Source organism: Carassius auratus, chromosome 20, assembly GCF_003368295.1.
Source record: "Carassius auratus strain Wakin chromosome 20, ASM336829v1, whole genome shotgun sequence".
NCBI classification, from domain to species: Eukaryota; Metazoa; Chordata; class Actinopteri; order Cypriniformes; family Cyprinidae; genus Carassius; species Carassius auratus.
Genome location: NC_039262.1, coordinates 2076811 through 2187136, shown reverse-complemented (window position 1 = coordinate 2187136; position 110326 = coordinate 2076811). Strand labels below are relative to the sequence as shown.

General features: G+C 35.1%; 4 protein-coding genes across 4 annotated transcripts in view; all 4 read right to left on the bottom strand.

Annotated features, from left to right (window-relative positions):
- Positions 1-217: 217 nt before the first annotated feature.
- On the bottom strand, positions 218-10628 carry LOC113120509 (uncharacterized). Its single transcript, XM_026290377.1, has 8 exons — positions 10284-10628; positions 8814-9099; positions 8616-8738; positions 6812-7069; positions 5849-5940; positions 4883-5064; positions 2740-2909; positions 218-736 (listed from the first exon to the last, which is right to left on the bottom strand). The coding sequence occupies exons 1-8, from the start codon at positions 10551-10553 to the stop codon at positions 582-584; spliced, it is 1536 nt and encodes a 511-aa protein (XP_026146162.1). The 5' UTR covers positions 10554-10628; the 3' UTR covers positions 218-581.
- A 1076-nt stretch (positions 10629-11704) lies between these two features.
- On the bottom strand, positions 11705-93343 carry LOC113120517 (solute carrier family 35 member F1-like). The gene is made up of 8 exons (XM_026290386.1): positions 93234-93343; positions 56257-56432; positions 44053-44180; positions 37804-37963; positions 37134-37290; positions 34255-34307; positions 27194-27348; positions 11705-12540 (listed from the first exon to the last, which is right to left on the bottom strand). Exons 1-8 carry the CDS (start codon positions 93341-93343, stop codon positions 12316-12318), a joined length of 1164 nt encoding a protein of 387 aa, XP_026146171.1. The 3' UTR covers positions 11705-12315.
- A 6228-nt stretch (positions 93344-99571) lies between these two features.
- On the bottom strand, positions 99572-106624 carry LOC113120523 (dehydrodolichyl diphosphate synthase complex subunit nus1). Its single transcript, XM_026290392.1, has 5 exons — positions 106077-106624; positions 104967-105098; positions 103529-103681; positions 102514-102613; positions 99572-100605 (listed from the first exon to the last, which is right to left on the bottom strand). Exons 1-5 carry the CDS (start codon positions 106423-106425, stop codon positions 100515-100517), a joined length of 825 nt encoding a protein of 274 aa, XP_026146177.1. The 5' UTR covers positions 106426-106624; the 3' UTR covers positions 99572-100514.
- A 571-nt stretch (positions 106625-107195) lies between these two features.
- The window catches only part of LOC113120510 (nephrocan-like), a 3999-nt gene continuing 868 nt past the window's right edge, over positions 107196-110326 (bottom strand). Inside the window, exons 2-3 of the mRNA XM_026290378.1 lie at positions 108685-109586; positions 107196-107796 (exon numbers count right to left, since the gene is read on the bottom strand). Of these exons, the coding sequence (XP_026146163.1) occupies positions 107397-107796; positions 108685-109586 (1302 nt within the window). The 3' untranslated portion in view covers positions 107196-107396. The remainder of the gene's footprint in view (positions 107797-108684; positions 109587-110326) is intronic.

The following is a 110326-nucleotide window of genomic DNA, read 5'->3' as shown; positions in this document are numbered from 1 at the left end:
CTTTAAGGAATCAGTTTGCTGCTGTTCACTTAAACAGCCTTCCAATGTCAAATTAATTTACATTGACATTTACACAATTACATTTTTCAAAACTATATGCAAATATCAAATTCAATTCTCTCCAGAAACCAATTAACTAACAAAAAATAAATAAAATGCACTGGGTTTCATCCATACTTCAGGGTTTATCAAAACTCAAAGAATAACAAGACTGGAGTGGAGCATAGAGGTGCTTTAATAAATCAGCAACCCTGCAGTCTACCATAGTAAGATCAACCCAAGCAAAAAGTCACATGATAGTTACAATAAAAGCATCTCAAAAGGAGACCAGTGATCATTTGGCATGCTAAAACCAATAAAACATTAAAACGATTATCATTGTATGTGCACTGCATTTGCTCAGACATAAATTGAGAATGATTCTGTGCAATAAAACCTGGGGACTGACAACCTCAAAAGTGAAGGTTGCAAAAACAAAAATTCTAAAAAATCAGTTAAAAAAATTAAATCATAAGCACGTTATAAAAAGACAGTTAAAACACTTAAAAGGTTTGTGTGTGTGTGTGTGTGTGTGTCTGAGGTCAGGCCTGAAGCGTGTTGAGATGACTGAGACAGGTCTGAGCACACTGCAGCACCATTCCCTTCAGAGCCTCCAGATAGAGCTCCTGGCCAGAGTTCAGGTACAGCCACATGAGTCGACTCAGCTGCGCCGTCACACAGTCCCCGTGCAAACTCTCTGTTCAAATAAAACACACATCCAGGTTAGGAATGACTAATGGACGGCAATCAGGAAACACACAAACCTTCACTTATTCTTTTACAGGAAGGTGACATATACAAACACACACACACTTTCATGATAAATGTAAACAACTGCTGATTTAAAAAAAAAACATTTTATCTAATTCATATTTTAAACCTCTTAAAAAAAAAAAAAAAAAAAAAAAAAAAAAACCTATAAAATACGACAAAGAATTTCTACAATTTAAATGAATTGTTTTTATTATTCGTTTCATGCCATGGTACTTGAATATTATTTACTTTATGTTTGGATTTCCATGGTATGGAGTGTCAATATTTTGTCTCGGTTTTGTTTTTAAATCATAAAAATGCATAAAGATATTTTGTTGTTAAATGTTATAGATTTACTGTATAAATTATTATTAGTGAAGACCGGGAGAAAGTGGCAGGCGCAAGAAGCCGTCACTAAAGCTGAGGCACGACTAAGGCACAAAACGCTGGTGGGCTCCGTGGCAATGGGACGAGCAGGTCTTGGTTGTTTTCCCAAGCCACGTTATGAGCTGGCTCATGGAAAAGAGAGGCGCAAACTGATTCAGGACGAGATACGAGCAGAGGTGGAGGAAGAACGCTACACCAAAATGGCCAGCATGTCCAAACAAGGAGCATGGACCAGGTGGGAACATGCAGATCCACGCAGAATAACCTGGGCAGAGCTCTGGAAAGCAGAACCATTTCGGATCAAGTTTTTTTGTCCAATCCGTCTATGACATCCTCCCAAGCCCAGCTAACCTGCACACCTGGGGCCTGGCAGACACTCCTGAGTGCAAGCTGTGCAAGAAGAGGGGCACACTGGAGCACATTTTGAGCAGCTGCTCAAGAGCGCTAGGGGAAGGGCGGTACCGCTGGCGCCACGACCAGGTGCTAAAGGCTTTGGCGGACTCCATCTGCACAGCGATCCAGCTCAGCAAGACCCAGGCAGCCCCCAAACAAACAATCACCTTCATTAGAGCTGGGCAGAAGGAACAATTCCACCGGCCTAGCTCTACGGGGGGGCTCCTCTCCACTGCTCGTGATTGGCAGCTTCAGGTTGACCTTGGAAGACAGCTTAAGCTCCCAGGCAACATCGCAGCCACTTCTCTACGCCCAGACATGGTGCTAACATCTGAGTCTACCAAGCAAGTGGTTATCCTGGAACTAACTGTCCCCTGGGAAGACCGTATTGAAGAGGCCCACGAGCGTAAGAGGGCTAAGTATGCAGGGCTCAGCTCGTAGTGCCGGAACAACGGCTGGAAAACTCGCTGCGAGCCAGTCGAGGTCGGGTGCCGAGGCTTCGCTGGCCACTCACTGATGCGAACCCTCAAACTCCTTGGAGTGAAAAAAGCCACCACAAACATATTAGAGGCCACAGAGAGGGCTTCTTGGTGGCTGTGGATCCGTAGAGCAACCTGCCACTTGGACACAAGCCGGGGACTGACCACCCCCGGTTGGGTCGCCCGGGTGAGGGTGTATGAAGATTAAAGACCCGAAACACCCTAAGACCCCGGGTTTTTCACTGATGACGTGTCCAAGTAGCACCAGAAGGTGTATTCAAACTCTTAGTAGTAGTAGTAGTTTTTTTTTTTTTTTTTTTCCTTTCATTGCATTATTCAGTCACAAATTGCCATTTACATCAAACTTGTAAGACACGTTGATTGGACAGATCCTGCTAATGCCAATGTCATGAACTCTGTGTGGTCCTGAATGTTCACAGAGGACTGGATTAACACCAACCGCTTACACAAGTTGAACTTGGTTGAGTAGCATTCTAGAAGACAGCATCAGCTTAAAAAGATGTTAATGAGACCCCTGAGGGTCTCAGAAGTCAACATAAGCATCGTTAAAGCTACAAATGTAAAGTGGAGGATTAATCCTAACATGAGCTACTGGATTCTTCTGTACTATTGCTGTGCAGTGATTTAGATTGATTCAGCGTTGTTCACATCATGTTAGCCAACACACCTTGAGAGATCTTGGTGTCAAACTCCAGCAGTGTGTAGAGCGATTCAGGCAGCAACTGTCTGGCCCAGCTGTTCTCCTCCAGGTAAATCCAATCCCGGATCAGTCTCTTTCGACGCAAGAAACCTTGAACGTGATCCAGGTACACTGAATTACCAGACACCAGATACAGCCTTAAAAAGAAGAAAAAAAAATTATATGCATGAGTTGGAAAACGGCAAGGCAAATTATTTATATATTTTTTTTCCCATCATCTTGGGAAATAACAACCTTTATTAATAAAGCCACAATGATAATTAAAAACCAGAAACAATGTAATGGCTTTTGCGGGGAAAGTAATTTTTCAAGCACTTCTGAACAACGAGCCATTCATCTTTACAGTCTCTGGAGATTTGCTCCTGTGTAATGACTGGTGCAGCTTCAGACAAAACACGCTGGAAGAAAAAAACACTCAAGAAAACTCAATTTGTGTGCCGCAAAAATGCAAACACACACAGAGATATAGCTCCCCAAATGTGGATTATTAGCTCAATTTAAAATCAGCCAAGCAGGAGCAGGACTGATGGTTTGAATGCTAATGATCAATTAGACCGATCAGATAGTAAGGAAGAGATAAACTACAGTACATAAAAACAACTAATGTTATTTGCAAAAAACTCAAAATAAAATATATTTTTTTTTATAATTTATAATAAACAAATCTTGCCACTTATTTGCAAGACGACTGGGTATAGAAATTAAAAATATGTTTTTCAATGTAAGTGGCATAGCATGAAAAAATGCAAACAAAAATACATTACAGTTAGCATTTTCACTTTTCATGCTGTGGCACATACACATACATATATATATATATATATACACCTATATATATATATATATATATATATATATATATTTAAAGCCACATCTTGAAAGCATGAAAAAAATAAGTAGTATCATTTTAAAATGCACTGTAATGTTCAGGTCTAATTGTTTGTTCAAGTGAGCACTTTACCTCTTCAATCACTCACACATCTGCTTATGTAAGACGATCAGCCTCAAGGAACATCCCACTTCACTTTACACACTACTGTTTTCTGATACTCTGGGATCAGGCTGACTTTAGAGCGGAGTTCAGTCCATGCTCTCAGAGATCAGTCACCATACACTTCAAAGATATCATCGACTGCCCGCGGATCTCAGGCTGTAAGTTACTGCAGGTGATTTGTTTGAAGCTGCCAGCGCTGCTCCTGTCTCCACCCAGCGCACTGTCCAGGCTTCAAAGCCCAGTCTGAAAGCCAACCACTGCTAAAGCTCAACCCTTTCACCACTAGTTTTAAATGGAAACAACAGCAATTCGAGTAAAAAAAGCAACATTTTACAGCCTGAAAATAGTGATCGATGACAATGCTAAAGGTCAAGCTCCTATGGGTACCAATAAATAAGAGTGTCACTAACATAACTGTGAAAGAGCCTCCTTTAAGTAAAATGCTGCATCAGTTCAGATTTTTCACCATGTTATAAAAATAAGGTTTGCAAAGCATTTGTTGTGTGTACAATGTGCTGAAGACTAGATTGCCATCAGCTTTGTAAAATAACTTAATTTAAAAAGTTATGTAAATTCAGCTTAGTTTATAGCATTGGGTTTAATTTTATTTAAAAAAAAATATTTCGTTTGTATTTATACAAGTAAATTTAAAATGTAAAGACATCTAGCTTCATTTAAATAAAACTGTTAAAGGTTTAAAGGCAAGAAATTATTTTTATTTATTAGTAATTTTATTTAAATTATTAAACGATAGCTTAGTTCTATGCATTTAAAGAAACTTTTTACTAATCCAAACAATAAAATAAAAAAACATCTTAAATTAAGCCAACATTTTACATTAATGGCATCTTAATGCAAGACTTTATTTTTAGATTAAAAAAAAAAAAAAGAAAAAAAAAAAAAGTTAAGTTTAAGATTTGTTTGTATTTAAATACATAACATCAGCTTAAATGTAAATGAATATTATAAATATTTTAATTTTAAATCAAGCTATGCATTTAAACAAAATTCATTTTATAAAATCTAAAATAAATGTTATTAAATAATGGTTAAAAATTTCTGAAACAAAAAGAGAAAGTCAGACAGAGTTTTCAAACGGACTCGAGCAGGACTGACTTGTAGTAGGGGAGCGACTCAATCATTTTCCAGTTGACATAATTGGCAGCAGTCTCCTCCAGCGTACAGACACGGGTCATCTGGACTTTGGCCACCTGCCAGAAGCGCTCGTGCTCAATGAGCGTCTCCTGCATCTCCCGTCTCAGCAGAAGATACACACCCTCCAGTGTGTCTTCATAAACCTGCCAATGACACGTCACTTCATCAGCAAACAATATTCAACTTGACCTTGCTCCTGAAAACATGGCATGCAAAGGGGAACAAGACAAAACGTGCATATTAATAAAAGTGCAAAAAAGACTGCACACAAAGTGCTGTCCATTTTGCTTTAAAATACCTTCATATCCTAGCTGAAGACTATGCTGATATCAAGCATATAGGTTATGCAAAGCACATACATGAAACCCTGAAACGAAACGGACTACATTAACCTTTGTTGGAAAACATAATATGCACATTTAATGTCTCGCTGGTCCTTTGTGTGTCCTTGAACGGTGACCGGTGTTGTAAAACAGCAGGAGAGTTTGTATGCTCAGGTGTGAGATGTTATTGACGGAGACATGCACCGATACGTCTATAATCCATTTAAGCAGCCATTAGATAGGAGTGTCTGCTCACGCCGTGACCTGTGAAGTCATTTTCCCTGGCTAATGAAATGCAGAAGATGAGCACTGCTAAAATATTTAAGATCACGTCCTCTGAGGAACTTAATTGGCATTTTTCAGATGGGGAAGAGAGACAGCAGTTGGAACAGAACAGGGAACTATCATGTGTGAAGAACTTAGTCCTTGGAAAGACAGCATGTCAAATTTATTCAAACATCACAATGCATACCAGGGAGAGAAGACTTCTTGTCCCCCAAAAAAAAAATAAAAAAAAAAAAAATAAAAAAATAAAAAAAAAAAAGTGTTTTAAAATGCAGACTGAAATATTGTTCAGTTTCCTGCATGTATTCCATAGACGCACCTTTCTTCGCTTCAGTCGGCCCCAGTCGCGGCCAAAGATCCAGGCCACGAGAGACTTGCACATGGAGAAGTAGTTTCCGACAGTCTGAATCCCTGATGGAAAGAAACAAGTAGAGTCAGAACATGAGATGATACTCCAAGGGATGGAGCAGCAACATTTGATCTACAGACGGATTTCCTGCCAAACGACTGGTACAGGCACAGTTCCTCAGGAGAGAGCACTACACGAGACCAACACAAAAAACCTTCAAATACAGCAGGTTTCACCTGCCTCTGCTGGAGTACTGGCTTGATCTGCTAACCCTTGAAGAGGCTGACCAACAATAGATTTTGCAAATGCCAGTAACAAAGGTGCGGGGGGAAAGCAGTGTTACAAATAATAAGCTAATAAGCAATCATTTTTTAAAAGTGTAATAGTAATAATGGTATCGTTTACATAAAAGAAAAACAATATATAATGCCATTTTGTTTACACTTAAAGCTAATAATAATAATAATAATAATAATTAGTAAACACTTAAATGTTTAAATGATAAATAGTAACTAATTTATATAAAAGGTATGCAGTCTGTTAAAACACTAAAGTTATTATCATCATTTTTTTAATTCAAGATACAACAAAAAATAAGTTAACACTAATAATAATAATATAAGCAACTCATTTACATAGATGTGCAATCAGTTTACATAGGACATACTAAATTTACATTAATAATAATACAAAAAATTCGAAACACTTAATAAAACCAAACTAATAAATAATCAATAATACAAAACTTAAATATAATTTATAGAAACATATGCAATCGTTTGACATACTATCATAAATATATTATTTAAAAAGTAAAAACAAATAATACCAATATCCATATTAAGAATTAAAATATTATTATTATTGCTATTCAATATCAACAATACTAAAAATCATCATCCTCCTCATCTTTAAATTAACCAAATAAGTTACCAAGGCTCTCATCTCCCCGGGCCAGTCGTCCTCTCCAGTAGTCTTTGGTGATGGGGTGCAGGGAGGCCAGGTACCTCACATCACACAGGGTTTCACCCCACGTGGCCACCTTTCTCTTGCTGTGCTTCTTCCACTGCAGGAAAATGGACCGCAGCTGCTTGTTGTACGGAGCAGGCTGACGAAACAACCAATACGTGAAGAGCCACTGGAACCTGCACTGGACGTACTGATGGTACATGGACTCCAGCTCTGTGTGTTCTAAAATCACCACAGAAAATGGTCATCAATGCCAACAATACTACAGACTGAAAGCTATGGGCAGAAAACGTAACGCCACAATAAAATGAATTCATAAAACTGTACAATTACACCTTACAGAAGGAACTCCAAAATTTCAGGTGGAAGTTTGAAAGACCTTTAGATCATCACTGACCAGGATGCACTACATCCTGTTCAAAGCTAACAGCTATAGAACATGGGCCTTTCATAAAATAACGCATTAAAAGAAAAAAGAAATACCAGGTTAGGGTGAACTATGAGTCACAGTCCTTCACACATCACTACAAAAACAGTGTGTCATACCCCAACTTTCCCATCAAGGGTCCACCACAGCAGTTTGAAGTGATTCACCAGTGCAAAAAAAATTGGATTACTGCATCTTTCTTCAGAAATCCCATTACTTTCAAAGTGGGGAAATGGAAACGTATACAGCAAAGACATATAAAAGGTCAACTAAACCAACAAGAGCTCCCAGAAACCCTCATGCCATTTTGGTTAAGAAAAAGATACAGTTGAGTTGGAGTGAGTCCGATTTTTCAGTCTAAATGCGATGCAAATGTGCCAGAGAGCAAATTGCAGTTGACTGGATTCACTCCAGCACTCACAGAGGATTAATGTAAGGGGATACATTGCATGATACATTATATTCCTAAATCACAATATTCGCAACTTTGATAATAACCAGTGTTGGGGGAAACGCATTACAAGTAATGTGAGTTATGTAATCATATTACTTTTTTCAAGTAACTAGTAAAAGTAACATTACTTTTTAATTTACATGAAATTAATTTCATTAATTTATTTTTCAAAAAAGTAACCCCAGTTACTTTTGACCATTTATTGACTGACATGTCTCCTGCCCCCATATTGTAAGGGAATCTGAAGTACAGAAGTGTGCTGTGTGAACATGATGTTACTGTAGTTCTAAGTTAAATGTGCATTCATTCATCTCACTCACAAAAAACAGATTTAGTATTCATCGAAATGAATACAGTGAAATGCAAACTCAGAAAATGACACAAACCCGCAAAAATAAAAATGTTAAATAACACAAATGTATCTAATCCCATTCTATTAACTAATGTCTTTGATAATCCAGTTCAACCATACAAAGAAGCAAAAATTACTGTAGATAAACTAACAATTGTGCTTCATTATTTTTTTTTTCCCTTCAACCTGAAGTTTATTCATTACACTTTTTGGTGTGAAAGGGCTTTTACATTTGCTATAAAATGTATAAATAGAACTTCTTATATCAAAAACAGTCAAGCCCTGCTCATATTTAAAAAGTAACGTGAAAGTAATGAAAAACTAATGTAATGCATTATTTTCCATAAAAAGTAACCAAGTAATGCAATTAGTTACTTTTTAGGGAGTAACGCAATATTGAAATGAATTACTTTTATAAGTAACTTTCCCCAACACTAGTTATAACACTTTTTATTTGGCCATTAAGCTTCTTAAAATCCAGGCAAGCAGACAAGTTTCACATCTAGTTTCCTAAAATGAGATGCAGATATCTCACCACTGTTTTGGTGCTGGCTCAGAACATGCTGAAAGACCAGTGAGACACTACCATGATGCTTCAGTGCAAGATGATACAGCTCTCTCCATTCAAACTTGAGCGTGTCACAATCTTCAGTTTTCTCTGGGAAAACAGAACAACACGTTAGGCTAAAATTAAACATGGAACGCCCATGTGACAGCTGAGAGTATAAACCACCTTTGAGTTTGTCCTGGAACAAATCTGCAGTGATTCCCCACAGTTTCTCCACGTCGCTGCAGGGCAGCCTCACTGAAGGCAAGGGAACACTTTCCTCCAACACGAGCCACTGGATCCAGTACTTGTGAGGCGCGAGCGGGATCTCCACAAAGAGTTTCTCCTGAAACGCACGGTTACAGTGGATGTTTCTGAAGAGGGATCTCCACATAAAAACCAGACGGAAGGCGGTTTTGGCCGTTACGGGACACCGGGCATGGGCATATGTCAGACTGACCCCAAACGAATCCTGTGGAGGAGAGATTTTGGAGAGAATAATCAATTCCAGTGGTCACTTGCATGCTTAAAGTTAATTCAAATTAAATAACTTTAAGCCTGCAGGTCAAAATAAATCAATCTCCCAAATGTATTGGGAATAAAGACAGTTATTTAAAATATTAGGTACTTGTATGGAATAGTAGTATTTGCTGGATTGCCATTATGCTGATTGTGGATTTTGGTGCACAGTCAGGATAAATTTTGCTGGAGTATGACAAGAATTAGAATCTCCGATAAAACTGTTTAAATTGCAAACAGAACGAGTACTCAAATCATATTCGAACCTTTTAGCTGAATGACTAATTCACAACCATGCACCAACTGTATTTTTCGCTCAACTTAAGCTGCATTTTAAGACTGAATACAGCAAGAGCAAATGTCATTCATAAAAGTTTTTCCGGTAACCTCTATCATAAGTCAAAGTTACAGTAAATGAATTCAATGACACAAGGAAATTCTTAAACTAGAAGATTATAATGGTTTCTCATTTTCTCTAGATCTTCTTCAGTGTCACGTATTTGCGTGTGACTCGGTACAAGTCGCATTATTCAAATAACTAGAGTTGAGTATCGTTTGAATTTTATCAATTCAGACTTCTGCTCATCAATTCTGATTAAATTCCAAGTTTCGATTCCAATGTTAATAAAAGTAAATATTTAATTACAATTACATATTTATTCTGCGTCTATTTTTGCAAAACATTGAATTGCTGCTGCATGCCATAAACCAAACCCAGCTTGCTATATAAAAACTGGACTCTATTAAGAGCGGTGTGTGTGCAAACAACAGAGCTGCCTGATTTTGGATAAATTAAGACTTTTTCAATTGAAGGTTTTAGTTCCCCCCCAATTCTGAAGAACAATATTACACAACTGAACAAAAAAAAAAAAATATGAATGGAACGATTCAATGACTCACACAAGATTTACTTGTTTTATTACTTGAATAAGGTGTTTTTGAATGAACCTCTTAAATTAATGATTAAAGGCAAATAGCCAAAAAATTTTTTATTTAAATAGACACCAAAAAAAAAAAAAAAAAAAGGGAGCACAAGAATATGTAAAGTTTTCCAACAAGTATCAGATTCGCGACCTAAGTACCCATTTCTGGACTCACTGTGATGAATCAAAACTGTAATTCCCACTCAAATCATACCTGGAAGTGTGTGGTCCACAGAGAGTTGCACGAACAAACTCTGAACAACAAGCTGCACGTGCTGCCGAGCCTCAGCAGCGACACTGCGTCCAAGTTCCTCAGTATAACCAGGAGAACTTCATCACTTAAATGCAATAAGCCCGTTGTGTTGTCGCTGCTTTCCGAAGTAATATCTGCTGTATTCAGATGGGGCTCCTCGTCTGTGGCGGCAGTCAAGCAGGAGAATTGCTCCAGCAACTCGCGCTCCCAGGTCGCGCTAAGGTCTGCCATATCTGTGCCGGTGTCACCGCGCTGCGTGCAGACGCCTCTCAGGTGTTAAAGGTTAGGAAGAAACCACCTGAGAGAGGTCATGGGGAGGTACATCTCTAAGGAGTCGCTCATGAATATTAGTAGCTAATGAATATAAATGAGGTCATGCCGACGTTGCTTGGCAACATACCTGCTTAAACTAATTAACATTCATACGGCAAGGGTTTAATTCGCCAAGTCAGTCGTGTAGGCATTCTTGGAACGTTGCGTAATAAATATTCATAAGATGAACACTTCATTTCCTTACAGCGATGAGAAAACCGCATTTCTTATTTGCAGTGTGTTTGTAATGCTAATCTATTCTACCCTCTGTCTTGAATTTCTTGAATTCACCGTGTTAGAGGTTAATTTTACTGTTGATGTTCACCTGAAGTTCCCCATGGGTCAAATATAGTATTTTTTGTCTTGTAGGGATTACGCTTTTATTAGCATCATTTACTCACCCTCAGCTTTGTCAAAATATGTTTGAGTTTCCTTCCTTTGTTGAACACATCACAAGATATTTTAAGGAATGTGAGAGAACAAACAGTAGCTATTTCATACTATTGAGAAAAAAATAAATAAGTTGGAAGTCAAAGGCTACTGTCAAATGACTGGACACCAACAATTTAAAAAAATGGAGTGTTCATATATTTGGAACAACTTGAGAGTATGATGACAGAATTTTCCTGATGTAATAGTTTGCATGGTCAAACACATTTTCCCAGTCTTAACCATTCGTGTTTTTTGAGTTTAAGACAAATATACTTTATTATAAGCAAGTCAGACACATTAAGAATTTCCAATATTTAAATGCCAACTTAAGAATGCAAAAAAGAAAAAGAGAAAATGTAAAACAAAACAAAACTCAGATATCAGTTCGGGAATACTTTGCATGTATTGTACTGGATTTTATCCAAATAAGATGATAATTAAGACTGAACTGCTTATAAAACAAGCACATGTGCAGTAAAATACTTTACAAGTTTACAATCAATTGCTACACAGACTCTTAAATTTAATACAAATGCATGTACCCTTTTTCCTGGCAGAATTCAAACAAAATTTGACAAATATATATAAAAATGAATATGGTATAACATTTAAAGGGTGTAAAATCGTTCTCTCTCTCATGTTTTTTTTTTTTTTTTTTTTTTTACCCTTTTTGTATTTCTGACTGATGAATGTAAAAGTTTATAATTTTGAGCAGATAATACAATATGCAATCATGACATGTCCAGTACTGATGACTTTTATTAAGTCATGATTTCTCACTGGCTGATTTAACCCACAATAACATCACATGGCAAGGCACTGGCTCAAATCAGCATTGTAAAACTCAGAATGCAGTTTTCGTCAGATAAGTCTCATTTAAAATGTTATATATTCATGAAGCTGTAGTGAAACAAACCATGTCGAACTTTCAAATACAATGAACCCTTTGTGCTCGTATAAGAAATTAAAACAATCACAATTGAGCATTTGGACAAAACAGTCAGCACGAATCCTTCTAAACACTTAATTTGCCGCGGGGAAAGAGGCAATGAGGTGAAATCATCTCTATACATGATGGATCTGATATCTCAGATATACAGAAGTCACTGCTACCTATTAACAGTTCATGATCACAGTGTACTTGTTTGCTACGTGGTTGATTACATCATTCAGTGATCATTATCATTCGTTTTTCTACAGACAGTTGGGCCGGGCAGTGGATGATTGGTTTTGAGAGACCACGCCCCCTTCAGGCTACTCTTACGCGAGGCTCCTCCTCTATTTCCTGACCCAGGCTCGTATAGGTCACTGAAGGCTCCAGGGGCCCCACGGTGGGCGTGTCTGAGATAGCGTTTCCCACATTGCGGAACTGTTTATAAACGCGAGGATCCTGTGCCACGTAGGTGGAGGAGGAGTAGTACAGGACCAGTCCCAGGATGATGATGAAGAAGGACAGCAGGTAAAGGCCTGAAAACTGAAGACAGACAAACAACATAACGAACTTCATGAAAGTCTGAAGAGTGATACAGAACTCAACATAATGATTTATTAATTTCAAATCATGATCTAGTAATTCTAAATAGAACACTTTAAATCATAAAGTGAAAACTTTAAATGATAATTTACTACTTTTAATTAGAACAGTGATTTTAAAAAGTACAACGGTTCAAAACAGAACAATGATTTGTACTATAAATCATTATTTACTTCAAATAGAATACTCATATAAAACTTTAAATCAATATTTACTATAATTTTGAATTGATCACTGATTTAAATAATGATAGGAACACTGGTTTAAGATAATTATTAATTGATTTATTAATCCTAAATAATATCACTGATTTAAAACCTTAAATAACAATTTTCACTGATTTAAAAATGCAAATCATGATTAATTAATTCCAAACGAAACACTGATTTATGTTTTTTAAATAATAATTGACTAATTCTAAATTGAACAGTGACTTTAACCTGTACATTTTAACTAGAACACGGATTTAAAACTTCAAATCATAATTTAATTTTCTTTAAAATAGATCACTAATTTAAAACTGTAAATCATGATTTATTCATTCTAAACATAACACTCATTTAAAACAGTAAATTTGAACTAGAACACTGAAATAAGTATAAATCATAATTTATTAATTCTAAATAGAACACGATTTTAACATTTCAAATTTTACTTTAACTTTAAAAGTACTACTAAAGAACACTGATCAGAAAATGTAAATCATGATTTATTGTTTCTAAATAAATGTTTTAAAACTTAAAATCATTGTTTACTACTCTTAAATACAACAGTGACTTCTAAATCATGATTTATTCTAAATAAAACACTGATTTAAAACTGCAAATCATACTTTATTAATAATAATTCAAATCAATCCAAATCTGCATGCTGTTATTTTTCTATGGAACACAAAAGAAGAGAAGAAAAAAAAACTTGACAGTCACAGTCACAAGTGTCTGTATGGAAAGTAGTTATTTAAACACTCCTTTTATTTTAAACAGACCAAATAACCACATACAGACTGGAACAAAATGGGGGTGAGTAAATAATGACAGAATATTATGCAGATGCTCCATATGGTCTAATGAAAGCCATTGCAGACATCGTTTGCTCCTATAAATATGTCACATTAGGGTAATATTTTGTTAATGAGCATGAGGGAATCAGACAGGCTGGCCCAACAGGAGAAATTCCACCAAGAATGAACTAATGAGCAAAAGCAACAGTTGTGTTAGAAATGTCCAGAGAAATGATTCACTCTCAATGTGAGTCTACTGTTCAAGGCAGGAGGTCTGTGCTTGTAATTACGATGGGATGGCATTAATAATTTAATAATGGTTTAAAATTTATGTTGTAAGACCAAAGGGAAAACATGTGCATTAATGTGATTTAATGTCATAGGAATGCTTAACTTATCTTAATAGGTCATGGAAGAACACTTTAATTTACAAGAATGCTCTAATTTATCCCAAAGTCTTCAGCATGAAGCCAAATTACATGACAGGTTTAGGATGGAAGATGGAAATTCACAATCATCAACTGATATTGAGCCAGACCTTGAAATCAGAATTTTGCCCAACCATGTTTTTTGAATATTTTAGAAAGATGCTGGACTGCTAAGAGTTTTTTTTTTTTTACTGCACTACTGACGATGGCATTTTTGAGCAGAGCATTATATTTTGCTGTGGGTTATGGTCAAGCAGGGACTCAATACCCTTGTCAGCGCTTTGAAAATAGCAACAACAATCACGACTTTGAAAACTGAAATGCCAAAGCTTCACTCTATTTGCCATCACTCAATCTCCAAATCACATCAATAGTTTTTCATCCGTAGGGTCTGAGGTGTGGATGAGCACAACAATCACTTCCAGCAGCAGAGCTGTGCTATGAACAATGGCCTCTTAGCTTGATCATGGTCCATTTCTGAGCCACGTGCTGCCCATCTATAACACCTGTGATAAGTTGATCATTAAAAAAGAAACAAACAAACAAATACAAGCAAATCTGATGCATTAGGATTTTTACGTTTCCTCGATAGCTTTTACATTTTGTTCAATGCATGTTCAGCCCAGTGTTATTTTAGTATCATTGAGATGCTTTCTAGTTTTTATTGCATCAATTCTGCTGTTTTAAAATTTTACATTTTAAAATTGAACTTTAGTAATATAGTTGTGTGTATCTGTCATGTCTATTGATTTGCTTTATATATATATATATATATATATATATATAGTTCATATATATTTGTAGTACTTGTAGTATGTTATTATTAGTGCTGTCAAATGATTAAATCACGATTAATCGCATCCAAAATAAAAGTTTTTGTTTACATAATATATTATGTGTACTGTGTATATAAATTATGTATATATAAATACACACACGTGCATGTATATATTTCAGAAAAAAATGTTATTTTTATATATTAAATATATTTATTTATAATATAAATTATATGAATATACATTTTAGACATGTAAATACATGTTAATATTTTCAAAATATATACTGATGTATGTATGTGTTTTTATACATAAACACAGAACACACACATATTATGCAGACAAAAACTTTTATTTTGGATACGATTAATCGCGATTATCATTTGACAAAACCAATTATTATTAATAATTATTTTTATTTCATTTTAGGGGACACTTACACAACATCATTGTACTAAAATCTAAAAAGTTCAAGTTTCGTTTACAAATGACAACTTTGTCAAACCGATCCCCATTCACACGAATACATTAGAACGTTTAAAAACGCTATATTATTCATGCCATGCCAGTAGTTGGCGATGTCACTTTGTAAAGAAACAATGTGCTTGCACACCTACCTGTAGACTGAACACGTAATACACATTAGCATTTTTTTGGTAGTTTACATGGAGACGGTAATAGTATCATTTTCAAAAACTTTTATTTTGAAATGTGACTTCAAAAGTTTTCAGTTTATGGTGTTGTTGTGTAAACGTCCACTTAGTTTTAATTATTTTCGTAAATGAAGTTAAATTAATTCAAATAATAAATGTTTCTTGGCAAAGTTTTTAAGCATGTTTCATTTTATTTCAGTTAACATTTAGTTCATGTTTTTTATGGTTTTAGTTTTAATTAACTGTGATATTCCTAATTCAGCCAATAAATTCTTCTGGAGGCAACTACAGATTTCTACATAACAGCAAACATAAAAGATGTGCTTTTAATATCAGACAACAAGTAACTAACAACTACAGTACATCTGGACAAATGAGGTAAGCAAATATCTGTGACAGTAACTCTGTACAATATATTAATGCTCATTTTATACTGCAAAGCATGCTGGAAGCTCACAGCCCATTAACAAATCACTAACAATGTTCATTATCAAAGTGTTTGATTAGAAAACATCATTATGCTAGTTTCAGGGGAATTAAACATGTTTTACATTCAAAGTATCAAAATATCTGTGATTCATCAAGCCTCATATGCAATTGATTTTAGTGTTATTAGCTGATCACATCACATCTAAAAGCTCTAGTAACAGAGAGGACCTCCATGAGACCATCGGCGCTTCCCGCCACACTGAGCCGAGGCTACTCTAGTGTAAAAACTACATGCATACACAGCTCATAAATATTTGCTAGCACATCCACTCCAAAGCCCTGAAGTGATAGACATTAGGCTTTTGAAGTCTAGAGAAACTCCACAGAGAATTTTAAATAACCTTTGACACTTTCTCGCAGTTTAAAGCCCTCTGCTGCCTGCCCCCCTCCAGCACCACAGCAGAATAAATATTTCCAATAAATCAATAAGGGCAAGTCACACTATGTCTTGGTGAGGCTTTTATGCATATCCAGAGTTGCTTTTCATAAAATCAAGTCTGTATAAATCTGTCAGCATGTGCATGGGTACACAGGCAAAATTAATATATTAAAGATGAGAGGTCTAGGATGGATAGTGCTTAAAAAAGAACCCAGGAGCACTTACTTTTCATCTGAAGATATCTATTTCATTCCTCAGATGGTATCTAGAACTAATGCGATGTACTGAAGAACCTGTGATGTAACTTCAAAAAATGTTTAATCTCTAAAACAGCATATAAACAACTTGAGAAGTGAACACAGCGAAATTATCTTTTTGATAAAGAACTGATTTATGACAGCCCATTTCCAGCTCAGAGACAAAAGAACAAAAGTAAATGTGAGTTTACATTAGAAAATAAAAAGATTTAAAATCAAGTAACAGTTGTGCGAAGTGATCAGAATTATGAGTCTTATATTTCTAATTGTGAGAAATAATAACAATTGTGTGATAAAATGCTGCAATATCACATCATATATTGCAGGTGTAAAGTTATGTTGTTAGATATAAAATCCTAATTTTGAGAAATAAATGTAATTGTGAGTTTAAAGTTGCAATTATGAGACGAAGTAACAATTGTAGGAAATAATCAAGATTCTAAGAAAATAAGCTGAAATGACAAGTAATAAAGATGCAATTGTGATATTTAATCATAATTACAAGTAACGAAGTTGCAATTTTTAGATAAAAATGCAGTTATTCTCATGGAAATTGTGTTCTTTAATGTTGCAAATTTGATAGATAAAGCTGCCATAACTGACTTATGAAGTTACAAGGATAAAAAAATAAAGTCAAAATTGTGATGGTTACAAATATTTGAAAATATTTGATAGATAAAGCTGCCATAACTGACTTATATTTGAAAAAATATTTGAAAATATTTGTTAATAAATAAAGTTACAGTTTGTATATATTAACCACAATTAAGAGTAATGAAGTTGCAATTGTGAGAAAAATACAGTTTTGAAAAAAAATTGTCAATTATGTGATTTAATGTTGAGGTAAAAAAAAAAAAGTTGCAATTATGAGAAACAAAGTCACATTGAGAGATAAAACATATACAGGAAATACTTTATTTTTTTTACACTGAGGTGGAAAAATCTTTCAAAATGAAAATAGCAGGGAAAAAATGTGGCAAAATCCTGCCAGAGCAGGCACGTGCACAGGTAGGGCTCAACCTGTGCAGAGCACATGCCCTTTTAGCCCTTACACTCCGAAGTGCCCTTTTTTTGGTGGTGTTTTTTTTTTTATCACTGCTATTGGTCACCCTTTACGTCTGTCTTTCTGTTTTACCAAATGAAAGTTCTTAAAACGAGCTTGTGTAAATCTTATTGGATCCTCAAGCGGTCAATAAGCTGATAACTCCGCCCCCTCTATATTCATTGAATCAACTGAAGTTCCACAGCAGCCGCACAATAGACAACAGCTGAGCTGAACAAAGTTTTGCGAAGGGTAAATAAATATCTTGTTGTTTGAAGAAGTACTAATAAACACTGTCTATAAAGGCTCATATTTTATTTATTTGATGTCTGACTGACTCACTGAGACATGTGGGACGTCGCCTGAGAGAGAGAGCTAGCATTTGCCATCTAGTCATAGCCAATACATAGCCAACACTTAAATAGCCTGGGCATATAGTAGCATTTCATCTTTTATAAAATGCTAATTTGGCCAAATGCATTTTACCACAGGAAAAACTGAGCGCTCCGTCTATATAGCTAAAAAAAACTAGTTTGTAACCTAGATGAAAATGTAATGTGATGCCCGCAGCGGCAGGCGCCATCGCCGTTTTAATGACGGACAGAAAAAAAAATCACATTTGCACACATTCGCTGGTCAAAACCGATATATTGATAAGTAATACAACAACATATAATTTCTTTTTACCATCGGAAAATCATAACAGGTGCGCCCCCCCGCTGTTTCGAACTGGAACTTACACAAAGTGACGAGTGATCCTCGTCACCTAGATAACATATTTCTAAGAAATTTCTTCTTTGATTTATGATTGCTAATACACTTAATTTATTAACATTTAGGCTAATCATGTTATGGTATACTCTCTGTATACTCTCTTTATAAAATGTTGTAAAACATGGTTTTACTACAGTAATGTAGTAGTAACTAAAAAAAAAAAAATACAGAAGATCACTGAAATCTTTATATTTTATCATACAGAATGTAATTCGTGATTCATTCCAAGGCTTCATTTATTTGATCCAAAATACAGCAAAATCAGTAATATTGTGTAATATTTTTACAATTTTAAATAACTGTTTTCTATTTGAATATTTTAAAATGTAATTTATTTTTGTGATCAAAGCTGAATTTTCAGCATCATTACTCCAGTATACTCTTCAGTGTCACGTGATCCTTCAGAAATGCTTTTCACAGCAACTGTACTTTTCACACTATTTTTATTTATTTTTTCATTGCTGGCTTATTTTAGGGGAAAGTGTAGTGAATAAGAGACCTTCGAGAGACCAACATCCCTGGTCCACCACAGTATCAAATTTTTGCCAGATACATGGCTCACAGAAGGTTGCTTTAGAATTAGGTTTAAAGAAGCCCTTAAAACCCTGTTTATCTATATTATCTAATATTATTATTATGGTTGTTATTAATCGTGAATAAATCTAAAGCTTTTGAGACTATTATTTTGTGTTATTGAATTTGTCATGAAGATGTGACCATTTCTTCCTTTTATGCAGGCTTACTAAATAATCTTGATATAAAAAGGGGGGGGGGGGTGCCCTTTTTCAGTTTCAGCACATGCCCCTCAAAAGGTCTGTGCACGGCCCTGTGCCAGAGTGTTTTTTTTTTTTTTTTTTTTTTTTTTTTATGAACACACCTGAGAGTTCAGTGCAGACCACAGGTTAGAAATTAGGCAGATGGTTCTGGCAAAAATTTGGAAGATTGAGCTCAGCCTGAGAGATTTTTCAGTACTGCAAGGGTATTAGAGCCGGCAAGAGTAATATCTGCTGGAAAGGAATATATTCTGTTTACATCGCCGGTGTGTCAGGTTGCTCATTTAAATATATCAAGTGTTGCTACATGCCACCATAAGTATGATAAAGTGCCTGCTTTTTCAAGCCAGACACATGGTGCCCCCTTTCCCCCCAAGCATTAGGGGAGAAAAGAGTTTTCAATAAGGCTACAGTAATGTAATTACAACCTGAAAAAAAGATGCCATACTCACAATAAATCATACTGTAATATGCAAGGTGTTCTGAGTGTCATATTTCAAAATGAAAGTTATGAACCAAAGATGGATTGTACTGTCCAAGAGACAAACAGCCATGTGTTAAAGAAGGGTTCGAAAAGAATAAAACTTGTCCTTGTTATTTTTACTTAGACATGGCTTTATAGTTTGTCTACCTTTGTCTACATGTTCATTTTGACCCAGAAAATGCTTGTTATGCTAGTGTTATCACATTACAATAAAATTTACTGACTTGGTTTAAACATGGTATAACAACTTCTCACTTTTGAGTGAGAGGGTGACCACCTGCTAATAAGCCCAAGGGGGGACAAGGGGTATGTTTCTGAGGGACAATGTGGGACACTGCCTTGCGCGGTGGTGCCTCCACCCCATGGGCAGACTCACTGATAGTGGTTTACCCATTTCTAGCACATACCACCTTACATGGTATATTAATAATGTCCTATTCCCCTTAACAAGTGTAATTGCTGATGTACTGTATGCTTATGACAGAATCGACAAATGCACTTCCACTTACGATTTACTTTAGCTATTTAATTTTATTTATTTTTCATTACAATTTATTCACTTTAAGAATAAAGTACTGCTCATATAAAGCATTCGCGTTGAACAAGAGTTAATAATTTGTCCAGGGGGAGGGGGGTTTCTCTCATGTTTTTGTAATGTCTGGGAAGCCAGAATGCGCATGCATCAACAGAAACGGTTTGGATTTTTTTTTTCAGCGAACCGTGCCATCCCTATTACCTCAATAATCAATCAATTACAGGCCTAAAACAATCATGCCCGAGCCGACGGATATTAGTACATCTCATCACACCGGCATCCGCGTCTAAATCAGTTGTATGGTCTGGTTTTCAGTCTAAAACAGTCGAGTCAAGTATAAATGTCTCATCTGTTTCGAGATCTGCGCGCGCAGTCAGCGGATGCTCGCACCTCCCATCTCGCACCAGAGGCTCGCACCTTTTTTTCTCAGATTTTGAAAAATCTTCGCGATCGACTTAAAATGCTTCCAAGATCGACTTGTCGACCGCGATCGACGGGTTGGTGACTCCAGATATAGATGGGCGACCAACTTTTTTTTGAGCAAGCATTGATTATGCGTGACACAGTCTCAATTTGTGGGACGCATGAATTGGGCTTCAAACGCTGTGCGCGCACGCGCTACGCGGGACGGGTGGTCACCCTACATTTGAGGTGCATAAGTTCAAAAACTTACAATAAAAAGACTGAATCCAATATTTGTTTTCAGTGTTTTAAAAACGACTACTGATGGTAAATACATACTATCTTACTGAAAAAAGTAAAAGGTTATTAGCGACACTACTATTTATCTACTCCCTTACACTAAAGCCAATGGTATTTATCCTTCCATTTTAATGTAACATTTCCTAACTTATCTCAAAACTTTTCCAAATTCAGAAAATCTGTGGCTATGTGTGAAAAATTATATTATTTTCTTATTATTTAATATTTTTGTGTTATTAATAATAACACAATTAGTGCTGGATCAATTTCTTTACCTTCCTGAAGTAGCTTTTTTATATTTCTTTTGTTTACATTTTTGTAGAAATTTTTTATATTATCATAGTTGTTTTATCAACTTTTATTTTTGAGTTGCACATAAACAAACTAATAAAAAGCTACACTGAGAAAAATAAGTCCAAAGGCACCAGTTTGAAATAAATAAATAAATACTGTATTTGAAACATTTTGATGTGAGAAAGGGAAAAAGACTGAAACACTGGAATATTTCTAAATAAATTTCCTCAACAATATTTGTTTGAAACATTTTGATTTACATTAGAGAAAGGGAAAAAGAAAGAAACACTGCATATTGTCTGAAGAATCTGCTGAAATGCCAAATCAATCCAAAATAGTGAAATTATCTAAATGATCTAAAACATACCCCTATATATTAACTTATATCTAATTTTGTGTAAAATCAGTCGATTTTATTTTTCCTTCCTTCTTGTTCTTTGATGTAACTTGCACTTGCTTATCTCAAAAAATTTCCAAAACCAGAAAATCAGTGTTTCCTTGACTATGGAAATCAAACTCCAAATGCAACATGAAACTCTGCTAACCAAGATAGTTGTGCAGCACAGACCACCTGCAAAGAAAAGCATGTCTTGACCCACTAATTACACTCGAATGACCTAAAATGACCCATAATAGACTAAAAACAGACTGTGCTCAGCATGCAAGCTTTTGTAACCACATTCAAATTTCATATTCACTCACTTCAATTAATAAAATTAGTTGGCTAACAACTGTCCTCAATAAAGGAGCCATTTTTATGGGAGCATTTAAAATCCCACAATGGCCTTGGTTTGTTGTGGGTAATGGCTGATAACCCTAGCCCTGCCCCTGCGTTAAATGCAATAAATATTTTAGGAAAAATGAATCGCATGTGTTAATGAGCTAATTTTGACAGCACTAGAATGTATAGAATATACCCATAACAAACTTCACTCTGTCTATATTGATTGGAGAATATTATTCAAGTCAGGCAGTTCAAATCCTATTACTCTAACACGCAGTTAAAGACATGAATATTGTCTTATCTGCTGATTGAAGAGTCTCCCTTCTCCCTCTGTGTCTTTTTAATGATTTGTTCAGTAACCAGCACATGCTTCCAGTAAAATTCTCATTAACAGTCTTAACAATTTAATCTGGACCCGACCACTGCCAATATGAAGATAAAGCCAACCATCAAACGATCTACTTTTCCTTATGGAATATGCTCCAAACTAGCCACAAAGTGCAAATCAAGTGCAAATCAAAGTCTAATTGCAGCGAGAACATGCTTCTGTCACACATCTATACAGGCTACCAAGATTTCAGGAAATTGGGCAACCCATCAAGATCAGAACTCAATCATTACAGCTCTTTTTTTTTCTGAATTGGCTCAGCTGAACATCGAAGGATATTGTGGGAATCAGCTTGATTCAAATTTCAAACACACTCTCACCATCTTCTGTCTGACAAGCGGCAAATCACTGTGAAAACATACAGGCAACGTTCAAAATGGTCTCAGCCAAGAGTGTGTATATGCCAATATCTGTCCGCCACAGATAGGTTTCATATACAGTGGGAACCAGAAGTCTGAGACCACTAGCAAAAATGCTTCTATTTTACACATTTAATATGGTCTGGATTAAATGTTAATATATATATATATATATATATATATATATATATATATATATATATATATATATATATATATATATATATATATATATATATATATATATATATATATATTAGGGCCGGGACTTTAACGTGTTAATTGAGATTAATTAATTACACAAAAAATAACGCGTTAACTAAGATTAATTAATTACAGAAAAAAAATTCCCGCATTTTTAATAACGTATTTTTGCACCGCGGAACGTTTCTCACTGGATGAGTTTCGGCGGACCAATTATACTGGAGCACCAACTAGCGTTCGCATATCACTGCAGCACATCGAGCCTCAAGTATCACCTCAACGCAAAACATATAGCAGCTAGCGTGGACTTTACACTTTATGTTGAACTATGTATTATTTTGTTGGTGCAACTGGCAGTTTATGTTGAACCCTTTATTGTTTTGGCCAAGGTTATTGAGAGCTGGACTTAGTATGTTATGGCCTCTGAAGCAACAGAGAGATGTTTTCTAATAGTCAGTGTTTCCAATGTTCTGAATGTAATTGACAGTATTGTGTTTTACTTAAAAAACACTTTACAGAAGGTTCCAGCACCTATAAGCTTCCTGAATTTCTGAAATGTACTATTTCTAAATTGTTTCTAAATATGCTATTGCTACACTTAATGGCAAAAATTGCACTGGTCTGCTAAACTTGGTTGAACAAAAATAAACAATATTTTGATGCTTAAGCTTATGTATTCAGTCATTATTCAATGGTATACTATAAATCCATGTGAAAAAAAAACAAAAAAACTTCTCACTGTTCTCAGGTCAAATATTTATATGCGATTAAAATGCGATTAATTTCGATTAATTAATTACAAAGCCTCTAATTAATTAGATTAATTTTTTTAATCGAGTCCCGGCCCTAATATATATATATATATATATATTAATTGTATTATTATTGATGCATTAAAATTTTTACATTATCAGCAAAACAATTTGAGACAAAATTGTATACTGTACATTTCAGGATTTTTGTTTTATTGTTCTTTATATAACTGCAGCACTTAAGTTGCATTTATAAAATCTGCTAAATTTGAAAAAGTGTTATTTTAGAATCAGTGAAATACCAAATAATTTTTATTAATAGTTTGAATTGTTTTATTTCATATATTATACATTTCAAATTGTATTAATTTTGTTGTGTTTTTGTTATGAATTTTTTTTAGGTTTATTCATTTTATTTCAGTTTTAGCTTTAGTTATTTTAGGGAAATCAAGTTATACTATATGAAAAATTATATAAAAAAAACTTTTAAACTTAAACTTATTTTATTTCAGGTAATGTAAGGTAGGTTATGTTTTTTTTTTTTTTTTAATAAATAAAATATGATTAAAGTTTTTTATTATTATTATTATTATTATTATTTTATTAATATTATTATTCTTTATTTTATGTTTTACGTTTTCACCTTAATTTGAAATGTAAAATTTTTTAATTTGTGTTTTGACATTTTATTTAATTTTTTTTATTAATATGTATGTTCAATTTATGTCAGGTAATGTTTTATAACTCTAATAGCCCTGATGATCCAAAAGAGTGTAAAAGCAAAAGCATATGACTGTCTGTACTCGAATGTCACAAATTAGCTTATTAGTGACCCACAGAATCTGAAATATTTCACCTATCTTTTATGTCCTTTCTTATTCATTTAATGATATTAGATCATCATTGCAGTCTCAGACTTCTTGGCTCTGCTATAAACTCAAAAGGACCTTGAGTTTGCATCGTGAGCAGAAACCAGGTTTGAGAAGACAAAGGGCCAGACACAAAAATAAAGGAGATGAGAATGCAGGTGCAGACTATAGCCAACAGCAATAACAACAGCGTGCAGAGAATCTCAGAGAGCTCTAGCTACATATGACCACATTACAAATGGCTCTGGCATTCAGTTCAAGGCTGGAGAGGGATTCATTTGGAGGCGCTTCATGTCTGCCGGCTTTCTTTCAAGCTGATGTAACCTCTAGCCTTTATGTGTACAGCACAATGACCAGAGAGAACAGTATGCAGAAAATGTTCTTCATATCATACCAGACATGAGCATCACGTAGTAAGATTACTTAATACTATGCCTGTCAATGTAATGCATTCATTTGTTTAATGATTAGGTTAAAAAAACAGCACTTGAAAAACACTAAGCAAAACAAAAAGCACAATACAGCAGCCAAAAACGTCTCACCTGCCACCCTTAAAATATCTTATTCTGTTCAGCTTATATTGATAAAGCTTTGGATTAATGACATATTTAATGAATCAGCATATCAAGTAATTCATTTGATAAAGAAATGGAATGATTGACAGCTCTAATTACAAAATAGTTATGGCTCCCAAATCTGATTGAGCTGTTTAAAGCTGTACTAAAAAGCTTATGTATGAATATTTTAAAAACTAGAAGTGAAAAAAATTAATATAATACTACCAGAATACTTTGAATACTGCTTTTTTTTTTACTTAAATTTTTTCTAATAATAACATTAAATCAAAAGTTAGGTACTTAGTTACCAAGGAAATAAAAAGAGTTAAAAGAAAAGTTAAGAGCAATTGAAGCATGATAAAAAAAATAGTGTGGCCGCTTAATTTAAAATCTAATGTTATAACTCTATTTTCCTTTATCTAGTGTTTGTAAAATACTGAAATGAGCAAAACAAGTCCTTATCTCTTCTTACTCCTCTATAATATAATATAATATCATATGATGTATTTCATAAATACATTATTTTCCTGTATCTAGTATAAACTGCTGAAATTAGCAAAACAACACCTTATACTTTTTGTCCTTCTTTTGATATGCTATATTTCTATATAATAACGCATCTCAACATGTCTATTAAACATGAACTGAAACCCATGATTATTTCTGCGATTCAGAAAGGGACAGCTGTGCTGAGCATCTTCACACAAGGACACTGAAAACAAAGCCAGAGATGCTATATATGTGATTACAGCTTTTGTTACCGCTATGCTCAGACTGAATCTGATTTCGTTGAGCCACTTCTAACTATTCCCAGCAAGCCGAGAAACCACGCAGTAACCCTGAGCTTTCTGCCGATGGCGACAGACATGGGGGCTGGTTTCATACCCATCACTCTAATTGTATTTCATGAATACTGAAGCTCAAAAACAAGTTCCTAATACATTCACCTTGAGAGTCAAAATTCAAGCAGCTTTATTCACCAGCAAAACACCTTCCATACTTCACTTTAACAGCACAGTAACCATTCAAACGAATCAGTGTGATACTCCGTCCATATAATGATTCATTCAAAAGAAGCTAAATGTCTTTTTGTTCTCCAGACAGTGTAATCTGCTCTAGACGAGGAGAGGGAGTTTAAAACACTATGCTCATTGTACAGTATGACTAATGGCTTTGTTCAGTGATGGCTTTAGTTGTAATGGTGGTGTTTAGAGATGAAGTCTCACATTGTGGCTGGATTTTTCCCTGAAGGCAAAGTGCCTCTGAAATCCCCTGATAAATCGTCTTAGTATTTCAGTGAAAAATCCTTGCTCTTTCTTTTAAGGGCGTTGTGTTATTGCATTGTGGATCTGTCTCAATTCAAAGCAGCTTCAATGCAATATGAAAGCGGTTGGTATTGAAGGACGGGGCAGCACAAACTACATTGAACCTAACGGCAAAGTAAGCACTACTGCAAACAGGGTTTGCAACTTTTTCACTCAACAGCCAATTTGGTAACTACATTTAAGTAAGGAAATTCAAAACGTTTACAGTAAAAGCTAGAAATAAGCAGAAATAAGCAGAAATAAACCAGATTATAAGATGGAAATCATGGCTTAGAGTTAAAGTATACTGTTGGGAAAATATTTATTTGATCCCCTGCTAATTTTGTAATCTTTGTAATCTAATTTTTGTAATCCAGTTATAAAGAAATTAAGGGTCTGTCATTTAATGGTAGGTTTATTTTAACGGATAGAGACAGAACATCAACCAAAATATCCTGAAAAAACACATAACACATAAACATCTGTCTTTTCTCATCCTGCCACAGGAAAATGGTCATGCAAAACAAAATAGTTTTTTTTAGTACAAGAGATCTTAACTTACATTATAAATGCATAGACTTTGGGTGGAAAAAAATAAATGATGTGCAGAATTTAGGATTCTCTAATCTCTAAAAAACATGTTTTTGAGGATTGTGGAAGCTGCATGACTCATAATGAAATCACAGAGACCTCTGAGAAGGAGAGGAGAGAAATTCTGCTCAACATTCATGAGAGAGAAAAATGGGACAGGTGAGTAAAATTACAGCAGGTGTAATGACATACAGCTTCTGGTGGTGGTGAGGAGGTGAGAAAGAGAGAGAGCAGTGAGAGAGTGAAAGCGTATCCTAACCTTGTACTGGAACAGGAACAGGCCGCAGAAGAGGCTGTACAGGTCAGCCGTCAGCAGGGAGAGGTTCACCGCTGTGGCGCTGGTTCTTTTGATTACCACTGGCATGAAGCTGTACAAGCCAAACATACACGCGCTGAATCCAATGTACAGCAGCCCTGAGAGGACATAAAGAGTTACAGCCACATCAGTCACTATAGGGGAAATCTGAATACAACTGCATACAGTGCAATAAAGAAGGAATATCCTTAATAAAAAATACAAAATAAATGTTGATCAACAACCTTGAATGTTTTTTGTTTTTAATTTGGATGCATTTTTTTGTTCGATTTATCAAATTGTGAGTTAAAAAAATTTGTTATAATTTTAAATAAAGCTTAATAATAAATGTGAAGTATATATTTAAAAAATTTTTTTGAATATATTATGTAATGTATTCAAATATAATATGATATAATTTAATGTATTGGTCTATAATTATTATTTATATTACATCATAAAATAATAATAATTAGGGCTGGTAATTTAACACGTTAATTAGATTCATTAATTATGGAGAAAAATGACGGGTTAAAATTATTAACATATTTAACGCACTTGCCCCGCCCCAGACCTATGTGGATCATCTGTCATTTCATACAGTCGATTGATGACTAATATGAGGCATGGCAGCAACTTACTGTTTGATGGAGCCTAGAAAATATCCTGAAAATTCAAGATATGGTGCAAAATGCCCCTGTTTGAAATTTTGTCTCATATTTACTTCACATAGTTAAGAAGTATCACATGAGAAGTAGGCTAAGTGCAAGATAACATGAGTGCAAAATTGATAAGTTACTCATCTTATACAACAGTTCATTAAGAAGTTAATAAATATGTTCTTGCGGTTCTTTGATCTCACACACCGGTCAGTCTGATGGTGATGATCCGCTTCAAGTCGAACCAGCCTAATGATTCAATGAATCATTCATAAAGAACCATTTACTTCAGTCCTGAATCAATCAGACATTTGAATGAATCAAATGTATGAATAAATGACTCGAGAACTTAATTATTAAGACATTACTACCACTTACTGGCAGTTTTAGTTTATTATTTAGAGTATCATTTCATTAAAGAAATAATTTATAAACTCAAAAGGACCTATTAATAATAATAATTCACCCAACCAAAAATGACAATTATGTCATCATTTACTCACATGGTCCAAAAGATTAAATGTAATCAATTTTATCAAACAAAATATTTCTTGCTGAACCTTGTTTTTGTAATCTCTGTTTGATTCTTTGCACAACAATGACTTTCAATTATCTTTTCAGAGTAATTTCTCCAAATTTAATGTGCGAATAATCAATCACCACATCCAGTAATTAATTCGATAAAATATTCTGATTCCGATTGGTCAATCATGACATTCTACACATCTACATTGCATCTGAGTTTTGATCTGGTGCAACTTTGTGATAACTACTGTACATTATCTTTTATTTACAATGCTTACCCATTCATAGCTGTGTTCTTATAAATATAATGTATTATAAGAAAAAGCAACATTGCAGCATCATACTGAACAGATAAAGCCTACAGTGATGAGTTTAGCACAATATTCCTCTGTTAGCAGCTTTCAGTTGTTCATGTCATAAGGGACAGAAAGTCAGCAGGTGTGATATTCTGGTCATAATTCATCCAGCACAATCATAATGGAATTGGATGGCATAAAAAATTGAATTATTCACTTGTGTTTTCTCAGGCCATTCATTTCAAAATGTGTTGGTAAAAGACACAACTCTTATTCCAGCAGATGGAGACGCAGCAGAAATGGAAACAGATAATGATAATTTGTTTTGAAATGAAAAAGCAGACAATGCTTACAAAATCTGCTTCCTGTCTGGCATCTCACCAAGTCACCAATTTAGCTTTTGTAGGTGAAGTGCACAATTTTTTTTTGTTTGTTTTTATATATTTCCTATCTTGGTTTGGAGTATAAGGGAAAAACAAAGAGAAAAAAAACTGAGACCACTAGATAGAATAATATCAATATTATTATATGACAACTCAGGATATTAAAATAATAATTATTATTATATTTTATTATTACAGTTTATTATTAGTAGTATTATTCATGAGTGGTCCCATTACAAATATTAATACTGTAATGTTAAAAAAAAGGTAATTTGTATATTTAGTTAGCCCCTTTATATTATTGGCACCATAATTCATTAATATCGTACTTTAAGGTGAATAATAAAATGACATGATATTACTATGATACCATAAAACACAGTATCATAGCACGTTTTAATCTTTTGGTTAGTGACAGTGCTGCTATAAAAGTAAAAACAAATAATCAGCCTGTATCCAATAAGGACAAATCAATGTCAGGATTGTATCACACTATATATTTCAGAGCTCACTGCTGTTCACACGCAGTTGGTTCTCAGGCTATGAGGCTTCGGAGATGAGCAGAAGGCTTCATAACTTATTCAGATGCCTTGCTAACACTGTTTGGAGATGTAGCACATCATAGAATTATAAGTTGTCACCTGCTATTCTGGGGAAGTTCAGATCTGTCTGTAGGCAAGGATTTACAGAAGGAATAAACCCGTTAAAAATTCTTTAATTACTTGGAGGTGATGACAACATTTTTAGAGTATTTTCAGAGTGGATGTGACAAATCTAACTAATGATGCGCCCTGAGCAATGTAACAGTACACATATATACAATAGTGGCAGAAATAGTATTAAATAATATTAAAAGGAAATATTAATATAAAATATATTTGGACACTTTTAAAAACCTAAAAAAAATATGATAATAATAATAATCCAAATGCATGCATTGCATTGCATTTTATAACAACATTTTCAGGATCCTGCCCTGACAGCCCTGTCCATCTTGTCTCTGTTCCATGTTTCTTTGTTTGTTTTGTGTCTAAGCACATGGTTCTGTCTTTGTTTGTGTCTGCCACGTGCTCCCCTTGTCCCACTTCCTTGTTACCCCTGGTCACGCCCCCTTGTTTAGCCCTTGTCTGCTTGATTGTTTTCACCTGATCCTCATGTGTACTGTCCTATATATTGGGGTTTCTTTCCTTGTGTCTCTGCTGGTTCGTTTTTGGTGTTTACCCGTCTCTTGGCCCAGAATTTATCCCTTTGAGCGTGATAATTATTTTGATCTCTTATCTAGTTGTTTATATCCTTTTTGGTCTTTAGCTTTGTGTAGTTTAAAAGAAAGGGAAATATTTTTGTGTATTCTAATCTAGTTTTGTTTTCATTCGATTTAAATTTTCATTTATTCTTGCTTAAGTGATTGCAGTTTTGGATTTAGTTTTGTTCTTACTCTTGGATTATAGCTTTGGTTCTCTTTTGCTTTGTTCTAACTTTGTCTTCAATTGTCTGTGTCGTTTTGAGTCTTGTTTTTGTGTATTGTCCTGTCTTGGCCCCACTCAGATTTCCTGACCACTGAACCCCACTGCCTGGAAGCAGCTCACCTCTATCATGTGTCAAGTCTCTGGTCTTGTGAGTCTCTACCTGGCGTCTAGACTGGTGACATTTGAGTTTCACTTAAAGCTACGGGTTTCCCGTGTCTACCTGGCCCTTCCTCTGGAGCTGACTACTCTGTGCTTGGGCCCGTGGTCATCTTGGACTGTCTCAGTGGTCATCCCTCCTGCCCGTATTGTTGTCTGCCCTGCCCATCTGTTTGAACCGTTTCACCGCAAATTCCCCCAGCTGTTCCAGTCTACGTTTTGTTAATAAAATTACCCTTGTCTGCTCATTCTGCATTTGGGTCCCATTTCTTGCAGATCCCTGACAAACATTACATTTATTGAAGCGTTTTACTTGAAAAAGCTTTTGTTTCCTTAAAATAAAAAGCACTTTTTGACATTTGTTTTCTAATGCAATGACATTCAGATTTTTTTATAAGAATGAAAATTTGCTGAAAATTTACTCACGATGTAGAGGTATTCAAAATATATATGAGTTTGTTTCTTAATCAGAACAAATTTGGAGAAATTTAGCATTACATCACTAGTTCATCACTGGATCCTCTGGAGTGAATGGGTGCCATCAGAATGAGAGTCCAAACAGCTGATAAACACATTATAATTATCCACCAGTAATCCACAAGTCTCAATTGGGAGACCCAGCTATTGGGTTGTTTTGACCCAGCGGCTGGGTTTAATGTTTAACCCAAATATTCTGGGTAGAAAACCAACCAGTGGGTCAAAACAACCCAATAGCTGGGTTTGTCCATATTTTAACCAGCGCTTGGTTGTATTTAACCCAGCTTTTAGAGAGTACATGTTTGCAATTATCAAAAATTCATCAATAATCATTTTAAAAACATTGCATCTGCCCAAAATACAAGTATATAATCCATAATAACACTTCCTCCAGTAAATCAGTCCCAGTCCATCCCCTGTTTTCCTCTCACAACATTAGCCACCCACATAAATAAGTATGTAAACAGTGCTTGATCTGTGCATATTTCTCTCCTGATTCAGATGAAATAACTTTACATTAGAGAAAGCAATATTATGTATTGATGACTCAACATGCATCTTAACTGATGGACTGGAGTCGTGTGGATTACTTGTAGATTATTGTGATATTTTAATCAGCTGTTTGGACTCCCATTCTGACGGCACCCATTCACTGCAGAGGATCCATTGGTGAGCAAGTGATGTAATGCTAAACTTCCTCCAAATCTGTTCCGATGAAGAAACAAACTCATCTACATCTTGTAGAAGCAAATGTTCATTTTTGGGTGAACTATTCATTTAAGCACCCAAATACTTCAGAAGTCACTGTATATTAATAAATATATCATAAGCAATGATGCACAGATAAATATGAATTTTCTCATGCTTTTTCAAGGACGGTGGCAACATAACTAATGCATTGTCATCAACATGCCCTCGTTACTTTTCAAGGGCATCACAGTTTTGGCGGGAGACGTTCTTTCTTCTGGCATAAAGCGCGTTACTTGCAACAGCCCTGACAGTTAATGACGTTGCCCCCTCAAGCGACTCTAGACTTGCTAATGTCCCTGTGACAAGCCAGCATCCTCCTGGGATCCAACCCAAATGCTGCCTTTGGCACAGCCTCTCAACACTTCATCAAGCCGCATCAATCTGGATTAAATTTAAGTGACTTCCTGGGTCATAAAATACACCAAATTTGAGGACGCAAGTTTTGCCAAGTCACATCCAAACAGGATTACAAACCAAATTATATTTATAATTATTTCAAATCAGATGCATTTAACAGTAACTGTGATAAAATTACTGTAACACACTGCCTTGAGTGGCTCATTGCTTTAATAAAACTGCATTTGTTGTTTGCGCATACATTTTCTCAGAAGACGTGAGCAGGCGTGTGTATTTATACACGGGGTAGAGATGTCACAGACTGCATAAGCAATTAATTTTGTTAATTGTCTTTTGTCAACAGTTTACATATGCTTGTTATTGTCAGCAAGGAAGTCAAATTGAAAGTCACATCTTCTGGTTTATTTGGCGCTCCAGCACCTCTCCCCGAGCTCAGCAGCACGTGCACAGCAATATTTAATCAGCCCCATCCATTCACAGCTGTCTGGTGTTGTTTCTAAGGGGGTTTCAAAACCAGACCCCTATAAGTTTGAGTGCGGTGCTATGAAAGCTGTTCTCTGAACTCAGCTGCACACAAGATCTCTTGAAAGTGGGGGTCTGGAGTGTGCTTTATGCGCTTTGTGATTTATATTTGCAATGAAAGCTATCCAGACTAATTTGAGGAAATGAACCACTATCGATGATGCATATTTTGTTATATCTGTCACAAAACATTCCCAAGATAAATGGAAAATGCTTACTGGTTGACAAAGGAAATTGAATTCTTGTTAGAAATATGGGCAGAAAAAACTGACTCAATCGATTAAATAGCATAGACTGTTCTGGTATAACTTATTCCTGTGACGGCAAATCTGAATTATCAGCATCATTACTCCAGTCTTCAGTTTCTTATTGCACCAAATTAGCATATTAGAATGATTACTGAAAGATCACGTCTTTCAGTAATCATTCTAGTATGCTGATTTGGTGCAATAAGAAAATACATTTAATTATCATGATACAATCAACAACAACAAAATATTGTTTTTTTGCAGTGTTGCTTATCTTGAAGATTAATGTGGTTTTAAAGATTTATAAATACTTTTACAGTATTTAGTAAAAGTAAAATAACAGTAAAATAAATAAATACCCATTTAGAAATATTTTTTGCAAAGTGACTAAGAAATGTACTTATAAAACGAATCAATAAAAATGGTTTCTTAAATGTACTTTAGCATAACACTTAAATAAACTTACGTGTTATTTAAGTTTATTTTATGTAGCCAAATATATTTAGTTTATTTTTTATATTATATAATATATTATATATATTTATATTATTTCTATTATTTTATGTTACTTTTGTCACTACTATATATACTTATATATCTCTTTTTTTTTTTTTATAAAGTTTTTATAATGGCTGTCAGTTGAATTCTTAATGTAATGCGACTAATTGGACAAAAATTTCGGAAAAATTGTAAAAGAAATTGCAATATTGCTGTTTCTTCTGCATTTTTTACTAAATAATTGCCACATTGGTGAGCATAAAATGCTAATAATTTTTTTTATTACTAATTGTAGTCTATGAAACGAGATCAGTTTACCCTTTTCTTAGACTTAATTTTGTATATTGTATTGTAAAAATAAGTGTATTTTGTCTTGTTGCACTGGCTGATTCTCCATTTGTTTTTAACTTTTTATTTTTAATAAGTGAAAACTATCTAACCAAGCAATACGACAACAATTGTTCATGACTTCATGTAAAATATGCATTCTCTAAAAACAAATGTGTAATTTAGTGAACTTATTTTTTTAAATGGACAAAAAGACTTGCTAATAATGAAATTATTTGCAGTGAAACCGCTTTAAGGTTCAGCGGTACATTGTGAAAAGAGACCAGTTGGAGAGGGAGGATTATTGAATTCAACTCAGGTTGGGATGAAAGTGTGAAAACTGTCAAAATCACCAGCTTACCGATCTGCCAGTCCCACTGCACCTTCAGAAGCTCCTTGTGCTCCATAATGGCCCTGAAAAACAGAAACACAGCACTCCCATCAGCCACAGCTGAGCTAGGGAAAAACCAGAACGTCAATAAAAGATAAATAGCGACAGCACCGAAGTCTCGACAGCATGCTTCATTTTGACAGGAGTGCGATTTCTGCAACTACGGCCAGTTTGACAAATCCAGCCAGCTTCAGCAAAGAGCGGTCAATCTCCCCTGAAGCCCTCCTGAACAGTCCGAGGGATTCTCGTGACACGTCATCCCATCCAGCCCCCTATGCACAAATAAAGCCACACGGGAAACAATCCTCTGGCCCCTTGTGACACCTCTGTAGAGCTGTCACAGATGATCTGTTGCCAAGGCTACAAGTCTCATCGGCCGACAGCATCTAGAGGTGCATCAGCGGGAGACCGTTCCTGAATCCCTGAAGCCTGCAGATGAATCTATTTGATGCAGGCAGAGAAAGAGAGAGAATATTCTAGATCCAGTGAGGTTGTCACACTGCTTCCTCCAGAGCCCTTTATGAAGCAATCAGACTTTAACTGAAAGCAGTGTTTGACTGTCGTCCACAGTTCCAGTCTGCTGTCAGATATGAATGCCTTTCAGCAAAATTACACCCAGCTGGCATGGATAAACAGTGTCATAGGGGTTTATGTAAATATGCCACAAATATAGATGTTAAAGCGCATTGAAGCTCCGGCAGCAGGGGAATAAAGGTGTTAGATGAGAATGTGACTCCAGCTGGAGCAGCTGTATGTTTGCTGCGGGACGGAGGCTGTCCAAATGGGTCTCGTTTGTGGAAGGATAAAAAAGACGGCAGACGAGAACCTTCCAGCTGGCTGGTGGTTGGAAGTAACTGGGATATGTGGAGCTGGAGATCCAAACGGCTCTGGTGGAAATGATAATGAAACATGCAGGCTGTGTAACAGTTAGGACGATCTGAGGATGACGGCAGGTGGATGGCAATCCAACTAGAAAAAAATAGTTTCTTTGAAGACTACGAGAAGATGATCTCCTGCTACTAGAGCTATGGTGAAACAGTTAACAGGAAACCCTGGAGTAACTTGGTGTAAAGGATCTGAACCAAGGGTACAACGGTGATAGACTATGGGCCCTATCATACACCCGGAGCAATGCGACGCAAGGCAAGTGTGTTTGCTAGTTTCAGTCCGGCGCCGTTCGCATTTTCCCGTCCAGCACCACGCCGCTTAATTAGCAAATGCATTTGCGCCCATTTGTGCTATTTTAAGGAGATGAAAATAGACTGCGCCATAGACCAACTCAAACTTGGTCTAAAGTCTAAAGTCTGGCGCAATGTTTTTTCTTCGTTATTTAAAGAACGTGTTGGTAGAAAATGCGCCTCTGGGCGGGTCCACAGTGTGCGTTGACCTTGCTTATTACACACAAGGATCCGCATCACACAAACATGCCAAATATTAAAAACAAAAGGATTACAGTGTAAAAGAATATTATTGTGTAGGCTACATAAATGTAAAAATTGTAATGATAGATAGTCATTGCGTGTATTAGAATTAGGCTACCTATTTGCAATTCAGCCTAATTACTAGTTAAAATGATGAATGAAATTGGCTAATTAATTGAACAATCGTGCCAATACACAAATATATATATATTAACTGACTCATCGCGCAGAGCTTTGGTGGTTTCCTGCTTGTCTCTTAGATGATCTGATCGGTTTCTCCGCTTGAGAAGCATTCAGCTTTTCCGCTAACAAATTCCACCATGGCGCGATCTTAAAGGAAATGGGAAATTACACTCTGGTTGGTTTATTGAACTTTATGCCCATTACTCATTAAGAGAATAGGGACAACCCATTGCAAAACTGCGGCCAGGCGCACGGACCGTTTTTCCGTCGTTAAAATAGCAAAATTAGGTTTGGACACGCCCTGAGTGCAGCTGCGCTGTGTGCTTTACACTTTGCGTTTAGATCATTAAAATAGTGCCCTATAGCTTTTAGTTTACATCATAGGCTCGCAAAAGCAAGGTTTTTTCTTTCTTTCTTTTTTTAATTGCCAGTAGGGATGCAGAGATATTCTGGTTAGTATCATTGATGATACAGTATATAATTACATAGCTTGATAATCAACAAATGGAAGATTTTAAAATCCCATATTTTGACTAAATAAATGAAAAATGCAACTGAATACTATTACATTTAAAAAATGTAAATCAAAATCATTCATTTAAACGTTAATATAAGAATCACTGAATTATAATGCACAGTATGAAAAATGGATATTCATTTTGATGTTATATTTCAAAGTGTTATTAAATATAAACTTGAAGTGAGTATTAGATGACAGCAGTGGACAGGTGTAAAAATGTAAAAATAAGGAAAATGAACATGAAAATGCTGATATATATAAAATCTTAACTAATAGAGATAAATTGTATAACTGTATAGATAAATAAATAAGCGATAAAGTGTAAAACTGCATGGTACCAACATTATATCAGTATTTTATTTTTGTGATCGCAAAGCTAAAAAGATTTAAAACAACATTTATTTGAAATATAAATCTTTTGTAACATCTCTTTACTGTCACTTTTGATAAATTGAATGCATTCTTGCTGAATTAAAGTATTCATTTGAAAAGAAAAATATTACTGACCTCAATCTTTTCAATGGTATAGTATATATACTCTGCATCCCTAAATTACAGTCATTGAAAAGACTGTCATCTTAAAGAGCATTTTATTGAACAAAAAACATATTTTTCATAAGTTTAAAAGCATTTTGATGGCCTCAAAGCTAAAAGGCCTGGAGGAAAGGCCACAAATCTACAATTACAATTATTTGATCTTTAAAAGTGAACAGTAAGAGACTCACAGTTGGATACCACTGAAGAAGGAGCCAAAGAGACCCATCATTCCCAGGAATTCGACCCGGCTCAGGTTCTTCACGATGAATTCCTCACATACATTTGAGATGCCGTACAGCGTCGCTCCCGCAAGAACCAATAAATCCCCTAAAAGCTTATGGTCCCCTGTAAAAAATAGATATGAGACATTTATTAGGTATTACATATTAATCGGAATACATACTTTACAGAAATCTCAGTTCTCAGGGAACAAGCATACTAATAAAATGTATACTCGAATGTGCTACAAGTCACTCTGGAAGAAGCATCTGCCAAATGCATAAATGTAAATGTAACATTAACTCAGCAGTAGGTAAATTATTCAGAGACAACACTAACAACAGCAGAATCGCTGCGAATTAGTGTGATTTTCATTAGAATGCCCCGTGGGGAAAGCTGTGTGTGAAATCGTATGAACAAGCCCCTACTGTTCATTCATATTTAATAACAGACTCTGAAACTGAATCAATCCGCATGATCTAAGTTTCTCGGGAGGATTGGGCAGTGCTTTACACTGATGTAACGTCTGGACTGTGGCTGCACGTGAAACAAAATGCCACCCAAGGGAAACGAGAGAGGGTTATTGTGCGGGTTAATATTCAGGGTGTACCGCAGCATCGTGGAGGGGTGAGGACTTACCAAGGCCTTGCTGTCGGCCCACCATGACGTCAGCGCCCACCATGCAGCCCATGCCCAGGAGACACACGCCCACACCCACAAAGTGCAGCACTTTATACCTGACTAACAGGAAGAACCAGGACAGCAGCAACACCACAGGGATCACGAAGCAGTCCAGCAGCTGTAGAATACATTGAAAATCTGTATTCAATAAAAATCCTGTTTTGACATATTTCATATTCATATAAAATAACTAATTCAAAATAACTAAAAAAGGACAATAATGACAGACAAATAGACAGAACAAAAGATGATAGAAAGACAAATAGATGGAACAATATGCGACAGACAGACAGCTAAACAGATGATAGACAGACAGACAGACAGACAGATAGAGAGAGAGAGAGACAGACAGACAGACAGAGAGAGAGACAGACAGACAGACATATAGAGAGAGAGACAGACAGACAAACAGACAGACAGATAGAGAGAGAGACAGACAGATAGCTAGACAGATGGTAGACAGACAGACAGACAGCTAGACAGATGATAGACAGACAGACAGATAGAGAGAGAGACAGACAGACAGAGAGAGAGAGAGACAGACAGACACATATAGAGAGAGAGACAGACAGACAGACAGACAGACAGACAGACAGATAGATAGACTGATAGACAGACCGACAGACCGACAGACAGATAGATAGATGGATAGACAGACAGACAGACAGACAGACAGACAGACAGACAGATAGACAGATAGATAGATAGATAGATAGATAGATAGATAGATAGATAGATAGATAGATAGATAGATAGATAGATAGATAGATAGATAGATAGATAGATAGATACTAAACTCACTGTCATTAAGTTAATGAACATCCCTAGATGGAAGTGTGTTTAAGTAGCTCTCTGCTGTGATGTAGCAGTGCTCACTGGGCTTATTTGAGTTAACTGATACCATTCCAGAGTCCAATTTATAGCTCTAACCTGTTCATATTCCTCTAGTGAGGTACCGAAAAGTTTAGAGAAAATAAATTTTTCATAAGGCCTCAATGACTGAAGGACACACAAGTGATATAATGAGGTCATAAAATTTATACAGCGCCTCCATTTATGCACCAAATGTCCAAGAGACATTTCTTTAAACTCCACAATTTTTGGCTCAGTCGATAAAACGAAGAAGAGATAAGGAGAGAAAGAAGAGAAAATATAAGCCGAATTAGTCAAGATATTTGCATTCTGGACCTTAGCCAACACCATGAACCTCTATAACAAGTAATCATCTACCCTTAATGGGCAAATGTTTTAAAGAGCAGCATGACTGCCTATTAATATTGATGAGCCGTTGTGTAACCTCATTACTGTATATATAAAAATGTTAAAATACGCTCGTTGTGAATCACAGAGGAAAGGCACGCAAAAGTTTGGGAGGTAGGAAGCATCTCTTTACACAGAGAAGAGCAAAACATGAACAAAAGTTAATATACTTTTACTCAAAAATTTACTAATGTCCTACTACTAGGCTATTGAAAAATTACCTTGATAACCGCAGACCATAATAACTACAAGTTAATACTGAAAATTATTATTTATTTAAACGATTATTTATCTTTTTTGATACTTTAGTAGATAGATCGATAGAACACTTTCTGTTACAACGATACGCCAATAGTTGGCGACAAGTGACTTAATGAGTGAATGACTGAATCGTTCATTAAATCGAACACTGATTCAGAAACAAAATTATTCCTGAGGTGGTGATACAGTCACGACGTGAAGCGGAGTATGGTTACCACACCTCAAGACATCAGTCGGATTATATGTTTCGAGGGATTCGTCCATTTTTTGATAAAATCATAAGGGCAGCACTGACAACAACTATTTGTGCAAACTGCGTTACTATTATCACAATTAACTATGCGAAGTGATATGGAACTGTAATGTGAGCTTGAACTATTTTTATTGGTGGAAGCTTTGTGTTTGTTTAGCTAATAAAATATTAAAACTCGATTCAAAATAGAGTACAATTGTTTAATTATGTCATCCTGGTATCGCGGACTCGCTCTCATTTCATACAAATGCATATACTGCCATTTGGCTACGATTGTTTTGTATGCTGTAATGGATTATAAGAGAACTAACAAACTAAGGTAAGGTTTTAAAACATTTTCGTCGTAATTATTTTATTTCCTTTATTATTTTGTGGTGAAATGTTGTGTATTACGTGGATTGACTGCACCGTTTCACTTAAATGTCCCTCTAGTTTGAACTTGCGGCTTACTCAAACTGCCTTCTTCACAGAAGCTTTGCATTAAATTTTTCAACTCAAATCAATATTTTGCATCTATATTTGGCAAGTAGCCGTGTAATAAGGGGTATAATGTACATCCAGCCGGTTGTTCTCGCAGAATAAACCCAGGCAGGGTGATCAAGGGGTTTATTCTGCGAGAACCACCGGCTGGATACATTATCCCTTAGATAAACAAGAGCAACAGGAAATGTAAGCTTAAATTGCACAAATAGGAAGTTTGGAGGAAACTATATGCTACTGTGGTCATTTTTTTTTTGTAAAGTTATCTCAGCAGTAGCTTCTACTTTTCTGGCCAACTTTTAAACTTTGTTTTGAGCACTTAATGTTACCTGTCTCCTCGTGATGGATATCTTATGTTGTAGAGTTCCTCACTGGTAAATCGCTTTGGATAAAAGAGTCTGTTAAATTGATAAATGCATCTAACACTGAAAAATTTTCAAGCAGGAGGGTTTTAGTTCATTAGAGTGTGTTATAATGAGTGTCAATGCCGGAATCTAAATCTAAATGTTTTGCTGTTTGTCATCAGTGCAGATCCTGTTATAAATCTGCCAGAGTTCCTCACTTATCTATTGCTCATCTGCACATGGTGCTCCGTTCCAAACAAATGTTGCTCATTTTCATTCAGTGATCTACAGCAGCAATTTTGGTTTATTTTAATAAAACATTGAACCCAGGAGACTTTGCATGAATGGAAAAGTTTACTTCTAACCAACACTCTTAGACATGACCAAATTTAATGAAATATATTTCACATTTATAAACTGACTAATATAATAACAAAAATATTACTGAAAAATATTATATAAAAATCTGATCTGTGCCAATTTAACATTAATTTCGTTTGGTTCCTTCAAAAAAAACAAAATAATAATAATAATTATACAAAAATAACGAAAAAAATATAACATTTAATCAAACTCTCTGACCTTTATAAATTCTGTATTGAGACACTTTCTCCTGGTGCTATAGAAGCTTGTTTCCTCCACAGGATTAAAAAAGAATAAGAAGAATAAGAATAAGAATAAAAGTTAATTGTGAATTTACTGTATCTCAGTCTAAATCTTGCAAATTGTGAAGAAAAGTCAGAATTGTGAGATATAAACTCGAGAAACCTAAAAACGTTATATTATAAATGTAGAATTCATAGAGAAAATAGTGAATTGTGAGATAAAAAGTCCCAATAACTTTTTTTTTTTTTGTGACCGAAATCATAAAACTGAATTGCAAGATATAAACTCAAAATTCTGAGAAAACAAAAACGTCAGTTATTCATTGTGGGAAAAAGGCAGAATTGTGAGACAAACTCAGAATGGTGAGAAAAGGCAGAATTATGAGATAAAAGGCAATCATCTTTTGTATTTTTCATCCGGTGGCAGAAACAAGCTTCCATAGCTTTCACATCTAACTCCACCTGACTGCAGTTCCTAAACAAAGTGTTGCCCATCTACAGTATTTATCTTAAAGTCAGCTGCACAGAAATGCAGTGGAAATCATTAGGAAGTCTGGTGGCGTGCTTCAGGGTTCTGTTTTTGATTGACCTGCAGGAGCGTCTGGTTCCACAGTCTGATCAGAAACACAGCAGTCTCCAGCGGTATGAACTTTATGACGGTGAGAGTCTAATTCTCTTTTGTGCTGGGTAGAGAACACAGAGAAAGATAACGCTTTAAAGTCAGGCGCACAGGTTGTGCTGTGCAGGCTCCAGAGAAGTGCTGAACTGGCAGTACCCGCTGATTGGTCGCAGTGGGTGCGTTCAAAAAAAATAAGACTATTGAAAACAAATCAGTGTATGTAGGCAGGGACGTCACGCACCTATTATTTTGAGGCAGTTCTGGCTCACTGGATGTCCTAAGTGAGATAAAAATGACCTAAACAACTTGGTAGTACAATATATATGTGTAAGACATGATCATTACTAAATTTGCCTGCAAGAGGATTTGTTTGTTTGTATACCGCGCGCAAGGTTTATGCGCATAGTCCGAGGCTTCTTCTCCATTTTTTGTGTATCTCTATGGCAGAATTACAGCAACACATACTGGTCTAGTGTATACTCCATCGTTTTGAGTCAGTTTTGTGGTTTCGCGTGGATGCAGATATTTCTTGATACGAGGGGGGAAAAAGATTGGATAGGTAAAGCTCTGGCTTTGTGTGGATGTAGCCTAAGCTAAGATGCAACTTAAAATGACAGCCAGTAAGCTTTGATATTTCCATAATAATACTCCACAGAAAAAAGTCATATTTTAAATTCACAATGTTTACGCTGTTTATTTGCATGCACTGTCTGCTTTTGTTTTCCCCCAATTCATTAAAGAAATGTTGCAAACTAGCATTTAAAAAATACTTGTGTCTAATTAAAGTTGATTGTGGGTAGTTTAAAGACCTGGAAGACCACATGCAAAAGCTTAGCAATAGTTTAGTGAATTAGCCTCTGTATATTATAGAAGGGTACATAAATATATGATGATAAATCACATTTTATTTACATGCATTGACTGCTTTTTGTTTGCAAATTATGGGAAAATTACCAGAATTTTTTTTATTGTGGGTGGTTTGTGAATAAGATGCCGGTTTGTTGACTGAAAACATTATGTGCAAAAGCATATAGGCTCATTTTAAAAACAAACATTAACCTACAAACAGATGCATATTTGCACCTCAGAACAGTTTAGTACATAAGTTGTATAATTTGCTTTATATGTATATCTTTTCTGGCATAGTAAACTTGCTCGATAACTCACCTGATATTATTGCCCTTGCAAAACAGAGGTCTCAGAGTCAGATAAAATGATCTCAAAGACTTTTAGAAACAATCTAAAATGTCATGGCTGCTTTAGCAAATTAATTTTCATCTCACATTTGCTTCTGTTACACTATGGTAAGGTCATTTTAAAACACAAATAGGGCATTAACCTTTAAGCACCACTTTGGACAATATGCACAACAACCAGCATGATAACACATTGCCGGATTCATATTCATCTGTTTTGGATAAAACTGAAATTACTTTTTGCTCCACTTACTGGACATTTCACTTTGAAAGTGTTGTGAAACATGAAAGAAGCAACTTAATATAATTTTTCATAAATGTTTGATGTAATAGGGTGACAGATAGTAATAACAACATTTTAAATTTAAAGCAAATGATCTGCGTAAGACAAACTTTTTTTACAAACAATCATCATGGAAGTTACTTATCAAAGATACTGCAAAAAGGGCTTTGCACTTTTATTACAAATTGCAATCAATACCCACAAAAATCTGAGGGTGCATGATGCCTTTTTAGTGTTTGTTTGTGTGTTTTTGGGGGCTTACAAATCAAACAGCATCTGTATTCACCTGTAGTCCTGTGCTATCATAATGCTATGGGATCTTATAACAAAAAAAATCAATACCAACACCACACAGTCTTGTTTTAAGATGTGTACTCTTTTGTGCACATTATAAAATCCTTATTGATTAGAGCTGATCCTCAGTTACGCTTGCAGATCTAAAAACAGTCTGAATGTCCCTTTTAAAGTCTAATGGTAGGGAAGGCTAGGCTAATATATGGCTGGATGCGAGCACGTTCTTTTGACAAATACTTGATGACAGTCTTTGCATCAACAAGGGTGCTCGCAATGAACGTCGGTGATGGCAATAGAAGAGTGAGAAGTGAAAAATCTATGCTTTTCTCTGCTGGAATCTCTAATAATCATTGAGACCTCCTCTGGCCACTAATCAAACACCATTAGCAGTGACGTGAATAAGGCTCTTTCAGCACTAACAGCGCTCTAATGAAGATTAAATAACAAGCGCAATGTGAAGCAAACAGCTGAGATTTAACCGCCAATCAGACAAACCCAATAAAAGCCTCAAGCCCACTGCGCTTCTGCTTCTTAGGATATTGGCTGTTTGATAATCTGTCTTTTCTTTCCTTCACAAGGCACAAACACAGACTTGTAAACATAATCATATACCTGGACGCTGGTCAGTGTGGTGTACTGGTAGGCTTTGATGACCAGGTAATTGGCCTCTATATCAATCAATCCCAGAATCATGTACTTCCACCATCTTCTTTTCAGTATCGCCAGTAGATTCTCTTCTCCTGTGGGAAAACATGAAGGTACGCAGAGAATTCAGTTATTAAGACAGGCTCCTGTGGTATAATCCATTTTACATGATCAATACAAACATGTATGTACAAACTGTTTGGGGAAAAATCAATCGGTTGAAGTGTTTTGAAGTCAAGCAGGGTGAAGCCAGCTATTTGTTAAATGTGGTTTAAACGAGCAGAACATAATCCTGGATCAACCTTATTTTGCTGGTAATTCCTATAAACCCTTGACGTCAGATTTAAGGGTTAGATTAGAGTAGATGGTACTATAAAATAAATCAAAAACTACTCCAAAAAAAAAAAAAATTTGTATGCACTACTGCTTTTGGGAGAAGATTCGGTTATTCATCAAGGATGTATTCAACTGATCAAAAGTGACAGAAAAGACATTTATAATTTTAAAATATATTTTTATATGACATAATACTCTTTTTTTATATACTTTGCACAAAAGCACTAAGCAGCGCAGCTGTTTTCAACAATAAGAAAAGTTCCTTGAGCAGCAAATCAGCATATTAGAAGGACAGCATATATAGAAGAATATTTCTGAAGGACCATGTGACACTGAAGACATGAGTAATGATGATGAAATAAAAAAAAAAAAAAAAAAAATAAAAAAAAAAAAAAAAAATAGACTTGGGGTATAAAATAAAATAAAATAAAATAGACTTGGGGTATAAAAAAATAAAATAAATAAATAAAATAAAATAAAATAGACCTGGGGTATAAAATAATAATAATAAAAAAATCAATTTATTAAGTGAAATTTTCTGAGATTTTAAAGCTTTATAATGCATTGATTTGTAATGCATGTTAATAGGTTTTAATACCAGCTGATGATCTTTATTCATTCTTTCCTATTCAGTTTCTAAAAGAAAGGGTGAAATGAGATGTTACAGGCAAGAAGAAAGGGTGAAATGAGATGTTACAGGCAAGGGCAGATCTAATTCAATGCCAATGACAATCAAATCCTGCAGATGCCAAATCCTTTCACAAACATGTAAAGAGAAAGCATGTCTCCCCAAAGGTAATCAAAAATTTTAATACAGATTACAGTAACCGGAGACCGTAATAACATTTGCGGATTCCTTTCACTGGATTCAGATTTGACAGTCAGGAGAAAAGTAATTTAAATCGACTTCATCTGAAAACAACAAAGGATAAAAGAAATGGGAAGAAATATGATAGAAGCAGCAGGTAAGATCTAAAATCTCTCAGAAGAGAGAGTATATATGTGCAGAAGTCGTGTCGATACAATACAATTATTATAAAATATTTGTATGATTTAGTATATCAATTACATTTTTATTTAGGTACAGGAGAATATCATGCAAGCATACTTCTTGTGTGACATTTTAAAATAAAATACATTTCCTATTTGAACAAGTGTTCATGCTACTTTTTACACATGAACAAGACTCACACAGAAAAAAATAAATCATAATAGTTTCAAATGACCTGTGGACTAAAATGATGTCAGAATTTTCTTTGCTGAGTACTTGCTCTCTGTCCCTTTCAGCTTTATAGGGATATATGACACTGAACCGTTCTCCTTGAGGCATATCATTTTGCTTTTGATTCATATCTATTCCCGCCTCCCATTTGGGAGAATGTTAATGGTGTGTGCCATTATATCGACTTTAACGCGGTGACCACAGGCAGCAGCTGTGACAGAGATGTCATCATAGCGCTTGTTAAAGGGACCGACTGCGGAGAGCATGCTGGTCGAACAAGGAAGAGGAAATTACTCTTAAAGACAGGTCATTCTGAGAGACCATATAATAATCCCATTCCCGGAGAGCACTGACAAATCCCACTGTGTTACAAGAGTTTCTAAAGATGGATCTCTTGACGGACCACTCTTCCTCACTGCCACTGCGGAGCGCATATGTCCGAATGAGACTGACTGCTGAGTGGTCGCATATTTCAGAAAAATTGGTGTGAAAAATTACTTTATAATACTTTGTATTATAAACATAAAATTTACTTTGTAAAATTAAAATGCATTAAATGGATCAAAAGTTACAGTCTTAATGTTACAAATAAAATCTATTTCATAAAAGTGCTGTTCTTTTGAACTTTCTATTCATCAAAGGATCCTGAAACATAGGTATTACATAGTTTAGGGTTTCCAAAAAAAAAAAAAAAAACATTAAGCAAACCAACTGTTTGTGACATTAAAGCCTGGAGTAATGATGCTGAAAATTCAGCTTTGCATTACAGGAAAAAATTACATTGTAATATATATTCAAATAGAAATTATTTACAGAATTACAGTTCTTTAAACTGTAAGAATATTTTGCAATATTACTATTTTTTCTGTATTTCTGATCAAATAAATCCAGACTTGCAGAACATACTGTAAGAGACTTCTTTTTAAAAAACATTTTTAAAATCTTACCAGCCAATAACTTTGAAACAGTTGTGTATTGAAATGTATAAATGTATGCATTCAAACATAATATTATGTACATTAAACATTTATTTTATACTTTATCTATCTATCTATATCTATCTATACAGAGAGAGAGAGAGAGAGAGAGAGAGAGAGATAGAGAGAGTATAAATAGTATATATTAATATATTGTATATACTTTATATAGTATGACCCAGCCAAGTATATATCCTATACTATCCTATACTATACAAATAGTCTCTTCTCCATCAGTTGATGAAACACTACTGTCATGATTCACTCACCCTCAAGTTTTTCAAATGAGTTTCTTTCTTCGGTTGAACAGAAAAGAAGATATACTGTATGCATGAACTTGCGTAAACAGTTGCTGCAGCCATTGATGTCCATTGTTTAGGAAAAAATACTATGGAAGTCAATGGCTACCAGCAACTGTTTAGTTCAGCAGAAGAAAAAAATCATGTTTGGTTTGGAATAACATGAAAGGTTAAGTAAAATTTTCATTTTTTTGTGTGTGATAAATGAAAATAAGTTTACTGCCTCTTGCTAGCAGTAGCTTTCAAACAGGAATCTGTGGTGATGTAGTATAAACCCCAAAGTAAAGCCTGAAGCCCTGAGGTAAAGGCATCACCGTGCAATGCATTAGTCAAATCACAACAGCCATACTCAGGAGAACATGAGGCACTTATGATGAAAGCAGCCGTTAAATCAATAAATAATGCAGAAATCCTATACAGCACGTTTACATTTACTTTAGTGATTACTAAAAGCATTACAGAACTAACGTGATCACTCCTGAGACTAAACAACCCTTCCAGAGACTCATTCATATGTTCTCCTTTTCCAAAAGAAAGACTAATGCTTGGTTCAAATGCCCTATAACTATTTAACAACTATTTAAAAAAGATTCAAACATTCACTGATGCTCCAGAGGGAAACAAGATGCATTAAGAGCTTTTAAACTTTTGAACACGATGAAGATGGCCAAATTTGTCTTATTTTGTTGAAATATAATTTTTTTCCATTTAGTTTCCATTAGTATAAGACATAAAAGCCTGATGTATCAAATATGATACTGACTCTCTCACTCACATGGCTGTGAATGGCTTCTTCACACTCAGCACCGGCCGAGGAGGATACATGCACGCCCCATCATCGTGTGGACACAGTTTATTGATTATCTGTCCATGGGGGGAGCAGGATAGAGTCGAGGCGCTGTAGCAATGCAAACAATAAATCTCTTCCCTCACTCCTTCCAGCTCAACACTTCTAATCTGTGTCAGTAAGAAGAAGTGGATACAGCTGGCCTCTAAAAAGTCAATAAAGAAGCTTTCAGGGGTAATAATCAACGCAGAGGACAAAGCACTGACCTCACACATTACCCAGCAATCCCTGCACTTGATTTTGCAGGAGATAATGAAGACGATGTGATGGATATGCTGCAAACTGACTGCAAACACAAAGCGGAGGCCTCCTCCTAACCTACAATTAAAAAAGTATTTCAAAAAGGCACTGAAATTCATCTGAAGGCACTGATGCAGATGAGATCTCAGAATCCAGTTATAAAAATTGAATTTACAGTAGAACACGGAATATCGTTTATTTTAGCAAAATACTGACGAATAAATAAAAAGTAGGGATGGAAACTTGATATCATATTGTGATATGGACTAGTAAAAAGACTGCTTTTGTATATTTCATCTTCTACACATACTGAATTATTAAAGAATATAAAAAAAAACAGTAAACTACTGTTGTTAAGCATTTGGACAAAAAAAATGAAATGAATAGTTACATTTTCATTTGATTAAATTTTAAAAAGGTAATGACATCTTTAATGATTTATGTTTTCATTTGATTTCCTTTTTGATAATAAATGTATATTAAATCATAAATCCAGTGAAATTAAAACAGACACAGACAACAGAATTTCTGAGAAGAAAACTTGTTATAAATTATTAAAATTGTTATTTTTTTATGAATTCAATTTATTAGATATGCTTTTGATTATAAAAAATATTTAGTTAAACCAATAAAAATAGTAATGACTGAATTGTAGAAAAATAAAAAAAAATATTTTTATAAACCGATGTTAAACTCTACATGATAAAGTCTCATGATTTTTTTTATTTAACCAAAAAAAAATAAAAAAAAATCATTCAATAGTTTAATGAGAAAAAATTTAAATGCATTTTATAGGGTCCTAAACCAGTGGTGGACAGTAACGGAGTAGCTTTACTTCGTTACTGTACTTAAGTAGGCTACATTTTTCAAGTATCTGTACTTTACTGGAGTAGTTTTATTTTGAGTAACTTTTACTTTTACTTCAATACATTCCAAAGCATAAGATCGTACTTTTAACTTCACTCCATTTCATAAAACATATCGTGACTCCCTATAATATATCACGTGCTCCGACACGCAGAAGCGGTGTCTGATTCATCATGAACGAACTGAGTCTTTTCAAAATAAACTTTAATCAGATCGTGAATCGCACCAAACGATTCGTTTACGAATTAGAATGATCCGATTGCAGCTGTTCGACCACTCACTGATTCAAATGAACCGTTAAGTGCGAGTCTACAGAAGTAAGAACCGGCAGATCTTGTGAGCGCGCGTGCGTCTGATGTTGCTAAATTATTAATGTCGAAATTTAGGATTAATTATTGTAACTGAAAATCATATTTAGGTCAAAATTGTCAGTTGTTTGGGAACTAAATCCGCTGTAAAGAGTGATCTGTTTAAGCCCACTGAAATGCTGACATGCAGACACATCAATCAGCGTCTCTGTGTTTTAGGTTAAAAAATAAAATAAAATAACCTTAAACTAACACAGATTAAATAAAATAACTCATGCATGTCCAAATTCCCCGCTACCGTAATATTAACAGTTTTATTAAAATGCTACCATGACATCTGTTTTTATATTGTGTATTAATAGTAACGTTATACATATGTATATTGTTTGGATTAACTAGACAATGTTAGACAGACATGTTTATTCATAACAGTACTGAAAATAAGTAAATATTGTAGCTGATGCTAAATGTCTAGCTAACAAGCTTGCTGGTGCTAACTTGAGGTAATTTTTATAAATAATGTCCAAATATTTTTATTCAACCACCTATATATGTATATAGATTACATCTAGGGACAAAAGAAAGGATGTGATGTTCAGAACATGGTAACTAGTAATTATCAAAGAGGGGAAGAGATGCACCCCGTTTGGCCAGGGGTGTTTTTACACCACAGACAAGGTTTGAGAAGGAAAAAAATCATTATGAAAATATAATTATATTTTCCTTAAAATGTTCTTCCTAACTTCAGGCCTTATTATCATGTCATATATAACTGTGATGTTCTGTAAAACCACAAACTTTAAAACACTTTCACAGATCACAGATTCCAAAATAATATTTGGTAGCACAACTATAAATAGTTCTAATAATAAATCATCATATTTTCATGATTTCTAAAGATCATGTGACACTGAAGACTGGAGGAATGATGCTGAAAATACAGCGCATATCACAGAAATGGATTATATTTTAAAGGATATTAAAATAGAAACCATTATTTTATATATTTTATTTTGATAATTTAGAATTATTACTGAAATACATTTTTTTGTTTCAAACAGTTCAATGAACAATAATAAATGAAGTACCTGGAGCTGACAATGAAGTAAATGTATAATAATTAGCAAAGATGATTAATTTAGCGCTGTAAACGCGCGTGTGAGGGGCGGAGACGCGCCGCGGAGCGTCAGACGCGCGTGAGGACCAAACACAGCAGAACCATAGGAAACTTCACTCCTCTTATTACTTCTCTTTTACTATAGCGATTTATTTTTAGACACGTGATCTGAGTCTTTCATAGATTTGTAGAGTTATTAGAGTTATTAGATAAAATGAGTTATTTTTTTTTTTTTACATTCTTTGGTCGAAGTTTTCAGATCGGTAATTCGGAGCCTGTTCGCGACTCTGTTGATTCAGATCGGGACTTCGGAGCCTGTTCGCGACTCGGTTGATTCAGAACGGCACTTCGGAGCCTGTTCGCGACTCGGTTGATTCATATCGGGACTTCGGAGCATGTTCGCGACTCGGTTGATTCAGATCGGCACTTCGGAGCATGTTCGCGACTCGGTTGATTCAGATCGGCACTTCGGAGCATGTTCGCGACTCGGTTGATTCAGATCGGCACTTCGGAGCCTGTTCGCGACTCGGTTGATTCAGATCGGCACTTCGGAGCCTGTTCGCGACTCGGTTGATTCAGATCGGCACTTCGGAGCCTGTTCGCGACTCGGTTGATTCAGATCGGCACTTCGCAGCCTGTTCGCGACTCGGTTGATTCAGATCGGCACTTCGGAGCATGTTCGCGACTCGGTTGATTCAGATCGGCACTTCGGAGCCTGTTCGCGACTCGGTTGATTCAGATCGCCACTTCGGAGAATGGTCGCGACTCGGTTGATTCAGATCGGGACATCGGAGCATGTTTGAGATTTTGTTAAATTCAGACATCGAAGCAGGAAGTGTTTGTCAAACAGTTAATTGGTGATAAATGAATATTTGGACTTGAGGCTTTTTTTACTTGTCAATTCAGCATGTACACACAAAGGTGGACCCACTCTAGACTTAATCATCAGTAGAGCTCTAAAATTTTCATCCATTGTTATTAAGGACGTTATTCATAACCGTACTGAAAATAAGTAAATATTGTTAGCTGATGCTAACTGTCTAGCTAACAAACTTGCTATATATATATATATATATATATATATATATATATATATATATATATATATATATATATATATATATATATATATATATATATATATATATATATAGATTACATCTGGGGAGAAAAGAAAGGATGTGATGTTCAGAACATGGTAACTACAGTAATTATCAAAGTGGGGAAGAGATGCACCCCGTTTGGCCAGTGGTGTTTTTACACCCCAGACAAGGTTTGAGAAGGAAAAAATCGTTATGAAAATATAATTATATTTTCCCTAAAATCTTCAGGCCTTATTATCATGTCATATATAACTGTTGTTCTGTAAAACAACAAACTTTAAAATACTTTGTTCTTACTGGTGAAAATCAAATGGTCATCTCTGTTTTCTCTCAGGTACATCACAGTGTAAGCTTCACAGTTAACATTACTCTCATCAGTGTAGTCCATATCAACAACAAAAATATATCTTGACTCCATATAGTGGTTATTTTGGAAAAAATCCCAGGTATTTTGAGCAGTAGGATTATAAAAAAAATAATAAAAAAAATGTGCTAATATAAAATTAAATTAGCCTATATAAAATTGCAAACATCTATCTTTCAGTACTTTTTTACTTAAGTACATAAAAAATGTAGTACTTTTGTACTTTCACTTGAGTAAAATTGAAAAAGGAGTACTTTTACTTTTACTGGAGTAATATTTTATTATACGTATCTGTACTTTTACTCAAGTACTTGATTTGTGTACTTCGTCCACCACTGTCCTAAACATGTGATGTGAATTGTATAAGTTTGTAAAAACATATAAATGATTTCGTAAAAGATTACAATTTAAATAGACATGCTTTTTCATTACTAATTTTACAATTTAAACATTTTAAAAACTAAATGAAAATAGATTTAAGGGCCTACGTAAGTTTCACCAGGAAGCATTTGAAACAAAAAAGCCTCACGTAGCAAATGCTGTATGTTAACAGTTTGAATTATGTGAACTCATTACCATTCATTTCCATCATGCATCATAATTGGCTAAAGTTGATTCATTTTGAGATGCAAAACCCCTCTAAAACCTGATCTCAAGTAGTTTTCAAACCAAATGGATGAGACAAGCTGTGAAAAGATAAAACTGGCTGATTTAGCTGTTGAAATCCACCAGGAAATCAAGCTCCGAAACATCTCAAATATAATTGCGATATCAGCGTTTCAAAAGGTTCTTGATGTCAGCTCTCTAGATGTGTGTACACGGCAGTGTAAAAACAAATCGCAGCGGCGTAAAATCAATATCAGGGCTATCACATCAAGATGATTAATTATCTTATTGAATACAGCTCTGTAGGGGAGAGTAACAATTGCATGTTGCACAAAAAGTTGTACAAGCTTTTAATGTCAGATGGCAGTGATGAATGTAAGGGGGCGGGGCTCTCCAGCACCACGCCCCCTCAGCTCAAGGCCAATAGGCACTGAGTAAATGGAGCTCTACACCTGCAATCAGTCAATGCAACATTTTGTCACTGAAATAGTTTGAGGGTGGCATATATGACAGCACTAAACTTTGAGGTATGAGCAAAGCCAACGCTTTTAAAAAACAAGTGCAGTTTTCACACAAGATTTCCTCTGTGATTTTCTACCACTTCCCTCACAGCAACTGCTTTCAGCATTATAACTGTTATTGCCATGCATTCCTTTCTCTTCGCCAGCATCCACTTGGCAGCCATGGCACAGTGTTGACAGATTGGTAAAAATAATTCTGGCATGCAGATGCATTTATTTTCTATTCCTGAAACAATAAGAGAGAGGGCCATATGCTGTGCAGACACAGTCCTGCTGGAACAACAGCTATTGTGACTCCGTGTGCGTCCTCGCACCGGACAGACAGGTTGTTCTCATGCACTAATGCTTCTGCCATGCTTTGGGAGGCTGTTCTTTTATTTTTATCTTTCAACATCAGCAAACTTGATACTAATGCAGCTAACTTGATACATCACACTATCAAAAGACCATTTCTACAATGAAATAAGTGTCTGAAAACTATATCTGAAACAAACAGATCCATTAGAAAACACTATTCTTTTAAAATACAAAAGAAATACCCACTGGGATCAGAAATGATAGTGCTTGTTCATTTTCCAAGGTTCCTTAGAGATAAAAGTTAGCTAGAAATAGTTTCATTACTTCAAATAAATTAACTAAAATGTAATATAAAATTAAATATGTATATGTTAACATTATTCAGTTTAACTTGATGTATTAAAATAACTATTTTTGAATAGATTAACTGAAATAAAATAAAAATTGTAAATACATTTATTTCCGCTAGTTATTTATATTTTTTATTTAAATTAACTGAAATAAAATTATTTTTTATTTCATCTGGTTACCATGGCAATAATGATTATTTTTATTTTGCTTCATTTAACATTAAAATAAATAATAATTAAATAAATAAATTAAAAAAATAAATTTATTTCAGTTAAATAAAATAAATGCTGCCAAGGCATCATTTATCATTTTATTTATTTTATCTTGATGTATTAAAATAACTAGTACTTAACTAAGTTAACTAAAAATTTTAAAAAATATATATTTTATGTTAGCTACTTTCCAATGAAATATTGTAAATATGTATTAGTTTGAATTCATGTAAATAACTAAAACTAAAATGTGAAAAAATTTATAACTAATTCATAATAATATTTAATTAATAAATAGACATAAAACAAAAATAAATGACAAAAACACAACATAAAACTAAAATTTAAATAAAAACAGAAATATAAAAATATAAATAAATTCTAAATATCTCCATGATAGCAAACTACTGTAACACTACCTCAGATGTTTAGCTGGCATAAGAAATTGAAATCTTTCTAAATGTATTCAAAGTTAGGCTAGTTGTATTTATTCTGATCAGCGGAGTGCAGTGTTCTGGAATTGCCATAATATGAATCAGGCTTAATAACGAACAGCAGAGCATGAAACGTTTCTGTCAGCCATCAGCATTAGCCTCCAGTAATTAATAACTGCCTGGCTGCATTAGTACAGGAAACCACATTATGTCTCCACCGGTAAAAAGTGATGCAGTTTTGACGAGAGAGACCAATTTCCCGCCATACCCCTCCTCCAGTACTGCAGCGCCATGGTTTAAATCCAATTTGAACGGAGCACGGGGGTCAAGACTGCTACAAGCTACACAGAAGAGGTGAGAAGAGATGACGGGAAGGGAAGGAAATGAGAAAAGCAAGTTTCACTTTACCGAGGCTATTGTAAGATGACAGATTCTGCGCTGTCGGACTGTAGAAGATGAGCATCATTGTTTGGCACGGAGCTCGTGGACACGGGCCGCCTGACAGGCAGCTGCTCTTGTTACCCTGAAAGCTCACATTCCCTGCCTGCTTTCTGTAGCGTCGTGTGGACATGTTTACCGAGGCTGCAGACACAACTCCTTGGTCACTGGAGTAGAACAAAGAGACTGCGCCAATTTGGCAGGAGCCGCTGACGGCGTGCTTGAAATAATGAGTTTGTACGCAGCCTTCGCGTGCAATATTCGCATGCTTCAAAATACGGTTCAGCAAGGCTTGCCAATTAAAATGATGCATTATGGGTGAAAAAAGAGCTGCGAAAAAGTTACTATGACAAAAACTTGACAGGATGACAAGTAAGGATATTGGAAAGTCACCCATTAAACCCCAAATGTTACTATCTATCAACAACGTCCTAGTAACCACTCAGAATACCCTAGCAACATCTTAGAGGCATTAAGAACAACTTAGCAATCAAATCAAAACCTAATTAATGTATATGTATATGTGTGTATATGCATGTGTTTTTATATATACACACATCTTGCTTTTTCATGTAAGAATTGTATTTCAAATGACAAATATAGAGTTTCATTTTGCTTGATTAATCAATCTGAATCATGCACTCTGTAATATTTATAGTGTAAAAGTATGAAAGCTCCTAGCAAAGATTTTCATCCAAAATCATTTCTGGTCCTGTTTAGCCTTCAAAAATGACTCATCCATTAATGATCCTAAAAGAGCTTATTAAAACAACCTGATTTCTGTATAAAAAGAGTGTGTTAGTCAATGAATCACATGTGATCTGTTATAAATAGACTGTGAGTTGGCATATTTCTCATCTCAGAACACGACGCTTTTCCGTTTCTATTCTTAGCCTGCTGAAAGTGTGCCAGAAAACATTGTGTCAAAGCTTGTGGCTCGGACACGGGACTCAACATCAAATCAATTAGGATATACAACCAGAGCACGACACCTGTAACCTGACTTGCCATCAAGTGAAAATGCAGAAAAAAGACTAAACGTATACAGTAATTACCACATCAACATTAAGAAAGGGCTAATTATGCACTCCTATGTTTCATTTAGAAGTATAAAATACACAAAAGTATTTGTCCACATTTACTTAGTTCAGTCAATGCAAATTTGATGTTTGAACTAAATATAAGTGGATATACTTAAGGGGAAAAATGTGACAAAAGTAAAATATGATGCATTTATGCTTTTATTAAATAAAATGTAAGAGAATTTGTCTATAAATGAACAATATAAAAATAAAACAAATAAAAAATACAAGCATCAAACACAGAGTTCCTTTTTCTTTTTCATTTTTTTTTATGAAATCTACAGAGCCTGACTGACAAGTTTCTGAATAGAAACAGGCTAGTAGTTTTGAAAGTTTGTGCCAGAGTCCCAGAAGAGGTCACGCTCGAGACAGAAAAGAGAAATTTAATGGAAAAACTTCAAATAACCTTTTTCTGCCGGTCTCTCATAAAAAATTTACATTCCTATGGTCTTATCATCACCTTGTCTTACAGATACTGTAACCTCACGTTATGTTACCATTTGACAGTGTTATATTAAACTGCACAGAAGCCTGGAGGAGCCGCCCTTACCTTGCCTGACTGCGAGTGTGGTGGTGTAGACCAGGAACAGCAGGATGTAGTTGAGAAAGCACTGGAACACCGGAGTGTTGGCGTGGTAATCATCCGCCAGGTATTTGCTGGTCAGGCCAATCCCACAGATGAGCAGTGATAAGACCTGGCCAAGGGCCAGCGTCAGGAGAAGTTCTCTGTGAACGGAAATCAGGCAGTCATTTGCATATCTCATGTACCGTGTGACCAAAACCGTGACAGAAGGACACATTAAAGGAAAAGTTCAGACAAAAACTAAAGTTCACTCACTGAACATTTAATCACCCTCAGGCCATCCAAGATATAGATGAGTTTGTTTCTTCACTGGAATAGATTTGGAGAAATTATCACTTGCTCACCAATGGATCCTTTGAAGTGAATGGGTGCCGTCAGAATGAGAATCCAAACAGCTGATGAAAACGTAATCCACATCATTCCAGTGTATCAGTTAACATCTTGAAATGAAAAACTATGTTTGTAAGACACAAATCCTTTAATAAGTGGTTTTAATTTTAAACCGCCGAAACAATCCATAATTCATAATACTTCCTCCAGTGAAAAGGTCCATCCCCTGTTGTCCTCTCACATCACGATGCACCAGCATATTTGTTTACTGTTTTAGACTGAACCGAGCTTGATCTATCTATTTCTCTCTTGATTCAGATGAGATAATTTTTTCACCAGAGAAAGCGATATTATGGACATAATATTTTAGCTAGAAACAATAGTTTGAAATTAAAATTATCTGTAAAGATTTAGTTTCTCACTTCACAAGACATGCTGGACTTGAGTCATGAGGATTATTGTGATGTTTTTGTCAGATGTTTGGACTGACGGCACCCATTCACTGCAAAGGATCCACTGGCAAGCAAAATCTGTTCTGATGAAGAAACAAACTACATCTAAATGGTTCTTGATCCTGTTCATAAAAAGTCTGTAGTTTGTTTAAATTTGTGAATGAATTTGTGCTGTAAGAATTAAATTGGACATACACAACTTCTGATGTCAACAACAAATGATAAGTGTTTTGTCCTTTCTATTTATTTTGCAAATATACATGATTACATTCCACTGTTTCATATAAATGTGTTGTGTGGAAGTTGAGATAAAAATACTGTAACAAAAAAGTGTAACCAAAGAGAAGGGTGGACACAATATGTATCTCTGTGAGAAGCTATCAGGCAATAGCTATCAAGTAAATAGAAGAAACACTTTTCTTTGTTTAAGTGCTTTCAGTCAATTAGCACTTTAATTCTTTTTGAATCACATTCATTTTTTTTTTTATCAACAGATTGTTCTTTACAGAGTGTTTCCTATGATATGATTGTCTGTGCTGGGGAGAAAATAAATAAAAGTAGCAATGCCACTTACCTTAACTACATTTTAAAATTAAAAATAAAACTTAAAATAAAAAAAAATAAAATTACTATGGTTAATAATAATAATAATAATAATAATAATAATAATAATAATAAAAAGAGCATTTATTTGAGCAAAAATTCTGCAAAAAGATAAATATTGTGACAAAAAATTCTAAACAAGACAAGACAGCTATATACAGTAAAATTCTGTCAAATGATTTTTGAAAGTAAAATGTTTGAATACCATAAAATTTGTTTAAAATCAAACAAAAGAGTAAATAAATATGACAAAAAGATAAATATTGTGACAAAAAATTCTAAACAAGACAAGACAGCTATATACAGTAAAATTCTGTCAAATGATTTTTGAAAGTAAAATGTTTGAATACCATAAAATTTGTTTAAAATCAAACAAAAGAGTAAATAAATATGACATAAATATATAATAAATATTACATTTGATTATATATAGAAATATGTTATTAACTTTTGATGTTTAAATTATATGATGAATTAATTATAATAATAAAAATATACTGTCCCTCTAAATAATGTAATTAGCTGCTTTTTAGTAGCTAGTAGCTTGAAGTGATTCAAATTTTTATTTTTATTTTTATTTTTTCAAGAAATGATTTAGAGATGGGCTGTACTTGAAGTATTTAGCAGATTAGCTTTGCGAGTTTCAAAGTAACTTTCCAACACTGGTGACCTCCCATCAAGCAAGCCTTTCAAGAGCTGTTCGCCACATCCTTCCCGTCGGATTTAAGTGATGATAAAATCACACCAGCTGTCATGGTGATAAACAAACCTGCTTCCTGTAATTCATCAAGACAATTTGTCAGATTTGCCATTTTCTGGGCCGTGCCAGATGGTTAGTTACAGGTGGTGGTTAGTGGGAACGACTAGTGAAATCCAATACGACAGGCCATGTTTAATTGTTGGTGCAGTATGTGTGTGTGTGTCTGTGTGTGCCTGAGACTCAGTGTGTGACAGTCCAATTGGCAGGATCAGAGCTCTGAGGAGAACGCAGGAAATGCAGGCGTGCAGAACCGGGTGAGGGAATGAACTGTCAATCAACTGGGCTTAAATATAGGGGACTTGCCCTCTCTTCAAAAACACCATCCAGCTCCCCAGTGAACACAGCGCATACGAAAACAGCCAGTGCTCACCGCACACACATGGATAACGAATGAGGCACGCACACAGGTTAATTCCTGAGACAACATGCAGGAAGATGAAAGAGGAGCCGCGTTATCAAAAAACATGTGCTGCTGCATTCGTACATCCGTCAAAGACAAGGTGGAAAAGAAAATGGGGCAAAAAAACTAAACAAAAAACACAGTGTGTTTGTCCTGCCTTTTATTTTCATACAAATCCTCTTAGTCTAGTACAACAGAGATAATAAAAGGAATGTTACGCTTTAGTAAGTAATTGAAAAGTGGATTAGAAGCTACCTAAAAATTAAAGTTGCTGTATTTACAAGAAATCAGAAATGTTTGTAATGCACTTCAATTCTTATATAAGTGTGTGAATTTTGGGATGTAGTTTCTCAGCCAAAATGTGCAATATATACCTTATATAAAGTAATGTAACAAGTTGTTAAATTTAATCAAATGGATTGTTTTTGGGAGTAAAGTGTTTGAAAACCATATAATTGTGTAAGATCCACATTCAACAAAACCATAAATGTTGTTTTACAATTATATATTTTTTTTGGTAGTATAAGTATGAATATAACTTTTTAAATTAAACAAAACAACAAAAGTAGTTTTGCATTAATTTGAACAATATATTAATATATGAATGTACTGTAAAACTACATTTGTTGTTTTAATAAAAATTTTAAACATTAATTTTATTATATTCATACTTTTATACTTGTTTTAACATTAGTTCTAAGTATATATGTATATATAATAATGTAAAAAAATACACATATTAGTCTTAAATAAATTGCATTTGATTAAACTTTGAAATAAAGAAAATTTTGGCTTCTATATTTGTGTGTACATATGTGTGTCTATATAATGTATCAGAAACTTTTAATTTAAGCTATAAATGGATTGATTAAATCATGGATTCAATCTGAATCAACTCACTGACTGGAATCAAACTGGTAACCCTAGCTGTGTTAAATGATTCATTAAAAGAATTAATTAACAAATTAATTCATAATTCATTAAAAGAATCAAATCATAAGAGTCCTTTGTTCATGTGTCAGACGGCACTGTTTTGTGCTGTGTTTGCGTTTGAGTGCAGCCAGTGAAGAGACAAAAAAATAGAACGGTGTGTTGCTTCATTTATAGGTGTATTATTATTTACAGTACACAGTATTTTTCATCTTATCACATTTAACTCAGACTGCAAGCTCATTACTCAGGTAAAATATCATTTCCGTGCTGTGGCTCTGCAGATTCAGGAGTGGTGCAGAAAACGATGCTAAATGTTAATTAGATGTGCTTACAACAAAAATGTTCATCTATTCAGGTAAAATTTTAGAATCAAGTACTGCAATTAATGACAAACAAAACCGCTTTGAGACTTGGAAAAGGTTACTGAAACTTCATTTTTTTTGTCATCACATTACAAAGCTGTCCTCATTACAAAACAACGCTTGTAGAATTGCTTATTTAAAGACTTGGTTCATTGATTTCTTTTGTGTTTTTCACATTATGGTGTACACTTTACACAATTAACTGCAGGACCCTATCCAAAATGGTGCATTTTTTGATGAGGACATGCAGTCTCGTGGCCTTCATTTAAAGGGATAGTTCATCCAAAAATGAAAATTTACGAAATATTTCCTCACCCTCACACCATCCAAGATGTAGATGAGTTTGTTTCTTTCTTTCTTTCTTTGGAGAAACTTAGCATTACAGTACATCAATTGCTCACCAATGTGCAGTGAATGGGTGCCGTCAGAATGAGCGTCTAAACAGCTGATATATAACATCATACTAATCAACAAGTAATCCACACGACTCAGGTCCATCAATTAAAGAGAAAAACATCATCATTAAAGGCATTTTAAAACTTCAAACCATTGTTTCTGACTAAAATATGAGTCCTCTATCCATCACATAGTTTTCTTCAGTGAAAATTCCATCATGTTTGAAATATTATATGCACAGATCAAGACAAGCACCATTTACAATCCAAAATAATTCTAAATTATTGTGATGTTTTTATCAGTTGTTTGGGATCTCACTCTGACGGCACCCATTCACTGCAGAGGATCTATTCATGAGCAAGTTTCTCCAAGTCTTTTCTGATGAAGAAACAAATTCATCTACATCTTGGATGGCCTGAGGGTGAATACATTTTCAGCAAATATTCATTTTTGGGTGATCTGTTCCTTTAAGTGTGTCTGTGAAGTGCATGAGACTGAAGTCTTTTGCATTTGTTGTTTTATTTCAAAAGGGTGCTCACCATTCACAAGTACCCTCTTTGAGGCTGCTACAAAGACAAAAACATCAACTCTATTTAACAAGGGAGAAATATTACAGAATTATTCAACTGAAGCCGGATAATCACATCAAGACAAGGACCATGAGGAGGTGAAATTTCTTATATTCAATTAACAAAAGACACTGAAAGAAAAGCATCAAATACTTGAGGTTAAACCAAGAGCATTTGTTACAACAGGCGACTCTAGGATTTCAGTCTCAGGGAGGCTTCAGCCTTGATCTGAGCATGAGCTGATCTGGCTCAAAGGAATATTTTGCTTTAAATGTAAGGGGTCACAAGTTCAAATCTTGCTCCAGGGATTACTGATCTGACTAACAGATGCTATAATAATGTGTTTATATATATGTATATATATATGCATTTGTTTGTCAGATCAGTAATCATGGCCTGTTTGGTTGCATTTATCTTGTGATTTCACTGGAACGGAAAGTACTAGAATGAGATGGATGAGAGACGTTAAAGTCTTTTAATAATGCAATAACCTCACATAGCTTACTGCAGCTGCTGTTTTCAGCAAACGTCAAGACAGATCAAAAAATCATTTTGTAGGGGGACTGGCAGCTGAAGTCCTAAACACTGTCAAGCAATGTTTGTTACCCCTTCTTTGTCGCGAAATGAGAGGAAATAAACATCAGGTTTATGAGACTGAGATTAATGAATGTCCGATTAGCTCTTCAGCTCTTCACCGGTTCTGACAATAATTGAGCGATGGCCAATTTCATGATAACAGTATTAAAGTGATGGAGCAGATATCCGACATCTCGCATCTCTATCCCCAGGGCTTTTGTGGCCATTTTCTAATTTTCTCAAAGACTACAGGCTTTTGCCGAGAACATCACAGTCTGCAGGAAAACGCTTGGAGCTCCACGTACTGTAATGGCACTCAGAAGTGACAGCAATGATCAATAATGCGTGACAATTATTGTGTGACTCAAGTTCTATTTTTCTTCTAAATATTAAATTAAATTAAATTAAATTAAATTAAATTAAATTAAATTAAATTAAATTAAATTAAATTAAAAGTACAATACAAATAAAACCAGACAAGTTAAAATAAAAATATTATTTATTTTATTGACATTGCCGTAATTTTTTTAATGTGATAACAGTGGTATAATTTTAATCATTTGTGACAATAACTGTGTGATGATGTTTTTCTTCAAAATATTTAACTCTGACTGAAAACTAGTAATAAATAAATTAATTAAATTAAATATAAAATAAAATTAATATATTATATGATAAGGTCAAATTTAAGTTAAGTAAATAAAATTAATAATAATAATAAGAAGAAGAAGAATAAATACAAAAAAACAAGACAAAATAAAACTAAATAAAGTAAAACTAAATATATATTTATTTGATTTTCTTGACATTGCTGTCATTTCTGTGTGCTATAATAACATTCAGCAATGACAGCAATGGTCAACTCACAACTAGCCAGGAACAGATAAATGTGTTCATAGTAAATTGATACAAAGGTTACAAAATAAACCCCATGCTTACATTAAAAAAGCATTGTACTGTACAAAGAAAGTGTTCAAAGTACTGCACGTAGCAAATATTTCAGCATAAATCACTGTAAATCTGTGCCTTGTCAAACTTTTTAAGAACAGACCTATCAATCACTAAAAAATAAAAAGTGAAATGTCATACATGATTGAGGCCTTGCTTGTGTCTCAGAAAGGTCCAAAACACACATGCATGAGCTCAACTCACCCAACACTACCACAGAGGTTCAAATTTGCATTTAGATAGAAACCAATTTGCTTTTCTCTAAGGCAGTTGTATTTAAGATGAAATATGTAGTTTTTTTTTGGTCTATGTTACATTGCCCCAAGAGGTATTACCTGGCCGAGAGTTGAATTGAATTTGCTTTATAGCTCCTGTAAGAAGCTCTCTTTTATTATGGAGGAGAAAGAGTGACAAGGACAAAAAGAAAATGATATTTAGCTCATATATGCTTTACTGTCCTTCACATGTACCTGCTTTGCCTTCAGAAATATATAATGCAGGCATGCTGCCAGCTGCAAGGCGTCCACACAATAAATGCTCAGACTGATGGATGATGTTTGAAATGTGATGATTGGTCGCTCCAGTCCTCTAGGAAACTGATATCTTCTTGACCTCAGACTATTAAGGAGCCTGTGTGTTTGTACACTCTGCATTCACTGCAAAAGTGCTGAAAACATTCATGTTGTATTTGTTGATCTCTACTGTTCTTCTCAAGGACAGGGATGTGATGAGGACGAACAGGGGAGCAAAACAACAAATAAACTATTTATCTGCTGATACAAACAGAAAAAAGAGGTTAAGACACACTGGGGCTTGGCCTCTGTTACAAAAGCGTCCTGTTGTGTTGCACTCACGGGCCATAAAAGACATCGTTTTGAGACAAGTGTGACAAATGTACGGGCTGTACTTTTCAGGGGCATTTTCTGTTCAACAGACATTCATGAAAAAGTCAGGTATATGTACTTATATATATACGAAAAGTATGAATATTTTTGTGGACACCATTGTACACTTTTCAAGACTTTTCTATAAATGATTAATGCAAAATAACATTTATTTGAAGCATAAAACTTTTATAGCATTTTAAATGTGATTAATTTAATGTGTCCTTGCTGAATAGAAGAATTTCTTGAATTTCTTTACATTTTTGAGATTTATATTTTATTATTGACACATACCCCAAAATAAAAAATGCCATATAAGAAAAATGTTTGGTTCCCCTATGAACTTTTCAGTGAACAGTTCTTAAAATAACCTTTTTTCCTTAAAGTGAAGAGCATTTTCAAATGCAGTATAAAGAACCTTTTGACTAAAAATAACTTTTTGTGGAATGTAATTACTCCATGGATGTTCCAGATTCTTCATGGAACCATTAATGCCAATAAACAACCTTCATTATTAAGCATATATTATCTAATATGTGTTGGTAAAGCTCTAAATCAACTCGGGGGGGGGTCACTATTTACGTATACTAAAAGTAAACTTTTCTGAAGCTTTCCTATGAGTTAAAAAAAAGGAAATTAATATTATCAAATGCTGATAATCATCTCTGATCTGCACATGTTATGGACTACTTTTAATTTGTTATTATAGTGTTTTTTGTCCTGATTGATCAAAATGAATTACTAAGTCATGTACCACCAGTTCTTTTCTTTCAATGGCTTTCTATACTCTTTCACAGTGCAGCAGCCTATGAAGAAAACTAACCATTACTGACTAACTAATATTTACTGAAAGAGCCACAGACGACATCCCGACATCTCTATAGCTCCCACACTAGTACCATTAAATAAGATTTGGACAGACTTATTCCAGAGCCAGAAAAACATCACTTCACAAGAGCCAGCAAGGATTTTTTCATACTTTAGAGCGCCTGTGAATTCAGTGTAATTGGGAGGATTGTAGCACTAAAGTCTGTTATTTAAAAAAAAAAAAAAAAAAAAAAAAGATGACGGGGTGTGTGTGAAGAAGTAAACAACTTCAGATCAAACATTCAAGATAGTCTGCAGGAAGACAGAGCCTGGCAAGAGAGGAATTTATCAAAGATATCTGATACTTGCTTTCAAGCAGGCTTATTAATCTATTGAACAAATTGGGAGGTGAGGAAACATATCTGTCATGCAGAATTCTCTGTCGTCAGTGGCTGAGGAGGAAGAAATAAATGAGATTTCCACCTGAAATATGACTAGAATTGATTTTAGAGCCGTGCATGGTCATCACTAAAAATTTTAATCAGAGGTTTCCAAATAAAGACTGTTATTGCCATTTCTGACTTTTGACAAAAAATTTCATTCAATTTAGCCAATCTTTTATGTATGTCATAGGGATATTTCACCCCAAAATAAAAATTCTTTCATCATTCACCCTCAAGCTGTTCATGAAGGTCTTTGTTGAAAACAAAACAAGATATTTTTGTAAAAAATGTGGGAAGCTTAATTTCTAGGCCAAATTGAGTTTAATAGTACTTTTTCCATTCAGGAAATGGCACATTCTTCAAAATATATTATTTTATATTCAACAGAAATAAGAAATGCATACAAGCGTGGAACAACTTGAGGATTAGTAAATGATGACATCATTTTTATTTCATTATTCCTTTAACTAAATAAACAAATGATGTCAATTATACACAATTTTTGTCAAATTAATATGTTTTAGTTCAATTTTGTGGTTTAACAATTTTTGTGTATGAATTTTTTATATTATATTGAACTACTAAACATACATTATATGTATGATTAAAATAATTTGATTTAAAATTAAAAATTAAACAGTATTAGATTTGTTAAAATTATTTTTATTTTATTTTTCACACAGGCTTCACCTAACCGTTCACACCAATTCCTCAGATTTACTTGAAGCTCTAATTTCCAGATGTCTCGGATCAAATGATGGTTAACTCAAACGGATGTCTTGTTAGATCAATAGACTTCACTTTACAACAAAGACTTACCAGCAAACTCCACCGAAACAACAGAAGGGAAAAAAGCTTCAAAGTCAATCCGACAAAAGTGGTCTCTGTCTGGTAATCTGTTCTGACAGCCTCTTTGAAAGAGTGAAGTAAAACGCTACACACCTTATTTACGGCTCTACTCTGGGCTTCTGCTCTGATAGAAAAGAAAGAATGTTTAAGATTGATTTTTTTTCTCACTTGCATCTCCTCATCAGATCTACACTCCATGCTAACTCTGAAGGTCCAATCAAACATCATTTTCTCCAAAATTACTCCAGTCTAGATCAATATAGATCAGTGGGATGACCTAGACTCTCCTCAAGTGGTAAATATACATCAAGTGCTAATTTCATTCCCATTCAAGGCAATGCCTTGCCTCTTGAAATAAGACCCATGCTAGAGACAGAAAAGCAGAGTGAACCTGAGTACTATTCAAGTTTTTTTTTCATATATTCTCTACTGCAAAGGCTCTCCAGTATGCAGTGGTACATGAAGTGCCTGAAGTTCTACACCACATGACGCATAATTGAAATTCTCAAAAAATATAGTATTTTAGATTCACTTAAAAAAAATAGGTTTCTTAAGTTTAAATTTAAGTTTATATTTTTAAGTATAATCAGTTTGGTTTAACTTATAATGACTTTAAAAATCAAGTTGAATTGTATATAACTTATAAAAAAGTTTAGATTTCTTTTTTTATTTAGATGTGTTAAATTAGTAAAAAAACATAAGATGCCATGGCTTGCTGTTCATATAATTTTATACAGTGTTTGTAAAACCCATAAAAATATTTCTAAATTTTTAAACATATAAAGTATATGTATGTACCTTTAAAATATATTTAAGTGTTTATTTATTTATTTTGAATATTATTTAAAATAAGCCACAGTTTTGCAAAAAAATATGGAAAAAAAACCTGAAACAACCACCTGTCAGTTTTCACAATCCAAAGAATTCCTGATTTATAAAATCATGTCCCACCAATATTTACCATCCTGTTTAATTACATCTGCTGCAAATAAATCCGATTACAGTAGTGAAATGAATTGTGAACACTGTTGATTTCAAGGTGATGGGGTCTAAACAGTCTCATTGGATCAAACACAGTACTTGATCTAAATGAAAATCAAGTTTCCATGAAAATCATGTTACCATACCAAAGAGAATCAACAAAACCCCTGTACTGGGAGTGCAGTAAACATGTTCCTGGTGTCCCTGTCATACTTCTGGAAGGTGCTCGGTTGTAGCCACACACATTAGAAAAGAGAGATCTAATGGGATTAAATAAACAATCGTTTAATGCAAACTAGGTCATGTCCCACAGGAAAGAGAACACTCTATTCGCATTTGCACAGATAAATGTTGGAATGATATATGGGCATAACAGTACATTTATTCACTAAATCTCTCTAAAAGGTTTGATCTCTCTGTGGCTAGGATTTTTAGCAGACATCAAATAGTCAATAAACATTTAGATTGAGGAGAGGTCCACTGATAAAAAAAAAAAAAATTGTTAAAAATCATTACTCTAGTTTATTGTCACAATATCCGTCAGAAATCACGATTTGATGCTCAAAAAACAATTCTTGTTATTATTAATCTATCCTGCTTAATATTTTTGTGGACAAACAGAATTTTTATTTTTTAACAACGTAAAAGCATTTACTGCCATGTTTGAACAATTTAAAGCATTCTTGCGGAATAAAAGTTTACATTTATTTTATAATTTTGCAAACTTATTACATATAATTTACAAATTAATCAAAAACTGAATCAAACATCACGTTTGTTGTCTTCTGACCTGTGAATTTGCATAGCAAAAATTCATTTTAATACACACCGTCTAATGCAATGCACCTTTAGATAAGCACAAACTACAAACAACATTATGTAATTTTTTTCTGTATTGCATTAATTTTCCTTGCCCTTAAGCAGATGCTAGACCACCTACTGTGGTGCAAGTACTCACTAAAGCATACCACCGAAAACTAATATCCTGCCATGGAGACGACCCATGTAATATACAATGCCTAAAGATGTAATTAAGGATCTATTTGGCTGGATTCAGCTTCTAGAAATCAGCCCTGCTCAAAATTTCTTGAGTGTTTCACATGATAATTTTCACCCCTCCAAGAAGGCGCATGAATCTAGCACAGACTCCCTGTGGGGTCTCGGTAACCCTAGCTTGCCCCGCTTCGCTATATGTATCAGAGAGCCCATGCTTCATTTAACTAACTCGCAGAGGGATTAGGGAGAGCACAAAAGTGAATTCTTTCTCAAAGGAAGGGAAGTTCTTTCATCTAGGAGTCGTCTTGCTGTGCTGGGGTTGGGATCGGTCTCACAGAGGGGTTTTACTCAAGGGTTTAGTCACCATGAGGTAAAGCGACCACCAATTTGATTACAACGTTGAAAAATCTGGAATGATACGCTTTCTCAACCTGGAACATCAAATCAGTTTTCTTCAAAGGGACATTCTGCTGAACAGATTAAAATGATTTGATTCTCTTTGAAATGAATAGTTCAGATTCTGAAAATCCATGAAAGCTGATTGAATGAGACATCTTGAGTAGTTTGGGGTCAGTATGATTTATGAAAGTGAACAGAGACTACATTTATTTGATCATTAAAAACAAATATTGTAAAAACAGTTTTCACTTTGAATATATTTTAAATATATAATTTATTCCTATGATGAAAATTAAGATTTGAAATGACACGAGGGTAAATGATGATGGAATTTTATTTAAAAAAAATTTTTTTTTTTTTGGCGGGGGGTGGGTGAACTATCCCTTTAATCTTTATTATTATTAATATTATTATTAATAATAATAAAATGATACTCTAAATAAAAAACTAAATCTGACATCTGGTAGTGGTAAATGTCTTCATTCAATTAGTTCAAACGCTGGTTCATTCAGGAATGAAGTAAATGGCTCTCTTTATAAATAGATCTTTGAATCATTGATTCACACAATTCATTCAAAATTTTCATTCAGTAACTAAACAATGCTATTGCTTCAAAGGTAATATGTTCTCTGCAAAATTGAGCAAAAACACATAACATTGTGTTTATAACAATATCTACTTCTTATTTACTGAACTGTTGTATAAAATCACATTTGCACTCATTATATTCGGGACAAAATCAGCACTCATCTAATACTGCTCTCCCTGCTCGTGTGATATCATATGATATAAAAACATGAGACAAAAACTCATATAGGGGCATTTTTGCACCAAAATCTTGAATTGTACAGCATAACTGCATTTATGGGGTTGTTGTCCTGCATCATATTTGTGAACAGTCAATAATGTGAAATGTAAGATGATGTACAGATTTGGGGGTGGGCCAAGTGCGTTAACGGGGTTAAAATATTTAAATTGCATTATTTTTCATAACTAATTAAGTTATCGCGTTACACTAACAGCACTATTTGAAATAAAAGTATCTTGTAACATTATAAATGTCTTAAGTCTCACTTTTGATCAATTTAATGCATTCTTTCTGAAGTATTAATTAAAAAAATAAAAACATACCATGACCCCAAAATTTTGAACAAAGGTACACCTGTGATCGTATAACACAAATTCACCAGTTGTGTTAATGAACTATTAATTGGAGAAAAAAAAAATATTGTGATTATTTTTATTAATAAATTCAAAAATGTATTTTATTGATAATTTTCTTCAATAAAATTGTGTTTAATTGAACATTGGTTAGTTATCATGGTGCTATTGCCAACATTTCATAAAACATATCCATATTCATGCACTATATTACAAGTCTTCTGAACCCATATGATATAAAGTATGATGACAAATCAGACATTTATGTCAGTTTTCACTGAAAATACCAACATTATTGGCATTATGTATTTGATGTAAACATTCATATGGAATACTTTAGGTGTTCTTTCATCATCATTGTTTTTCCTTTTTGACAAATATGGTGACTATGACTATGTAAACTCCCATTGTACAGAAAAGAGATGTGAAATTATTTTGGGGTTTTGTTTCATTTTTGGGTGAATTATCCTTTTAAACTCTGTTCTGATCTACCACCACTTGATGGTAGGTATTCAAATCAGATGCAAATGAAGAAATTAATCACACTTGTTACAGGTTAAAGGTCCAGTGCCAGATGGCTGGTTGACATTACACGCTTTTTTTATGTTTCCAGGGTGCCATACACAGTTAATGGGATGTAAACCTACGAATATATATTGTTGCAAGTCACACAGGTCAGAGTTTATGAAAAATTGACTTCTTGTTCCTCTACATTCTGCTAATATCAACTTTTCACAATCCAATCAATTCTAAATGAACGTCCTGTTTCACTCAGAAAAGCATCACTTAGAGGAAGTAAAATGATTTGCGATCGCAACTTAAAGTGTGTTAAATATCAAAATGCTTTTATAGTGAGAAACTGAATGTGATTTTGATAAAGTCTGATATCAACGTGTGCTATGCGAAGCTGTTAGTACAGATTTTAGATTTTTGTGCTGAATCCCCAATCCAGGTAATATCGCTCAAGGACATTAGAAGGACAAGAGGCTGAATATTTGAGCAATATTGTAAGATACTATTCATACAGAAAGCAATAACACCGCTAGATATATTTCATTTAAAGTTCAGATAAGCCTGCTTGAGTAAAAACAAAAACATTCATACTTCAGTGACAAAAATATTTAATATTTAATTTAAAATATTTTGAAGTTGTTAATAATATGCCTATATGCATTTTCATAAGGAACCCCACACTGAGATTATACTGGAATACAATTAGTAGATTTTAATTTAAATAGAGATTAACCCTTTAAAAGGCAGTAAAATACTGAAGTCAATGTTACTGACCTTTGCAACCCATTTTATTTCCAACAATATCCCCCAAAAATAGACCTAAAGACATTTTTTTCCAATGGATACAAACTGAAACAGTTCGTAAAAGCACCCACAACTAATTTAAATTAGATAAAACAATAACGGCATGATCCAATACAACTAAAACAGGTCCATATAATCTTATACTGATGCTACACACTACACAATAATGCATGTCACTGCCGATAAAAGAAACCTGACCATTCCCTCCCAAAAATCACTCTCCCAACATTTCAGAAAGCCGCAGACAACATGGCCTGTGTTCAGTTGGCATGCTGGGTAGCAGAGAGCCATTGTGAGATCCAACCATGCTGCCAGAAAACAACTCAATGGTCACTTCACTCGGTACAGAGCTGTAGTCATGATATCAATCATCCTTCATATACTGCAGCACACAAATAACCACTGTTTCCATGCACAGGGTCATTACTCAAGCGGAGCGGATGCTTTCACATCAAAAATACACGCATCTCTCTCTAATTTTGTAGATCTTCTAGAGCAAAAGTGCAAATCAATCAGCATAAGGGTAGAGAATGTAATTTCAAGCACTTGTACTTGTAGAAACAGCACGACTGTTTTGAGACAGACAGATCTCTCTGTTATGTGTTGGCCTCTGCACATTAGTGTTAGCAACTAGTTTAAAAAAAATAACCTTTTATTCAACAACATTAAAAGGGTGATGAACTACCTCTGTTTTTTATGTCGTACTGTTCTCTGAGGTCCACTTATGGGGCCCTATCATACACCTGGCGCATTGCAGTGTTTTTAGCCAGTTTCAGCCCGACGCAGTTTTCATTTTCACGTCCTACGCCACGTTGTTTACATAGCAAATGCATTTGCACCCATTTGTGCGCCCATGGGCATGCTGGTCTGAAAACGAGGTGTGTTCAGGTACATTGTTGGCGCACTGCTATTTTGAGGCAATTGAAATAGACTGTGCCATTGACCAACTAAAACCTGGTCTAAAACCAATGTTATTTAAAGAGCGCGTTAGTAATATGTGCCTATAGGTGGGTCCATAACACGCGTACACTCTGCTTATTACACACATTGTGATGGGAAGCAGCACACAACCATTTCAAATATTAAAATGCAAAGGATTACAATGTAAAAGATTATTATTGTGTAGGCTACATAAATATAAAAATACCTCCATAATGGATAGTCATTAAATGTGTCAGAATTAGCCTACCTATTTGCTCGTGCACGAGCAGCTTTCCTCTCTGGAGACACGTTCAGTCTTTGCTTGCATATTCCACTGTGTAAATAGCAAATCTGCCATGGCACGAGCGCAAACCGGCTCTTAAAGGGAATGGGAGGCTCTGATTGGTTTATTGCACTATATGCCCAAAACACACCCATTACTCATTTAGAGAATAAGAACTACCCCTTTAGACCATGCGCTAGGCATGCCAACCATTTTTCCTGTCATTAAAACTAGCAAAAGTGGATTCGGACATGCCCTAGGTGAACTTGCACCTTGCTCTTTAAACCATGCTTTTAGATCGTCAAAATGGGGCCCATAATGTTTTCAAAATTTTTACATAAAAAAAACCATCATATTGGAGAAGTAATGGGCTATTTTCTGTCCTGTTTGTTACCCCCCTCATCAGAACACTCTGTATGAATAGGTGTGGTGGACTGGAGGGTTGGACGCCCACTGCTATGATTGTCTAGTGTATGTTTCACAGCCTTCACAGATGGACGCTACTGTGATCTAGGTTAAAACGCATAAATACTCATTACATATCAAAAGCTCTGCTTAACAGACCAAGCAATAGATATCACGTAATAAAAACTGTTACTCACACTTGTGTTTTAAATATTCTGTTATTTAGTGTTTATTGCATTATTTTAGTGTTTTGTGTTACCTTTGTGTCTTGTGTACTATCTATACATTTGCAATGTTGTTTTTCAGTAAAATTTTAAGTAAAAAAATATTATATTTGTAGTTCAGATAGCTTGTTTATTAACATTATATCACTTAATGACATTTATATAACACCAGAAACATTATCACAGCATTTTTTATGGTAAATTTCCACAGTATTTTTTACATTCAATTTAACTGGTTATTTTTAGTGTACAAGTGAATAAAATTCAGAATAAAACCTTAAGCAACTTTCAAAGCAAAAGAGGTTATTGCTAATATTTGCCTGACCATGATGCATAAATGCATATTTTGAAAATGAATTGTAATTAGTATTCTCTTCATGCACTTTTGACACAATATTTTTCTATGATTTAAGATCCTAATCTTGTATAGTATTTAGTACAAATATTCTGCAAATTGGGATGCAGTCGCTGTTCCAAAGAAGACAGACATTGGCAGGCACTCTTATAACAAAAGTTAAATCATAATGAGTTTCACATCAGCCTGATGGGAAAAAGATGGTTAAAGCAAGAGACTTGAAGTATAATGGTATTCCGCAGTGCTTCATCAAACTTAATTAGGGGTCTAAAAGACAGAAAAACTTGGCTGTGAATCAAGATGAGGTGTCATGACCGAAAGCAGAAGGCAGAAGACAAGCACATAAAACTTTTATCCAACCATTAACCCATGTCCCGCAGAGACACCTGTCAAATGGCACAAAAAATGAGGAGTGATCACAAATATGTTGTCAATCAGAGACCTTCAGCTAGCAGCATGACTACTTAATTGGTACCATCACATGGCATACCGATGAATACAAGTGACATCGTATAACTAGTAATTGTTTAGAAGTTGCGTAATGCAGGTTCATCAAGTTAAAACTTGCAATTTAGCTGACACTTTCATCAACTTTCAGTTCACAAATTGCAGGAACAAAGCTTCTGAAGTAGCTTCACAAGGCTTGTTGTTTTGTATGGAAGTCTGTTTCCACCATGGAATAAAAAAAAACTTGCAACTTTTTATCTCACAATTCTGAGTTTATATCTCAGATTTCAGACTTTGTTTTTATGTTTGTATGTATGTTTAAGTTTGTATTTTGCAATTCTGACTTTTTTCTTCCCAGAATCTCAGAATTCTGACATATTTCTTTAGAATTGTAAGTTTAAATCTCACAATTCTGACTTGTTTTATTTACAATTATGAGTTTTAATCTCACAATTCTGACTTTTTACTTAGAACTTTAGGTTTAAATTCATAATTCAGATTTTTTTCTGTAGAATTGTAAGTTTAAGGGGGGGGGGGTGAAATGCTCGTTTTCACTCAATATCCTGTTAATCTTGAGTACATATAGAGTAGTACTGCATCCTTCATAACTCCAAAAAGTCTTTAGTTTTATTATATTTATAAGAGAGAGATAGTCTGTACCGTTTTTTCCCGGAAAAACACGAGTGGCTGGAGGCGTGACGTGTGGGCGGAGCTAAAGAATCATGAACGTCAGTAGGCTTTTGCGTTGAGAGCGTCTCTGGAAACTGTGACATTACCGTGAGGAAAAAACCATCATCCAAAACAAACCATGGCTAACAGTCAGATTCAGCGTATATTTATGATCCAGAATCAGATCCCGAAGCTGAAATTGAACAAGAGTAGCAGCATCAACGACTACAGCAGGACGTCTCTATGTGGTATGTATTGAAACTGTATATATTTGCTTAGCGGTTTTGGAAAATGACTAAGTTCCACTTTATGTCGTCTTTTTTTATTTTTAGGTGTACATGTGGAAAGTGCAGTTTGATGACAACATCGCATGTTGTTTACTTGATGTGCTTACGCGCCGATAGCTAAGTTAACAACACAGAGATATTTGAAGCAGTTTTACTCACCGCCTGCGGTTCCAACACACGATCGTGACCCTTTTTCGTTGGGATTGCATCATCCTTAAGAAATAAACGATACGCAAATCCGGCGTCAAACTGGGCCTAGTTTGTAAAACAAGCATCTTCGAAATGCAGGGAACAAACACAAACACTTGCACAACTCCGTTGATGCTCTGTAAAAATAAACTCCATCCACTGGTCCCTTAATGCTGTTTTTTTTTTTTTTTGGTAATCTGTGCAGGGTTGTCTTGCCCTGGCAACCAAAACACACCCCTTTTGTGACATTTCGCGACGCTCTCGCTCTGATCAGTGAATGTCTCTGCTCTGCTATACAGGAGCGCGCCCTCTTCCGGCAGAAGTGCCTCAGGACCCATATAAGGAAATTCCACTTCATCTAACGTCCCACAGAGCCATACTCGAAAAAAAACTTTCCGAAACTTGTGACAAACCGGAAGGAGTATTTTGGGAACAAAAATACTCCTTCAAACGTACAACTTAATTTTTGAAACTTTGTCCATGTTTAGCATGGGAATCCAACTCTTTAACAGTGTAAAAAACTCAGTATGCATGAAATAGTATTTCACCCCCCCTTTAAATCTTGCTTGATTGACAGCCGATCTGACCAAACACATAACACAGAATCTGCCATCTTGTCCAACAAACAAATCAAACAGGAAAGTAGATTAACTTCAATGGACTTCATCTTGAAAAATCGTGTGTATTGATGTCTTTCCGCAGTTGAAATAAAATGCTTTCTGATGTTTATTCACGTTTTTTTTATGCTGTATGTAAATATAAAAAAAAAAAAATTCTTAAAAAAAAGAAAATAAAAAAAGACAAAAGCTGAGACCTTGTTTCATACCAGAAGTAACCTGCTCTGTCTTGCTGTCTGCTCTGTCTTGCTGTCAGTTTTCTCTTTGCTCCGCAATGTATTTTTCACTGCATGGCTTGTTGGACATAGCAACAGTAACTAAGGAGATTAAAAAGGCTTTTTTATTTATATAATTTTGCGACCAGATATAAGTCAAAAACCTAAAGGAGATTCATTCAAACTTCTTCTTTTGTTTGTTCTGCCACAGAAACAAAATCATACAGGTTTGCCACAACACAAGCGTGAGCAAATAATGACAGATTTTACATTTTAAGAATTAATTAAATGATGAACTGCCTTTAACTGACAATTGAGTGTTTTACTATTGTCATTTTGCATACTGACACACAATTTTCATATTTAATACTGTAAAGTTGCTTTGACACAATCTGCATTGTTAAAAGCGCTATATTCATAACGAATGCATAAACTCCAACGGGCTTCTCCGTGTGAAGTAGAGGTCTGAACTACTAGTGAAAATCATGCAATAAAAGTGAATGATAAAAGCCACCAAAAAACACATAAGGCTTGATGCAAAGGTTAATGAGAAACATCTAATACACAACAATGACTAACAGATTGGATATTTCTATAACAATCAATATAACCAACATGTGCTGCAAGATTTATCCTGCAATAAGAAATATTAATGGATGAAGAATGATAATTAATAGAATAAAATACTTACATTGGGGTAGCAATTAATTACAATGATTTAAATTATTTACAATTTACTATAATAAAATTGACATTTATTTACAAAAATATACAATTACATTATAAACATATGCTACACATCTAAATCTACTATGTACGTCACCTCAGTTCAGCAAGGAAAATTTTGGAGCAAAAACTGACAATACAAGTAGACCTGAATCTAATTCCAAAACGGACACTTTTCCCAATAACTTGATTGCAGAAGCCAGCAACCAACTCAAACTAGCTGGCCCGAATCATCTGTCCCTAATGTACTATTGAGATCAAAAGCATCAGGCTCTAAAGAATTCAATACAATTCAATGTTTCTGAAGGGTGCATCCACTCCAACCCTCTCTAAAAGACGAGTAATTACCTCAGAGCCTCACTTCCCAAAAACCTGCTGGTTATGATAAAGACAACCTATCTGAAAAGATTGAGAATCTCTGTACGTGGACGAACAAAAGTGCCATGATGCTCCTGAATTTCTGCAGCTTCATTTATTTTCTTATTGTCACAGAGAAAGGAGCTGCTCCTAGCTGACAAGAATATCGATGAGCAGGACAAGTGCATCCTAACCTAAAATCTATTTTCTTTTTCACCGGGCACTAAATCACAAACCTGATTTGATTTTTTTATATATATATATATATATATATATATATATATATATATATATATATATATATATATATATATATATATATATATATATATATATAATCCAAGATGTTCATTTTATGAATAATTTACCTGCTCTTACAAGGTAATAAGGAGTTACTCAGGCATACCGCTCTCATGAATTATTCAAACCTACAGTATATTTCTTATCTGAGAGAAGGGTGGCCTGATTCTACTGTGTTTTCTAGTTATTTGGAAGCTTAAACTCAAATTACGCTGAAATAATATATGCTTTTAGAAGCTTGCAGACACGGTGCAATCCTTGCCGACTGGATACAAGCTAGTTTTGGCTACAGTCACTGTTCTCGGTTACACCACATTTCCTGCTTCAGTGCTTCTGTGAAACAGTGAAAGTGGAAATGAAAATAAGCACAGATCCCCACACGTTTAGTCTGACTCGAATGAAGCGTCTCACTTTTCACCTTGCAGTCTCAACGCACACATGCAAACCAATGAATCCATGGGGACTCGCCCACACACAATATGTGCTCATGACTGTGCGTGCACACTTAAAGAAATAGTTCACTCTGAAATTAAATTATACCTAATTTGTTGCAAACATGTATGCTGTCCATTTTTAAATGTGGAATACACACATAATTGTTAAATACAGTCTACAACATAAATTGCTATACAGCTTGAAAATATTATATAAATACATTTATAAATACACTAATGTTTACATTTTTGGTGTCAAAATTATTTTAAGAAATTTTATTCAGCAATAATGCATTAAATTGATCAAAAGTGACAGTCTAGACATTTTTATTCATAAATAAGATTTTTTCATTCACACAATATTTCTATTTTACATAAATATTGTGCTTCATTTTTATACATCATATAATCCTGATAGAAATGTAGCACAAAATATTTCAACATTGACAACAATAATACATGTTTCTTGAGCTCCAGATCAGCATATTGAATGATTTCTGATGGACCATGTGACACTGAAAAGTGCTGAAAATCATCACAGCAATATTAATATATATATATATATATATTGTGACGAGTCAGCTGCCTCCTCCCTGATTGTCACCGGCACCCCGTCCTAAATCGCCGCCCTTCACCAGGCTCCCGACTGGAGTGGGTGTGTGAGAGGAGGGGCGCTGGACGAGTCAGGGCTGGCGGCGTGTGATGGGGCACACCTGAAGGAAGTGGAGCCTCATTACCGCCGCTGTTTAAAAGCCCAACGCGCCTCTCCTCAGGAGACCGGTCTCTTCCCCGTGCATGCGCACTGGTGTCCTCGTGGGTCCAGGAAGGGTGCGTTGAGGGACTCCCGCGCCACCAAGACGTGAGCTGCCGGACCCGCGATCCGGATGGGAACCGCACCCGTATACACGGCCGACGGGCCAGGATGCCGGGCCGTCCATCCCCTACCAGCGCCGCGGCCAACGAGAGAGACGCGGCCGCTAGGAGAAGCCGCCGCCCCTCGCGCCCCGGACCAAGGAGGGGAGCGCGTGCGGCCGCCGGACTCCGCCCCTTGCCTGGACCCTTCCTTGATGAACACTGCCCGACCTACACAAATCCCGCAGCACAACGAGGACACCAGATTCCCTGTTATTTTGGACACTTTCCCCCTTTGGCCACTTTTATTCCCTTTGTTTTATGATTTCTGTTAATAAAAGCCTCTCCGAGGCCTGACGCCACGCCCACTGTGTCTGTCTTGTGCTCCTCCCGTGACAATATATATATATATATATATATATATATATAAAATATCTGTAAAAATGAAATAGAAAAACTTTGTTTTAAATTGTAGCAGTATTTTACACTATTGCTATTTTTATTGTATTTTTGATCAAATAAATGTTTTGAGAGCATAAGACAAATCTTTCAAAAACATTTTTTTTTATCTTACAGACCCCAAACTTTTGAACAGCAGTCAGGCATGTATAAATAAATAAATAAATAAATAAATAAATAATCTTTACTGATGAGTCACAGAATCATTCAAATCAAATGATTCTATTCTAACACTGATTCGCTCAAGAACAAAGCAAGTGACCGTTTAATCACTGAATCATTTGCTCAAATAATTCCTTAAAAAAAAAACGATTCAGTCAAGGTTAATTTAATAACTTTTGTCACTACTATGTTGCTCGTGCCAGAGCCCAAATCACAGGTGTGCAGCTATTCAGAATAACCGATTTGCAAATTGCAGTGTGTCATTTTTGTGCCTCTACCAGCACCAATCACATGCCCTGGTCATCTCTGCACATTAAACCCAGACATAACAACATAAAAAAAAGATTACACACTTAAACTTTATTGAACATTCAACATAATCACACAGCCCTGAGTCACAGGACAGCCACCCCATTTAACTGACCTTGTAGCTCAATTCTTCTATGAATGCTGATCGGTGAGGCTGCATTATTTATAAAAAAACACCAACGAATGAAAACCCAGAACAGGAGCCGGAGAGGCTGGAGTTGCATCAGCTCAGAAGGGAATTATACAGCTGCAGGTCATCCAGCAGCACAGGGATAATCATTCCTCAAAATCTCTACACATGCCTTTGGAATGCAGCCACTTTAGCATCTCCAAAGAGGCATCAGCCAGCAGGAGCACGACCAGAGAATCAACCAGCAGTACTCCAGTCTGACGGCAGTGCTACCTCACTGAAGATGAAGCAGAAAGGATGGAACGCAAGCTGGGAAGTGCACAGCCTCTGGCGTTTGAATGTGAAAGAAAATATTTCTTTAAAAAAACTCTTGATAGGATGTATACATGCAAATTTGGTTTCTTTTTTCACTCGCTCTTCAGTTAGGTGACATGTATATCGTCCCCCTAAGAAGTCAGCACATATCCAAGGCAGAAAAAAAAAGCAAGACGCCATAATTTCATATTCATCTGACATTCAGCAAAGGAATCTGCCAGCATTTCCTACAAGCAACAACTCATCAGACAGGAAGTTGCATTCCATGACAGAGGATGCATCAGTGACTCCATGCGCAATAAACACATGGCAGTTGGGCCAAACACACTGGCTTTGAACCTAAAAAAAAAAACCCTGCAGTTCTACAATTTCCCATCAGTCCTCCAGACAGGCACTGAGCTGCCATATATGAAGAGACGTCTATGCTGGCAGAGACCTTCATCTCTCTACCTGCTTCAACAGATGTATATTTAAACCAAACACAAGCTTTTTCAATAACACTCGCAATTCCGCGATGGCAGATCAGGGGAAGAGCATTTATATGAGGGAAAATCAGCAACTAAGACTGCTTTAATTTCTGCAAATCTTGACAGTTTGGATCACAACATATAATTTGAATGACATGTCCACATGATTAAACGAAAACCAAAAAATAATGTTGTAGCACATTCTAGTGCTATATGGTACATACTAGTGGTCAACTGATATATTGACCACTAGTCAATATATCAGAAGTTGTGGCCTAGTGGTTAGAGAGTTTGTCTCCTAACCCTAGGGTTGTGGGTTCGATTCTCGGGCCGGCAATACCACGACTTAGGTGCCCTTGAGCAAGGCAACGAACCCCCAACTGCTCCCCGGGCGCTGCAGCAAAAATGGCTGCCCCGTGTTCCGGGTGTGTGTTCACAATGTGTGTGTGTTCACTGCTGTGTGTTTGTGCACTTTGGATGGGTTAAATGTGGAGCACGATTTCTGAGTATGGGTCACCATACTTGGCTGAATGTCACGTCACTTTATCGCCGAGGCCGATATATCGGCTGATATTTTTTTAAATATCGGCAGATACGTTTTTTCGCATATCCGATGTATTTGAGGTGGGACTTTTGTTTTGACGGTGATGACAAAGGAAGCGCCTGTGAATAGTGTTCACATTCTCTCTCTTGTTCGCTTTCATCGGTTAAGTTCTGCCAAATACAGATAGTAGAAGTCTGTCTAATAATAAGATAGAAAGGTTAAACAAAGGAATTAATGTATATAGAAAGTATTATTACGATTGCTTTTATCTTTTTCTTAAATATTAAAATAAGATGAAATAAAATATATTATATTGGCTTTAAATCGGCTATTGCCCCCCTGTTTCCAAGATATCAGCATCGGCATCAACATCGGCTGTCAAAAAAACAATTATCGGTCGACCACTAGTACATATTAGTTCGTACATACATACATACAGTATATACTATTATAATTATAATTCACTCTGGATCCCTCACATCCAAGTCACCCCATTTTTGAACTTTTGCCATCTGGCCGGCATCTCAGAGCCGCAAATACCAGAACAGCAAGGCACAAAAACAGTTTCTTCCCCCAGGCAATCTACCTCATGAACAGTTAAATGTTCCCCACTTATGCTTATGCAAACAAAAGTGCAACATCCTTATATTTATTTGTTACCCCTCCATCCTAGTACATCCCTGCATCTTTTTCAATCCTATCCCATTATCATTTATAGCACAATTGTTTATACACTTATTTATTTGGCTACATTTTATTTTTTTTTGTCTGTGTGTTGGTGTCTCTGTGTTCTGGAAGCTTATGTCACTAAAACAAATTCCTTGTATGCGCAAACATACTTGGCAATAAAGCTCTTTCTGATTCTGATTCTGATTCCGATTCTGAATTATGGTCCCACTTTATATTAGGTGGCCTTAACTACTAGGTACTCACACAAAAAAATGAGTACAATGTACTTATTGTGTTCATATTGTATTGTAAAACACTTTTGCTGCTATTGAGGTGGGATAGGGGTAAGGTTAGGGAGAGGGTTGGAGGTATGGGTAAGTTTAAGGGTGGGTTAAGGTGTAAAGTATGGGTCAACAGTGTAATTATAAATGTAATTACAGAAATTAAATACAGATGTAATTACATGTCGTTTTTTTATATAAGTACAATGTAAAAACATGTATGTACACAATTAGTACATTGTACTAAATTATTAATTAAAATGTAAGTACATAGTAGTTAAGGCCACTTAATATAAAGTGGGTCCATAATTATTATTGCAATTTAATATAACTGTTTTCTAATTGAATATCTTTTAAAATGTAATTTATTCCTGATGGCAAAGCTGGATTTTCAGCATCATTTTTCAGTGTCACATGATCCTTAAGAAATCATTTAAATATGCTGATTTGCTGCTTAAGAAACATTTCTTATTATTAGCAATGTAAAAAAAAAATTGCATTTATTTTTTATTAATATTTGAATTAATATTTCTGTGTAAATGGTGATACTTTTTTTCAGGATTGTTTCATGAATAGAAAGATCAAAAGAACAGGATATATTTGAGATATTATTAATGCCTTTACTGACACTTCTGATCATATTGACTGAACGGTATACTGTATATGGTGATTTAAAATGCTGCGATAATGGAGTGAGACAAATAAAAAGCAGCAAGATATAAAAAACATAGCATGAAGCTATGCACTAACATAGCACAATTTCTAGAACATGTCCCAACAGCCCCTCAAACCATATAAAACGTGTGAATTTACTACCTCTCCATGACATATGATATGATGATTAGCACGCTTTGCTTGAGAGTCTGAGGTCAGTCTTATCTGATGATAACAGCTCTATCCATTATCATATCATGCAGCTAAATAATGTTTAATCAGTTATCGAGGGATTGAGAAAGGCTTTTGATTTATCCTCAGTGATCCAGCATGAATCTGATGCCCAGAGATAGCATCCAAATCACCTAGCAATCAAGGAACATGTTTCAGGACGATTTCTCATCATGCTAAATGCTGCTGAATAAAAACTATGCAATAATATGGTCCACACAGCTAATAAACAAATAAAACTACATCATTTTACATTACAAATTAGCATTACTTAAAATATATGTATAAATATGTTTGCTGCACCAATAACCTCAATTGTGTATATTGAATTATCTAATATGCAATTAATATCTAGAGTCAATTAAAAGCCATTCATAAGCTTTTTCTCTCATTCTAGCATCAACCAATAGCATAAGTTTGGGCTCCCTGAATGTTCTCCATCCTAAAAAAAAATCCATAACTGATGGGTCTTATATGTGCGATGACATCCTCTTGCTCAAACAGAATCTCTCTTTGTTCCCACATTTCGTGACCCCACAAGGAGAGGGCTGATATTTCACAGGATGGCTTTCTCACAAACACATCTACTCATGAAGCATGTGCACAGCATGTCTTATTGAACAAGAGGGTGAGGGGCTAATGCCTCACTCGCTCCTTCCTCTTCATTTAACAGTTTCTTTCTTTAAAGGTGAAGTGTGTCATTTTCTGCACCATCAGCATCACCAAATGGAACTGCAAAAAAATAATGACTGTTTTCAAACCGGTTTTCCACTATTTTCCATCTCAAATCAAAATCACAGCACTAATCCAATCTTCTGGCAACATTCAAGTGAATCAAGCTACAAATGGATTAGTGATAGTAATTTCTACATGTAAAAACAAAAACATACAAAGTACATGTTTAAATGTTTATTTTATTTCCATAAAATGTCATTTTATTCCTATATTCTGATGGTTTTTATAGAGGTTTGTTCATATATCGTTACTCTGAATTGTACATTTTATTCTGAAAAACATGCAGATTTTTTTTTCTGGCAGTTAACAGTATTTTCAGATTTATGGAGTGATAAAAATATATATTTTTCCTTTGTAAAACCTTTAACATCATCTCAGCAAAATGTCTTTATCAAGTATTCAGATTTGTGAAAATATATGCAAATGAGTGCACATTTAGATATATTATTTCAGAAAACATGCAATACAAAATAGTTTTCTTACTGTACTGTGTACTGTGTACTGTGTACTGTGTACTGTGATTAATCAGATGGAGAAGTATGACATTATCTTTAAGTTGAAATATTTTACCCCATTCACCCCATGTTTTTTGCCTTATTAATATTTTTAACGATAAATGGATTTCAGCTTCAGTAAATCAAATTAAATTCAGGCTCCATTAGATTTCTCACATGTCTCTGCTCCCTAGATTGATTCATGAGGAATAATGATGGACATTATTCTAAAATATATTCATAATGTTTAATCAATATATATATTTTTTTTTTTTTTGATGCATGGGCAGAAAAATATTAACCAATTATTTTAAAGCCATTCAAATGCCAATGAATAGTAATTTACACTACATTTATTAATTAACCCCTTAAGTGTCACCCCCCCCTTTTTGGGGGTAGAGCTGAAAAGGGCATGTCCAGATTCAAATTAATGTAATTCTGGAACGGTTTGGAATATGAACCTAATTTTGGGCTCGTTTTTAAAAACACACTTGGAAGTTTCTTGTACATGTGAAAGAAGTTGAATAAAATGTAAAATAAAAAAGTTATAGGTGTTTAACATGTACTTTTAATCAGAGTGTCTGGTAAACCAAGAAATTTGTCATAAGAATAAACATTACTCATACACCCTAAAAATGATTTTTCTTAATTTTTAAAATAATTTTTCTTAATTATTAAGATCATATATTGTTTTCTTTTTTTTCTTTTTTTTAAATTATTGGACAATTTCAGTCTTTCTAATTCTGTTTCAGTCTTTCTGTTGCACTATTTCCAGTCTTTTTTCATTTTCTGAGTGAAAATTGCTTAAACACCTTTTTTTGTGTAATATATGATACTAAATTTTAAGACGGGTTGGTAAACATACTAAATCAGAGGTGAATTGCAGGAAATAGCAGAATTTCATGTTTTTTTAAATCGTCCTTTTCCAACATCTACTTTTTTCTACTCTCCAATTTTCCTCTTCTTTCTTTTTCCCCTCTTCCTAGCCTTCAGTCTTATTCTCTTAATCTATACCTTGAGGGACTCTTTCACATTTACTCCTGAGAGCAGATGAAGGTCTTTAGCTGTGGCTCCTGAAGCCTGACCCAGTTAGCCAAGCCTAAACCTCATTAACCAGTGATGGGAGTATATGGACCCGTTCCATCAGAGGCATCAGGGCTAAGGAGAAAAGCCACAGAAGAATAATAATGTAGTTTTAGGTTTGCCAGGTGGGCTAGTGAGTTCCCACAAGTCAATGATCCGACCCTTTCGTTCAGCCCCGAGATCCCTGTTCATCAGTGAAGCCCCGTTCACGGCCCGCTCTGCTTAGCCCAGCTTAGCTGCTCTGCTGGGACGTGGCTAGCAGAGTCTGGAGTGCTCAGTGTGCATGCTAAGAGGTGTCTGTGCATGCTAAGGGCATCTTGGGAAAACTCTCAGGGCCGTTGAATTTAAACAGAAGGGTATTTTTTGAAGCATCGAAAATAAATTTTGGTCCAAAAAAAGCAAAAATGACGACTTAATTAAGCATTGTCTTCTCTTCTGTGTCTGTGTAAGAGAGAGTTCAAATCGAAGATGAACACAAGGGTTTAAAACGATTCAGTTCGATTTGGTGAACTGAATGATTTGTTCGCGAACCGGATATCCTGACTGCTTTGATTTGAACTCTCACGGAAGAGAAGACAATGCCGAATAAAGTCGTCGTTTTTGCTATTTTTGGACCAAAATGTATTTTGCATGCTTCAAAATATTCTAACTGACCCTCTGATGTCGCATGGACTACTTTGATGATGTTTTTCTTACCTTTCTGGACATGGACAGTAGACCGTACACACAGCTTCAATGGAGGGACTGAGAGCTCTAGGACTAAATCTAAAATATCTTAAACTGTGTTCAGAAGATAAAAGGAGGTTTTACATGTTTGGAACAGCATAAGGGTGAGTTATTAATGACATAATTTCCATTTTTGGGCGAACTAACCCTTTAAACTATTTTGCGCTTGAAATGGCTGTAAATGTTATTGCTAGGAGGAGGCACCGCAAAGAACACATGGTAGAAGGGGGAGGATTTTTTCCACACATATTAATTTATTTAGTACCTGGCCCCCTACATGACATGCAAGAAAACATTTATAAATCGTGAACACAATTTACTAAATAGTTCCCATGATTTACTAAAACGTGCATACAATTACTATTTTGTTCCCTCAATTTGTTAAATCATGCGCACAATTTACTAATTCATTCTCTCGATTTATAAATTGTGTACATGATTTAACAAATCGAGGGAACAATATAGTAAATCGTGCACACGATTTAACCTATTATTTTTTCCTGCATGCCATATGCGGGGCTCCGTAATTTAGAAAGCAAGAAGAGCACATTGTCGAAAAATATCTTTTGCCAAGTCATGTTATTTTTTATTTGCTTCAGGAAATAAAAGACGACGTGGAACCCCCAACTAAGAGTCATGCAATACCAGGTCTAATTTGCCCTGTTTAGTAAAACTGGCCCTTAGTCTGCATGGCGCTGAAGGTGTGGAGAAAATGTTCAAACAGCCCCAGAGTGATCAATGCCTTGATTATGTGCGGATGCTCCTTGCCTTACATCACTCCTTGGCAGTCATGAAGACACAGCTAAATGGTCGAACAAGGCTGAAAATTGGACTCCTGCCATCTTCAGGGACACATCCTGACCTTTGACTCTGATCTCAGAATTTCCTGGGAGGCTGAACTTGGCAGGGTTTTTTCAAAGCTGATAGAAACACTCAAATGTGTCTGGCATAAAATCTTTAGTCTCATCCAAGCTATGGGCACTTTTGGCCCTGTAGACTTTTAGAAGAGAAACTCTATACCAATAAATACTTGTTTTTTTTTTTTACGTTTTTAACTACAGGGTTAGTTCACCAAAAAATGTAAATTCGTCCATGTTCTATTCACCCTCTGAATCTATTCACCCGCACAATCAGAATAGAAGCATTAAAGGGGGTGTAAAATGCTCGATTTCACTCAATATCCTGTAAATTACTTTGAATCACCATCGAATATGAAATGTGCTATATAAATAAACAAAAATAATAATTAAATTATATATAATATTACTATATTAATTGCTGTTTCCTTGTTATTTTATTGTAAAATTTACTAGTGAAAACTGTTTCTACACCAGTTGTTTTTCAGAATGAAAGTCTGGAACAAGGATACAAAAATTCTATTTAAAATAGATATCAACCCTAGAGCACAAAAGTGCCTTTATCTGAAAAAACACCTTGATATGCAATATCCTAAAAAGTGGGCGTTAGTGCATTAGAGGATCAGTATACACTCTGAATGTGATTTTACAGATCCTTATTGCATTGACAGTGTGTTATCTGACACACTTAGATGTTATCGGTGGCGGATATTGACTAATATGGCACTGAAATGCCTTTGTCGTAATATCTGTTTATTGGACACTAGGGGAAAGGAAATGGAGAGTGTGTTCCATTTCAGCACAAGGAAATGAACATGAAATCCTTGTGTCAAGACAAACGGGGATGGTCCAGCCCTTTAATTAACCCCTAAGACATGATAAATCACTGAGTCTTTCTTTCTCTCTTTAATCTCTTAGGTGCCATTTCTAAGGCTTTGCTTCGGCAGATTGAAATGACCAGAGAACTGTTTTCATGAGGATGAAAATACATTTTCGGGATCCAACAAAAACACAAAACAACAAGACAAACAGGAAAATCTGTGCTTCAAGAAAAGCTGAACTGTTATGTTGTACTGAATCAACACAAATTAGCATAAAGCAGAAAGGTCAATCAATATTTTAAAATAAATTCCTGAATATTCATAAAATTAAAGAGGCCATGTTTTTCATTTTTCCACTGAAGTCAGCTTATCATGTTAGTCCAATTTAGTTGTGCCAAAAAACATTTTCCACTCTTTCTCTGATCTTATAATTAAACAGACTTTTTTTCTACTTATGCACCATTAAAGAGATTTCACCCAAAAATGAAAGTTTTCATCATTTACTCACCCATATATCATTCCAAACGTATATGAGGTTCTTTCTTCTATTGAACACAAAAGAAGATTTTGAAGATTGTTGGTAACCAAACAGTTGATGGTCTCCACTGACTTCCATAGTATTATTTTTCTGTGCAATGCAAATCAATGGATACCCACAACTGTTAGATTACCAACATTCTTAAAAAAAAAAAAAAAAGTCATATAACATTTGGTACAACTTGAGGATAAGAAAATGTTGACAATTTTCTTTTTTGGCTAAACTGTGCCCTTAAGATGTCTCTCTTAGCAAAACCTTTATTTTTTAAACAAGTTCATAAAACAATCTGTGCTGAAATGTGCCACACAAACCACTGAGATCACACCTGACGGTCATCAGTGACATGTGTTAATGAATTCTGTGCCATTTCAATAAATGGTCTTTTTTTTTTTTTAGTTTTAGAGTTTTATTTCAAAAGATCAAAAAAAAAAAATCTGACCATTATTTCATATGTCAGGCTTTACAGGGTTAACACGAAAGTAGCAAAAACAGTCAGAAGGAGGTTGAAAATGGAGATGTTAAACTAAAACTTTGCTTTCAGGAGCATGAAACCTTGAGTAACATTATAAATTCAGGTTCTGCTACAAAAGCGTATGATATGTTCTATTAACATACGTGACGGAGCGTGCCGTTGTTTTTGAGTTTGGCGATATAATTGGAAATTTCAAGATGAAGCACACTGAGATTCTTCATCCTATCAACGCACCTGCTTCCCAGTGGCACATGCTGAGACAAATTGAATCCTGGGCATCCTTCATTCACCGGCAGATTGACACACGAGGCTTCACTCCTGAATTCACCTCGATTAATCACGTTTCACTGGAGGGAATCAGACGTCAAGTGAATGACGATATTTGACTTTGCTGCAATGCTGTGAGAGGCAATTAATTGAGAGGAAAGGTTTTTCTTTCCTTTTTTTTTTTTTAATTATGATCAATTTGGCCATATTGTCAAAAGCCAATTTCACTGTCACCTCTAAGCACAATCAGAATAGAAGCATTAATGATCTGAGGTGTTTACATGTCTGGGCAAAACTCAATGCTGACACACACACACACCACTCCAGCACTCCAAAAATATTTACTGGAGAAACCAACTGCTGAGTTTGAAATTGGAAATGGCAAAATTTTCAGCCATTTTCCTCTCTCCTCAGTTGATGATGGGAGTGTGTGATATTTGATTATCCTTAGACCACCCTTGAACAAAGCAAAGAAAAAAGAAAGCCAGTCATAAATATGTATGCACAGCCTCATGATATTCATGTTAATGGAACTTAATTGAATACACCGTAAGACATGGAAATATACATTTTATGAAAAAAATATTTTGAATAATATTGCACGTCTGTGTGTGTGTGTACTGTTGTAATGGCTGCTAAAAATGTAGCTTTGCAACAAAGAAATTAACTGCAGAAAATATATTACAATATATTACTGTATTTCTAACAAACTGGTGAGCAAAGTTAGTGCTAGGCAATAATTAATCGTGACTAACTGCATCCAAAATAAAAGGTTTTCTTTATATATGTGTGAGTACTGTGTATATTTATTATTTTTATATAATGACTATTACACATAAAGTATATATTTAGAAAATATTTACATTAATTTACATGTTTAGATTTATATTCATATAATTTAGATTATATATAAATATATTTAATATATATAAACACACATTTTTTCTTATATATATTTTTCTTATATATATTTTTCTTATATATATATATATATATATATATATATATATATATATATATATATAGCATGGAATGATTTGTGAAGTAAAGTATAAATGAAGAAATATTATGTTCACACAATATATCGAACGAGTCATATGAACTTTTACGATACTTGTGCATCTTTGTTGTTGCTTGAAATCCTAAATCCTCATTTTAATAGCACGGAAAAGAATAACAAACTACACAATTCAAAATTTCGCCATATGTGTTCAATGGAATGAGGAAAATAAAATATATAGATCTGCAATAAGGTTAAGTGAATGATCACAAACAGGAAACATAATCATTATAAGTGCATAGTAATAGTAATCATACTAAATACGTTTAAATGCAGCACATCATTCTGCTCACATCATCATCCTCACCAAAAAGTGAAATTAATACATTAAACTGCACGAAGGAAGGAGTTAAAGAGTGTCCTGCTAAGCTGAAATAAAGCTGATTAAGACGCCTGGATTAAATTGCTCATAAATGTTCCACAAAGCAATAAATGGGCATTAAGCTGCGAACAAAACTATGAGGCTCATTATCGGGAGAATTTCATAACGGAGACTGAATGTTAACTCAATTTTAACAGCTCCTGCCAAGTCAAGCCATGTGAGTTCCTCTGACCTGATTACCGCCACATGATTAAACAGCCAATTACACTGCGGCACAAGGCCCCGGAATAGCCATTCTGGGAGCAGAAATCATCAGATCCGCTCCACTGTTATTCTGAAAGGAGAAATTCTGGATCGATGAGTTCAAGGCTTTAAGCAAAAATTCACTATTCCTATATATAGGACTTTTCAATCAAAGCTCACTAATAAAAGAATGTGTAATATAGACCACTTGTTTGTAATTCAATGTTGGAACTGATCTGATTAATCACAATTTAGAATCATTTCTTAGAATGAAGATCTAAATGAAAAAGATACTTTGTAACACCTTTCAGAGGATTCCGCCTTCAAGCCTCAGAGGGATGAATGGCACGTTTCATTTAACATTTCACATGATTTCAGCTGTCGGCCGAGCAGTAACGCTGCCACAGGAAATGAGAACAAAGTTGCGCTGTTAGACCCAGGAAGTCCATGGAGCAACGTGAATGGTTTGGGTGCACCAGAACAATAACATCAGCCCACCCGCTCCTCAATGAGCCATGAACATTCCATGCATTGTCTCCTGGGTTGCTAAGAAAAGGAGCCACTTTCTTCGAGGATTACATTACGTCTTAACAACTCTGACAATGTGGAAAAACTCAAATGCATATGACTAGAAGAACTTACCAGCTTCAAAGTGGACAAATGTAATTAATTTATTGTTAAAAAATTTTGAAACAACTAAATGATGACAGAATTTTCAATTTCGGGTGAACTATGCCTATCTTTTTACCAAGAAGCCCATCCATATGCCACAGAACTAGCTTGTAGATCAATTTCAAAGAAATATAATCCATTGGAAAAAATTAGCAATTTCCCCCTAAAACAACTCCTATCCGTTTGCAAACATTATTAGCTGTGATGCAAGAAAGAAATCTTAAACAAATCTTCCTGTGCCATGTGAACCACAAGGGTTTTTCTACAGATGAAACGTGATTAGATTTAGCTTAGCTGTCCTCACTATCCATGTGTCAGAAAAAAAAAGAACCACTTTCCCTCCAAAAAATGATTTTCATTGAGTTTGCTGCTGACTGGCACAATATTAATTACTGAAACAAAGGATCTGAACACTAACGTACACATATATTCCACAGTCAACTCATTTTCCCCATGAGGTGAGGACAGAAAAGAGCTGTACCGAAGGTAGGACAAACTCTTTTGTGCTGCTACTAACATGCCATGGGGAATTACTAGATTTTGCATATTTTATATCTTATTATGTCACATTGTTTCAACAACCCCATTGCACACTGAGAGAAGCAGAAACGTGGCAGGTTTACCCTTGGTATATAAAAGTTTAAAAGGATAGTTTACTGCACAATAAAAGAGATTTTTTTTTGTCATTATTTACTCACCCTCATTTTGTCCCAAACCCAATGCTGTTTTGTTTTGTTTAGTTTTTTGGCATGAATTAAACATTTTTATAAAGTCAATACGCTGCTCTTGCAATGCAAGCATTACCAGATACTTTTTGAGTGAGCTACTCCTTTAAGTGGCCACTATCTATATGGAAGACAATCATCCAGGGCAAAACAACCTTGAGGGTTATTAATGCAATCTGAATCTTTCCTCTAATTAAGCTTTATATTGCATTGCTTTAAGCAACCACAAATACAATATGACATCTAATCCCATAAATAAGTTTGACCTTCTTCATCCAAACAAGCGTTTCAATTACCGGGCTTTGGGGAGGACAGACATAGAGAACATTAAGCATGATAGATCAGACCAAGCTCATGATGCTATCGGATTATAGAAACACAAATAATGAAACAAGCATATTATGTAGGTGTATCTTATAATATATCAAGTGTATCATAAAGAATATATGTGAATAGTCAAAAACTGCCAGGATCCAGAAACTCACCCCTCTATTGACTGCATTATAAAGTTAGTTGAAAGATCCCACCCCCAGGTCTTAATATCATATTTTGGTTTCAATATACTTTATATGCCCGCTTGATTTGACCTGTAGCACAAACTTTGTGAGATGAGTTAGGAATAGTGATGCGGCAATAAAAATGTTCATTTCTATGCAGCGGCATCCTGCTGGTTAAAAGATTCCTCAGTAAGAACAGGCCTCACTTTCACCCTAAGAACAGATTTTACTTTTGGCAGGTTCACAATGGGCACTGAAGCACCCAGCATGCAACCCGATCTGCCCCTGCACAGATTCCACCTCCTGGGACATTGTTCTGGGAGATAAAGGCAAGTGGCGGGGATAAAAAGGGCCAGCAGATGGCAAAGAGAGAGAAAGATTGGGCAGCCTGACTCATGATCTGACCTAGGACTAGCAGCTGTCATCCTCTCTGCATAACCACACACACAACTGGAGCAGCAAAACCCTCCCTTCCACACACGGACTAACAAATTACCAGAACAAAACTACTCCAACAAGTCAGAAGAACGCTTCTGGCGCATTTAGAGTCATAACATCTCAAATACATTCAAAAATCAACAAAGGCTTGAGACAAAAAAAAAAAAAATGTTTTGCAATTTAAAATATGAGAGGAAAATACTTTCTATCCTTTATCTAACAAACAACATACATAATTAAACTCTGAAAAAATCTCTCTCTCATTTTTAACTCCTATTTATATTCTTTTCTAGATTAGTAATAGATTCAGTGACTGCAGTACAATGAATAAAAAAATTTTTTTTGAAGTTGTAATTAAAGACTACTTACTTTCAGACTTTCTACTTGGAAAAACTCACGTTTAATTCAATGTGTTGCATTTAATTTCTTACTAACAGTTTTTTTTTTCGGTGTATTTGCCCGTAGCCATCATTTCACAGTCTTTAATGCAAATGTTGTGCTTATATGAAGGGTTTTGATGCAAAAGTCAGACATTTGACCTGAAAACACTAAAAATCTATGGATTTAGAAAAGGCCAAAAAGCTACTTATAATCTATCTTAAGAGTGAAGTTCATTTGTAACACTGACTCCCACCCAAACTAAACCAAATTCTGGCCACCTTAGAACCTGATCAAGAGTAGATTTGAGCCCGAGTTGCTCAGAATGCAGTTTTATTGGACCAAACTGTACACAACAGGATTTCTATGACTTGAACAGGAGCTCAAGAGAAAATTCCTCTGGTGCCAGCACACTTGTGATTTATGGACACACACATCACAAGACAAAAGAGACAAAGTGTGCATTTCTCCACAAGACATTTCAGTCGCCGTGATGAAGTGAATCATGACTTTTACAAAAAGACAATCGGTGATGCTCACTGAAACATGGAGACTGTGGAACAACGTGTGAGGGATGTTTTGTAGGAATCCATTTAAATAATGACTGAAAGTAGCTGACATTAGAACATTAATATTTCCTAAATCTCTTTCCAAATGAATAGCATGACAGAAGAAAGAAACCTGCACATGGCTCACAAATATAAAAACAGCACTTGCTTCACCTCTCTATAGATAAAAATAGAAATCTAGTTTGGAACAGTCATTACAACCATCACATCTGGATGCACTATTGGGAACTGTAGTGTGTGCATGAGAACAGATTGCTTCAGTCTACTCTGATGTTGTAAACATGGGTGAGCAAACCAGGTGCAAATGCTAGATAAACATCTTAATAAATGTGCCTATCCAAACACATCCTGACACGATATTTCCAGTAGTTTCTCTTACCTGTTAAACACTTTCTTCATCCTCAGAACCAGCGATGGGGATGCAGTGACCGTCTCTGATGGAATGGTCTCAATAGTGGTGACAACATGGTTCTGGTGCTCGGGCATCATCTCTGAAGCTGAAAACTGAAGCGGTCAATCAGGAAGCAGTGATCATTCCTAAGGCTTTGGTTATTCCGAACAGCTCCAGCTCTCCATTTTGCAGGTGAGAATAAACAAACAGGTGTATGTATCTCCAGTAAGTGCTGGAGGAGGAGGGATGCTGGAGGCTCCTAGAAGTCGCTGGATTTTACAGATTCATGCGCGATGTTGCACCTGTTCCCCTGTTTGTTTCCCGGTGTTTCGGTGCGCATTTTCTGAACGCCGGAACAGGACTGCCGTGAATATTGGGAGGCGGTGCGCTTTTGAGTGTAATAGACAGTCTGACCGCTAGAGGCCACTGTTTCCGACGGTTCGCGTCAACCAATGAGAAGGATTTCAAAATAAAAAGTTGTATGAAGAAATGCAAGCACATTTGCTAAATGTAATAATACGGACTATAATAAATATATGTAATCATATCTAGTAAATATAAGAAAATGCGGTAAAATATAAATGCAAGCACATTTACTAAATATAAATGTATTGTAAATATAAATTAAATAATAAACATATAAATGCCATCTGATTTATTAAATAAAAATAAGTTCTGTAATATTATGGGGAACATAAGATTAAAAAGTAAATTAATAAATAAATGTAACATTATGCACAATATAAAATATGAATAATAAAATCTATAAAATATCAAATCTATAAAATGTATAAATATCATTTCCCCAGAAATATTTCATTTGATATCTCATTAAAAATACATTGACTTAATACATTGGCTAATAATTGTTTTTAATGTTTAATTTTATTTTGGGTTTTAATTTCAGATTTGTTAATGGGTGTAAAGGAACAAATTACAAGTAATTATTTAATTTAAAATTATTATTTTTTCTTTATAAAAATAAACTTTTTTAGCATGTTAACAGAAACCTCAAGATAAGATCAGTCTAAAGTATTTAACAAAACATACGAATGAATATGATTGCATCAGTATAAATGAAAAATAATAATTAATTAAATATATGTATATTTAAATACATATGTAAATAATAACAATAATGAATAAGCATAAATACAGCAATAAATTAGACAATACTGAAAAGAGAGAAAAAATCTGCAGCTACACAATCACTACAAATGGACAAATACAGTTTGCTCTTTGTTTAGAGAGAGAAAGAAAATGAAGCACATAATGGATTCTTTTGCAAGCAAATAAGTAAATGCATATTTTTCTAGAGAAAAATAGAAGCACTGAAACAAAAACATAGCAAAAGGCAACTAAATGCATTCTCTAGCTTTGTCTTCAGAGGATGTAATCTTGCCATAAGGAAACACTGCAGGTATTTCAATTCCCTGTGCAGCGAGATGTCAAAACACAAAGCCCACGATCAGTTACTCATTCCTAAGGGGGCTGAACATCTAAGCCTATGCTTGTTAGTGTGCCAAAAGCCCAACAGTTATGGAAGCTTCGGTCTGAAATCAATACATGGATTTCATTTCCTTGCAGCTTATCTTCATGATTTAAGGGTGCGCTTAGAACTGTACAACAAGTGAGTCACGTTTGCAAGCTCTCCGTCTTAATTTGCTTTGAAATCAACATCCGCTTTATGTAACGATAGATTAGTCCTTTCAGTATCATCTGGTGTTTACGTTGAGAAAGTACTGTTTTCACACAGGCTTTGACCACCCATCACCCCTTAGTTGTCATGGAAACCAGTGGCCAGCATGCTGAACAGGATTGGCTCTCATATTGCATGTGTGTGAAACCGCAGCATAGAGTGTATCCTTTGTGGCTGAAGCACAGAGAGAGGTCACACACTCGTTCAGAGGGACTCTACAGACAGCAGGTGCAATCCTGACCCAGTGGGAATTCTCTTGTGCACTTTAATGGATGTTGATCTGCTGAATGTTGACGAAGGAGGAGCTGGAAAGATGATGTTTGATCCCACATGTTCTCCTGGCCTTGATCAAGCATCTGTCTGCTTGTTTTGAAGCTGATACAGAAACTCTTTTCCAAAAAAACATAGTTAGCTGCTACATTTGAAGAGTTCAGATGCAAAAGCCTCTAAATGCCATCTGAAAATTTCATCTAAAATTAGGATTTTTATCAGGCTCCTATATTTATGTTCAGTTATTTCAGTTAAATAGTCTGGCAAAGGACCTGCACATTGCCATTAAAGTAAAATTACTCAACCTAAGCATAGGAGCTTGATAAAAATCATAATTTTAGATGAAAATTTCAGATGGCATTTAGAGGCTTTTGCATCTGAACTCTTCATTTACTGCCTACATAGAAAACTGCTGAATTCTATCTATCTATCTATCTATCTATCTATCTATCTATCTATCTATCTATCTATCTATCTATCTATCTATCTATCTATCTATCTATCCGTCCAAAATATATTTCCCTTATAATGCTGTTTTAAAACTATATAAGCGCATTCACCTTATGGGATTTTATTTCAGATAGAGTTGGAATAAATGAAAGTGTGTCGAAGCAGATTCTAGCATGCTTTTTTTATTTTGAACACAGCACTGTAGTCTTGGCCTGCAAGAATAAAACATCATTATAAATGTAACGGAATTGGCATGCGATATTACTCAATGGTTCTGTTATACAATAAGCACACTTTGTGCAATACTGCGGACCATGATGCAATGCGTTTGATCTGACCTTCCTTTTTCAGTTTGCCAAATGAAAACTAAAATATTTTGTGAGATTATTTTCATGATAGTTGTTTTTTTTGTGAAATTTGTAGATTTTAAAGATCCCAGCTTGTCTCATTCCTCAAAGGAAATGGAAGGTCAGTTTGATAGCATTGCATCATGGGATACATTATTCCTGTCCATTTTGGGAGGAGCTCTTTATGCAAACAGAAATGTGTGCAGTGTACATAACAGAAGTAGCTATTCCAAACAGTCGATTTCTCGACTGAAAGACTATGGGGTGGGGAAATCAATTTCAAATTTCACTCAGCCTGAAGAATGCTGGTGTATAAAGAAGCTGTTATCTTTTTCCTTTGCTGAGGGCCCGTGACTGCAACATGACTGCTTTGTCAAGCGGCAGGAGACAAACACCCTATTACAAGAGAACGCCCTGACAATGTCTGTACTATAAATAGGCACAAATTCAAATCCATAAAAACAAGGGAACTGCAGAGCTCATAAAGCAGGTCCTTGAGTGGATTTATGTGTCTGCTAATGCATCCCGACTTTTGTGTGTTCCCTGAAACAACCTAATGATAATTTAGACTTTGGCTAATCCACTACGAGATGTTATTTTAGTAGGCAGGTCTGAATTCTTCTTTCTAAGCACCTCAGTTCAGTGTGCTCCGGTGATCAATTGATTTGTTTCTATTCAAGGTGTTAGCGTGCGGCTGCAATATTTATCTTATTAGCCACGGGGGGTGGATCACCTAGAGCAACGGTCGATGCCTTTCTCTGACTGACTGAAGGTCCACGAGGACCTGTGCTTTATTGGAAGCACGTACAATGAAAAGAACAAAGGATTTTTAACAAAAGCTCCATATTTCAAACACTAAAGGTCATTCAGACAAACACAGATAAGTTCTTAATCTACTATCAGAAAGCTTGCATCACGCTCAAGGAAATTTTGGTTGCTGGTTTTGCATCGTTTGATTTTTCAGATTTAGTAAAACCAAGGGACCAAAGATCTGCTAGTCTTGAGATTCATTTAGATACTGTACTGCTCAACTAAGCAAATTGCTTACACTTCTTCAGACAGCATGGAAAGTCATCGTCAGGCAATGATGCAATCTGCACCATGTTACTGAAATTATATTCACATTATAAACATAACTGTTTAATGTATAATAAAAAATAAAATATTACAAATTAAATAATAAAATATATTTTATCAGTAACAGTTAGCATGTCTCCATTTTTTAACGGGCCAGTATTTTTTTCTCTCTCAAAGAGTTCAACCTCATTATGACAGTCTGCCCTTTAGAATAAGATTTTGACCTTTCTGACAACATACTTCATCATATTAAAGCATGCTATTTGCTAGTTAATGCTATATTTTGCACTGAACTTCAACCCTAGAGCATTTTGAAATGTCCAGTTACTTAGAGCCCAAGGTAGGAAAATATGATTTCTGAAAATTCAGTTTTAACCCTTTAAATAAAATAACATCATCATAAAAAATAAAATAAAACATATTGAAAGTACGGGGGGGGGGGGGGGGTTGTTTTCTTACTGTCATGCATTTGTAACTGTACTCACCCTAAGGACATCCGTGATGCTCATGAGTTTGTTTCCTCATCAGAAAAGATTTGGGGAAATGCAGCATTACATCTCTTGCTCACCAATGCAGTGAATGGGTGCCGTCAGGGCAAGTCCAATCAGTAACTAAAAACATCACAATAATCCACTCCAGTCTATCAGTTAATATCTTGTGAAGGAAAAAGTTGCATGTTTGTAAGAAGAAAAACCATCATTACAGTGTTTCAACTTTAAACCTTCCGGCCAATAAATAAATCCATAATAACGCATCATCAGCTACATCTTGGATGCCCAGAAGTATATATATATACACACACACATACACACACACACTTCATTTAATATTGCTTTAAATTAAAAAATAACAGATTTATAACTCTTATTTGATAAAAATACAGTACATTTCATACAGCATGACAAATAACTGGACTACTAATCTTCATCATAATTTAAAACAATGGTGAAAATATGGATTTATTAATAAGGCACAGTTCCAAACCGGACCTCAAATTTACTCACCAACAACTATTAGGATGACTTGTATACCAGATACTGCTTTTTCTTTTTACCTTTTTTTTTTTTTTAGTTTTCAGAAGTAGGTCAAGACAATTTGTTCTTCAGATACTCCCAAACATCTTGACAATCTTATTAGTTCAAAGTCGGCATGTAATTTTCATGTTCCGCCGTATGAGACTGTTCAAATGAAGCTCACACGTTTATTTACTCTTTAGAGACAAAAAAAAAGGAGAGAAACTTCTGTGCGAATTAAAATGCTTAAGGCAATAAACCCCTTCTTGCTTGCAATTAGTTGTAACAAATGCACTGGCTATGAATCCATGTAAAAGAAAAAACATGAAAAGAAATCGAAGTGATATAAAAAAAAAGAAATAATATGGAAAAGCTTTTCCAAATAAGACATGTAAGACCAAATTAGTTTGTGCATTTCAAACTGCATCCAAAATCTAAAGCCTTGGAGCCAAATTTCAGTCCATTTCCAGCATTATTCTGTCCTCCTGAGGCAGATATACTCTTAAAAAAGCCCAGCAACAATCTATACTGAAACATCTCCTGTGAGAACATGGGAATATATAAAGCAGATTTTAGTAACTGAACATAGTCAGACGTACATCTGAGTAACAGATATCGAACAATCAAATGAAGGGTAAAATTCAAAGGCAACCACTTCTGGTCTGCTTTTTCTTCTCAATATAGTCATTTTCACAGTCTTTACCTCGAAAGGAGAAGTAAATGACACCCGACAGAAGCAATGAATAAGTCTCGGGATGTAATCGGTGGCCCAGATGTTCATAACACCTCCTGTCCTCACTGACCTAAATGTGCGAACTACTTCAGAAGCTGCATTTTTGGACATGGAGGTGTTTAATAAGAACAGGAGGAATTTATGGCAACCCCCATCCTTCAGCTTTCATGTCCCAATTACATCTACTACTTCTGAATGTACATTTAAAGTTACAGTTCTCCCAAAAAACGTAAATCCATCACATCACATTTAATTATAACATTACATGGTGCAGTGTGTTTTAATGGATTAGCTTTAAGAGTGCATTCAATGGATATAAATGGATATCAATGGATTCTGTACTTTTAATTAAATAAATGCAGCCTTGGTGAGCATAAGAGACTTCTTTCAAAAACCGACGAAAAGCTGAATTACTGTAGAAGAATTATTCAGATTGTATCCAATATACAGAGTTCCTGTGACTGCATGTCACTAGAAATGCCAATGCCATGAGTTCAGTTCCCAGGGATCATGATGATAAAACATATAGCCTGAACACAAGTCACTTTGGATGTGCCAGCAAGATGAAGAACTGTCAGATGAATACACGAATGTTAAAAGAAAAAAAAAAAAAAAAAAAAAAAATTCACACACCAGTCAGAAGCAGGAAGTGTGAGAGTGAAGCTGCAAAGGAAAACCATTCCTCCTCTTTACATTGAGTCTCCACTGCAGAAAAATCAATTGCACTCTCAATACAACTACAGTTAAAGATTTCAGTAACGTTTATTGTACATTCACACTGGACACTAGCAAACCAACCCATGTATTACACGTTTAAGATGACTTCTTGTGTGGAGCATGAAAAGTGTGTGGCCTTTTATGAAAAAAACAATTACGGATCTCACAAAATATTCATGTGAAACATTTCTGATCAATAGACAGACAAAAAAAAAAAAAAGATTTCTGAATGAAACAGTATTTACTAAAAATCGAATAAAACCATAATCAGTGCCCCGAGCCTTTACAAAGAGCGAGAGCTTTCAGGGGGGTGAGGCCATGTAGATGTAAAGTGTCAATTAGTGTCATCTGTGGCACGCACGCACACATTCAAACGACACAATGACAAATAAACACACACATAACCATTTACAGCCTTAATGGGAGCGTGACGTTGCAATAAGACAGATTCGTCATGCAGAAGATTCGACAAAATAGAAAAATCTCTCATGTTTGCGCCGTCTGAAGGCAGCTGTGCAACGAGAAGCACATTCCCTCTCCAGAGGCTCTCGTTCGCTGTGCAAGACGGATGACTGTACACAGCTTCTGTAGAGTTCAGTGCACTTTTACCAACTGCCACCATTCCAGTGGCCAAAGATAAAGGAAAGTAAAAATAAAAGATGATGGTAAGTTTACACCACATGGCTAACCAAGCTCTTCGAGTGACCGGATTGTCTGCAGGGCAGCGTTCACATTCTTTTCTGTGTGTTGTTACTCACGGGAGACTCACACATACACAAACGCACGAGTCGAAATCATACACATACACACAGAGAGAGAGAGACGCCCGGCAGGCCTTGGCAGAGAAGAGCAGCAGCGCTGAGGCTCTAGTGCTTGTACTGTAAACATGAGGAGAGGGACGGACTCCCTCCATCCGCTCTCGCTCGTCCAGGTCCTTCTGTTCTGCTCTCTGTGGACTGATCCTCACTTGCCCAACCGCTGCTCGCACGTCGCATATCGCTGCAGAGCACCGAACAGGTCATCGTAAGAGACATCTACGTGAGACGGCAAGGAGCTACAGGCGGAGAGGAGAGAGGAAATACTTCAGAAACATTTCATTTTTTATTATTTTTGTTTTGTTTTAAATGCATTTTAATGATGCCTTTCACCTTCTTAAATCAGTTCCATTTTTTTTTTACAATGAAAAACAGTTGAAACTACTGCATTTCATGATTTTTAACTAAAGCGTAACCACTTTATTTTCTTCCATACTGAACATTTGTGCAGTACAGAATGCATAATGAAATAAATATGATTTTAAAAGATCTCATGCTCACCAAGGCTGGATTTATTTGATCAAATATACACTAAAAGTTTAATACTATTTAGTAATATTGGTAAAAATTATAAAATACTATAATGGCAATAAAATAACTTAATAATAATAATGTAATTTATTCTCGGGATGCAAAGCTACATTTTGAGCATCATTACTCCGGTCTTAAATGTCCTTTAGAAATCATTCTCAGATGGTGATTTGCTGTTCAAGAACCATTTCTTATTCTTATCAAAGTTGGAAACTGTTTACAAAAAAAATATTAAGCAGCACAAACTATGACAATTTTTTGCTTTCAGGTTCACAAGCAATATTGTAAAAAATAATTCTCCACAATTTCAGTCATTTCCAAATGTGCAAAATTCATTTTAGTGGAATGAACATGATCAGTTGTGGTTGGATTATCTCAGTTTCCTCAGGGTATCTGGGTTGATATAATTAAAATGTAGCTAATTACATACCTGAAATGTTGGTGCATAATTGTAAATCAATTTTGCGCAATCACTTAAACTTCTGAAAATCATTTTAATTAATTTAAAACAGCCCCGATTAACAGTCTACAGATGTATTCTCATCCAAGGCTTAGAAGACTGAATGAGTTATGGTACATGGAAGGGAAACTAAACAGAGGATCAATAATGCACTGAATCAGCGCAGTTACACACTGCCATCTAGTGGAAGCGCAGAAAAACACACAAATCAATCAGTGGTGAACAATGCAAATTTACATCCACCTTTATTTCAACATCAATTGCAAGTATCACTTCTTAAGTCGACAGGATTAAAAAGTCCATATTTATACGCTTTTACTTTTAAAATGCCATTAATATTAATATTTTTTGAATTTGTGCATTAAGATTTTAGGTTCAAATTAATATAGAACGAAAAGTGTATATGGCCTTTAATAAAGTTAGTAAGGCATTTATCACTCACAATCTGGTGAGGTAAAAACTTAATTTAGACAAGTAAACTGGGATTTAAAACAGTTAAGATGGAGACTGTCAGACTGCTGGACGCTGATGATGGTTGCATGATGCAATGCGGTGAAAGTCTGCATGAGTGCTGTGATCTCACAGAGCTGCACACGTCATCACACACGCTGGGAAAGCTTCCAGAGATAAGTGTGCCAGCGTGGACAGGATTACTTGTTAATCTGTGCTGATAATCACACCAAATGATTTAAGTAATCTCTCCAGGCAAACGGAAACACAACTATGTAAATCAGACTTTCTGCTTCCGATCTCTCATTATGTCTCAAATCTTATTTATTTGTTGTACATTTTCACTTTATTTCCAGGTTTAAATTTGATTTTAAATACTATACATCTATTGTGGATTTTGAAGCCCACTGTACTTTTAAAGAACACCATCTTGTTCTTGTTTTAGCATTTTAATGTCTTTTTTTTCTGCAGTGCATGCAATATTAAATGCAACATTTTTATGAATTTAAGTCATTCTGCTCTGACTTAAGAAATTTTTAAGGCCCTAATTTGTGGAAGAACGAATGAACACTTTAAGATGCACAAAAGATAACCCAGAGGAAAGGACCAAAAAGGACAAAAATCTTAACGTTCTGTACAAAGCAATCAGCCTGTAATCTGGACAGATTGTGCTTGCTCAATTACATCGATACACAAACATACTCACATAATCTCTGTCAGTCTGATGTGCCAGGGAAGAAACCCAAGTGTGCTTTCCACAGGGCCGAACTTCAGCACCAGGTCTGGGTCTGGTATGTTCTTTGACTCTGCACAGGGGGAAAACAGGAAAAACAGCTTTTGAAGATGAATACTGAGAACACTACAGGCTCTTTTGTTAACTGAGAAGATCCTGGAGACCACAGAAACAGCAAAAGGTCCTGAACCACAGATCTGTCTCTCAACACAACATATCCTCCAGGATGAGTGAGCTCAGCGAGCTGCAATCAGAAGTTGTGCTTTAAATATTCTTCATCACTACATTCTCTATTGTGCCTCTTGTTGACATTATCATGTTCCTGATATACACTATTCTATGTTTGTAAGTGGATTTTGGTTTTGGTATACATCCAACATCACTGTAACTATAAATAATAATAAATCTTTTATTAATATAAATATCATGCAATACAATTTTGTATAAAATTGATTTACATTAATATTTTTATGACCCAATATTTATTTATACGTCAATTTACCTTTTTTATTGTGTCACAAAACAAGGTCCATTTATTTGAAACGTCAAAAGGTTAAATCATTGCATCTATAAAGAAAGGTCAAACTACCATACAAACAGCCTGTAAACTATTATATTGTTTGGTATTTTAAATGTTGTTCACAGCTTTTAAAAAGTTGATATTAAAGGTGTTTTGTTTTATTCTACTCTTGTACTGTGAAAAGAAAGACATCACCAATTAAATACATCAAAACAATAGCCCATTTATTGGCTTTTATTTGAAATTTCTCATTAGGCACTTTGAAAACTTAGTTTTTTCTCCTTTTCTTCATTTCGAATACCTACTGGCATTCTTCACTAAAGAAAGGAAAAGAACTGAACAGATCCTTTAAAAGACTAACACAAGACCTTGTGTTAGTCTTTTAAAGACCCTAAGTCTCAATGTGGATTGCTCAGACAAATTACAGACTTAATGCTCATAAATAAGTGTTTGTGCTTGTCCGCTGACCTCTGAGTAATGAGTCCAGCACAGTGACGTTAATGTCTTTGAGTGTCTTCTCCTTCTGCTCAACGGCCCTGCAGAGCTGCTGGGCTGCCTGGACGATACTGAGCCGCCCATCTTCTGGAGAGAAGACTTTCACCACTGACTGACAAGATAACACTACAGAGGACAGGAAAAAAATACTTTATATTAAATGTGGACAACAGTTAAACAGACTAAAACAATCAGGCAATGCATAGAAATTGTTGTATTTTACATTCAGAAACGGAGTGACTCAGAAAAAGTGACTAATATGAAGTCTGTCGTCTTGTTATAGTCAGACATGTGATGAGACTGAGATTAAAACAGCAATCACAAGTCACAGGTTTGTGTGTGTGTGTGTGTATATATATATATATATATATATATATATATATATATATATATATATAAACGTATAAAGTACTTGCGTTACATACAGTAAATCATTTCAACGGTTCTAAAATCAATATTGAATTAGAGATCTAAATTTACCGTCTAAAGATAGAATTGAATGCCGCATCTTTTTGACACAGAGACATGAGAAATATGTCTATAGAAAGCCTGTCTACTTTTTAACGAATTCAAATCGAAAACGAATATTCTCTGATTATGTCATCCGTATGAAACTAAAGCGAGGACATAGGTGGAGGGTGAACCAACTCCAGGGTAAGGCTAAAATCAGCTAAATGTATTAAACATCCTAAAACCGTCTCTTCAGGCAACAGTCAGACACGGGTATCATGTAGGCTAATAAAATATATGTTTAATTGGACTGAATTTGTATTCAATGCGATTACGGTTTAATAAAAACATTTGAATCTTATAAGTAGGCTCTATAACGTTACATTATTACTAACTTCAGGGGTGTCATGTCCATTCAAAGTGAGATTCCTGAGCCAAGCGGATTTTAAAATGCAGCTTCCAAAAGACAAAAATAGCCAAATAGTTATTATTGCAGCAGCATTTACAACACGGAACCGTTGTTCACTGACAAGCTGCACAAAACCACGATCATATTTTGCACAGCTGGTCAGTGATCAACGGCTATGTGTAGTAAATGCTGCTCCACGTGAAAGTATGCACGTGTAGAGATTTACCACTGATTACAGAACCGGCTTTACCGACGAGATGCGCATTAAATATCATTCTGATATTTATTGTGCATCCCTAATTAGCATCAATTAATCTTTTCCAGACAACACTGCATAAAAGTGTCTTTTTCTCCACAATTAATGTGGAGCCATGAAAAAAGATAAAAGGTGTAAACAAACTCTCATTGTGATCCATCACAGAGATCGTAAAGGTGCAAAACCTGTATTCATCCTAGACTAAATATTCTGCTATAACCTGTTTGTACAGACGTCCCTCCACAGTGTGCATCTCAAACAAAAAGCAAGAGTCGTATTTTCAGGCTGAGCCTCACCTTGATGCTCTTGTTTATCTGTGCCGTTCTTCAGAAACTCCACCGAGTATTTGGAGCTGTCCATTCCCAAAAGCTCCTGCTGCTGTTTCAGGATCTCCTCCATGAGTCTGGAGTTATTCCGCCTGAATACACCTTTAAAACAAGATGTCTCACACACATTAGACACCATAGATCCAGAACGAAACGCTCCATGTTCTTCATCCATTAAAATCAGCTTACACTTTAGCATCTCTTATATCATTAACATCAATCTAAAAATGTTATCAGCAACCTCACACTTTCAGAAGACAACTTTAGACTCTCAACATTTGAGGCTAATTAAGGAACATGTCACATGAGAGAACTCAACTTGACAGAGTGGCTTTCAGTTGGAGGGACACAGTTCTGTTTTAATAGTATTAATAATAAAACAATAAACTAAAGCAAAATTAATAGGATAATCTATTTTTAAAGGGAGGAGGGGAAAAAATCTTGAATCGGACTTCTTGGCTTCTTCTTAAAATGAGTTATTCCATAGTGGCATGAGCGAATAAAGAGTGGAATTTACGATTAATAAAAATTATTCAGATCTCTGTTCACCCTTACCACATATTTCTCAAAGGTTACAAGCAGCATATGACTTCAGACACTCCCCTGCTTCCATTGAGAAATATAGGTGAAAGGCACTGTTTTGAAACAGACCAGACAGATTGTTTCATTCTAAAATACAAGAACTAAAGTTTGAGTAATATGCTTTTCAAGGGTTCAAAGAAACATTCATGCAAATAGCGGTATTAAAGTCTAGTTTCATTCTTGAAATAAATGAATGAGAAGTTTTGGTTCATGTCTCACACACGTTTATAGTTTGTATTTTTTACGTTTAATTTGATGCAGAAACCAAAATGGGACATATAATCTTTGATCCCTATATTGATAACCATAAACATACTATATCTGCCATCAATAAGAGCAAAAAAGTGAAGCATTGGAATAAAGGAAATCATCTCTAAACACGAAGCAAGTTCGCCAAATGAACTCTTTGCTCAAGTCATGAAACAGCAGGTGACTGGATGCATGTGACTGCCATTCACTTCCCTTTATTCAATGCATAAGAATCCCAATAAGTCTTACCTTGATTATCATACACACTGACATATGAGATGCCCACTGCCATGCACCAGACCACTAGACTGGCGACGTCAGTGAAGTGGATCTCATCCTCGGTGATCAATAACCCCAGATGAAGAGGCAGCTTCTCTAACGTCCTGCCATCGGCTCCACTGCGAACCCGGCGGCTGGTCCGTTTGCCTGTGGCTCCAGTCTTTTTCAGCTTGTGTATGCCCAGGGCAAGGGGCAGCAATAAGCCCACCACGGCCCGTTTCCACCTCCAAATGTGGACTCGGAACCAGGCGACCAGCGCTCGCTGGACATAGAGCAGCGCGTGCAAAAAGCGCCACGCCATCTCATACAGTAAAGCCATGCTTCAAAGTCTTAGAAACGCGTTCCTAGTTGAATGTACCTATGGGGTTTTTCAAGTAAATGCATCATATTAAAGTAATCCGTATCAGTGTGACCGATAGTCTATCCAGAAATTAACCATTTTGGTCACTGCCAACACCACTGCGCGCCGGCTGCCATTTCTTCTTCTTGCCAACCTTTCCACTCTGAACTGCTGTGTGACATGGAGCTCTGTGATTGGACGGCTGACAGAGCGCTTGTGCGTCATTCTAACCGCTGGTCTGGGATCGGTTGTGACGTTTCCCGGCAGTGCTAAGGCAGGAGAAGAACATTTGACGGCTGATCTCAGATCAAGATAAAATCAGAATTCAGCCTTGCGCGAGATGGTGCAATACGATTGGCTGCTGTACCGGTAAATGGAATATGTAAAAAAAAAATCCTATTACTGAAATGTCATTTTGATCTAGGAATAAAAAAAAGTAAATTATTTTATGTTTACTTCAAATATACATTTCGGATTTATCTCAGCGTCATATAATATAGAAAACGTTTTATTGAAGGACATACTTGAATCTGTTTGATGATAGGATTAAAACTTTTTTAACACGTAACGTTACTACTAGTAGCCACTGTTAAATGCATCAACATTGCAACTATAAAAAGATAATTAATATATATTTTAATTTAATGTTGATGCATTTTATATAAATATTTTATTAAACTATAATACAGTAACAATTGAAGTTTTTATGTATATATTAATTTTAAATTAATTTTTATGAGTCTGTTTTATCTATCTGATTTATTTCTGGAGTTTAATTAAACAAAACTGTATTTTCCAAGCCAAATACAATTGATTTTATTTTATTGTATCCATATCACTGGCGTTGCCCATTACTGGACAAGATTAAATTTATTGTTCATTCTATAAGGGGTGAAAATAGAAATAAAGCATGCAGAGAGACAGAACAACATTGCAATGTCACATTACATTTACAAATCATATTCATCATATTCCTCATTGTCTGTGTGTTCAGTTTGGCTCTCCAATATCAAATCTCTGGTCTGCTTCTGACAGATATCTTTTGCCAGTACATAAGCTCGCCATTCATCAAGAGATTTATGAACAGGTTCGCTACAGAAATCAGGCCTGATTTCCACATCGTTTGCTAAAAGGGCCTTTTTGACATTGATGAGTTCACAGTTGCACTGCCATGGGTTTCCATCCAAATATAGAACTTTTAGTTTTGGTAGGTTCAATGCAGGCAGGGTGGAGAGTTTGTTGTTGCGCAGATTTAACACCTGAAGTCGCCTGAGAGGGTTCAGCTCACGCTCATGTATTGTGTCAATGTTGTTCCCCTTCAGATCCAAACGGACCAGTGTCTCAGGAAGCCTGATATAAAAAGAATATTAATATAACTGATTAATAGAAACAGTTATCAAGAGATTATTGAAGCATGTAACATGACCAATTAATCACATCATATTCAGTCTGATAAAAGCATAAATAAACAAACACATGCATGAAAACTGTAAATAAAAAAACGAATGCATAAACTCATGAATAAATGTGTAAATTAAGGTATAAATAAATGCATAATTAAACAAATACCTAAACTCATAAATGAAATAAACTTCACAATATAAACTGTACAAAAATGTGTAAATTAATGTGTAAATAAATGAATAAATAAAAGTGTAAACTCATAAATAAATGTGTATATTCATTTGTAATGCATGCATAAATGAATGCGTAAATAAATGCATAAATAAACAAATGTATAAACTCATAAATAAATGCATAAATAAACAAATGCATAAACTCATGAATAAATGCATAAATACTTAAATGCATAAATAAATGCATAAATAAACAAATGCATAAACTCATAAATAAATGCATAAATGAATGCGTAAATAAATGCATAGATAAACAAATGCATAAACTCATGAAAAAATGCATAAATAAACAAATGCATAAACTCATGAATAAATGCATAAATAAATGCATAAACTCATAAACTTTACTAAAATAAAATAAATGTTACTATGTAAAAACTATAAAAAAAGGCAAAAACATCAAAATGAATAAAATTGAAATTAAAATATTTCATTTAAATATTAATAGTAATTAATATTAATCATACTATTTAATATTAATATCAAGATGTTAATAAAAACTATGATTTCAATTATACTAAAAACACAGATGGAATTTTAGTTTATGTCAGAGGAAATCAAACAAATAACAATACATTAAGTAGAAAAAAAATGCACATACCCATGAGGAATAGCAGAAAGCAGATTCTGTTCTAACGCCAGGCTGGTTAGTTGAATGCAGTTTTTAAGGGCATTGGCTTCAAAGTTTTGGATGGAGTTGTTTTCCAAAAAGAGATGTTTCAGTAGTTTCATTCCTGCTAGCTGTTGGAAAGTGACTTCCTGGATATTGTTCTGCCTGCAGTCCAGCTTCTCGAGTTTAGAGGTCAATCTAGCAGGCAGCATTCGTAGCTGGTTTCCTGCCAACTCGCACACAGAGAGATTAGGCAGGCGAAGACCCCCGTCCACTGACACTAGCCTGTTAGAGCTGACAGAAAGGGTAATGAGGTTGTGCAGCTGGGACATGTCACGATTTCTCAGTGATCGAATCTGATTCCTGTCCAAGTTCAGATGAACCAGAGACTGAGGAAGACCATGAGGGACTTTGGTGAAGCGGTTTGAAGACAAATCCAATGTTTTTAGAAGCTGCAGCGAAGAGAAGAAGGTTGATGATATGGAGGAGATCCTGTTGTTTCCCATGCTAAGCAAATTGAGTAAGGGCAACCTGGGGGTGCCATGTATTGATTCGATTTGATTTCCATCCAGATAAAGACACTCAAGCCTCTGGAGTAATGTTAGGGTGTTTGTGCGTAAAGTGTTAATCTGGTTATTCTGGAGGTTCAGGACCCGCAGCTTCTTGAGGCCCTCCAGGGGCAACTCTTGCAGGCTGTGTATCCTGTTGTGACCTAAATGAAGGATCTCCAGGCCACAGGGCAAGCCATGGGGAAGCTGTCTTAACTTGTTTTTCTGAAGGTCCAGAGTTCTTAACAACATGTGAGATCTGAACACATTGGCATCGATCTGCTCGATCCCACCAGACGACAGAACCACTTCTTCAAGTCCTGGCAAACCAGAAAAATCTCTGACCTATAAATAACACAGTCTGTTTAAAATCAATATAATAGGCACTGAGAATGCTCAAATAATAATAATCAAAACTTTAATTAAAGAAAGATCACATGGTACAAAAATAATTGAACAAAAATTAAATAAGAGAAAGGCATTCTCAATCTGTAATGTGACACATAAAAAAGCCAAAAAACAACAACAACAAAAACCAAACAAACAGATATTTACAAAGAAAAAATTATTTAATCCACTGGGAATAAATAAATATATTTAAAATCAACCAATATAAAACACTATATATAATAATAATAATATAAACTTTAATAAGAGAAAAATCACATTGTAAAAAAGTGTAACAAAGAGAAAGGTATCTTGAAATGTTCAAATTCACTACAAATTTGACATCTGTAATGTGACATTTGAAAGTAAGACAGGGTATAAATGATAATAATAATAATAATAATACCCTGGGAATTAATAAGTAATCAATCAATCTTTTTAAAATCATAGGCTATTAAAATAAATAACTAATAAATAAAGAACATACTAGGATATTCTATAAGAAAAAAAATAAGATTTTTGTCCACTGGGAATTAATAAATAAACAAATCTGTTTAAAACCATCTGATATAATATAAATAAAAAAATATTAATTTAATTAAAGAAACATTACAGTATAAAGACGTAAAAAATAAAACCGAGAGAAAGACATTCTGGAATTATGAATTGAACCAATTTTACCTCTGTAATGTGACAAA

Bases quoted from the DNA above. Each gene is read 5' to 3' on its own strand.
- LOC113120517 (XM_026290386.1), bottom strand. From the start codon at position 93,343: ATGATGCCCGAGCACCAGAACCATGTTGTCACCACTATTGAGACCATT. The intron at 44,181-56,256 runs GTAAGGGCGGCT...GTTTTCCCACAG, and splicing joins CACACTCGCAGTCAGGCAAG to GAGAAGAGAATCTACTGGCG. The intron at 34,308-37,133 runs GTGAGTCTCTTA...TCTGTTTTTCAG, and splicing joins TTCTTCAGTGGTATCCAACT to GGCCATTATGGAGCACAAGG.
- LOC113120523 (XM_026290392.1), bottom strand. From the start codon at position 106,425: ATGGCTTTACTGTATGAGATGGCGTGGCGCTTTTTGCACGCGCTGCTC. The intron at 103,682-104,966 runs GTGAGGCTCAGC...TGTCCTCTGTAG, and splicing joins AGATAAACAAGAGCATCAAG to TGTTATCTTGTCAGTCAGTG. The intron at 102,614-103,528 runs GTCAGCGGACAA...CCCCCTGTGCAG, and splicing joins GCTGGACTCATTACTCAGAG to AGTCAAAGAACATACCAGAC.
- LOC113120509 (XM_026290377.1), bottom strand. From the start codon at position 10,553: ATGGCAGACCTTAGCGCGACCTGGGAGCGCGAGTTGCTGGAGCAATTC. The intron at 8,739-8,813 runs GTGGTTTATACT...CTGTTTTCCCAG, and splicing joins GTTCCAGGACAAACTCAAAG to AGAAAACTGAAGATTGTGAC. The intron at 5,065-5,848 runs GTGCGTCTATGG...TGTCATTGGCAG, and splicing joins GCCGACTGAAGCGAAGAAAG to GTTTATGAAGACACACTGGA.